Source organism: Prunus dulcis, chromosome 4, assembly GCF_902201215.1.
Source record: "Prunus dulcis chromosome 4, ALMONDv2, whole genome shotgun sequence".
Lineage (NCBI taxonomy): Eukaryota > Viridiplantae > Streptophyta > Magnoliopsida > Rosales > Rosaceae > Prunus > Prunus dulcis.
This window is the reverse complement of record NC_047653.1, coordinates 16,292,154-16,410,841: the sequence shown is the minus strand read 5'-3', so window position 1 is coordinate 16,410,841 and position 118,688 is coordinate 16,292,154. Positions and strand designations below refer to the sequence as shown.

At 36.4% G+C, this 118,688-nt stretch overlaps 13 protein-coding genes and 3 pseudogenes across 21 annotated transcripts in view; 7 read left to right on the top strand and 9 right to left on the bottom strand.

Moving 5' to 3' along the window:
* Nucleotides 1-12,368: 12,368 nt before the first annotated feature.
* On the top strand, nt 12,369-13,209 carry LOC117625508 (annotated as a pseudogene).
* A 2,652-nt stretch (nt 13,210-15,861) lies between these two features.
* Nucleotides 15,862-17,680, top strand: LOC117625507 (annotated as a pseudogene).
* A 3,352-nt stretch (nt 17,681-21,032) lies between these two features.
* On the top strand, nt 21,033-26,471 carry LOC117624694 (cleavage and polyadenylation specificity factor subunit CG7185). The gene is made up of 3 exons (XM_034356100.1): nt 21,033-21,224; nt 21,345-23,771; nt 25,901-26,471. Exon 2 carries the CDS (start codon nt 21,391-21,393, stop codon nt 23,545-23,547), a length of 2,157 nt encoding a protein of 718 aa, XP_034211991.1. The 5' UTR covers nt 21,033-21,224; nt 21,345-21,390; the 3' UTR covers nt 23,548-23,771; nt 25,901-26,471.
* An 8,170-nt stretch (nt 26,472-34,641) lies between these two features.
* LOC117626631 (nuclear transcription factor Y subunit B-3-like) lies at nt 34,642-35,944 on the bottom strand. The gene has a single exon (XM_034358409.1). The coding sequence runs from the start codon at nt 35,517-35,519 to the stop codon at nt 34,923-34,925; it is 597 nt and encodes a 198-aa protein (XP_034214300.1). The 5' UTR covers nt 35,520-35,944; the 3' UTR covers nt 34,642-34,922.
* Nucleotides 35,945-41,945: 6,001 nt separating this feature from the next.
* On the bottom strand, nt 41,946-49,266 carry LOC117624387 (zinc finger CCCH domain-containing protein 13). Of its 3 annotated transcripts, none has more exons than XM_034355590.1 (12): nt 49,132-49,265; nt 47,383-48,273; nt 47,253-47,286; nt 45,626-45,705; nt 45,435-45,494; nt 45,154-45,264; nt 44,608-44,685; nt 44,431-44,514; nt 43,359-43,821; nt 42,933-43,045; nt 42,672-42,702; nt 41,946-42,396 (listed from the first exon to the last, which is right to left on the bottom strand). In XM_034355590.1, the coding sequence occupies exons 2-12, from the start codon at nt 48,205-48,207 to the stop codon at nt 42,236-42,238; spliced, it is 2,040 nt and encodes a 679-aa protein (XP_034211481.1). In that variant the 5' UTR covers nt 48,208-48,273; nt 49,132-49,265; the 3' UTR covers nt 41,946-42,235. The 3 variants fall into 3 exon arrangements, with proteins under 3 accessions (XP_034211481.1, XP_034211482.1, XP_034211484.1); XM_034355591.1 differs by having other exon boundaries at nt 47,383-48,270; XM_034355593.1 differs by lacking the exon at nt 42,672-42,702 and having other exon boundaries at nt 42,232-42,396; nt 49,132-49,266.
* A 1,509-nt stretch (nt 49,267-50,775) lies between these two features.
* Nucleotides 50,776-52,411, bottom strand: LOC117624837. 2 transcript variants are annotated; one of them, XM_034356314.1, is made up of 2 exons: nt 52,073-52,405; nt 50,776-51,483 (listed from the first exon to the last, which is right to left on the bottom strand). In XM_034356314.1, exons 1-2 carry the CDS (start codon nt 52,118-52,120, stop codon nt 50,944-50,946), a joined length of 588 nt encoding a protein of 195 aa, XP_034212205.1. In that variant the 5' UTR covers nt 52,121-52,405; the 3' UTR covers nt 50,776-50,943. The 2 variants fall into 2 exon arrangements, 1 of the variants encoding a protein (XP_034212205.1); XR_004585378.1 differs by having other exon boundaries at nt 51,483-51,584; nt 52,073-52,411.
* Nucleotides 52,412-54,922: 2,511 nt separating this feature from the next.
* On the top strand, nt 54,923-56,950 carry LOC117624506. Its single transcript, XM_034355798.1, has 3 exons — nt 54,923-55,259; nt 56,254-56,354; nt 56,485-56,950. Exons 1-3 carry the CDS (start codon nt 55,205-55,207, stop codon nt 56,767-56,769), a joined length of 441 nt encoding a protein of 146 aa, XP_034211689.1. The 5' UTR covers nt 54,923-55,204; the 3' UTR covers nt 56,770-56,950.
* Nucleotides 56,951-57,396: 446 nt separating this feature from the next.
* Nucleotides 57,397-60,785, bottom strand: LOC117624504 (cysteine synthase 2). 2 transcript variants are annotated; one of them, XR_004585333.1, is made up of 7 exons: nt 60,447-60,785; nt 60,100-60,174; nt 59,384-59,527; nt 58,769-59,167; nt 58,446-58,681; nt 57,741-58,154; nt 57,397-57,556 (listed from the first exon to the last, which is right to left on the bottom strand). XR_004585333.1 is itself a non-coding variant. In XM_034355797.1 (6 exons), exons 1-6 carry the CDS (start codon nt 60,645-60,647, stop codon nt 57,932-57,934), a joined length of 1,278 nt encoding a protein of 425 aa, XP_034211688.1. In that variant the 5' UTR covers nt 60,648-60,785; the 3' UTR covers nt 57,703-57,931. The 2 variants fall into 2 exon arrangements, 1 of the variants encoding a protein (XP_034211688.1); XM_034355797.1 differs by lacking the exon at nt 57,397-57,556 and having other exon boundaries at nt 57,703-58,154.
* Nucleotides 60,786-66,688: 5,903 nt separating this feature from the next.
* Nucleotides 66,689-67,355, top strand: LOC117625802. The gene has a single exon (XM_034357365.1). The coding sequence runs from the start codon at nt 66,854-66,856 to the stop codon at nt 67,142-67,144; it is 291 nt and encodes a 96-aa protein (XP_034213256.1). The 5' UTR covers nt 66,689-66,853; the 3' UTR covers nt 67,145-67,355.
* Nucleotides 67,356-72,021: 4,666 nt separating this feature from the next.
* Nucleotides 72,022-93,048, bottom strand: LOC117624580 (two-pore potassium channel 1-like). Of its 2 annotated transcripts, none has more exons than XM_034355910.1 (3): nt 93,018-93,048; nt 72,575-73,462; nt 72,022-72,450 (listed from the first exon to the last, which is right to left on the bottom strand). In XM_034355910.1, exons 2-3 carry the CDS (start codon nt 73,420-73,422, stop codon nt 72,288-72,290), a joined length of 1,011 nt encoding a protein of 336 aa, XP_034211801.1. In that variant the 5' UTR covers nt 73,423-73,462; nt 93,018-93,048; the 3' UTR covers nt 72,022-72,287. The 2 variants fall into 2 exon arrangements, with proteins under 2 accessions (XP_034211801.1, XP_034211800.1); XM_034355909.1 differs by lacking the exon at nt 93,018-93,048 and adding an exon at nt 74,048-74,348.
* Nucleotides 91,617-92,816, bottom strand: LOC117624579 (annotated as a pseudogene).
* Nucleotides 93,049-94,044: 996 nt separating the features above from the next.
* LOC117624577 (meiotic recombination protein SPO11-1) lies at nt 94,045-99,433 on the top strand. Of its 2 annotated transcripts, XR_004585338.1 has the most exons (16): nt 94,045-94,113; nt 94,222-94,321; nt 94,533-94,606; nt 94,846-94,947; nt 95,281-95,354; nt 95,549-95,565; nt 95,866-95,935; nt 96,054-96,090; nt 96,269-96,316; nt 96,417-96,475; nt 96,578-96,609; nt 96,696-96,801; nt 96,997-97,117; nt 97,200-97,263; nt 99,108-99,183; nt 99,322-99,433. XR_004585338.1 is itself a non-coding variant. In XM_034355907.1 (15 exons), the coding sequence occupies exons 1-15, from the start codon at nt 94,047-94,049 to the stop codon at nt 97,465-97,467; spliced, it is 1,098 nt and encodes a 365-aa protein (XP_034211798.1). In that variant the 5' UTR covers nt 94,045-94,046; the 3' UTR covers nt 97,468-97,675. The 2 variants fall into 2 exon arrangements, 1 of the variants encoding a protein (XP_034211798.1); XM_034355907.1 differs by lacking the exons at nt 99,108-99,183; nt 99,322-99,433 and adding an exon at nt 97,341-97,675.
* Nucleotides 99,434-102,163: 2,730 nt separating this feature from the next.
* On the bottom strand, nt 102,164-103,164 carry LOC117625950 (cilia- and flagella-associated protein 251). The gene has a single exon (XM_034357551.1). The coding sequence runs from the start codon at nt 103,029-103,031 to the stop codon at nt 102,312-102,314; it is 720 nt and encodes a 239-aa protein (XP_034213442.1). The 5' UTR covers nt 103,032-103,164; the 3' UTR covers nt 102,164-102,311.
* A 2,420-nt stretch (nt 103,165-105,584) lies between these two features.
* The window catches only part of LOC117626723 (mitochondrial import inner membrane translocase subunit TIM50), a 24,805-nt gene continuing 11,701 nt past the window's right edge, over nt 105,585-118,688 (top strand). The window contains exons 1-10 of one of the 2 annotated variants that reach the window (XM_034358539.1): nt 105,585-105,961; nt 106,355-106,446; nt 107,421-107,457; nt 108,075-108,136; nt 108,274-108,387; nt 108,668-108,772; nt 108,856-108,954; nt 109,335-109,491; nt 109,624-109,726; nt 110,114-110,477. In XM_034358539.1, coding sequence (XP_034214430.1) covers nt 105,685-105,961; nt 106,355-106,446; nt 107,421-107,457; nt 108,075-108,136; nt 108,274-108,387; nt 108,668-108,772; nt 108,856-108,954; nt 109,335-109,491; nt 109,624-109,726; nt 110,114-110,159 — 1,092 coding nt within the window. In that variant the 5' untranslated portion in view covers nt 105,585-105,684 and the 3' untranslated portion in view covers nt 110,160-110,477. Of the gene's footprint in view, nt 105,962-106,354; nt 106,447-107,420; nt 107,458-108,074; nt 108,137-108,273; nt 108,388-108,667; nt 108,773-108,855; nt 108,955-109,334; nt 109,492-109,623; nt 109,727-110,113; nt 110,478-118,688 lie in introns of those variants that run through there. The other variant, XM_034358540.1, reaches the window with a different exon arrangement.
* Nucleotides 110,883-114,703, bottom strand: LOC117626722 (alpha-1,3/1,6-mannosyltransferase ALG2-like). 2 transcript variants are annotated; one of them, XM_034358537.1, is made up of 9 exons: nt 114,442-114,703; nt 113,679-113,812; nt 113,481-113,597; nt 112,720-112,913; nt 112,531-112,636; nt 112,260-112,410; nt 111,969-112,108; nt 111,450-111,616; nt 110,883-111,371 (listed from the first exon to the last, which is right to left on the bottom strand). In XM_034358537.1, the coding sequence occupies exons 2-9, from the start codon at nt 113,737-113,739 to the stop codon at nt 111,078-111,080; spliced, it is 1,230 nt and encodes a 409-aa protein (XP_034214428.1). In that variant the 5' UTR covers nt 113,740-113,812; nt 114,442-114,703; the 3' UTR covers nt 110,883-111,077. The 2 variants fall into 2 exon arrangements, with proteins under 2 accessions (XP_034214428.1, XP_034214429.1); XM_034358538.1 differs by having other exon boundaries at nt 114,529-114,703.
* On the bottom strand, nt 115,175-118,007 carry LOC117626724 (ribosome biogenesis protein NSA2 homolog). The gene is made up of 10 exons (XM_034358541.1): nt 117,878-118,007; nt 117,701-117,767; nt 117,484-117,603; nt 117,316-117,383; nt 116,654-116,762; nt 116,507-116,575; nt 116,317-116,374; nt 115,828-116,063; nt 115,685-115,736; nt 115,175-115,573 (listed from the first exon to the last, which is right to left on the bottom strand). The coding sequence occupies exons 2-10, from the start codon at nt 117,701-117,703 to the stop codon at nt 115,506-115,508; spliced, it is 783 nt and encodes a 260-aa protein (XP_034214432.1). The 5' UTR covers nt 117,704-117,767; nt 117,878-118,007; the 3' UTR covers nt 115,175-115,505.

Here is a 118,688-nt window from a genome sequence, read left to right as displayed (position 1 = left end):
GACAGTACTTATAATAAGTTGTTTAGGATCAAAAAGCACATCTTCATCCCCTTGAAAAAAATTGGTGATTTCTCCATTTTCACAAACACCAACAAGTAAAGATAAACACCAAACTCCAAGGAATATTACTACACCAAACTACCTGAGAGAGAAGATTAGTCTGAAACCATGGCAGAAACTCCATTTGAAACAAATGGCCCTAATGGTTAGGCATTAAAATAGAATTCCATATACCCCTAGCCTTATAGCAATCACGAAGAATATGTAATGTAGTTTCAATAGGCCACTCACAAACACCACAAGAAGCATCAAATGTCAACTATCTTCTAACTCTTTGCTTATTGGATAGAATTTTACCTTGAGCAATAAGCCAAGCAAAAATCTGCAATTTAGGAGGTATCTTTAGTTTCCACAACGATCTGAAACTATAATCAGGCCACGAGGGACCATTAAAGAACAAATTGTAAGCGGTTTTTACAGAATAAACTCCATTGGCAGTTCCTTTCCAAATCTGGCAGTCCTGCAAATTACTATCTAAACCCACAGGATATTTAACAATATGTTGAACAAGATCTTCAGTTAAAGCTCTTCGTAATTTATCCAGATCCCACCACTCATCTTTAAAAAAAATTGGATACAAAGCAATCTATATCCTCAATATGCAAGACCCCATCATGCTGCGACAAAGGCTCATCAATAAGCCAATTGTCTTTCCAAAATTTAGTAGTATTCTCCTTACCAACCCTCCAATCCATTCCCTGCTTTAACAACTCCACTCCATACATAACACCCTTCCAAGTGGTAGAATAATCTTGTCTGATCATCAAAGAAGAATCTAAGACAGACTTCCCTTTAAGATATTTAGTCTCATAAATCTTAGCCTATAAGCCCTTGTCGTTTTTATGTAATCTCCACCTCATTGTTTCCTGCCCTTCTCCTCCTCATTTCAACTTGTGTGAGCTTCAGTTAAAAAGAAAAATTAGAATTTAATTCATCCAAATTAAATGCATATATACTAAAATTAATTTTTAATTAAAACATAGAAAAGTAGGGAGTTTAATATCTAGCATTTCGCTATGACATTTTGCATACTTTTAACTTGGCCTGATCAATGGGCCGGCCGAGCCAGGCTTTAAAGAGAAGAGAAAAAAAAAAAAAAAATAGGGACCGGATTGGGCCTGACTTTTTTAGAAAATTCGAAGCTCAAGCCTGGCTCATGGGCTAGGCTTGAGAAAGCCTATCGAGCTTGGCCAGGTTAAGCCCAACGGGATGGGCCGAAATGGGCCCCTTTTTTTTTTTGTCTTTTTTTTTTGTCAATTCTTTATTTTTTTCTATGTTTTTCCATGTTTCTATGTTTGTCTTCTTTTTTTTTCATAGTTCTATATTTACATTTGTCTATATGTTTATGTCTCCATTTTTTTCTTTGTTTATAACTTCATAGTTCATTTTTTTTTTTCCATAAATATGAAAATATAGTTATACAATCGCCATATTAATAAAGTCATATTTTATCCCCTACTTCATATTTTTTAGTTCTTACAATGATAATAGATAATGATTTTCTCTGTCTTTCATTTAACTTGGTTATATATATATATGTGTGTGTGTGTGTGTGTGAGCCCGCAGACCAGGGCTTTATGGCGGGCCGAGTCGGGCTTTCTTGGCCTCAAACGGGCCTGGCCGAGCTTTAGACACTCAAGTCCAAGCCTGGCCCACTCAATAACGGGCCGAGTTGGCTTGGCCTATGGCCCATAACGGACCGGAATGGGCTTTTTCTCAATGGGCTGAGCGGGCCCTCATCAGCCCATGGGCTCGCGGGCCTAATAATGACCCTTACTTTTAACGTCCCAACACATAATATATGGAGAAAGCATAAACTTAAGGAGATTATGGGACATGTGTACAGAAAACTTTGTTGATTATTAATCGTACAGAAAATTTGAATAGCATATGTTAATACCATAACTAGTCAACACCAGCTGGCCTCACATGCCCAAACAAGTAGACCACTCATGTTGATCCCCCATAGGCCACAAGTATAAAGAGGGCAAGTGCATGCCTTCTCCTAGCTAGTTGCACATGCTCCCCCCTTCAAAATGGTTCCCCATGCCTAGCATGGAGGCAAGGCAACTTGCCTCACCTTTCACTACAAAGGGAAGAGACCATCTCCAAGGTAGGCCTTGTCAATGGGCCAGGCGGTGCTATCCCTGCCCAAGTTTATTAGGCTTGGACCTGGTTAAGTAGGGCTTTTTTAGAAAATTCAAAGCCAAAGCTTGGGCTGAAATAGGTCTACTTTATTTTGTCTTTTTTTTTTAAATATGGATTTTTTGTCAATTCTTTATTATTATTTTTCTATATTTTACTGTGTTTCTATGTTTCCCTTTCTTTCACAATTCTCTATTTACATTTGTGTATATGTTTATGTCTCCATTTTTTCTTTGTTCATAGCTACATATAGTTCTCTTTTATTTTTCTTTCCATAAATATGAAGGTATAGTTATACAATCGCCATATTAATAAAATCATATTTTATCCCACACTTCATTTTTTTGTAGTTCTTACAATGATAATAGATAATGCTTTTCTCCATCTTTCATTTATCTTGGGTATATATATATATATATATATATATATATATATATTTATTTATTTATTTATTTATTTATATGCATGTGAGCCTGTGGCCCGGGCTTTTATGGTTTAGAGTTTATTTATATGTATGTGAGCTCGTGGGCCAGGCTTCAATCGCAAACTTCGAATCATCGAAAACATTATCATACCTTTCTCTTGTGTCTCTTCCTACCCTTCTCATCAAGGAAGCATGAGAAGAAAAGACCCTAGAAGGGCTACGTGGACTTATTGTAGAGAGTGATTAATGTGGAAGGAAGATAGCGAACTAATTGCAATGCGACTAGGTTTAAACCAAAGAGATTCTAACTTGTAATCCCTTTTATATTGATTTGAAAGGTTAAAAAAAAACCAAAGAGTTAGGCTTTGGTTTGCAGCAGGTATTGTCTCTCTAACAACGAAACAAAAACAGAGAGGTATTGGGCTTGAGTTTGCAATAGTAGTCATATATGTGGGCCTGCGGGCCAGGCTTTTTTGGTCTAGCAGGCCCTTTATGGGCTCAAACTGGCTAGGCTTTAAAAATCCAAGCCTAAGTCTAAGCCCAACCAATTGAACAATGGTCCGGGCCGACCCATAGCCCACAACAAACAAGGTCAAGCTTTTTATCGATGGGCCAGACAGGCCCCTATCATCCCATAAACTCACAGGCCAAATGATGACCTCTACATGAAGGCCTCATTTTAGATTGATCATGAGCTGCTTTATTAGCTTGCCTAGGGACCCATTTCCATTGGATGGATGAAGGGTTAGCTCCAATTCCATAATCTTTCCTGCATGCAAATTCAATTGGAAATATTAAGTTAATAATATTTATGGATATTATTATTTAAACTTACTATTTAATGATTGAGTAGATTGTTTGGATGATAGTCAACATCAAAATGATAATGAATGTTATCATCTCCTTTTTTGCCCAAGGCGAATTAAAAAAATGTGTCTTCAAAGTGGATTTCCATTTGTTCCATGGGCTTTTCAAATAGCGGTCCAACTCCTCACAAACACTTCCAAAATAAAAGTATGAGATGACAACCCCTTTGTCAAGGTCGTTAATTAGAGTAGACACCTCATTGTGGTCTCTTAGCGTATTTATAAAAATTCCTTTCTTAACAAGCAACTCCACATCCATCGATATATTCACAAAATCATCCAAGATGGAAAGATAACTGTTTACGTAAAAAAAGCAGCCATGACATTGCTCAAAGGCAACAATATTTCTAAACAAAAGCTCACTACCGTTGTGAATCAGTAATCTTGGAATTTCTATAATTTTGTCCACGAGTCGTATGGCAGATAAGCTTGTGCTTGATCCCCGCACAATTTTCACTCTATCCATCTGTAGTTCGATGATGCTCGGTGCACTTACAGCTTTGACTTCCCCTCCTATATTAATAATATGTGAGTCCTTGGGGAGATAATATGTGTTTCAAACTTGAAGAACCTAGCATCCCCACATTCTGTATGATGCTCGTCGAACCAAATGTCATATTAATGAACTCAAAGGAGAGGTCCATCATCGAAGGAATGACATAAGTACTGTTACTATTGGCAGCGGCTACAGTTCTATATAGTTCAAGAAGATTCTCAAGGATGCAAAATGGTACTTGATTTTCCAACTTGAGCACGTCTGGCATAATAAAATTTATTATTTAGGACTTACTGGAGATGCTATCGTGGTCTTCCACTCCAAATATTTTGAAACGGTGGCCACATAACTTCAACAAAATCTCTATCACAAAGGCGACATCAACCATCATGATTTGTACGAAGTCATCGCTACTAAACTCAATGTGATCAACATAGAAAGCGCGCAGCTTTTCTTCTTGATCTTTTATCTTCTTCATGTAGACCTCCAAGTGTACGTCGACCTTATGCAGGAACGTTTTTAGGTAGCTTCTTTTGAGTTCTTCCATCGATTTTAAGTCTCCGTTGCCATGATGGAGTGGGCCTATAGATATTACTAAAGGCGTGTAGACAAGAATAGATGCAATGTCCTTCTCTTGAGACAAATGTATCCAACATCTATCTAATGGAAGAGACCACCTCCCAGCTAGGCCTTGTTAATGGGCCATGCCAGGCTAGCCCCACCCAAATTTAATGGACTTGGGCCGAGCCTGGCCGAGCTTTTTTAGAAAATTCAAAGCCCAAGCTAGGCCTATGGGCTGGGCTTGAAAAAGCCCATTGGGTCAGGCGGGGTTGAAATTGGTCTACTTTATTTTGTCTTTTTTATATTGATTTTTTTTGTCAATTCTTTATTTTATTTTTTTCTCTATGTTTTGGTGTGTTTTTATGTTTCCCTTTCTTTCATAGTTCTTTATTTACATTTGTGTATATGTTTATGTCTCCTTTTTTTTTTTTTTTTAAAAAAAAAAAAATTCATAACTTCATAATTCTCTGTTTTTTTTAAATCCATAAATATGAAGATAGAGTTATACAACCGCCATATTAATAAAATCATATTTTATCACATACTTCATTTTTTTTTAGTTCTTACAATGATAATAGATAATGATTTTCTAAATCTTTCATTTAACTTGGGTTTATATATATATATATATATATTTATTTATTTATTTATTTATTTATATGTATGTGAGCCCGTGGGTCGGGCTTTTATTAGCGGGCATGGTTCGTGCTTTCTTGAACTCAAACGAACCGGGTCTATGGGCTGGGCCGGGCTTTAGATACCTAAGCCCAAGCCCGGCCCAATCAACAAGGGATTGTGCTGACCCATGGCCCGTAACTAGCCGGCTGGGCTTTTTCTAGATGGTCAGGGCTAGCCCTCATCGGCCCATGGGCTCGTAGACCTAATGATGACCCCTACTCCCAGCAAAGGAAGACATACCCATTTCTCATCTCCATAGGCATATCAGGAGAGCTCCAATAGGCTCTCCTCTCTCCTAGATTCAGGTTCTCAAGCCTCTCTAGTCTCTACATATATTGTAATACTCATTCCATAATAAAATACCAAGTTCTATAGCGGATGTAGCCTTATTTATGGGTGAACCACGCCAAATCTGTGTAACATGTGATTGTCCATATACCCTATAAGGGTCGTGCTAAATCACATGTTAACAACATATGTATCGTATACTGCATATAAACTTTGAGAAACATATACAATAAGGAAAAAAAGCATGTAAATACAATAGCGAAAAAAAGCATGTAAATACAGTAGGGAAAAAAGTATCCTTAACAAATATTCAAACTTTGGAAATTTTTAAACACTGAAGCCACTACACTAATAACAATGAGGAGTACTGGAGAATCATGCTTAACAAATTTATGTGACTAATGTTTTGTATTTCTTCCTCAATGCATCAGATTTGAACTACTCTCAATGCATCTCAACATTCAATATATACAAGGTGGCAGGTCTGAAAACAAAAACATTTATAGAACTATTAACAAACAATTGATATAACTAAATGTTATGAACTAAAACTTTCCTTTATTTCTAAAGGGAGAATTAAAAAGCCAATTTTTCAATTTGAAAGATGCCTTCAACAGATTTGATGAATTTGAGAGGGCAACATCAAACCATATATTGTCAAGTCGATGTTACAAGGCCTTCAAGCTTTGAAGGTGAGAAATGGGATGAAAATATCCAACATTCCATTTAGAGAAGCTAAAGATATTGTCTTTTTTAAGTTCCTTTATCATAATCCAACCTTAGAACTTTTGCCATGTCATGCTATTTCTAGAAGTCAGAATAAGTTAGACCTTAGTGGAGATTATCATCATATGTGTCATCTTCATCCAATGTGAAACAAAAATATTTTTGAATTGTGAAAAGTAACACAAAGATACTCAACGCTCTCAAGATCATCATATTATCATAGCATCATCACATGTACGCCTATAATAAAAGACCCCTTTAACAAAAACATATAACTATTGTAATAAATATCAAACTAGAAATACTAGTTACACATAGAAAATATATTTTTTTATTATTATTATTATTTAAATACAAGATTTCACACCACTTCAATGCTTCTTGTTTGGGCAATGGTTTTGGTGAAAGAGCATAAGTTGCAAAACTTTGAAATTCTATTTTAAAATTGAATGTCAAATTATATCCTCGTTTCTCTCTCCACTATATACAACCTTCCCACAATTCAAGTCTCTTACTCATTCTTCAACTTCAAAATAATAAGGAAGATATTAAGAAATATTATTCTTGTAATTTATTGTAATATATTTACTTTCCTAAGTTAGTGTAGATCAAATTCCACCAAAGGTGGATCACGGCTTCTAAGCATTAGACATAGAGTTTGATTGATTGTAGGACATGTATATATGCCTTGTACTATTGACGATTGCAATTATTGAAATTCATCCAGCACCAATCAACTATTGTCTACTTTTATGATGGTATCATAGCGCTGTCTTGGTGCCTGATTCCCCAACCTTTTCAAAACCCTACAACAAACCTGCAACCACCATGTCAGACGAAGAACAAACACTATCAGAAAACAAGAAATCCAATTCCAAACATTCGAGCAATAGCAACAACAATTCTGGTATGGATACATCAAATCCATACTATGTTCATTCTTTAGACCACCCAGGTCATATGCTCGTTCCAACAAAATTGAACGGCACCAAATATCCATCTTAGAGTAAATCCATGATTCATGCCCTCACAGCCAAGAACAAAATTGGCCTTGTAAATGGATTCATCAAGCCGCCCTCAGAAACAGAAAACCTGACAAAATATGCTTCTGGAATCAATGCAACAGTATGATATTATCATGGCTTGCTCACTTCATGGAACCCAATCTAGCCAAAGAGGTTGTCCTCGCCAAAAACCGCTCATCAAGTATGGGAAAATTTCAAGGACCGATTCTCACAAAAGAATGCACCAACAATCTATCAGATTAATAAGTCGATCGCCTCTCTCTCACAAGGAACCATCACAGTCTCGGCCTATTTCACAAAACTCAAAGGCCTTTGGGATGAATTAGAGACACATCGAACGCTTCGGACTTGCAACCAGATAACAACACACAATAAACAAACAGAAGAAGATCGTATGATGCAATTTCTCATGGGTCTTAACGACACCTACAATGGTGTTCGTAGCAACATTGTCATGATGACATCGTTGCCTAATGTCCATCAAGCTTACTCACTCGTCATTCAAGATGAAACACAATGACAAATGACGTCGGAATCAACTGAGAACTTCTCCATTGCTGTTGCAATACATAGTCGACCAAATTTTTTTTCAAATGATTCATCTAATAAGCACTGTGAACACTACGACAGAGGACGACATACAATTGAAAATTGTTAGACCTTAAATTTCCATTGCACATATTGTAAGAGGAACGGTCATACTAAGGAAAGATTCAAATTTAAGAATGGGACATGGGTTCTCAACACAGGAACCCAAGGCAGTCAACAAAGTCAGAAACCACAGCGGCACCGTGGGTCTCAAGAAGGAAATCAGCGTTCTTCATTCCCTGCTGCCAATGCGCGTGCTTTTTTTTTCTTCTGCTAATGCAGCAGAATCATCTACAGCCAGCCACCAAGCTTCAATGTCACAGCCCAGCATTCCAATTCTCATAATTTGAACCAACAAACAGCCCAATATCCAACCCAAAACCAGTTCTCTAATTTCCCAGCCACTCAACAAAATGCACTATATGGGTTTCCCACTTTCTGCTAGCAAAGTCACTGACTCCCTAAATTGTTGTGCCATTTTGTTTCTCACTTTCTGTGTCTGCCAGGACTTGGCTACGAGGAAGATGATTGGTATGGGTAAACAGTGTGGTGGTCTCTATTACATGTCTCCATTGCAAAAGACGTTTGTCTCCTATCAAGTTTCTCATCCCTCAAATTTATGGCATATGCGACTTGGTCATCCGTCACTTTCTCATCTTAAACTAGTTTCTCAAACAAACAAGACTTGAAAGTAAGGGGTAAATGGGATTGGAAACATAATGCATGTGCTACAGTGAGAATATGGTGATGTTTGCGTTCAACAACCCCATTTTGTTGTGGAGTGTAGACACAAGTGCGTTGATACTCAATGCCATTAGTTTGAAAAAAAATCCCTCATAGATAGAAATTCAGATCTATTGTCTACCCGGATGGCTTTAATGTTCGCATGAAATTGAGTATGAACAAAAGCAACAAAAGATTTTAAATGGTGCTGAGTTTCAAATTTATGTTGCATCAAAAAAATATCAGAAAAATTCATGTGCATATAGTAAAATCATCCACAATAGTGAGAAAGAAACACACCCCTGTATGTGTGGGAACTTTGTGAGGACCCCAAATATCGCAATGTATCAAATCAAATGCAGCATTAATTGACTCCTACCACCACTGTTATCCACTAAATCACCCTTCGAATTGTTGTATGGAAACTCAAATTTTTTGTCAGTCGTGATGTAAAATTTTGCGAAACTACCTTTTCTTTTTCTCATATTTCTACCTCATCCGATCCAACTTTTGTTTTGCCCCCATTTATTCCTGACTTAGCTGACAGCAGACCCCAATCAGACCCTTTTTCCATCGACACCCCATCCTTCTAGCCCCAGCACGCCCAGCTTTCACCTCCGAATGCCCCAATAGCTGACATATTCAAGCTCGCTTCTCCTATGCACTCACTAATAACTCCAGATAGCCCCACCAACCCTACCAGACCCCTGTCCACTCAACCCACTTCTTCTGCACCCTCTGACTCGCCTTCACTTCCTTTTTCAACTGACCTCACACCTCCAGATTCTCCTTTATTAACCCCCGAGTCAAATCCTCCCACATAACTCAGCATTCCTTCACGATAGTCTCTTCGTCATAAGTAACCTCCGACTTGGCATCAATGCTACCACATGTCTAACCAAATCAATCACTTTGCCTCGGCGTATCGTTTTGCATCAGGTATTCGATTTCCTCTCTCAAATTTTTTTTCTTACTCCCGATTATCTTTTATCCCTTGTGTTTTTCTAGCTAACATTACAGGTCACACAACACCTCGTCATATACTTAGGCTATCATTGATCCAAATTGGCAACAAGCCATGAATGCATAATTAAAGGCCTTGAAGCACAATAATACATGGAGTATGGTTCCACTCACTGCTAGTCATAAATTGATCAAATGCAAATGGGTTTACAAAATCAAATACAAGTCTGATGGCACCATTGAGCTTTACAAAGCTCGTCTTGTTGCTAAGGGATACACTCAGGTTGAAGGTGTTGATTATCTTGAGACCTTCTCCCATATTGCCAAACTCACTACTCTCCTTTGTATGTTTACTGTGGCCGCTGCCCGCAATTCGTTCATTCACCAATTAGACGTCCTAAACACCTTCCTTCACGGTGATTTGCATGAAGAGGTGTACATGAAGCCTCCACCTAGTCTTCGCCGACAGGGGGAGAACATTGTATGTCGGCTCAACAAATCTCTTTATGGACTCAAACAGGCATCCATAAACTGGTTCTCCACTTTTTTAGATACTATTTAAAAAGTTTGTTATCATCAATCAAAAGCTGATTATTCCCTTTTCACCAAGGCTCAAAGTACTTCATTTACGACAGTCCTTATCTATGTTAATGACATACTCCTCACAGGAAATAATCTTCAAGAAATGGAACGTCTCACAACATTCCTCCTCAACCACTTCCGTATCAAAGATCTCGAAGATTTAAAATATTTTTTTGGGCCTCTTCCCCTATCTTTTTCTCCTCCCCCAAACAACCATTTTTCTCTCTCTAGATAATATTAACTATCTTTGCCTCTTGTCCACTCTATATACCACCTCTCACCACATCACTTATTATACTTTCCCTCATGCAAAAGAATAAGTCTTGCAAATCTTTGTCCAAAAAAAAAAAAAAAAAAACCTTTGATGCCTTAAGTGTTTGTGCAAAAATCCTCGCTGCAAAATATTCACTTAGGGATCCTTCAACCTTTGATCTTCCTTCACTCTCTTCCTCAGTTCCTCTATAAAGGACCGGAGTAAATAAACCACACCCAGGGGGTGTTGGCCAAAGACCCTTCGATGCCAAAGTTATTTCGATTGAATCTAGGAGAAACAATAGCTAAAAAATGGTACGGAGATGTATATATAGTGTGAACTGAGCGACCGGAGTATTGTGTGGGGTGGCAGGAGCTGTGTATATAAAATATGGAGCGAGGATAGTGGTGTGGCCGGTGGCGGCGTTGGCGTCGCCGACAATTAGGAAGAGAGAGAGATAGAGAGGTTTGAGTATTTTCTCGGGTTTTAGAATTACGTTTAGAAATATCTTGAATGATGAACGAAACCATGTATTTTATAGGAGCCTCGGAGGCTAGGGTTTTGCAAAGAAGTACCTTGATACCTTGAGTTCATTAGGGATTTGATTGGGATCAAATCTCCTAATTTGATGATGATAATATCTCCTTATTAGGATAATATCTAAATTGGTGGTATGATCTTATTCAATAATGATAATATCCCATAATTAAGATATTATCCCAATTTTTACTATTAATTAATTGACCAAATAAATGGGCTCAATTAATTAACCTAGGGAATATTCATCTTATCCACGTGGCGTCTTGTAATTGGAAACGAAAATATTTGCTCCACACTAGGCCTCACCTAAAGTTGTAATTAAACTATAACCATAAGGGAGGCAATGTCTCCCACACACAGGAACTAGAAAGTCTAGAGGCAAACACCACAATCGCATGAGCTATTTTATTACACCTTCTAGGCACATAAGAAAATACCATATAGTCTAGTTGTTGCCTTTACACCCAGATGTCGTGCACTATGCCATCTAAGATCACATTAATACTAGCATGGCTTTGCAACGCATCCACGAACAACTTAAAATCTAATTCAATTACTATCTGTTGCACACTGTAATCAATTTCGTCTTCCAAGCTCGCTCTAACTGCCTCAGCTTCAGCTCCAAGAGCATTCAGACACCGCTACCCACCAACCCTGCCAGCTAGATGAAAGCACCCAGAGTCATCCTTCAACACCCAACCCCCTGCTCCAACCATACGATTGGCACTCCAAGCACCATCACAAATGAGTTTACGAAATCCCAATGTAGGTTTTGTCCAGCCATCACCAATCACCAGCAGCTTTTCCCTCCCATCATAGCAAGAGAGACTACAAGAAGAGGCTGAGAGAGTTAGAATAGAAGTTGAGAGCTCAAATAATTTTCATATAGCCATGTTCCCATTCTTTTTAATGGGACACGTGATTCCTTTCCTCCATCTCTCTAATGAGTTGGCTGTTAAAGGCCATAGAATCTCTTTCTTGACGCCCAAAAAAGCTCAAATTCAGCTACAACATCTCAATTTCCACCCAAACCTAATCACATTGTCTCATCATTGTCCTTCATGTTGAAGGCCTCCATGAGGGAGTTGAGTTTGCCCTTGAGGTCCCAACAGCTTTGAACCATTTGTTCTATGTTGCCGTGGATCAAAACCGTGGCCAAATCCAAGCAATTCTAAAAGCCAGCATCCTCGACCATAAGATTACATGATTTTCTACTACTTTGTTCATTGGGTACCAGAATTCACAAGGAAACTTGGGGTTGGGATCAAATCTATTTACTACATCACTATGGCTGCAGCTGTGCATGCGTTCTCTGTTGTGCTAGCGAAAATTACAGCCCTAGCCTTACTGGTATTATTATCGAGGAACAACTACGCGACCTACCTCATGGATACCAATCACAAAATGTGGTGCTGCTTCCTGGTTGTGAAATTCGCTCCATGTTAGTGTTATGGAAGCCATTTGGATTAGGTGGGCTTACACTTTACCAAAGGTTCACAAATGCATCACAGAAAGTGACGTGTTTTACATAAGAACATGCAGAGAAATCAAAGGTCATTTCTACGATTACCTGAGCGCACATCACAAAAGGCCTATGCTTTTAACTGGACCAGTTTATGGGTTGGAAGACTCTAACAAGAATAGCCCACCTTTAGAAGACATGTGGGCTAAGTGGCTTGGTGGGTTTGAGGAAGCAGGGACGGTGGTGTTTTATGCATTAGGGAGTCAATTGATCCTTGAGAATGACCAATTCCAAGAGCTTGTGCTGGGGTTTAAGCTAACTGGGTTGACCTTTTTTTGTAGTTTTCAAACCACCTATGGCTTGTGCTACAATTGAAGAGGCATTTCCAGGTGGGTTTGAAGAGAGGGTGAAAGGGAGAGAGGTGGTGTTTTGGGGTTGGGTGCAACAAACAGCCATTTTGAGCTACCCATTAGTTGGGTGCTTTGTGAGCCATTGTGGGTTTGGATCCATGTAGGAGTCTTTGTTGAGTGACAAGTAGATTGTGTTGGTTCCAAACTTGTGTGACCAAATCATGAACACCATGATACTGGTGAAAGAGCTCAAGGTTGCTATAGAGGTAGAGAGAGAAGAAAATGGATGGTTTTCAAAGGAGAGCTTGAGCAAAACCATTACAACTATGATGGATAAGGAAAATGAGTTGGGTGTTTCTTTGAAGAAGAACCTTGAGAAATGGAGAAGGAAACTATCAGAGCCAGGGTTTATGAGCGGTTATATTGATAGGTTTATCCAGAATCTAAAAGAGTTTTGTAAGGTTGTAAATGAGCTTTAGCCTCTTAACCAAGAAATCTCATGGTTTTGGTCTTTTCAATCTCATATTGTTGATGTGTGTTGTAATATAAGTAAATAGGGTGAATTTCAATTATGTATTACTAGTATATTGATGTTAGTTTAGTACTCATATTATTAGTTGGGTAAACTGCAGAATGACCCCTTGAAATTGTACATAACTATCAATTTACCCTATGACGTTTTTTTAGTGAATTAAGGGCTCGAATCAAATTTTATTGTCAATGTTCCCCCCACCGTCAAAAGTCCCACATTTCATCCATTAATCTATCCATTTGACTCACATTGACTCTCTTTTGAGGTTTATTTTTGTCATTCCTCGTGGATTGAATTACCCAGGAACCTCACTTCTCATTTTGCCCACCAAGGTTGGTCCTCCATTTGTTTCTAGCGATTTCCATCCATCTGGAGAGAGAGAGAGAGAGAGAGAGAGAGAGAGAGAGAGAGAGAGAGAGAGAGAGATGAGGATGAACTTACCTAGCATCGTTGACGGGTCACACAGAGGGAGTTCGGAGTTCAAATACGGCAATTCATGGATGTTGCCATCACGAGTCTGCTACTATGTAAAGGTTGCAAAAATTCAGACTTCTTGGACTTCTTCACATCCGGGACGAAGATTTTATGTTTGTGCGCGAGTGAGTTGAATTTTGAACTTTGGGTTTCAAATTTGCAGTATTGCGTTTCTAAGTTTTAAAACACTGTCTTTGCAGAATCGTTGTCAAATGTTAAAGTGGGGTGACCCTATTATGTGCAATAGATCTAAGCAAATAATTCCAGGATTGCTAAGGAGAATTAACAAGTTGGAAGCATGGAAAAAAGAAAAAAAAAAAGAAAAAGGGAATTCAAAGCTGAAAAACCCATGGTTTTAGGTGTCGTTGTGCATGTTTGGGGTTATTATGTTGTTGATTTTGAATGAAGATAAATGCATCAATGGGCAGCTGTAGAAAGGGATGGGTAGTTGGCTTTTTGTAAGGGTTATAAAGGGATGGGTGCTTGCCATTTTATAAGGGTTAGAAAGGGATAGGTAATTGGCATTTTGTAATGGTTAGAAAGGGATGGGTGTTTGGGTTTTGTAATGGTTAGAAAAGGATGGGTGATTGGCAATTTGTAATGGTTAGAAAGGGATGGGTGATTGACCATTTATAATGGTTAATAAAAGGGATGGGTGATTGGCTTTTTGGAAGGGTAAGAAAGGGTGTATAATTGGCTTCATTTTGAGTGTTGTGACCAATGTAATCAATGTATAAGTTGTTTTGGTGAATGAAAATGCAAGCTCTCATTTTTACAATTGAAATAGTAACTGTCACACCAAATATATGAACTGCACTTCAAAGTATTTCAAAATACAACAGTTGAATTCACAATACATTACATTAATAGCACTTCAAAATACACAGACACATCCCTTAAACAATCTTGTCCAAAATCCCTTAAACATACACATCCACAACATATAGCTTTGCCATCAAAGCTTGTCCAAATTCAATTCAAAAATACGTCTTCATCACTAAAGCTTTGCATATTAGCTTGTACAAAATCAGTTTAAAATGTACCCCTTAAAGAGTTGCAAATCAAAATGATCCACAAAACCCAAATAAACATCACAACTCTTCAACCATTCACTTCAAATCTCTGACTAAATTCTCCATGGCCTTATTCGTTTTGATGGAGATTTGAACCTAGGCCATTTTGGAGAAGTTACCATTGTTTGAAGTTGTGAACTTGAACCTTGAGGAGCTTGTGAACTTTGGCGAGTTGTGAAAGAGCTTGTGAACTTGAACCTTTCACATGTTGGGAACTTGAACCTTGAGCAGGTTGTGAACCAGCAAATAGATTGGTCTTCCTATGACTTGGGAGACATGGGCTCCTCTTCTCACCTATTGCAAGCATAGCTCCCTTAAGTCTTTAAAAGATACCACAATAATGCAATTATTGATCCAAAACATCAAGGTTTAATCCAAGTACTTACATTAAACTTTGGTGTGGCCTGAGTTTGTTGTTGTTCACTCACAACACATTTGCCTCTCACAACACCTCTGTCCCTAACACCAATCGTTCCACTTGCATTGGCACTAGCAGTATCAACACCTCCATTAACAGTTATAGCTCCTCTTTCCCTCACAGCTCATTTTCCCATCATGCCGCCTCTTGCTCTAGCACCTCTAGGTTGCCCTTTCATTGTCAATAACAACAAATCACATGTTAACATAGCAAAAACAACAAATCATATGTTAACATAGAAATATCATCGAGCATGGTTTGCACCAATACAAATTGAGGCAATAAAGTTTAGAAAAATAGCCAGGAGGAGACAGAGGCTTTATTTAAAATACACCTGTAGCTTCTTTTTTTGTTTAATATTTAACAGATTTATAATAGCACCAAAAACAAAAGTTAAAAACAAGAAAAAAAGAAGCAGATAAATAGTAAACTAAAAGAAGCATGGATTGAAACCAATGCTTGGTGGTTCAAGTGGTAAGGAGCTTGTTCTTCTTAAGTAAGGTCTCGAGTTTGAGCCTTGTGAACGAAGTAGCCATCGTTGGGAGAGCTTGCCCCCCAAATAGGGTCCGACCCGACTCGAGGGATTAGTCCTCGCCTACGTGTTGGGGATACCCTGGATTCATCCAAAAGAAGCATGGATTATCTTACTGCCATTGTTTCTGGGATTGCTGGGAATATTGTTGAGTACACAATTGAACCAGTTGGTGGCCAAATGGGTTATCTAGTTCACCACAAAAGCAACCTTCAAAATCTAGAGAGTCAGGTGGACAACTTAGGTGTTGCCAAAGCAAGAATTCGACATACAATTAATGAAGTTAAAATAAAAGGTAAAACTGTGGATATTGATGTTGAGAAATAGTTGACAAGAGTATATCAGATTACTGGAGAGGCAAACAAATTCTTGAAAGATGAAAGCCAAGCAAAGACACTGTCTCCATGGGTTGTGTCCTAATCTGATTCGCGTTATCAGCTAAGCAAGAAATAGAGAAAATTGGTGCATGTTGTTCTTCAACTCCATGCAAATATAGTATTCCCCATATTTTCATACAATGCACCCTTACAAGAGATATGGAGCATACCCACCAAAGGGTATCAAGCCTTTGAATCAAGGACTTCAACTGTGTGGAGGAACTAAGAAATCCTAATACCAACATGATTGGGGTGTATGGGATTGGGGGTGTGGGGAAGACGACACTCGTCAAATAAGTTTTTAGGCAAGCCACAAAAGAGGAGTTATTTGATGATGTGGTTATAGTACTAGATGTGAAACATAATTCAGACCTAGAAAGAATTCAAAAAGAAATTGCTGAGAAGTTAGCCATTGATGTTCTTGAAAATCATACTGTAGCAGGAAGAGCGTAGATTCTATGTGATAGGTTAAAAGATACAGAGATTCTTGTAATCTTAGATGATGTTTGGGACATAATTGATTTGCAGGCTTTGAGACTTCTCCTTGTTGTATGCAAAACATTGTTGACATCTAGAAGTCGAGAGATATTATCCTCTGAGATGCGTATGCAAAAAGAGTTTGGGCTTCATGTTTTAGATGAAGAAGAAACTTGGAGTTTATTTGAGAAGATGGAAGGTATTGTTGTTAAAGATCCCATTATAAGTGCAGTAGCGACCCAAATAGCCCAAAAATGTGGAGGTTTACTAGTTTTCATTGTCATAGATGCAAGCACTTTGAGAAACAAAAGTACTTTACATGCATGGAAAGATGCTTTGAGATGCCTAAAAAGGTTTGACAAAGAAAGATTGACAGGGAAAGTACACTCAACTCTAGAGTGGAGTTACTATCAATTGCATGATGAGGAGCTTAAACCACTCTTCTTGTTTTGTGGAATTACCAGGATAAACTATATTTTTCTTGAAACTTGTTGAAATATACCATGGGTTTGGGTTTGTTTTAAAACGTCAATACATTGGACGAAGCACGAAATGCATTGCATTCACTCGTTGAAAAACTTAAAGATTCTTGTATGTTGCTAGATGATTATGACAATACGTGTGTTAGAATGCATGACCTTGTATGTGATGTTTCGATCTCAATTGCATTTAGAGATCAACGCATCTTATCAATAGATATGGAGATGAGTTGAAAGAATGGCCAAATAACGATTTCATTAAAAATTGCTCTTTGATCTCTTTCCCTTCTTATTGCAATATCCCTATGCTTCCTAAAGCTCTTGAATGCGGTAAAAGTGTTCTTCTTGTGGAGTATGATGACTCACTGAGATCCCCTGCAAATTCTTTGAACATATGAAAAATCTTAAAGTGTTGGATTTAAACAATTTCAGGTTAAACAGCTGCCTGAAGAAATAGGGCAGTTGAGTCTTTTGCGATTGCTAGATTTAAGGGATCTTACACTGAAGAAGTTGAAAACATCACTTTGTGCTATTGGGATGTGTGATGACTATCTCTATAATGATGAATATGTCTTTGATATGTATTAATTTTTTTACACATGTAATTTTGATCTGGATTAATTTTTTTACATAGTCTAGATTTTTTGTTAATAACAATTGAATTGATACATATGTTTGCGCTTATAGTGTCTTTTTCTCGTTCAAAAAAGTAATTTTTTTTTTTTTGGTTTTTCATTAGTAATGGGGCTGGTAAGGGGACCCGTTCCTTAATGAAGGCGAGAATGGGGAATTGCCGGTTAGAATATTGCGGCTATGAATGCGGGGATGGGGGAAAAATCCTTAATGGGGATGGGGATGGGAATGGCATACCCACCCCCGATTTGACCTGTTGCCATCCCTATGTCAAAATGTCATTGTAACTTCTAACATCTTGAGCCAAACTCCTGGTTCTATATATATCCCTCTTATGAGAAGTTCTATGCAAAGCTTGATAAGGGCTAAGCTATCTTCCTCTTCTTCTTCTTCTTCCTCCACCAACACTTATGAGTTACAATTTTATCTTAATTTACCAACAATAGAGGTTGTTGATGATAATCAATTTAATCTTCTAGGTTAGTGGAAAAGCTATCAATCACTATATCCTATTGTTTCCCTTATGGCTCGTGATTTGCTAACTATTCTAGTTTCTACTATAGCATTGGAATCATGTTTTAGTGCAAGTAGTAGAGTTGTATCCGAGAAGAGGGCCAGTTTGAGTCCAAATAAAATTGGGCCTTGGCAGATTCAAGAAAGAAAGATGCTGCAGAAGATGAGCAACTCAGCTGAAGAATTAATGAACATTAAGGCATCAAGACCAAATTGGATGGCAGACAATGAAGTTAACATTAGTAGTGAATCATAAAATGAGACCATTGAATTTGAATGTAGAAATGTTATGTAATAGGACTACCTTTTATTTTGCAAGGCTCATATTTTTATTGTAGTATCGGTATCAAACTTGGGACTTTTATTATCATGCTTTGATGGTTTGGTAGCCATTTAATTGAAGTTATCCTTTTGATGAGATTATGAGTGAATTGACAAAGTTATCATTTTGGCAACCACTGTAAATCTAATTTGATTTTGCACAGCTTGGGAGTTGAAAAGAAGATTTGTGGTTTGTTGTAACCTTTCAGACTTTAACAAGAATGGAATGAATTTGAATTTTCATCTATGTTCCTTTTTTTTTTTTTTTTTTTAATTAAGCCTATTTGGCCTGCCCCCAATTGGGCTTTTTAGGCCCGGGCTCGTCAAAGCCCATTTAGGCCGGCCCATGGACCGGGCTCGAGTTCTAAAATATTGAATAAAGTCCAGCCCAACTCAACCCGCTAATTCTCTTTTATTATTTTAAGCCCGACTCAACTCAACCCAAACCCATTAAATTTGGGCCAGGCTTGCCCCTCCCGGCCTATTGACGAAGCCTACTCTCTATGTTCATATTAGTAGGCACCTTAACTCTCAACTCACAATTTTCTCGTTTATGCCCGTATCTTCCATAATGGTAGCAAATATCAGGCAAACCTTCATACTCAATGTTGTACCAATTTTGATTGATTTGTACAAAAGCCTCCAGAGGTCTAACTCAACACACAACCTAGCAAACTTACCACGATTATATGCAGTGGTCAGCGAATAATTTTTAACAATTTGCCCAGCAAGCTACCAATTCGCTTCAAAGATCAAACATCAAAGCACTCATGTTGAATAGCCGAGACCCTGAGCCACGCTGCCACACGAGTAATATGAGCAGTGGTTGAGCAAAAACCAAGTCGTTATTTCTGTATTGCCAAATATTGTCCTGCGATAATCCAAGGACCACCAGTCAGTATACAGCTTAGATCCTCTTCAAGATCAAATTTCACTACTTAGTAGTCATTAACTAGATCTACCAACTTCCACACCCCTTTCAAATTCCATTTATGTTGTAATCTAGCATGGAGATAATTATAGGTATGAGATTTACCTAACAATTTAACAGTCAGAGCATTCTCCAAGGCTTACATAAACGATCCATAGCCCGATCAGAGAATTGAATACTTGGCCCACATTCTCCATGAGAAATTTGAACATCTTCAGCATCATTTAAATCATCGTAATTAGCATCAAGAGAACATATATCAATTCCCACGTTTTTCCCAAATTGACCTTGTTCATCAATTTGTCATGAAAACTTTCAACTCCAAAAGTTGAATTCGGCGCAAGACCTTGTTCAGATTCAGACATTGAATGCTCCATCAGAAAGGGATTGGGTTGATCATCCATGTTGCACTCAGGGGCACAATAATCTCCAACTCGAACTTGTTTCGTTAAACAGTGATTTTTAAAGAAAACCCTTGACGATCCTTCCTCCATAATCAAAGAAGGTGCACCCAAAGTAGAAATAGCAACAATTGATTAAAAACAAGAACTAGAAACCACAGTGGAAGGTAGCCTCTAATACGACGGAAACGAAAATGGAATCGCAGATCTGAAAACACACAAAATTTAACCGCACTAGAGCGGGTACCAAAACTCATATATTATATAATTGTAACCTACCACTGCAATATTATTAGGTTTTCATTAAGCTAGATTTAAGTTAAAATAGAAATATAAAAAAAAACTGTAGTGAAGATTAGGGGTGGGCACGGTTCGGTTTGGACCGGTTTTTGCCTCAAATTAGAACCGATCCGATACTATTCATGCGGTTTGGTTCGGTTCGGTTTTAATTAAAAAAATTCAAAAACCGTCCGGTTCGGTTTGAACCGGTTTCGGTCCGGTTCCGGTTCCGGTTCGGTTTTGAACCGGATTATAAAAATTATTTTTTAAATTGTTTTGTAATACAATTCTCAACTGAAATATTATTTTTTTACTTGAAAATTAACAAATTATTCAATTTCATATAATTAATAAATATTAAAGTGAGAAAAGATAGATATTTTGACATTGAACTTGGATAAATATTAGGTTTTTTTTAGTGAAATTAAAAATATAGCATTAAATATAAATATATATTGAAATTATATATTTTTTTAGTTTCACCGGTTCGGTTCGGCCCGGTTCGGTTTTTGAAGACATGGAACCGGATCCGAATCCGGTCCAAACCGGTCCGGTTCGATTTTTGACCGGTTTTTGACTTTTTGGTCAACTCGGTTTTTTTCCGGTTTGGTTCGGTGTGGTTCGGCTCGGATTTCCGGTTTGCCGGTTTGAGTGCCCACCCCTAGTGGAGATTAGTGTTTCAACCCACTAATTTGGGATTTGGAAAGAATAAAAAGAACTAGAAATTTGGCATGGAAATAATAATCAAAGCTAACTAACTCAAATGGAAATTTGGTTAAGTCATGAGTATCGAAACCGAGACCGTAACCAAGCCTTACAAAGCCACAGTAAGCATTACGCAAGTTATTTCTTTTCTTTTTTAATTTATTTTTTTAAAGATCCTTGAGCATTACGCGCAACGGCGCAAGTTAGCGAGATATGGAATGCACTTTGGAATTAAGATAGATTCACCAGAAAATTCACCTGTCCGGTCTCTCTCTCATAAGTTTCCAGAAATCCCAGATTAGGGTTTTCTTTCTCGAACTTTCAACAACACACTGGACTCTTTTGCCTGGTAAGATCTCCAACCCCAATCTTTTATTTCATTTTCTTTTCAGTCTTTCCTTTCATTGGCATCATAAAAATGCTTCCTTTCGATTTCTGAACACACTTTCACTGCTCACTCGAACGATAGATAGAAAACCCTAGGCCTTCAAAGACCGAGAAGAAAACGGAGAAGAATGGATGAAGGTGACGGAGCCGATCAGTTCCACCGTAACGAGGCGATCTCGGCAGTGGCCGACGACGGTTTTTTGGCCGAAGAGGACGATGATTATGAGGACCTTTACAACGATGTCAATGTCGGCGAGGGGTTTTATCAGTCTATGAGAAAGAACGAGGAATTAGGGTTTAGAAATGAAGTGGTGGAGGAGAAAAAGATTGAGTCGCCGGATGTTGTGGCTCCGGAACCTCGCGGTGTTCCCATACCGGGTGTTGGGGGCGGTAGCGGTGAGGGTACTGGAGGGGGTGACGGAGGGGTTAGCGGTTCTGGGTATAATAACAATAATAATAACCAGAATCTAGGGTTTAGAGGGAACGAGGTGGGTGTGAAAGGGAGTGTTGGTTTGGGGCCCATTGGGGGAGGAGGTGGGATTAGGGTTGAATTAGGGCAAGCATCAGGCAAATTGAAAGAGTTTGAGCAGCAAAGTGGGAATAATAGTGGTGCTGGGGTTCAAGGGATTGTTGCTCAGCAGCCGCCGCCACAATTGCAACAACAACATCAACATCAACCACAGCCTCAACAGCAACAGCAACAATTACATGCTGCTGCTGCTGCTGCTGTTGTTGGGAATGTGGGAAATGAGGGCATGTTGAGGCAAGCTGGTGGTGTTGGAGGTGGGAATGTTAATGGGATTGGTGGGAATAGTGGTCCGGGAGGAGGATTTGGTGGTGGTGGGGGTGGTGGAGGTGGGACGATATTATTTGTGGGTGATTTGCATTGGTGGACTACAGATGCAGAGCTGGAGGCAGAGTTATGTAAGTATGGACCAGTGAAGGAAGTGAAGTTTTTTGATGAGAAAGCAAGTGGGAAGTCAAAAGGATACTGCCAGGTTGAGTTTTTTGATCCTGTTGCTGCTACAGCCTGCAAGGATGGGATGCATGGGCATGTGTTTAATGGGCGGCCATGTGTTGTTGCTTTCGCATCACCATATAGTGTTAAGAGAATGGGGGAGGCACAAGTAAATAGGAACCAGCAGGTAGCCCAAACTGCAGTACCTCAAACTGGTGGGAGGAGGGGCCCTAATGATGCTGGGAATAAAACTGGTGGGAGTAACATTGCGACTGGGGGAAATTATCAAGGTGGAGATAACAATAGAGGTTACGGGAGAGGTAATTGGGGGAGGGGTAATGCTCAGGGTATGGGAAATAGAGGACCGGTTGGTCAAATGAGGAATAGAGGTGGTGGGATGGGTGGCAGAGGTATAATGGGGAATGGTGGAAATGGGTTTGGGCAAGGTATTGGTGCAACCCCTCCTTTGTTGCACCCTCAGCAAATGATGGGTCAGGGTTTTGATCCAGCTTTTGGTGCACCAATGGGGAGAATGGGGAGTTATGGAGGCTTTCCTGGTGCTCCCACGCCTCCTTTCTCTGGAATTTTGTCTTCATTCCCACCTGTGGGGGGTGTTGGGCTGCCTGGAGTAGCCCCTCATGTGAATCCTGCATTTTTCAGCAGAGGGATGCCCATGAATGGAATGGGAATGATGCCAACATCAGGTGTTGATGGGCCTAATATGGGAATGTGGTCTGATCCTAATATGGGTGGATGGGCTGGTGAAGAGCATGGTGGTGGGAGAGCTGGGGAGTCTAGTTATGGTGAAGAAGCTGCTTCTGACCATCAATATGGTGAGGTTAGTCATGATAGAGGAGGTGGGTGGCCAAATGCCACAAAGGAGAAAGATAGAGGTTCGGAGAGGGACTGGTCTGGATCTTCTGATAGAAGGTATCGGGATGATAGGGATCAGGGATATGACAGAGATGTGCCTAGAGAGAAAGATGTGGCTCATGACCATGACTGGTCAGAAAGAAGGTATCGTGATGATGGTGATGCTAGTCGAGAACGGGACAGAGAGCGTGATAGGGGCCGAGAACGTTCTCGAGATCGTGATCGTGATAGAGATCGGGAACGAGAACGGGACCGTGATAGGTACAGGGAAGACCGAGACAAATATACTGATCATCATAAGTACAGAGACCGTGAACCGGAACATGAGGATGAATGGGAACGGGGAAGGTCATCGAGGACTCACAGTAAGGCACGTGTATCTCAAGAGGATAACCGTCGGTCAAGATCAAGGGATGCTGATTATGGGAAGAGACGGCGGCTTACTTCCGAGTAACTGCTCTGCAGCTTCTTGCTTTTGATGACTTTCCATTGAGAAAGAAATGGAATAGAGTAAAAGAAACTTTTGGTGGCTTTTGGTTCGCCATGCTTATGTGGACTCTCTTTCAAGTGTTGTTTTTGGGTCCTTGATTCATCCAATGGCTGCTCTCATGTCATTGCCTAGATTTTTTGTTTGCTTCTGTCTTGCAGGAGCAGAGTTCAATTCTCATGTGGAAAAAGGTAAGCCTATTAAAATTCAGTTTAATTTTCATCTGTGCTTTTAAGTTTGATAAATGTTCGTTTGTCTGTCTGGGATATGCCATACTTGTTTTATGCTTTTATCATACATCACCACTTTTGTATACCGGTTATGTTCTTGTGCATTGTTTGTACAGTCATTGGTTCTAAGTTTATTTGTTTTGGGAGGTTTTCATGCCCTTGTCCTGACCTCTCCATACCTCTTACTGTTGTTGATCAGTTTTTTAACTTTGCCTTTTTTGTAGATCTGTGGTATGATAGTTTTGGTTACCAGGGATTTTAAGTGTTGATTTCAATTTTTATGCTATGTTTGTCATTTGGGCTGAACTTGATGTATTACAATTCGTGTATGATTAGAGTCTAAATGATACAGCTCTACACCAAGTTTTCAAGCATTCATGACATATTGTAACATGAATTTTTGTGCTTTTTCGAATCCTTTTCCTCTTTACACCTACTACCCTTACCACTAGTGTGTACATATACACAGTACATTTGTTTGTATGGAACAGATGCTTGACGACCCCTCAATTCCTTATTGTGTTGACCTCACTGTGAAGTCAATGTGATAAGTGATGTGCAGTTTTCCACGATGTCATCCACACACTGTGAAGTCAATGTGATAAGTGACGATGACCACAATTGAAATGTGTGAATTTGTATATGTATACAATTTGGTACCGCCTGTGTTAAGACTATCACTCAGGACTATGCATTTAAACGTGGTTCCACTTTATTAAAGGCTTTGTCTTGCTAGAGAACAGTACCTTAAATATATAGGTGTCCATGGTTTATATCTAATCTAGTTTTTATAAAAAAATATAAAAAATAAACTTTATAACTTTAACATTATAAAAGTTATGATTTTGAATTGCAATTTTCCGTTATTTTTCAGTATATCTAGTTTTCATGTTAATGATCCTGCCGTATTCAAAATATATTATAGTATCTGATTTTTTGGATTATTCTCCTACCGTTATTTTGTTGGATTTGGTGGCAGCGGTGAAATGAGAATTTGGTCCTCCTTTTTTATTGTTTCTTTTTTCTTTTTCTCTCTTGTGTTCCTTGGTGTTTTCTTTTTTGTTCTTCGTTGTTCTGTTGGGCTCTGGATGCCTTATCCACCTTTTTAATATATAGTTTCTCTTAATATATATATATATATATATTATAGTATGAGTTGAAGAGATGGGTAATCACTGATGACTTTGACTCATAAAAAGAAAGAATAAAAATTGAAAGAAAGTCTTGGTTTGGTAAATTGTTGTTTCAACTTTGAGCACTGAAGTATGGTACATATGTGTCTTAGAATCAGGGATGGCTATGTGCTTCATTGATTAACTGCCCTCCTCCCCTCGATGACTTTCCAAAATTGAAGGCTGCTAAACTTATTTGGATATGTCAGTGATCTAAATTGAAAATAAAACAATGACCTTTAAACTTACGTGGACAGTGTTCTATTGCTTTAAAATAGTTTTTAGTAACAAGAGAAAACTTGGTTGGCCTTGCCTAGGATTGCTGTGCTATTCTATATTGCTTTTCCTTCAGCAAGTGCAATGTTCCCTTAAGGTATTCTAGACGGCTCCAGCAGTCATCTTACCCAGTCTTGGAGATTTGGAAACCTGCCATTTATATTGTCAGTGCAATTTGTTGCTGTGAAATGGTTGACCGGTTCAAATGTCTTCTCAGGAGGACAAATAGAGTAGAAGCAACTTGATTTGGATTAACAGACTAGTCTTTGCAAAGCTGAAACCCTAATTACCTTCTATCGATTTCCCTACTTGTAAATTATGGTGAAAACCTGTCGTTCATATCTATGGTCGACCAATACATAGAATAGAACCTAGTAGTTCTTCTTGCTACTATGATCCAACTGTGTGGGATCCATCCTTGGATTTTGAGGACGTGGTTGCTTTTTACTGACTTTCGTGTCTGTGTCTGTGTCTGTGTCTGTGTCTGTGTCTGTGTCTGTTACCCTGTACTGCATTCTTCTTTTTATCATTTAACCCTTTATAACTTAAATATACTGCTGTGTCGTGATGTCGTAGAGTATTTTATTGTTTCCTGATGCTTATGCTTATTCTAGATCTGTCACCTGTTTCACTGTCTAATAGATTGAAGGACACTCTATCGTGAGAATTGAAGCTGTGAAGTACAACCCAGAGTTGCTTTGGAGATGAAGAGGACCTCCAACTTCTACATTGAAGAGACAATGCATGGCGTTTCCCTTTATCTAGCTGGATTTAGAAGCCGAACTCTTGCTTTTGGTTTTAGCTTTCTTTTGCCTTTATGTTTGAGTTAATTATAGCACTAGATCAAAATAGATTTGTGGATCATGTTATGGCTTGAAATTGCTGAAGTCTGGAATGTGGTAGATTGTTCTGGAACCTGATATTTGACTGTTGTAATAGGATTTAGCAGAGGATGTTGTTAATGTGCCTTGTTCTGATTGGCTAGTTGTATCATCTTTCCCCCATTTCTTCTTTTGTTTTGTTTTGGGTAGTTGTATCATCTTTCCCTCCATGCTGATTGTGCCAAATTTTTGTGAGGATGTAGAAAATTAACCATTCTTTTAAAGCAATTATTTAGACCCAGAAATTGTATAGTAGCTTATCATGTACATAGGGAAGAGCTGGTGTATGATATCTTGTACATAGTGAATTCTTTGTTGAATGGATTCATTTTCATAATGGCCTCTCCCTTATCTTCAAAGTTCATCTTATTTCTCTCTTTCACAAGTCCCAAGAGCTTAGTTGTTGGCTCTGCTAAATGATTATTCTGAATGCTCTTCTTCTGCTTATGGTGGGATTTTCTTGCAAATATCATTTCGCATGCTTACAGACATGGTAATTGTAATATCTGGGAATTCTACCACCTTCACTTGTAAGTTGTAAGTTGTAACATAACCGTATGATCATCATTCTTACTTAAACCGGTAGGCTATGGGTGGGGTTTCATAGTTACACTAACAATCTTCTTTCGTGTCTCCAGCAATAGTTCGACTCTTCCCTTTCTCCTCCCTTGAAATGGAAAAATAAAAATATTGTTGTCCTATTTTTTTTGGTCAGAATAAAAAAAGTAAATTATTCAAATGGTCTTTAAATTTATACATGATTTACATTTTAGTTCATCAACTAAATTATTCATTCAAATGGTCCATCAACTCTATATTATTCGCTCCAATGGTCCTACTGTCTAATTTTCTGTTAGATTTAACCTAATTTTAGGGTAAATAATGACAAATTTGCCCTCATATTTAACGGAAATATTGACAAAATGAAACGATATGACCAATGGAGCGAATAATATAGAGTTCATGGACCATTTGAACGAATAATTAAATTGAGGGATCAAAATATAAATCGAGTATAAACTTGAAGACCATTTGAGTAATTTACCCAAATAAAAATATGGTTGTCACTATAACTTCTGCAATAGTACGATTTTTGCTTAGTTAGTAGAAATATAACTCCCACATTCGAATTTTACCCCTACGCACGAAATATCAATCTCACTCAAAAGTAACGAGTAGGACTTTTACCCCTACTCAAAAGTAACGAGTAGGACTTAGTCAAAGATATGCACCGGTGCATTGCACATTTTAGTCATTGAATAAAAATTTTAAATTTAAAAAAAAAAAAAAAAATCGAAGTCATTGGATTAAAAAAAGTCGAAGAATAAAATAACAAAGGTCCAGCAGATAGTAACAGACAAAATGCAAACGGAGGAGATGAACGCTTGATGTGCGCTTGTTTCAATCCCCGTCATGTATGTAACAAAGCAAAGGTTATGAACTCACCTCTTTGTTATTGCTCACTCACTCACATTTATAATACACGGTTTAAATTCAAAGTCAAACAATAATTTCTTTTTTGTTGTAAATAATGTGGAGCCCACAAGTAAGCAATGAAAAGAAAAAAGTAAATGAATGTGAAGACTTTGTGTATATCCTACGGAATCGGTGCAGCAAATGTGGTTGTAATATCTCCGCTTATAAAAGGAGGTCTCCGTAAGAAAGGAAAACATACCAATCAGAAGAGAGAAGTGAGAGGGAAATCAAAAAGTTAGAAACTTTTAGAAAGATTTGAGAGAGAAAGTTCTATCAACGTAATACTATAAAAGAGAAATACAATCTCACTCAAATATTTGGAAGTACTCTCATATTTTGTCTATTTTATAACACCTTATCGAGTTTTTATCAAAAATAGCTAAAATTTACCCCCCACTTTCAAAAATGTCAGTTTTTATAAAATCTTTCAAATATAGCCAAAACTCACCTGAATAAACACAAATGCCCTTAAAAATTAAAATCTACATAAATTTAAAAAGTTTCATCCTCTCTCATTGAGTCCAGTCCCACGTTGGCCAATTGGCTGTTTTTGCATTGGTTTCATCTCAATTACTAAATTCCTGACCAAAGTTGTTGGTTTTCATCCAGTTAGTGCCCATAGAATGTGAAACTGTCATGGATATAATTTTTTTTTTTTTAATTCCTTAATGAATTCATCTCATGTGTTTAACAGGTGAAGAATCCCTCAGTTCGTATTGAACATGAAGCCAGTACCTCCAAAATTGGTGAAGACCAGCTATTTTACTTTCAGCAAAGGGCAATCGACTATGAGAAAGCCATGGCCGCTATTTTACTTTCCCATCTCCAAAAGTTTACATCAGAAAATTTAAGAAAATTATAAAATTAAATATTCATCCATTGTTCATTTTAATTCATAAATTTAAATAGTAAAATATTACACGTTATCTATGAGGTAGGATGAAGTGCAATAGGATTCTTGCAAGTTTGTCGATAATGGCCAATTGAACCACATCTTGAACACTTACGAGGTGATAGTTCTTCTCTGAGTGATGGGATTCTCTTTTCCTTGCGCCTGCCATACCTTTTTGGTGTAATTGGTGGTAGAACAATTCTATCTCGTACGTCATTAGGTACCACCCAATCTGTCTAATCCCTAACTGACCAAATAGGTTTTGCATACGCAATGACCAATAAGTTTGTAGTATAATATTGTGAACACATTGGGTAACACGAAATTTGTCGATGCCTACATGCAGCACAAGCATATGCACATGGTAGTTGATCAAGATCAAAACAATGTTCAGACCCTATATATATATATTCAGAATAGCAAATGTATATATGATTTGTATTTTTTTGTTTGTTAGAATACCAAATATAAACACAATTTGGCCATAGAGTAGAAAGTAGAAAGTAGTTGGACAATATAACATGTTTGATAAAAATATATTTCCTTAATTTCTATGCATGAAATGAAATTGCTTAATAATATATTTTCTATAAATTCTCTTTGAAAATGGTTGCCAAGAAGCAAAATGTTCAAATATATAACAAAAGCCTTTAAAAAGATTAATGAGGCCAGAACAAGGGTGAAGGGCAACTGGCGTGATATTTGACACATGGAGAGAGATGAGATGAGATCGTGAGATGTCGAATGTTGAAGTTAAGTGGCGATGTTGCAAAGAGCGGGCAAATACCACAATTTGTCAGAATACCAAATATAAACACAATTTGGCCAACAGAAATCCCTAGAATTAAAACAAGGTTAGAAGGAGAGAGAGAAAGAAAAGCGAACCTAGGATTACGGATCGGTAAGTTAAATTAGGGAATGTTAGAATTGCTTCAAATTCCCATAAAAGAAACCAAGATATTCCTCCCACACCCTCTGCAAGAAACCCAGAACTCATGCTATACCATCAAAATACACCTAAACTTATGAATATTTCAATTTCTTGTTCCTACCAAGCCAAAGAAACAAAGAAACCATTAAAAGAAAGAAGCAACCGCATGAATAAGCACAAAATATACAGAAAGAAAAAGAAGAACATCACTCACCAGTAGTTCAACCAAGGTTACAAACGTGTGTGCGATTCCAAACTTTGTGTAGTAGGTTTTTCTTTTTAAGTTTATGTGGTTTTAATTTTTAAGGGCATTTGTGTCTATTTAGGTGAGTTTTTGGCTATGTTTGAAAGATTTTATAAAAACTGACATTTTTTAAAATGGGGGGTAAATTTTGGCTATTTTTGATTAAAAAAACTCCATGTTATCCGCACGATAGTCTCCCTTATGTAAGGACTTTTTTCTTCCGGCAGCTACAAATAGGCTGGACTGCCGTAAGGAGCGAACTGATGAAATTATCCCCTGTGCCTGAGTTCAAATATCAACCCCATGAATGCTTCAAAAGGACAGTAGGGCCTTAGGAAACACCTTCGTTACCTTCACCAACAAAAATAACAACAGCTTACAGATAAATTCTTGGCTTGGCATGAGAGCTGAGCATTCATGAGTTTAGCATGAGAGAGAGAAATGGCTGCAATTTCCTATGAGAAACAGAGTTTTTAAGGCATAGGGGAAGGGATTCTAAAAGGATTCGTTGAGGAGAGAGAGGGGGGGAGAAAAATGAGGGCAATGGGTGTTTTTCCGGCAACTTGACAGAGGCCAAAAGGGAAAACTAAGGAAGAGGAAGATGAACTGAGCACGAAATTGCTGGGTTTTGGAAGTAAGAGAGGAAGCTTGCTCTTTGGTTGTGATTGCGGCTAGTGGTGAAGTATTGGGTGTTTTAGGTAATTTCCCAATAGCCTGACAAAAGCTATGTCAAACTCTGGAATGGCTTGCCATAAGAGAAAATGGGAGAAGATGGATGAATAGAGCACGAAATTGCAGAGTTTCAGAGATGAGAGATAAAACTTGCTCTCTAGATGTGGGTTGAGATGATGGGTAGGAAATGCATCTTTTTATAGGCGCTGGAAGCTACTCTTTTCTAAGAAATCCTAATGGTCTCTATCCAATTTGGCCAAGTCTTTCCCTCCCTTTCTACCATCATTCCTTCAATCATCCTATTTTGGTGAAATCCACTTTGCCCATTTGCACAAAATCAGGGATTTTTGGGAGCTCAATGCTGTTCCCGCGGCCACTTTAGTGGAAAACTCCTATTTTTAGCCATCTTTCTTCCTTCTTTTCTCCCCTCTTCTATGGCTAGATCTGATGGGTGGAAAGAAATTGGTATGTACACTGGTTTAAAGGGTGTTTTGCTCAAGTATTCTTTGGTTTTTTTGGATGGCTTGTGTTGGGATTTATCTTTGGCCATGTGCTGGAGATTCCCAGCAGCCTGCAGATGTGAGTGGACTTTAGCTTTGGTTGTGGTCTTATCTCTAGTTAAGTGTTGGAAGCTGCAGATATTTTCCTTGGTTGCTTGGACCTTTGTAAGGTGATGGGCTAGTTCACTAAAGGGATGGGCCAACTTCCCAAAGTGATGGGCTATCTTTTCTAAGGTAATGGGTTATTTTCTCTCTGCTTACCCACATATTTGGGCTCAAGAAATGGGCTTGAGTTTCGAGGCTCCCAAGCAGCCCAAAACTTCCATTTCTAGGCTCATCAATGAGCCTCATGAAAACTTGTAACCATCCATACCACAACCCACTCAGCAAGCCTCAGGCATTTGCGTGGCTTGGGCCCACTTAAGCTTGTAGCATGAAGTGTTACTTATTTGCTTGGCGTGGCATGTGTTTTGGTTGCCCAAATCGAGTTTCTTCTCGATAAGGTATCGCATTGGGCCGGGAATATATTTGGGCTGAACCGTGAATTTTTTGGGCCTCTTTGTAGTTAAAACTAGGGAGACTTTGGAAAAACCCAAAGGAGAGAGAAATTTTTTAAAAGAAGCTAAAATGGACAAAATTGCCCTTATTTATTTTTGGATTTCCTAAGAGATCCTTTACATTTGCATGTCTTTACTTTGAAAGTTGAGAGGTTTTTATGTCTTTTTTGAAAAAGCTTTGGTTTTTTCCAAAAGTGAAAGTTTTTTTTGTGACTAAAACCTAAATTTACTTTAAAAGTATATGGTTATTTCTCTATCTCCTTTCCGTCATATGTCTGCTCTCACTTTACTATTATGACGACATACATACGTTCTTTTTTGTATCCTCATAATTTTTATGTTGTTTCATTCATGTTTGTTTAATTTATTTTTTTATATTATAATTTAGAATGGCTCGGTATATCCATCATCCTACTATTTTATGGTGGTGTAGTTCCATTGTCCATCACACTGTAACATATATTATTGTAATAAAAATAATGGTGTGACTTTAAAGCCAATCTTGTTACTAGCGCAGTTACATTGCTCATAATATAATAACTTATATACTGGGAAAGTGCTAATTATACCGCCCTCCTAATAGTAATATATATTTATTCGTCAATAATTCTTACTAGTGGGATTCCTTTAGTAATAACCATTATTAAAGGTTGACCCTTAGTAATAATTATTACTAACCACTGACCCTTACTAAAACATATGATTTCTTTTATGCTACTAACCTTTCTGTTTATTTATTTTAATAGTTTATTATATACTTGATATATAAAAGTCACAATTACACAACTTGGATGATGCAATTAAGCATATGTAAATACCAATGTGTGATGTGGTAAATTCGATATATAATATTTTATTCATATGTCATTTAATTTTGTTACTTTCCTTTACTTTATTATTGTGAAAGAAATCATCTGTTAACATACATGTACAATGGGGGCCTAAAGTTCCTCAAACAATTAAAGGACCCAAAGTTCCTATTAAGAAATGGCTTAATATACCAGATCTCGAATCTGCAAACATATTATTGCAAATCATGATACATCTTATTTTCTTTTGAAGATGGCTAACTTAGCAAAGCTGAAATTTGTTACTTTGGACATATATGGGAACAACTATCTATCATGGGTCCTTATGCGAAAGGTACAATCACCAAAAGACAATGATCCTCTAAGAGCCAAATATGAATGGATTGTTGGAATTTTAAAAAGGTTTTAAAATTTTAACCATTTTGATTTATTTAATTATTTTGGCTGTTTTATTTTATTTATTGTGGAGGTTATAAATATTTAATTTTCAGGTTTTATTTATATTGAATGCCTTAATTTTCTAGTTTAACGTGGTGAAGGTTACATATTATTATATGCCTATAAAAGGTCACTCGTCCTTCACATTTGAAAAAAAACCATAATACACCATCAGAATGTCACATACCACATTCACCACCATAATCTGATTCTCTCCTCTTCTACTTTTTATACTTTCTCTACTTATATTATTATTTTGGGCAATAGTTCTATGACTTGGATACCTATATCCATCTATGAACGTGCTCATAGCGGATCTTGAGTTTGTGTACAAGGAGTCATATCTTGGAGTCTTGTAGACCGTCAGTACATGCACGTAAGGAGGCTACAAAGGCTTTAGAACAGTGTATTTGATGTGTTTCACTGTACCAAGCTCACCTTCTTACTTATAATTTATTTTGCTTTTACTTGCCAATAAATTTATTTTTCTTTAGTTTCATTTACCTTAAAAGCTTTCTAATTTGTTTATATGTTATTTATAATACAAAGTTTTTGTATTTGGCTTTACGGAAAAAGAAAACTATAATTTTTATAACAATCTAAAGCCTTTGTATGTTAAAGTTGTTTTCTTCCCGTATTGCTATCTTTAATACCTTTTAATTCTTTGACCGAAGCTTTTGCATTTGTATTGGATTTTCAAAATGAAAATTACGATTTGTTTTGGATAGATGCAGTTTAAAGCTTTCATGTTGCCTATACAATATCAATTGCTTTAAATATTGTTGGTACATTTATATTTTTATAATTTGTTGCTAACATTTGGGCAATTACTGCTAATGTTTGAAAATAAAAAACATACAGACTAATTTATATTTATATTATAGCTGAACGTTACTACTACTACCTGATATAAATATCCTATCAGTTATGGAATCAAAAATTGATTTATTTTGCTTTTGGTTTCTTTTAGCCGTTAGCCTTACGACATCATGTTATATCTACAACTTTAATATATTAATATTTTAATTACTATCCAAATTACTTCAATGTCATAGGAACATTTTATTTTTACTCATTGGGTTATTTTCAAATATTTACTATGGATTCAGTTTTGGTTTCGGTTTAACAAACTTTATCTTTATTGGGTGTATTGGTTTTTGTCAATTAATAACATTTTGATAATATTATAGATATTATGTTGCAAAAAGGGGCGGAAAAGTTTATGAGATTTTATTATTATTGTAATGTTTTAAATTTAATTTTGAAGCAGCCAACAATAAAAAAAGCCTTAGCTAGTTGAGTGATAGATATAGCAGTTTTTATAACATGGACCCGCCTTAGATTCCGAGATTTCAAGTCAGTGTGAGTATAATTCGGCGATGCACATAAGTACCTTCTTGATGAAGTTATGTGGGGAGAATATTTTATAACCTTTTTTTTAAAAAAAAAAATACCAAAGTTAGGAAAGAAGAGGGGGAATTCTCACACTCACTGCCAAAGTGCCATAAAAATCTGAATTTGAAACCAATAATATGCAAATTAAGGTATTTTTTCACTATTGGCAATCTAGATTCATTCGTTTGGTTGGCTAGTTCTACAAGCTCATAGTGGTTTGTTTATTTGTTTGTTTATTTATTTGTTTGTGTCTAAAACAGGCCTCCTACTTTAGTCGAAGTTGAAATGATAGTTGACCGTTTAGCCATCCAATTCCACCCTCTCACCCTTATCCAAAGAAAGAGGGCAGAATAAGCTTGAACCTAGTGTCAAATCCAATACAATTAGTGGGGCTATGATGGCTTGCTAGACTTCTCATTGATTTTATGGTCAACAAAATCATCATTTTTGCCAATAAGATCCCAAAATGCCATACTCACGAGCTCTAGTGGTATTTCTTTTTTCAGTGCCGGAGGATATCTCGGTTTGAATTCATCTCTCCAGATTGATTAAAAATAAAAATAAAAAGGTAACAAGGAAAAGTGAGTATAACCAAAGAGAATTCCTCTACTGATATGATTGACTCAAATCACAATATTTATACCACAATCTACTCAAATTCTATTCTCTCTATATAATCCCAAATTACAAACTATTTTAGTAATAAATAAAAATAAAGCACTTCTGCAAAAGCACTAATAAGTAAAACAACTAGGAGTTCTACACAGACACTGTCCTCAATTAAGAAAGACTTTAATTAGAAATCAAATTATAATTTATAAAAGGGCACCCAAAGCAAATAGCCACAGAGAGCAGAGAGTCCACTATAATTATCTGGGTCTACCCATGTTAGATCCGGGCCCACCCTTCCCCAACCCAACTCCACTCACACCCATCTGATGAAACCCGCTCGCGCCGTACACGTGTCCCTGATGCTGATGCTGCTGCTGCTGCTGCTGCTGCTGTTGCTGCTGCCAATATACCCCAGCTCCTCCACTCCCACCACCACTCTCGTACCCAACCCCACCATTCCCGCCACCTCCACTCGCGTCCTTGTCACGCGCCGCCACGCTGCTCTTCTCCCCCTCCATCTCCCTGAACCTCTGCAGATAAACCTTGAGAGGCTCCACGTACTCCTCGAACCCTAACGTCGTCATCGCCCAGAGCAAATCATCGCCGTTGATCGTCTTCCGCTTCTCCCTCTGGCACTTGTCCGAGGCCTCGCCGGTGATGAAGCTTATGAACTCCGACACGCACTCCTGCACCGTCTCCTTCGCGTCCTTGGAGATCTTCGCGTTCGCCGGCAGTGCCTTCTTCATGATCCGGCTCACGTTCGCTATCGGCAGCAGCCGGTCCTGTTCCCGAGGCGAGAGCTCGCTGTTTGATTTCGTGTGCGCTCCGCCCGAGTCGTTGTCCGAGTCCGCCATTGAAGAAGCTCTTCTTTTCTTCTCTTTTTTATTCAAATTTTAAAATTAAAAGAAAAAAAAACTTCCTTTACTAATTATGGTAGAAAAATTCAGAAATTGACTTCACATGCTGAAGCCGTCGATCAAAGAATCCAGAATTTGAAGTTGCAAATCGAGCTGAAATTTCCAGGAATTGCAAAATGAAGCTTCCAAGTTTGCAAGAAATGAGTGAGTATTTGGATTTTGGACTTTTTTGGTTTTGTTGAGAATTTGAATTCCTGGAAATTAAGGGAAAAAATGGAAATTGAAATTCAGTGAGAAGAGAGACAGAGGAAGAAGAAGAGTATGAGATTCCGAAAATTATGAAAATTTAAAATGGAAGGGTTTGAATTTTGGCTGAATTATGAGGAATTAGGATGAGAGAGAGGGAGGGAGGGAGGGAGAGAGAGAGGTTGGTTTGGGAGCGAATGAGTTGGGTCCGTTGGATCATGGCGTTAATAACGCCTATCTTATGGTCACGTGGATGAATGTGGACCGTTATTTGCCGATAAGAGTTGAGTTTGCACCGACGGAATTACAGCCGTTGGATTGGTTGAGGTGGATGATCTGGACCGCGGGTTTGGTATCCGGCACGTGGTTGGTCTGACCTGGATTTCCTTTTTCAAAAGATATTCAACTTTTTGTGGGCGCAAGCAAACTTACCTCTATTCTATTATATTTCATTTTCTCACCGATAATTATGTTATTTTCCCTACAACGCTTTAGTTCAGTATCTTATATTATATACATATTTGTTCATATTTTATGAGGTTTGTTAAATTGTGCAGCCATACAGGATTGTAAATCATGCCATATACCACCCCGATCACTATCTTGCCCGTCGATATCTCTATCACCATGATAGTCACCACCTCCACCACTCCTACCATCCATGCCGTCATGACTGCCCACCCCGACCCTCAAGAGCCATAAATTTTTCAAAGAACGGGCAATATTTAAAAAGCTAAAAGTTCAAACTAAATCACCGAAACACTCCAACGCATTCAACTTATGTGCATATGTAGTATTTCGTATGTTCATTTTTGTTATTACGTTTTTCACTTTAGAAATGAAGTACATAAAGTGGACGAGAACACATAGACAGATTCATTGCACATCTTTTGAAGCAAAAACTAGGCAGCAAACACATAGTGGGTACTAGCATAAGGACAGATTTCGACATCTCTAAAGGATTTTCCTACAAGGGACCTCCTTGCACCTCTGTGGCTTCGCCACTACCCATCCTCAACACCATTCCACCACCATCGCTGACACTGCCATCATCACCGCCCCCACCACCACTCAACCGTCGTCACTGATACAACCAAACAAATATAAATGTTAAATTCTTTGTTTAAATCTATTATATTTTTAGAGTAGCTAAATAAGAAACTATACGCATTTTTTAACATTAATTTCCATCAATTTAAACTTCTAAGAACATCTCTAAGCGAGATGTAAAATCCAATGTGATATTTTTAGCATGTAGGAAAAAAAAAATAGCATAGACTAACTCAAACCAAAAGGTTAAATCACGCGTAGAATAACATTTCTCCATTATGCTGTTTTTTTTTTTGGCTTGTTTAATAAACAAATAAACACTAATGTAATAAAATAATATTTTAATTTGACATGTGTGGTGGAATGTAAAACTCTATTATATGTCAAATTGTCACATAAAACTTCAAATTCAAATTTAATGTTTAGTATTTGACATCTCCTTTGGAGATGCTCGTAAAACTTTTAAATTTCCTCATACAAATGCATGATGACACTTGCAATTTAGATAAAAATTAGAATTTCTAATTGACATACACCAATTCCCTTGTCTAAATTCATAAACAAACAAAAAAACTTTGAAATTTCATCGAGAAAATATGGGAATTGGAGTCATAAAAGTCCAATGTTAAATTTAACAAACTAGGTATCTTTTTAAATTTCAAGCTAGTGTGAGTTTTAAGAAAAGAAAACTACCATGTATGCCGCCATCAACGCAACTTCTACTACCAACATATTGCCATGGATGTCACTGCCATCAACGTGCACTATCATTGTCACCAACATTTGCCATGGCCATCACCATCAGTACAATCCCCACCACCTCTGCTACCATAACCTTTTCGCACTGTCATTAACACCACCTTCACCACCATTTGCACCGCAACCACCACCCATATCACCTTCGTCGCTACCACCACCCTATACCACCATCGCCACTGCAGCCACGGGCTCTTCAGCCTTTGTCACCATCACCACCCCCACCCCACCCCAACCTTGTCGCCCTACCACTAGCAGCCCACCCATCAACATCACAAATGATGGCACTGTTACCACCACCGCCGCTATTAACGCATTTACCGACCACCACTTCTTATTTTATGGATTTGAGGTCTCCAAAAAGATAAATGTTAAATTCTGTGTTTAATACTTTTAGGTTAGTTAAACAAGAAACTTTACAATAATTAAGTTACAAAAAATGAAGTTACGTTTGGGCAACACCTTGCTTTTTGGCCCAAGCTGTTTACCCTCAATGTGAGTAAGGTGTTGCCCAATATGAATCGCCGATGTTTGACAAAAATGTAGCAATAGTCCTTTAAGTAAGATTTTACTTTACTTTTAGTCGCTTATCTCCAAAAATTGTTATAATGGTGCTTCAATTATGCCTCGACTTTCAAAACTCGTGCTTTCCATCAGCTCCATTAACTTTTCCATGAAAAATAGGGCTATATTTGTCTTTTCATATGATGGGTTCTTAATAAGCATAGCCCAGCCCCCAACAACCACCTCTCTTTCGGGTTTGGGTAGAATAAGGTGGTGACTTGATAAGTCTTATTTGCCCTTAAATTTTGACAGAAAATTTAACGAAATTGACGGATGACTATAACAATTTTATGGGTTGAAAGACAAAAAGTAAAGTTGGGTCTTATTTGAGAGACCATTGTTACAATTTTATCTTGACGTTTTAATGTATTTCTCATTTCCCTTTTATTATTATCTTTTTTTTTTTTAAATAACAATTTTCTATAGAGGGGAGCAAACAATATCTATACACGTGTTATTTGCACTTTTCTAGCAGTGGCAAAGTAGGGGAGAGTGGAGTGAGGAGCCAATAGATTCACTTTGTTTGGAAAGTTTTTATTTCCATAAAAAGTCATGTCTGCGGCAATAGTTTGAATATGACAAAGAATACTAAAAAAATATGAGTGTTTGTTAGAGTGTGGATATGAGTCATATCACAGCGAAATTTGATGATATTTTGTAGAAAAGTTCATTTCCAAACACTATAAGCTTTTTTCTTTTAATAAAAATATATATATTAAACTCATTTGGTGTTTAAGATTGAACTGAATTGAATTTCGCTAGATTTAAGATAAAAGATGACTTACTCATAAAGAAAATTTTTCCTATCTAGATCTCACAAAATGATATAATAACACTTTATAACTTATCCCCTTTAATTTGAAAAATAAAAAATCATTCATATTACCTTCATTTCTTCCTTTAACATACGACACATTGAGTTTCTGCCGAACAAAAACATTATTTTTAAATTGTTAATATGTAACAAGAGATTATTTAATTTAACTAAAAGAATGTGATTAACAAACACTTATTTTTTTAAACATGACTTATTGCTTTTGTTTTTGTCATAAAGTTCATAACATGGTTTATTATTTTATCTTATTGCTTCAATGACTTCCAGCTTCACAGAGCATATCCCCATTTGACACCTCTAAGTCTAAGAAGCTCTACTTTATTATAATTTCTTCAGAAATTGTCTCTTTCAATCATGACACTGATGAAAATTTAGAATAAACATTCGTTTATGGTCCCAAAGTGTTTTTAGAGGGACAAAATAATCAAATGTTTTAAAGTTAAATACACTTTGTCAATAAAATATTGTTTGATTTGTGTTTTACTGGGCAAAGCATCAACCTCAGTTCTGGTGGGGTTGTTGGTCACCACAGTGACTTACTGTGGATGCAACTAAAGATGGTACCAAAACCTTCACATTAAAAATCTTCATTACAACCATCCACCCTTCATTATACAATATGCTTTGTGTTTGGGCTGCCATTGTTTTGATCTCAATATTTTTTGTCAAATTTTATTTTTACTTATTTGACACTGACCCTCTGTTTGGATAAAAAAAAATTGAAAATTACATAGAATTCTAAAATAACGCAATTTAAATTTCCATCATTTCAATTTCTGCCAATTACAAATTTCATTGTTTGGATTTATGTATGTCGAATTTTTTTAAACAATAGAATTTTGTAAATGAGACTATGTAAATTGTGAAATGATGCCTATTTTGGTGGGAATTAAACTTAGGAATTTGATGCCTCAATTCCCACAATTTTTTTGGCGTGTCATTTAATAAATTCCGTGCTTAAGTTGCCAAACAAAGAAATTGTTAATTTCTCCTCTTGAATTCCCGTCTTTTAGTTAAATTCCAGTTATTTTCCTTCATCCAAACGGATCACGAGAGTATTGTAGAGTTTCCATTTTGTTTGATACTAACAAAAACAAAACTAAATTGTAACAAGAAGCTCGGAAACCCCAAGCAGATCATCGGTGATCAAATGGTCACAACAAGAAAGAGGATTATCAAAGTAAAACATGTCAGTCCACTTGTAACTTGTTTACTTTGTGATACAATTGAAAGTCAACATGTCTTAAGTATGATGACCGGCAACACTAATTGGATTAACATATATGATTACCAAATACTAAAACTATCGATCATGTCTACATAAGTTTTAGATAAGGACCTGTTAACACATCTTTAGGTTGAAAATAATCTTAGTTAAACCTACTTAGTGAATAACTGAAACTTCCTTAGAAATTGAGGCATGCGCATGATAGATGACTCTTTTAAGTGACACATTGATCGGTAATCTATTTTTTATAATAAATTGATGTGTCTCATCTTGTGCTCGTTAGTCGACAAGTTAAATCCATATAGTAAGAGTCTTTTTATATTTTGCGATGCAAGTGATATTAGGGAAGATGATTTTCATACACATCGTCAATATATCATTAGGGTTCGAATCTGAGATCATTAATTTGCAAATTAAAATCTTTTTCACTTGGGGCTAGACCCTGCTGACTAACGGTTTTGTTTTTTCACATGAGACAGTGTAATTCAAAGTTTAGACAATTTTTTTTATACAAGCGATATTCTATTTTAATCTAATCTAAATTAAAAATATGAGGATTTGAATTCGGGTATAGAGTAGTGCAGGGTAAAGAGCACACCCACAAAATATAGATAATTATCCAAACAAATAGATACATGTCATTAACACAATAATTAATGTTGAAATTGCCTTTAAAATATTATTAGTCGGTGGTCTAAACCTGACTAGTAAGTAAATCATGTGCCATCCACTACTTATCTTGTATGCTTTGTTTATTTTCTGATGGGACGTTGAAGTGCTCCACTTCACAAGTGGAGCCATTTGTCTTCTGCAGGACGATATATCACTACTAAATTTACAATACATTTGTTCTTCTTTTCCTTTTTTTTTTCTTTTTTCTCAGCAACACATTTGCTCCTTAGCAACCAATAAAATCAGTCCCAAAATTTTCATCGTCAAAATAGAAGCCAAGTACAAAAAATTGGGGGAATATCCAACCTATATAGGATGGAATGGAAAGTCTGGGAAAATTGCAAAATAAAAAATACACTATTTGAACTTACGATTTGATAACGAAATCATTCTTGCAAAAAATTAGTCAACTCAAGAATCATTGAGACACTGATTGTGATTAAAAAGAATAGGCAAATAATGGGGTAAAGCAACGGTTCCCGATTTAGTTGCAGCCTTGGTTCTGAATTATTCACACGCATGTTCATATGGCCTCAAGATGCCCACCTAAAGTGGTGAAATAGAATAGAAGGCTCAGCTTTCTGTCCCTAATAGGGGAAAAAGGGAGCAGGAGAGGGGCCTCAGTTAGCCCAAGAAAGGAAAAAGAAATGCAAGAAAGAAAGAAAAAAAACAAACTTACTTTTGTGCCAAAGAACAAAAAGAATCCGTCAAATGTACGAGTGGATGCAAACCCAAAATCATAAGGCTTAAGATGCTTTCTTCTACTATATATTACATATTCTATACAACAACTAAATGCGAAATTTTTTGACATGTGAATTAGTAACGCCATGTGGCACTGATAAAACCACACCCAAAACTTTTTGCCATCAAACGTTATCGCCGAAGAATACCTGAGAAAACTTACCAATTGTGACAAGTTCTCATTCATTTCCTTATATATTTGTTTAGTTACTGCAAGGAAGCCTGGCATGGTGGTAAATAGAGTAAACAGATCACATATGATGCTCAGAATAAAAAATAAGAAAACCAGGATGTGAAAGAAAGCAGTGAATTAAAGGGCAACTCATGGTCATCCAGAAAAAGGCTGGTTATATTAGATAGTAAAATTGCTACAAATTATGTTAATGTGTACATAACAAACTGCCTTCCCGCATGGCAGCAGAACCTGAGGGTAATTCCACATCCACTGGTTTTAATTTACTAGTCTACTTTCCAGCAAACAGAGCACCAACAACAAATTACAGCCAGCTTACTGTGACAGACTAAATAGTACATGCAGGATTAAGATAAGTTATGAAAACAAAAGGCATAAACAAAGGGGCTATACTATGTCCATGCAGTCATAACCCTTATTATTGGTCAGGCTTCCACCTCTTGCCCGGCAGACTCGGTTTCATCTTTCTCTGGGCCCCCTTCTTCTTCTTCTTCATCTGCCTCATCAGCTAATTTCGTAAGCTCTTCCTGGATCATGAGCTTTATGGATGACTTTCTCGGGCTGAGATCTGTATCAAATTGCCGAGCTGAAAAAGGACAATATCAGGTAGTAAGGCACCCAATAAGAAAACCCGAAGATGAGTTTTGGTTTAATCAAACACTACTTTAATAAAAAAATATCATATCATTTCCACCTAGTTTCTAACCAAATTACTAGATCAATAAAGCATGGACAAATATTACAAAATTTCTTTGAAAAGAACCATTTAGAAGCCAAGGCCAAACTAGTAACGATTAGATATCAGAAAAGTACAAAAGAAAAAGTCTTAAATTTAAATAAAACAATAACGAAAATGCACACCAAGTTGCTTCAGAATGTCGGTGAAAGTAGCCTGCAAGAAAATACAACTCATCAGTGGGATGAGAAAAACCATTACTTACCACATGCCATGGTAAAATAAACATGAAATCTAATTGTTTCAGATACCTTCCATTTTAATTTCTGACATTTATAATGTTCTCAGTATTTACCATGTAAGCACGCCTTACAACCATGTTCACCAGCTTATTCAAGAATATGCGACTACAACTTTGGTAGACAATATTAACACTCTACGCTTACCGTATTAAAGTCAACCTCTTTGAGAATTTGACATATTGCATCTCTCAATTTGTCATCACTTGGCCTCAATTTTTCCTCCTTGGTCTTGTCCTTCCCTTTAGCAACCTTTTTCCCTTCAAATAACAAAAACACTTGGTAATGTTGACTAGAATGAAGCGGCAGAAGAAAGCTCTAATTCTTGCTCTATAATGAAACAATTCACAAGAGTCGATTGCTTATAAAAATCATACGTATTCAACAATAAAGTTATCAAATCTTTCAAAAAAAAAAATTTTGACCAGATAAACCATTTTCCGTTAATACGTAAATAGACGAAAACACAACAAAGGTATATAAGTATTTCAAAAGTTAATACCAAAAATATATAAGATGTTGATGATAACAACAATAATAACACTAAAGTGAAGGAGAGATTTTGATTTGTACCAGGCTTTTCCTTTGAGGCAGATTTTGTTGGAGTTGGAACTTTTGAGACTTTCTCATTTTTCTTCTTCCTTGAGGATGCCTTTGGACTCGTATCGCTGTCATCATCCACCGGAGTGCGTTTTGATGATGACTTCTTTGGTGATTTAGTAGGTGGTGGAGTAGATTTAGCAGAACCTGTGGCTTTTTTAGTTTGAGCTTTAGCAGAAGAACCCTTCTTTCTGGATGATGATTTTCGCCTTGGCTTTTGCTTTTCCACTTCTTCTTCACTATCATCTGAAGAATCAAGTTTCTCCTCACTTTCTGAATGCTCAGGCGTCTCATCCTCAGAGTTTTCGTGAACACCATTTTCGTTTTCCTCCTCAACATTTTCTTCATCTTCTTTCTCATCTTCCTCTGACTCATCTTCTGTATCTGCTGCACTCTTGTCGTCCAATTTTGAATCATCATCATTCTTTCTACGATTCTGGAAAATTACAAGCGAAATTAATTTTTTTACAAATAAATAAGAAAAACAGCAATCAAGGGTATGAAGCCCTCTAAACGGATTCAAGAGAGAAAATCTTATACAGGTACACATGCATGTTTCTTCTTTAGTTAAACTCCTCCTCTGAAGGTGAAATTACAGTAAAAATCACCATGACTACAAAAGCCTTCGGAAACAGTGCATATATGTCCTTATCTTACGATCCACCAATGCTAAACAAAGAAATGGCACATATATTGAAAGAATGATGCCACATTCTACCCACAGCTGAGGCCATGTAATAATGGACCCCTCAGACACTCTACCAAGTTTGGCAAAGGAACAGATAATGTTCACCAGAAGACACAAGATTCACCAAAATGGAAAGACAAAGTCTTGTCCAAATGCAAAAGATATATATGAACCGGAAGGAAAAAAAACAAAACAAAACAAAACAAAAAAAAAAAAAAAACCTACTTTTGCTGACTTTAGGTAGAATCTTTTATAGTTACAGTAAGACAGCACAAAAAATGAAGCACCAATTAGGTTACTATACTAATGCTCAAATCACAACTTTGCTTATGAGATTACGGGATGAGAAAATAATACCTTTGCTGAGCGCTTTGAATTTGTGCCCCCAGATGCTGATGAACTTCCTTTAGTTGCCCTCTTGCGCTTTTTGCCCTTACTTGACTGATATTTCAGTAGGAAATGAAAAATTGTGAACCTACTGTGCAAGAAAACAATTCTCTCAAAGGGGAAATATTTGCAGCTAAGTAAATAAACCTCTTTTTCTGCAAGGAGAGAAGTGGTTGTGGCATGAGGGGACACCAAAAAGTCTATCAGCTTTGCAACTATATCCTCCTGCATTTGTATTTTTAGCTCATTTAAGCAATTGCACTTCCAAGTTTGACAATACCAAAATTAGTTTTTAAAATTGAGCTAAAAATTCATTTCTGATATGCCGCCTCTGCTCTCAAATGAAAACCAAAACCAGTGTTTCAGATAATCCCAGGATGCATCACCTCTTTTTTAATTTTCTTTTTTTCTAGATAAAGCAAAACAGATCAACTGTTGCATTTGTAGGTCCACTCATGGTTAGATTATCACTTCTTGTGCAAATATAAGTAGAAACGCAGAGCAGGCAGTTATGTCTAAATCGAACAATGTGCGTAATGTCAATTAATTAACTATCGAGAAACATTCCAACCAGTGAGAAAGTCACTACTTCAGTCAGGTAGTGAATTTAGTAAAAGATTCACCATATTAAATGGAAAGGGACAAAATTCCAATGAAACAGGCAGCAGAAGCAGCAGCAGAATGTTAACAAACCTTCCTAGTAGTAGCTTTGGAAATTGGTAAGTTCAGCAGATCACAGAATTCCAACAACTTCTCTTTATTACACTTGTCAAATTTCTCTTTCACCTTAGTCTTTTGCTTGTCCTGCAACAATGACAACATTTGAACCTCACTAATACATCACGAGTTAAAGCACACTGTTCATATTTGAGTGATAACAAACTATTCCTAAAAGCACTAAAACATGCCATACAAAGATATTTTAAATGCAAGAAGAAAATCTAATTTTGTTTCTTCATTATGCATCCTTTTACCTCATTTCCACGCCAGACAAAACCAGAAAATCGGGATATATTACTCTTGACCTCAGCTGCCTGCAAAAATTAAATGAAAGTCACATATGAGGAAATACTAGCTTTAGAATCTTCCAAGAGCTTTTATATGTGTAGTTTAATTTTGTAGTATATCGAACAGAACAAATAAGAAGTTGACAGTAATGACTTACCTTCCCTCTCCTTCCAAAAAGAATTGTGTGAAGTAGTTTTAAGCTATCATCCAATTTCCTTCTTGACAACTTGAAAGCCACTGAACAATTTGAACAAGGCAAACATCATAAGTTTGCATTGCCATATATTTGAATGTAAAGAACCTTCAACAACTCTTAAATTGTAAGACTATGATCTTGTGAATCAAAGCAACAACAATTTAGTCTTACGCATTGGTGTAGAAAAACCAAAAGGCTAAGGAAGAGAAATTGTTCTATTAAATAATCATTTTCATGCTATACATCACTTGAAAGGGTTCTATATGGATTTCTTCCAAGCAAAACTGGATAAACAGGAAAAGGCACTTAGATATTAACATAGAAAACTGAATCTATAAGACAGAAAAGTATAATTGCCAATACCTGCACATGAAATTTCCATTATTATAAATGAAAGAATTAAACGCAGGTGTAGTAGTCACAATCTCCTTACTCCGGCCTCACTCTAACTTTTCATATTTTGACATGATTTGAACAACTTGATACAGCAAGAAAGAAAAAAAATGCGGAAATGCTCTTTTGGGCTTTTGGTTGGTGTAAATTGTTGGTAGATAAGGAAAAGCTGTAATTTTAAGAGAGAAAGGCAAGGATAGAAACTACTAGCATCACACCATAAATGCTATTTTAGGCTTTTGGTTGCTGTAAATTGTTGGTAGATAAGAAAATGATGGAACCTTAAGTAAGCAAAGCAAGGATAGAAACTACTAGCATCAGACCAGTAAGATTCTAGGAATCACTCTTAGAGGCCCAAGGCATCACATCTAGGGTTAGGTTGCATCAGACAATCCTAAAGAGAAACGTGTGCTTGCTGGAAAATCTCTAAATTCATTCATTTCTTTGAAAGAAAAAGGGTTCACAAGCCTTATATAGAGCTCTACTAGGCTGGCAACTAAAAGTGATTTGTGACTTCTACCTATACGTTGAGGCCATGGATGCATTGAACCAAAATTAATTATTAAAGGACCATGTATTTACCCGCTACATGAATTACCACACTTAGTAACATTAGTTATTATAGGACTATATATTTACCCAATAGACAAACTATATACATAAAGGAATCTTGGCTACTGCGGTAAAGACCATACAACAATACCCCATATTGACTGAACTCAATAAAAACCAATTACCCAAGATCCCATGTATGCCTAACATCATCATATTCCAAATTAGGGCTTGGGCCTTAGAGCCCTCTCTGTCACGCCTTCAAAAAAACTTTTAAAGCTTCTATGCTTGAACGGCATAATAAGGGGCACTAGTAATATTAAGAATATCATATAGTTCATATTCCAGCTTCATTAACGCCAGACCCCACACAGCATACAAAACAAGAAAATATATTCCTAACAGCTCCGACCCCTTCATAGTCCTATTGAATGACTTGATCAGTAAAAATGAACAGAAGGCTAACAGGTAACTACTGAGACAAATTTTTAAACGTGAAAAGAATATGCAAGTGGATTCTTGGATTTCATATCATGTCAAAACAAATTAGAACTTGTACAAGATTAATTTTGACAGAGAAAACCACAGTGAGGTTCATGGACAGTAGAGTAAAAATAACAGAACAAAAGGGCAGAAGCCATACCATTAGGTATGTCTTTCAATGGTGTACCGCGCCCCTACAATGTTAAAGGTAAGACTATAAACAAAATAATCCCCAGCAATAGATAACTGAAACTGATATCTTTAGACCACAAAACAAATAAAAAGAAGACCTTTTCTATTTGGAATTCCCTGACAGCATCTTTTTCAATAGATGCCACCAGCCTTTCAACTGATTTCCGCTCACGTACAGGTCGATCAGTAGTAGGAGTCCTTTGCTCTGGCTCCTTCTTTTCTGCCACTTCCTTTTTCTTCTCTTTAGTTTTCTCCACACTCTTTCCTTTTCCACGCTTCCTCGGCCCTTTCTCCACCTTAGCTTCTTTTGCCCTCGCTTCTTCCTTATATTCTTCCTTTTCTTCTTCCTTCTCTTCTTCCATCTCTTCTTCCTTCTCTTCTTCCTTTTCTTCTTCTTTCTCTTCTTTTTCTTCTTCCAACTCTTCTGCCTTCTCTTCTGCCTTCTTTACCTTGTCCTCCTCCACTTCAAATTCCCTCTTTTCTTCAGTCTTTTCTTCGGTCTCCTTTTTTTCATTCGGACCAGTTTCTTCTTCCATTTCCTCTACTTTAAGTTCCTCTTTTTCTTCTTTTAATTTTTCATCTCTGCTTCCATCAGCCTCTAGGTCTTCATCCATTTTTTCAACTTCAGCATTCTCATCACCTATCTTAATTTCATTTGGACCATTTTCTTCTTTCTTTTCCTCAACTTTGGATTCCTTTGTTTCTTCTTTCAATTTTTCATCTTTGCATCCATTGGCCTCTAGGTCTTCATCCATTTTCTCCACTTCAGCTTTCTCGTCACCTTTCTTATCTACATCCATTTCCTTTACCCCGACATTTTCCTTCCCTTTTTTATTAGTCACATCTTCACTGGTTTTCCCTGACTGGCTAGTCCCATTCACGACTGTTTCAGTGCCATTGGTCACCGTGTCTTCCTCACCCATGATCAAGCCAGTCTCAGTTAATCTAAAGCAGATTCTTTGTCCCAAAGTTTATCAGAAAACTATCTCCTGAAACAAATGTAGTATTTACTTAGCGCATGTATCACTGAGCATGAAATTACCATAAAAATAAAAAGACCTCTCATAGAAATTTAAGGGGCTACTACTATTCTTTCAAACAAAGAGAATGCAACCCGTTTGGAGAAGTATTCAAATAAAATGCATTACATTTGAAAATGCCGCAAATAAAGCTGACTTTTAGCTGACAAATAACATTCCAAAGGACTATAATCGAATTTCGGAGAAATAAGCATGGGGAGTATAACAATAACAGTCCCCACAACATTGAAAGCCCTTACTACATCTGAACAAAGTCCATAACTTTCACAGATCCCAAAAGGATAAAAATCAAATAAAATTTAAAATTTTGAAACTTAATACAAAAGCATTCCAAATGAGCACCAAAAATCTTTCCCTTCGTTTGCTTAGAAAGCTGAGATAAAAAGTAAGCGAAACAAATTTCAAATCTTTAGCTCCTATACTGCTTAAACTAAGCCTCAGCTTCACAAAGCCATGTTAAGGTTTTTTTTTTTTTTTTTCCTTAAGCAAAGGAATTATACTAAGATCAGTTTGGGTCAAAAATACGCGAAATTCAAAACTACAAATCACACTTCATTTTACAACTTTCTCGGCAACCAACCAGAGCCATGAAAAAGAGAAACAATTTTGCACAGTAATCAGTAGAAACCAACCAAGAATTCACAAAGTTTGAGAGCTGCAACAAACATTTGGAAACCCTAAGCTCTGCACCACAATTATGCCCAAATAAATCACCAAAAATATTTTTACAAAAATTCTACAACAGAAAAAAGAAGCAACAATTGACAATTGCAATTCAATAAAAATAGTTTAGGATACGAAACTTACAGAGATTTGAATTTTGTTGGTTGATTTGGAGCTCAGGAAAAAAAAAAGTCTTCGAGTCCCACTCTCAGTGCTTGGCTCCCTCTCTCTCTCTCTAATAAAACAATATGCTTCGTGTTCGTTTTTTATTTTTCAATTTTTTTTAATTTCATTATGCTTCGGATTTATATAGTCCGGATTCCAAATCCGGATTTAAAATGCAGTTAACTGCCTCGTCGGATTTGTGTGTCAGACGTGAGAGCGAAGTTCGATAGCGGGAGTCCATCCACGGCCCAGATCTGGTTTAAGATGGTACATAGCAAATCGACGGCTGCCGTTTGATATTCGTTCAGTTGGAGGTGTTACTCGTCGCGCCTGTGGGGCCCACTACCCTCGGCAGGAAATTTTGTAATGCAAACTGGAAAAATTTAGTGTTAAGAGTAAAATAACCAAATAAAATAAATAAAAGGAATAGTTACACATATTTAATGCAACAACTTAGATGCTTGGTTGATGATGAACAATCACATTAGCAAAGCTATGGAGATGCTCGCTCCCTTTGGAAGTTAACTTGTTTCACAAAGTGTGGATTTTTAAAAAATTTTTACGATACAATTATTAGAATCTCCGATCGATATGCTAAATTGTTCATGTATATATAAAATTAATTTGTTTTACAAAGTGTGGACTTTTAAAGATTTTCTACAATATAATTATTAGAATCTCCGGCCGATATATTAAATTGCTCATGCATATATAGAATGGTAAGAATTGAATGAGAAAAAAATTTCAACTAAATAATCAAATCTTACATAAATTTTAAACAACATCTCATATAACTTGATTCCAAATGTTGTTTTAATATTTTGTAACATTGAGCCCCACTATTATTTTAATGTTTTATTCTCATATATGTCCTGTTTACATTTAAAAGTATAATAAAATAATTTGCTATTTGATATTTCACTTGAACTTAAAAAATTTATAAAGTATCAAATTGTCATAGACCATCAAATCCAAATGTAGCATTTTATATTTGACATCTCCCTTTGAGACATCAAGATTACTTGAACTTTTTAAATCTTGACACATGTTTTTGCAAGACAATTGGAAAACCAAACTAGGTTTGTTCGAGTCGTATTAATATGCCTATCCTTTCAAGTGTCGACCTTCTTATGCATTTTAAACTTCTCATAAGCTAGTCATAAGAGCATTTATAATGAATTCTTTAAACTACGTCTTTAGATAAAATTTAAATAGAAATTACAAAAACACAACTCCAATCATAACTTTACTCAAAAATTGAATAAAAGTAATTAAAACATTCGTGAAATGTAGTTCGATGTGAAATTGCAAAAACATAGCTTCAACTCAGAGTGGTGGTGCTGCGTGAAGCATAGGCCCAAACTCAATTTACCACATGGCTTTGGATTCTACATGGAAAAGGCCTATGAAAGTTCATGTGGTGTGGTTTTGCAATTGAGATTATGTGTTCCATTTTTTCCTCCTCGAGTCGATATTGCTTGAATAAAAAAAAAATTCCATGACTCAGGTTCAAGCCAAAAATGAGGTATTATTTGTAGGGTTATCCTAAAGAAAAATGAGGAATGGGGCTACCAATTTGCCATGCCACTTTATGTATCATTTAAAGCACAGTGCTTATGAAACTGAAGACAAATAAATACCAAGATATATTTTCAATTAAAAAAAACATAAATTTGTTAAGGAAGATAATTCAGATGGTGAAACTTTAGCCTAAATCCTAACCCTAGTTTCTAACTGCAAACTGATAGATCAAAGTATCCAAAATTATTGACCTCTTGAGTTATTTGCAACTCATGCTTCAATCTCAAACCTTGGACACTTGATAGAGCCCATGGAAATATCAATCTCAATCAGGTTGTCTTCCTCATTCACCTCATTGATATCTGCTAAGTGCTCTCTTAGACCTTGTTGCCTAAAAATGGAGTCTGGCAAATTTGACTGCAGCTTTTCCTTTGGCTCACTTGCTGGAAGATTGATCTCAATGAGGCTATCATCATCATCATCAGAGACGGAACAACCATCAGATATCTCAACTTTTGGACCCAAATCGTTAGAACACATCCAATTGAGCTCAAAATTCTCACTTGGAACTGATTGTTCATCACTCTCTGATTGAACATCAGGATGTTCAACCTGGTCCTCATAATTTGTAACATTTTCATTTTGCTGGGCAGTTTGTGAGACAGTTTCCACAGTTGGAAGCAGTTCATGCCCTATCTCATTTTGATCTTCTACTTCTTGAACTAGTTGCTCTCTAACTCCCTCTCCATCATGCAGAAGGTTTTCTTGGCCACAGAGAGGATTCCCAACTGGTTTCTCATCCAAAATCACCTTTTTATTTGTGTTTGTGAGGACAAAAATGGTTGACAGGATCAAAATTGAAATTGTAAGAAGGAGAGGGAAGAACTCAAAGCTCAGAAAGCAAATGAAACCTGAAGAAGGAATTAGGACAGCAATACAAAGCAGTGAAGGAATAATTAGGACAGCAATACAAAGCAGTGAAGGTCTAGAAAAACACAATGAGGAATTGAGTACTTCACTCTTAGCCATTTCATCCATATCCATGAAATGGGAACAAAAAAGCACAAAAAATAAACTGAATGATTCTATATAACCCCACAGAAACTTAGAAAACCAAGATCTATGAACATAAGAACACAAACCAAACTAGCAAGAGAAAAAAAGATTGACACCAAAATGTTGCAAAAGAGGCTTTTAGAGGGAAAAAGGAAAAGAAAAACAAGTTGCAAACTTTCACTTGCTGCTGATTTTTATTTATTTTTTTTTGCTGAAAGATTGATCCCTTTCCTTGTACCTAAAATCTGAGCTTTTTCAGAGGGAAATGCAAAACCCTTTTGCACAGATGTACACAGAGTCTTCCTGAGTCTCTCTTACATCAAAGCAGTCAAGCTGTAATTACCTGAAGAAGTTGATTCTCTTGAGAAAAGCAAAGTCCTCTGTCTCCCATTTATATTGTCAAGTGCAATTCATCTCTGCTCACCACATGGCACCTCTGAGAATGAGACCCTCAGCAGGAAGACTGAACAAGGCATGTAACCAAATCTTATACATCAATATATCCCTAGGTCTGGCCAGGAGCATTACTTGACTTTTCTCCCCCTTTTCTACGCTACCAAACAAAACCCATCAATCAAATTGAGCATACTCTCAAAAGCGTGGGTTAAAGTACTCCTAGAAGACCACCATTTTTGGTAGTCAATTTTCACACTAAACAAACATCAAATAAGAGATTTTTTTTTTTTTTCCTCCCAAACAAACTAAGAAATTTTCATTTTTTTCTAATGTACGAGAACAATCTAGTTAAAAGAATGCATGACTTTAAAAAATATAAAAAATAATAATCAAATTGAGTACGTAACATATTTTTAATTGAACTATTCTATCACTCAACACGACCGACAGACATAATTTTTTATCCAGTATTCAAACTAAGATAAGTTTCTAACCTAACTTTCTCAATAGTGAAAAATAAATGCTGGTCATTATATAAATACATTAAATCTACAAATTTGTCAGGAGTCCAAAAATAAAGAAAATGTGCAGTAGTTGTAATTATGACCCATTTTCTGTTGTCTGCTATGAATCTCAAAGTTATGCATGTTGATGTTGTGATGGAAGCCCATTTCCTGGCGGGGACCATTTGGCTGCATTTTGTCAGGTATACATCACCTTCACGTTCTCGCAAGCAAACATATAGATAGATTCATCCATAATCTACCTGCTTCATGACCATTGGTTATAATTTTTTGTAACAAATACTTACATCTTGGTAATCATTTTAATAGCATCTATTTTTCCCCTTTGACACACACTTCTTTTTCTCCACCACCGTTTTTTTTACGGTTTCTTTATGTTTGGAATAAGTTCTAGAGACTTTTTAGGTTCTTTGTATAGTTTTCACTTATATTTTTATGAGAGTTTTCAACATCTCCTTTGTGAGAATTTCCCACCTCTCATTTGTGAGAGTTTTATTTGTATTGTTATGACTTGATTTTTTTTCTTCAAGTTTTATCTATTTTTTTTTATCATTCTGAGTTTACAATCTTAATTGGGATACTTATGCTAGAGTTTCTTCAATCCTGCATGATCGTTAGTGGAGGTAGATTGTCTTAATTTTGATGTTAAATTGCTCTGTTACTGTAATGGTCCTTTCTGACTAGCTATTATTGGCACTCTAAAAACATCATCCTACACTTCTTCATATTTTTTGTAAATATATAAAAAGGGAGAGAAATGGATGGAAACATTTTTTAATATTTCCAATTCCTTTAAAAATGATAAAAAAAAATATGTAGTAGGTTATGCAACAAGATAAGATGATCATATTTTATCTGTTAGGCTCGTGATTCCGAATCTCTAACGAATGGGGCAACAAAAAGTTACTACAATTACCGCATATGAAAGTTATTTAAATCATGAGAAAGACAGAGGAAACTTTCTTTTGAGATGTGTTTGATTTGAACTCTGAGGGTAACTAGGCCAATAAAGAAGTGCTTTTTATAAAAAGTTAATTGCAATTAGCAAGCCTCCCTACTATTTTGAAAATTTCCCCCTTTTGAGATCTCCAATAATGTCCTCGTGCACCCCTTGTAATCATGATCAAAATTTTCTTATATGATATTAGGTTAAAAGTCTTATGTCGTGTTCTTGTTACTTTTTTTGACCCAGCCAAGCCAACCATGTAAAAAACTAGTTCATCTTCATCATTTAACTGTTTAAAAGCTTTATTCATGTAATTTCTTTTCAATTAGCGCTATCTTATTGAAATAACTTAAGAAGGATATGAACATACCTGAGTCACATAACTCGTGAAAAAAAATTGAACCTAAAACCACGTGTGCTCAAATATGCTCAAATAGAGAGTATTGGACTAATCTAACGTTTTTATAAAAAAAATAAAAATAAGGGCCAAAATGTTAATATTAAATCAATCTAAACCCAAAAATCATTTGTAAAGTATATAAATAACCACCCATTTATTCATAATTTGTGTGTTTGTCATTTATATACATGAATGAAATTTTTGTGTTTAGGACTTTTGAATTTTATTAAGTTAAAATGTTCATAAAAATAAATTAAAAGTCTACAAACAAAAGTGAACTCAGCAAAAGTTTTTTTGACAAAACATAATTGCGGTTAAAACAATGTTCGATTTTTTTAATTTTTGTTTTTCAATTTGTTCGTTTTTGAATTTGCAGAGAGAGAGAGTGTGTGTGTGAGAGCGGAGAGGAGAGGGGAAAACAGAAGGGGGAAGGGGCCTATGGGGGAATGGGGGAGAAGAAATCTGAGGGAGGGGGCACTGGGTTTGGGTCTCATGATTTTTTTTCTATTTTTCTTCAATTTTTTCTAATTTATATTTATTTTAACTATATATTTTTTTGTTAATTATGAAAAGTCATATTTACTCTAAAATTTGGTTAAATTTAATAGAAAATTAGGCCGTAGGACTAATGGACTGAATAATATAGAGTTGATGAATCATTTGAACGAATAATTTAGTTTAGAAACCAAAATGTAAATTGGGTATAAAATTGAGGACCATTTGAGTGAATAACCCAAAATTTTATTACCACTTAATATCTGTGTTCCCGTCCCCGTGTCTTTACTGTAGGCCACGACAATTTTTTCACCAAATCTGGACCACCAACGAAGCATATTAACGAATAGAAAGTCAACAGCGAATCAAACAACCCCTGAAATGACGAAAAGATCCTCTAGGCCTACCTCAGCTAACCAAAGAGAACAACTTGAGAAAACGCAAAGTCTTTTTAGGGTTAGGGTTCTAAAACTTTAGTTAGCTCAGTTGTTTCCCCATCCACATAAATTGATATTTATGTTCCATATTGGGGCATTACATAGGTTTTCTCATAACTAAAAGCTCGGCTTTGTACACTCGCAAGCAACACACGGAGGTTTTCTCTTGGGTTTCTCGGGATTTGTGTCTGTGGTCATTGGATTTGAGCTGTTGGATTGATCTTGATCTGGGCTTTTGTGCCCTGTGGCTGGTCAAATCCATGATCATCAGCGTCCCATGGACCCCTCTCCAGTGCGAACCACTCAACATCTTGATGAAGAAGATGAGTGGGGTATGACTCTTTGGCATTTGTCTTTTTCGTTTTTCATCTAGTTCCCTTGTTTGGTTACTGAGAAAATTTTCTGAAAAGTGAAAAAGAACGAGAAAAGCTCGAATCTTTTTGCCTGATTTATGTGGGTTTTTGTAGTTTTGCTAAAATCAGCTTAGACTAATCCACTCATCGTGTTATGCACGTTTCTGGTGCATTCGGACATTGATTTCTGAATTCTTCTGTTGGGTCGTGCTTAGACATTTAAGGTGATTTGGTTATTTTTATTTTTGTTACGAAATGGAAACCAGAAGCAGCTTTGTTAGTATTAGATGTGGGTTTGGCTTTGCAATTTGAATTGGTTAGCTACATGTAACTTGGGGATTATTTTCTGTGTTGTGAGTATTGCTACCACAATTGGAATGATTTTCTTTCTAGTTTCTCTTCCTGTTGGTGTGAATGGTCTGATTGTGAATTTGCAACAATGTTATGAATGCGGGGTCGAAACTTGGCTCATTTACTTGATAGGATTTTCTAATTTTCATGTCATATCGATATCGTTAAGGAGTACCATTTTTACTCAGTTACTGGATTTCATATCAGTCTATGTATTAAAGATCTGGGAATGGGCTTGCAGTTGCATTATAAGCTGGGTGTTTTTTTATTTTGTGTCACTACTGGTTGGTGTAATTTGAGGGAAGTGTTTGATCCGAGATGCAGGTAAGTGTTGAGCTTAAAGTGATCATACTTCATAACTTGATCATAAGCATGCCCAAATTTTTTTTTATCAAAAACCCAAGTGTTTCATGGGAAAAATCACTTGGAAGTGCTTCTATAACCCAAAAATACTTGTAAATTATTTTGTCAAACGATATCAGAACTGCATATTGGGTTTGTGTGACAGATTACGGTTGATTGTAATGTATTTGTTAGTTTCAGCAATGCAACACACCTTCTGAATTCATTTGATGAGTATTTAATTGTTTTGGCATTAATGTATGACTGTTTCTTGCATTAGACACTGATGGATTTGTGATTCCGAGCTTGGTTATTGAAGACCAAGATAAAAGTAATCATGATGCTCCAACAATAGAAGCCTCAAAACCTCCATCTCCAAAGGTCAGTTGCAAGTGATCTAGCTAGTTCCTTGTATGTAGTAAAAGAAAAAAGAACACATTTGAACGCCTTCAGAAAGTCTTAATTCTGAGACCTTGCAACTTATTTATTGAAGTTGTCTTCTTTTCTGCAGGCCAAAGGAGAAGAGAAGATCTACTTAGGACCGCACGGGGCTCCCCCTTCGCAATCAAAGCAGCAGCAAGAGGTAAACCCTTCCAGCCGTAAGCAGAAGTTCAAGCAGAAACTGAAGGAAGCAGATAGGAGAAGTACTGGGACAGGTCGAGAGAACAAGGTGGAGAATCTGCGAGAGCTTGTGGGTGGTGGGAAAGGAAGTAGCAGCATGGCAAAGGATTCTAACAGGGATTGGCTAGACCCTCACTGTCATGAGTCGCAATTTGAGAAGTGGAACACCCAGTGATTGGAGTATCTGATATCTTACAATATTCAAGATATTTGACTTTGGCACCCATTTTTTGGTTTTGATCTATTTGGATCTCTGGAGATATTTGAGGCCATGTATCTTGACAATAAAATTTTAGTTGAAGCTTTCACGATTATTGCAGAAATTATCATAAAAGAATTTGGCTGTTTGAATTCAATTATTTGTTTGTCCATGGCATCTCAAGAATGTATGCATATATATTATGTACTAGGTTTTAATTCTGTAAACTCCTGGTTTTAGAACCCCGTGGCTCGAGTGAAGGCTCTAGGTCACTGGGTTTCTAGGCTGGCTGCACAGAGCAACGATTACCTCCCGCTCTTTGCAGTTGAAGGATTACGGGTCGGTGTCACTGGGTTGGGTTTTTTTTGGGGAGTCAGCGACATACAAGGTTAATCTGCAGAGCAGAGTGGCTCAGTGACATATTCGAAGCTAATAACTTTACTACATTGCGGCTCTATGGATTCAGCTAATAACTCAGTGACGTATTCCAATCGATGGATTTAGGATGTGTTTGGTTGATGGGAAAAGGGGCTTGAGAATGGGACTATCATAAATAGTGATTGTAGTCCCAAAACAGATGTTGTGAACCTTGTACAAACCCAATTAAAATTTAAGAATCCTCTATATACACAGTTCTATTTCCCAGCATAAAATTTAATGTCTATCAGAATGAGAATAAGACTAATTTCAAATGGTGAGAACGATTATTCTCCATAAAAGTGATTATGGCCTAGAGCCATAGATTTCGTAAAGAGCACAATGCCTGGGGTACTATTACCTTGATAGACTAGCATGTACAGGAAAAGGATGGAATTGTAGAGCCACAGAATTCGTTAAGAGCACAATGCCTCGAAATTGATAATGTACGATAAATAATCGTCTCTAATGAAATTATGCTTTTTGCCTGTAAAAAATAATGTAGTCTTAGGAAAATGTAATAAATAAACTGTAATAGAAATCTATTGAGGATACTTCTGCTGTAATGTTGCTGCTTCAGAAACTACTATCTTCAAAATTTCAGAACTTCAGATGGATAAAGGCTTGTATCTATGCAACCAACCCTAAAAATTAACTTAGCCACTGGTTCTATTTGGATGAATGTAGAGGAAAATGGAGAATCCCTTGGCGGGTACATATTTCATCCAACACCCAGGAACTCTAATCCGCTAGCCGAAGGTGTCAAACCATATTGAGATAGATAATCAGCACTGAAAAATTTGCTCAGATGTCTCATCCCACTATCGCACAAAATAGTCACAATTGTGTGACCAGGACCAATTGACTGTGCCGCTCGTACTGCTCCAACACAATTCATGGCTGAAGAACTCCCCAAAAACAGCCCGTCATTCTTCATAAGAAACCTGAGGTTTAAGCATAAAAATCTTATGAACTAAACATTCTTGCTTGAACATTACCGAACGAATGAAAGAAAGTGGGATTTTCCATCTTACATCAACTGGTATATGATTGAACATACTCAAAATACCTGTTTAACTAATTATTTGGAAAAGGAAAATATACTGGACACAAACCAGGAATCATAGAGGATATTGACAAAAAATCATTTCCAACTACTTCCATTTTCTGAACCTCTCAGCAATCAAGAAAGCACTATGAAAATGTGATTTCTGAGAACAAGAGTATGGACCAACCTGGACATTTCAACAGCTTCCTTATCTGTGCCTCGGAAAGCCCCATCAAGTTTTGCCATCATAAAATTCTTTGTTATTCTATTGATTCCAATTCCCTCAGTTATCGTGTCAAATGGATTCTTTAGCCTTTGTCCTTCAGCCTCCTCTCTGGTGTACATCACTCCCCTCGTAACTTTATTGAATAAACCAGAACCAGGAGGATCTATTAGGAAGCATTTAATGTTTGAATTCCTTTCCTGTTGAACACAAAACAACATTGATTAATACAACTATATTTTACCAGAAGATGAACAAAACAATTTAAGATGGGAAAAGTAGTGGACCTGGAGAAACTTAGAAACACCTGCCAGAGTACCACCTGTTCCTGCTCCCGCCACAAATGCATCTACATTTCCTCCAGTCTGTTCCCAAATCTCAGGCCCAGTAGCCTCATAGTGGGCCCGGAAGTTTGCCAGATTTTCAAACTGATCAGCAAAGTAACCACCTGTACAGTTCCTTGAAAACAAACTTTGTTTCTCTTCATCATATTGGAAACCATTAGTCTTCTCGGTGGTGCCATTGGCAACACCCCTCTGATTCGCATCATCTTTTCTATGCTTTAATGCAAACTCATTTGCTTCTGATGCCCGTCGTTTAGCAACATTGACGAAGTGGTCTCTGTGTGTGATTGACACTGGCCTTACCCTTTCTACAGTGGCTCCCAGGGCTTCAAGTATTTGAGACTGGAGAAAAGGATGGCACAACAGAAGCAAAATTTAGTACAGAGCAGAACATAATGTTTATTTTTTAAAGGAAAAAAAAGGGGCGGGAGGGAGGTCATGCTTTTTGGTACTGGGGGGTTTCTGGAGTTTGCTCATATCAGACACCCCAAAAGTACCTGTAGCTGATACATGGTCCATTACTCCATGTTGCTAATCCAAAATGCATTCTCTAAATACCTTCTCAATAGCAACGTCATCAGGTATAACCACGTGGCATTTGCAACCATAAGCTGGAGCAACAGTAGCAAGGCTAATAGCTGTGCTTCCAACACTCCCCTCAGTGACTACTCCACCTGGAGCAAGGTCTCCAGATTCCAAAGCCTGTATAGAACCAAAAACCAGAACACACGTGACTCAAAAGACCGACCAATTACGGTCAACAATGTATTGCAACTGATTATCTAAACTACTAAAAGGCAAGAACAATATAAAAAAAGATAAATTTACCTAGTTCATTGAAACGAAAGCAAATTCAGAAGCTACAATCTTATGTCAACTTAAATGCTACAAAATATGTATCACCTGCAGAGAAAATATGTACAATACCAAACTTATGGACCTTTGTATATTCTTAATATTTGGATAATTTGACAACAAAAGTAGCACGGTAAATCCAAAGTTCGTTTCTTCAACAAATGTACGACTGTTTGAAAAGCATTAACTAGATGCTCAGGAAGGAAGAAAAAAAGGAAAAGAAAAAGAAAACAGAGTTGAAATTATGTGAACTTATATACGTTCAACAAATTCTGCGTTTCAGAGAATATCTATTCTCTAAGCTATGTAGTGGTACCAATTACGCATATTCTAGGAATTAACTTCCAATACAGAACCCCCAGCCCACCCCCAAAACAAAGAAAACACTTGAGATCCTAGAAGAAACGAAAGAAGCTTACCTCTTCAATGATTTTCACAGCAACTCTGTCTTTCACACTCCCTCCGGGGTTCAAAAATTCGCACTTGCCAAGTATCTGAACAAAACAAAAACAAAATGAATAAACCATCCCAAAAAATAAGGAATTAAACCTTTTCCAATCACAGGGAGATGAAATTTACACTAAAATAGAAAAACCCATCATCATGGAATTGATAACCAACAAAAATAGTTCAAAAGCCAGAAGATAAATATAGGTGTTAAAGTTAGAGTTTGATAAAAGCAATGAGTGCTAGAGTAAAAATTAAAATGAAAGGAAAACCCAGGAAATTTTTTGTTGTTGAAGAAAGTCGAGAAAAGCTTACTTACTTCACAACCGGTCGCCTCGGAGAGGCTGTTGATGCGAATGAGAGGGGTGTTTCCAATGGCACCAAGGAGGCCATTTCTGGGATTTTTCTTTGAGGGTAGCATTTTAGAGGAGGGCTTGGACTTGTAGAGGAAGAGAGAGAGCAACGCTATGGTCACTGAGATTGCAGCGACAACAGCGCCTGTGGTTCTCACAGGCGCCATTGTGGCGGTTCGAACCTCGGCACAGGACCAAATCTTTATTAGTTTATTTATTTATTCACTGATCAAGCACCCGCCAGTTGACGAGAGCACAGGATTAGGAAGGAAGAGAGAGACGAAGTGTGGTATAATGTATATGAGCAGAGAGAAGCCAGTTAATTAGTTCATGTTCATCGATCCTCTTCTGGGTTGGGGATTTCTTTGGTTCTCCTCGGGCTTCTTCACTGGGCCTAAGGTTATCTCCAACCCAGCTGACCAAACCCAAAATATCAAAAAATTTAGCCCAATTTTTCTCCCAACTCAAGAAAAATAAGGGGCAAAATTTGAGAAAACTCAGTAAAAAAATATTCAACGACTGAAATTTAAATCCAACGGTCAAAATAATATTTCAAATGAATCTAAATCATATCCAATCCCAAACCTCACTCCAAACTCTATAAATATCCACCTATTTTTCAAATAAAATTATATTTGTGGAATTTCAATTTTTTTAGGTCAAATTGTTCAAAAAATTAAATTATGAAGTTATTTAAAAAGATTAAATGAAAAAAAGTTATCCATGAAAAAAAAAAAAAAAAAAAGGCTTGAACCATTCTTAAACAATTTAATTAAGTTGTGGACTTAAAATTTGAGTTTGAAGGGTTGGGGGGAAAACGGTTTGAGTATGAGCAAAATCCAAATAGTTACTTTTTGGAGGGGGAAAATTTGGGTTTATGACCAAATGGATTGGAGAAGGCTTAAAAGTGTCAAATTTCAAATGAATTTGGTCAAATTGTTTTCACATAACCTCTTCTTCTAATTTTCCGTCTAAAAATTGATGATGTCATAAAAAATATTAGAACATCAATGATTAGATATGTATGTGCAGTATTTGAAGTTAACTTTGTTATATGGAGAAAAAAAAAATTTATGACATCAGTAATTTTTAGATAGAAATCAATGGAAGGGGTTTTATAAAAACAATTTGAAACCTCGGAGAGAGTGTTAATGTAAATAACTAATACTTTTAAATCTATAAGGTTGTAGTGGAATAAGTTAAAATCTCAATTCTTATAAACTCCTTGAGAATGGTCCACTTTTTATTTCAAAGTTTCAAACTCAAAAAGAAAGAGAAGGAAAGAAGAGAAAATAAGCTTCTTCTTTTTTTATTTACAAAATTTTTTTTAACTAAAGAAAAGCAATAATTGTATTTATAAATTAGGTACAAAGACCATAAGTTATAAGGGCTATTAAAAATATCCATAAATGGTTAATACAAAGATGAAAGCATAGTAACAACGTAGGGTTAATCCAAATACATAAAAACACATCAACAACATTAAGAGCACAAGGTGTATCTCCACTAATAGCCACATAAGGCCAAAGAAATTTTTGCATAAAAACTGCAAGCATGAACAAGTCAGACATGAACTACAATGCCTAAAACTACCACTACAACTTTAAAACTCTCACAAGTAGAGATTAGACTACAAATAAACACCCAACTCACAAAGACTTGATGCAATTATTACAACTCAAGAAACCGTAAACACCCAACTCACCAAAGATTCCCAAGGGCAACAAAACTACAAGAGTCACCAACGAAATCACCAGCCCAGCCAAGCGAAAACTAACCAAAAAATAGGTAAACAATCTCAACAGAGGGGAGGAACGGAGAGGAAGGGAGAAGAGGCAAGAGAAAGGGAGGAGGGGTAGGGAAGGAGGCCACCACCCCTAAAGGAGGTAGGGGTGGTGGCGATTGGAGCTAAGTTAATGAGGGTTTTTTTTAAAGATGGTAAGCTAATAAGAAAATAATCATAATGCACTTTCCCAATATTTAATCCATGTTACTAGTTACTGGTTACTAGTTTGTTTGTTTGTTTGTTTTTTTTTTTTTAATGTTTGAAGTTACTGGTTACTAGTTACTGATGTACTACAACTGCCAAATAGAAAAAAGGGGAATGCTAGCAACCTTCTCTCCAACTTTCTCTTTTGAACCTTCTCCCTTTTCCTCATGACATATGTCACTTTCCTTACACTAAAAACAATGTAATTAATGCATCAAATAAGATAACATTTGTTTCCAAATTTGCCCTCATTTTTTGTATTGATTTTAATGTTTCATTAAATTTATTATCCAAATTTGTTACAACTTTCTTATCACTTTTTCAAAAAATTAAATAAGAAAAAACATTAGTTTTTCTTTTTCTTTTTTGAAAGACTCCAACAAATAAGACTTACCTAATTAATGGTTTAGAAAAAAAAAATTTCAATAATCAGACTTACCGAATTAATGGTTTGAAAATACAATCAATGAACTTCCTTTTAAAACAGACTTCCTTAGAAGGACGTCTTTTGTTTGTATAAAAAAAAGGATATATCTTTTGTGGATTTTTTTAAAGTCATTATTGTGTTTTTTTTAACCAAAAAAAAAAAAATCCTCTAAAAAATAGACATTGTCTTTTAAAAACAACATAATTTTTAAATTTTTTACATATGGTAAGAGAGTTGTAAAAAAAAATTGGATAAATTGAAGGACAGTATATTTAATAAGGGTAAACTTGGAAAACAAAAGGTGGTTTGTGTGATGTATTAATATCATTATTTTAAGTGTATGGGAAGTAACACATGTCATGAGGAAAAAGGAAAAGGTCCAAAAGAGAAGTTGGAGAGAAGGTTACTAGCATTCCATATCATTCAATGAAACAAATGCTAACCGTTAGTTTTTTCTCATGTGGAAATTTTTACATTTCTCACTTCTTCACATGCACACTGCCTTTCCTTAACTAGTCTGTCAATTTTCTATTATTCATGAACTTATTGATGTGTATGAGTTCCTATCGTGTATTAGGGGAACAAACAAAAAGGAAGACATATTAGTCAATGAAATAATGTATGGAATTTCCATTCTTTCTTTATGTAAATTTTATATTAAATGATGAAGAAAATTCTAAAGGAAGATAGATTAGTCAATGAAATAATGTATGGAACTTCCGTTCTTTCTTTATGTAATTTTCATATTAAACGACGAAGAAAATTCTAAAGGAAGAAAGATTAGTCAATGAAATAATGTATGGAATTTCCTCCCTTTCTTTATGTAATTTTCATATTAAATGACGAAGAAAATTCTAGAGGAAGACAGATTAGTCAATGAAATAATATATGGAATTTCCGCTCTTTCTTTTTGTAATTTTCATATTAAATGACTCAAATTTCTAGAGGAAGACAGTTTAGTCAACGAAATAATGTATGAAATTTCAGTTCTTTCTTGATGTAATTTTTATATTAAATGACGAAGAAAATTCTAAAGGTAGACTTATCAGAAAAGGATATACATGTGCTCATAAATGAAAAAGTAAAATACATGTCCTCCTCCTTTGTTTTGAGGAGTGGAACAAAAGTGGGTGTTTATAAGACTTGAGGAAGCCTTTTACTAATCAATCAATGAAGACTAGAGGAAGACTTTTACCAATCAATCAATGAAGACTAAAGGAAGACTTACCAATGAATGGCTCCTTTTTTGGTTGGGGGAACGTGTGTGTGGGTGCTAAAACTCATTGGAGAAAGACTAGAGGACTATGCCACATCATGCGGTAGATAATATGTCAATTTGCAAATAACTTTAGTAGCAAGTGGACTATACTAGCCACCTACAGCTTTAAGCCTAATCATTCAGATAATGCTTGCATCCTCTATTTTACCATGGCTATAGCACAAAGAAAGCCGATGCTTTCGTTGCCTCTTCTACCTCGATGCGGCATTGCTTTGTCAGGCTTTCTCCCATTGCGGAGAATTCCCTACTACTGCCTTCAGTAGGAGTATAGGTTGTGTCTCAGTTAGTGTGGTTGATCTTCCAAATTCCCTTAGTTAGCTTTGCCTTGTCAACTACCTAATCAGACACAAGGCCCCTCCTCGGAGAGAAAGTTACTAGCAAAACTATATAAGACTTTTAACAATTGTCACATATGATTGTGTCTTAAACCCCTTTCAACCTTAACCCTAGAATTACACAGAGGTAACAAGTATTATTTATTGAATTATCGAAACAGTACAATATTCTCAACAACTCATTCTTGATACAATAATTGCCTAATATAGCTCATTAACCAATTTGGTTAGAAACTAATTTTTTAACTAATAAATTAACAAACTAACTATGCCAGCTCATCACTAATCCAGCTCAGCAATGATGAAGGTTCCTAACAATGTGATCAGCCGATGTGACGTAGTGTTATTGATTAAAATATAGTCATCCCTACCACCTCATGTAAATCCCACAAGACTCATTCACAGAGGGAAAGAAAGTTGGGAGAATGCTAGCAACCTTCTCTCCAACCTTCTCCCTTTTTCTCATGACCTGTGTTACTTTCCTTACACTAAAAACAATGTAATTAATGCATCAAATAAGGTAACATTTGTTTCCAAATTTACCCTTAATTTTTGTATTGATTTTAATGTTTCCTTAAATTTATTGTCCAAATTTGTTACAACTTTCTTATCACCTTGTTAAAAAATTAAATAAGAAAAAACATTAGTTTGTTTTTTCTTTTCTTTTTTGAAAGACTCCAACAAATAAAACTTACCTAATTAATGGTTTGAAAATGCAATCAATGAAATTCCTTAGAAGGAAGTCTTTTGTCCTTATAAAAAATAAGGATATATCTTATGTGGATTTTTTGAAGGTCATTATTGTGTTTTTTTTATAACAAAAAAAAAAACCGTTTTTCCTCTTTAAAAAATAGACATTTTCTTTTTAAAAAATAGAATTTTTTAAAATTTTTTACATATGGTAAGAGAGTTGTAAGAAAAATTGGATAAATTGAAGGACAATGCATTTAATAAGGGTAAACTTGGAAAACAAAAGGTGGTTTGTTTGATGTATTATTTTCATTATTTTAAGTGTATGAGGAGTGTCATATGTTATAAGAAAAAGAAAGAAGGTCCAAAAGAGAAAGTTGAAAAGACGATTACTGGCATTCTCCAAGAAAAAAATTTACTTGTAATGGGGGGCATTATTATTTTGGTATTCCCGATCAGTAAACATAATGACACACAAAAAAATTATCTCATATATATTATTATGTTATTAACAAAAAATAACAAAAAATATTATTTCTGTTTTTCTCCCTTACCAAACCCATTTCAAAAGGTACTATTACTAGTTACTAGTTACTGCTGTGCTGATAATTATTCTCTTTTGGATGACTCTGCCTCGAATTACTGAGCCATGTGTTAGATCTTAGCTTTCCCAAAAACAAACAAAAACTTTGGTTAACTCTTCATTTGAAAAAGAAGCACGACAATTTGTCTTTCACTGAAAACCGACAGTGTATATGTGGATCCATTTAAGTTTTCCTAACAATGACTATAACACCCTTGTTTACTATGGAAAAAGAACAAAAATTCAAACATTCTCTAACCACCTTCATTATTGTTGTAAAACTTTTTTTTTTGGGATAAATTTCACTGTTGTTTTCATCAGGTGTTATACATGCGTCGGGAAGCTAACTGTGTTGCACATTATTTAACTAAGAGTGCGTTGTTTAGTATTGATGTTTTTAAGTGATTTGAAATTCACTTAATATCATTCAGAATGAGTATAATTGGAGTCGAATATTAAATTCTTCTTTCTCTTTGTCATGATTAATACAATTTTCTTTGTATTGTATATGTTTCCTTAACAAACAAAAGGGTTTGCAAATAACACTCAAAATTAGTCCTCAAAAGTTTAAGTAGGAAGTAAAGTTCAAATTGTACTGTGCTTATCTACATGTCAATTTGAAAAAGTAATTTTATTTTGCACTTCAACACACTCTTCAAACTTTATTATTAATTTATTATATTGTCTTTTGGTACCATTTGTTCCAAGGTGGCTCACCAAATTGCGCACCAAGTTGTTCATTATGAGCAGATAGAAGAATGTAACAAAAAAGTTTGAAATCTATCTTGGTTATTATTATTCAAGTAAGAAAACTTTGTTCTTCTTCATGATGGGCATTTTGGTAAACAAACTGCAAGCTAATTACCATAAAAGATGAAATTATGACCTGTGGGAAATTAAATAAATTTTCACTCCAAAACAAAAGTTTAGGAGACAGAGCATTTCTCCCCTCCAGAGAATCTCTGCACCGAGAGATAACCTCTCTCTCTCTCTCTCTCTCTCTCTCTCTCTGTCTCTCTGTGTCTACAAAAATCCAACCCAAACCTTCAATCTGCTCAAAACCCAACCCATGGAGATCCCAGAAAAGCTTCTCAAGTTCAAGTTCCACTTCCTCTTTGCACTCATTTTGTGCCTTACCCTTTACGCCATAACCCTCATAGCACCCAGATTTCTGACCATTTTGGCTTACTTTTGGCCTCTCTTCCTCTCCACCGCTCTCTTTCTCTTCGCTGTTGTTGTCTTCGGGAAGACCACGTTACCGGTTACCGAGGCTTCCGGTGAAGGCCTCCTGGATTATGTCGCCGGGCAACCGGAACACGTCGTAGAAAGTTACAAGTCCGCGGAGCAGAGCCAGAGTTGAGGAAAAAGATCAGAAATTTTATTTTTTCTCTCTGTAATTTCTAACTTTTTCCTTTTTGCTTGTTTTTTTTTTCTTTTCCTTTCGGGTTGTAGTTGACAAATATAGTTGACGGTAAATTCTGGGAAGAATAATGTCCTTAATTGACATATGGGTCCCTTTCATTTTGGCTTTCTTTTATTATTGTCACAATTATTACTTACATTGGTAGCTACATTTCTCTTTTTAGCACAGTTGATATCATGCGATTAATCTAATTTTTTATTAAGTAATTTTTTCGACGATTAACTAAACTAACCTATTAACTTTTTGTTAAGCACTCGCACTAGTGTTTTTCGACTCATTTTAAGGTATTAAAATATTATGTAGAACCCCAACTGGGTTTAGTCCAATGAAAAATGACATTGACTTGCAAATTAGTGTTTTTATGTTTGAACTCCTATAACACAGTGATAGTGTGTGTGTGAGAGAAGCATTTCTCTCCCTGTAGTTTAGACTATCGCAAGGGCAGATTCAATCCTTTTTCGGCTAAGCGGCCACCCGGCCGAGAATTTTCAAAAAAAATAAAATTTGATGCATATGTACTTAACATATATAAAAGAGAATTTGCTAATAATAACATTAATGCATAGATAAGTTAAGAATTTAAGACTTCTAAATTTTTCGTAGGATAAAATTTTATATTTAAATAGTGTTATTTTTTATTGCATTGTATTTTCTTGTAGTTTTTATTTTTGTTAAACTTTAATTTATGTATAGAGATGCATTAGTAAATAAGTTTGCCTAGCTCACTATCAAATCCTAAATCCGTCATTGATTTATACTTTAAAAAAAATAATGCAGAATGATTATTTGAGAAAAAGAAAGTTGCTTGGAATGGTTTTATTTGGTGGTATTTCAAAATATCACGTCCTGTCTCATGTGTTATAATCTTAACTTTGTATAATAGTGCATGATTGATGTGGAATATCGCTATACAATAATAAAAATGCGTGATTGATTTGAAATATCTCCGTGTGTAACATTCATGGCGTAAGTGAGGGGGATGTAATCTGTAAAGAGAATAAGATGCGGATTTTGCACACTGGGAACTTTTTGGGAGGCGAGTGGTCGTGACTGGACGCAATGTCGAAGTCTCCCACGATGTGATTAACGAGTAATGGATCTAGTGGGCTGATAATGCCCATTTCATTATCTTCTTTTTGTTGTAATTGTTTGTAATTTTGTGCTTAGGGTATTTAGTTTTTCAATTATTTTTCTGCTTTTTCTTATTTTTAAATTTTAAATTTTAATATTGCAGTTCCAGTCTTCCAGATAAGCCCTAAATTTGTGTACTGTGCACAGATTCCCTAATTTTTCCAAACCATTGACACCGACAATTTTTTTTTTGTTTTCTTGTATTAGTCTAATTGTACGATAAAGTCAAGTAGGGGAGGGGCCAATCTTTAGGTCCAAAAAGGTTTTGAAATTTCAAAATTGTACTCTCCTCTCTGTTTGTTATACAATTGCTACTATAGTATTAGTAAATTTGTTAGAATCGGTGATTTAAATGTGAGAGTTTTTTTTAATACAAAGCGATAATTTAAACTATCACAGTATTATAGAAGCAGAAGTGTTTTTTTTTTTTTTTTGGGTTGAGGACATTTCCTATTGAAAGGGGCGATAACAAATTAAACTCACACACACAACACAAATGCTAAGACTCGAACCCATGACCTTACCTGAAGAAGTAAATACTTCAAACTATTACACTAACATATTTAACTCATTAGAGGGGATTTAAAAGCTGTCGAAGTGTATTTAACTCCCACACCAATTCAATAGTTCTTTAGTATTCCAAATAAATCAAATGGCTTATTCAAGTTTCATACTAATCAATGACCTATAAATATCCACACAACTGTATTTATTAAATTAGTTAGCGATTTTTCGATTCATATTTTCGCTATATGCACTTCAAACTTAATATTTTACAATTTTCCCGCACTAACACACTCGTGTCGTGCTATATGACTCCAAAAAAAAAAAAAAAAAAAAAACAATCGTGCTATAGGAGGGCTAAAAGAGGGGTATTGAAATCCCTTGCCTATTAATTCTCAAATCAGAAAACACAAAAAATTGTTCACATAACTGCAATGGCACACCGTAATATTCTATCAAAGTATATTGTAGGACATGTAATAAGTGGGAATAGAGGCGTATGATGTGATGGTACCTAAAAGTGGATCCACTGGATTATGGCCCCTTCTAGCTGCTGCGAAAGAGTTCAAGAAATTGAATGATTATCCATAAGGTGTGTGGGGACCACATCATGTGTGCGCCCTACAATCATTTCAGTTTGACATCCGAGTGAGGCATTGCTTTGAGTTTGAGGTGATTGCCGGGCTCAGACCCACAAGATAATTACCATCAAAGTATGAATCAAGAATTCTGAGGGCTTTATATATTGTAATTAGGTGAGATCGTATTTTTTAATTGTTGAATCAAATTCATTAATTATTAGATTAAATTAATTAGTTTGATTTAACGGTTAAAAGATAAGACATCACCTATGGACTATTTATAAGACCTTCACTATAGAATGACTCAAGTATGAATTGTCTTATGGGCCATTGCATACACAAAGGTGTCTTACTCAAAGAAAACATATCCTTTCCTTTCAAGTAAAAACATGAATGTAAAAGTAGATAATATTGTATAAGAGCATCCACAATCATGCTTTCTATTTTTAGTTAAATTTTAGTTAAAAACATATACAAGTTAGGGTGCATTTTTGGTCAGCACCTTAACCCTAGGTGTACTCTCACCACCCATCTCAAAAGTTGACACATGTCCATACGTTTAACTATAGTTAATTATTTATTTATTTATTTATTTATTTGATAACATTATTATGAGAGAGAAACAATACTTCAATAAGATTTTTCCTGATTTACCCTTATTAACCTAGCAAACTTTCCACTTTTCTAAATTAATTAACAACTACCCAAATAAATAATTGGCAATTGGCTTTATGTCCCGTGCTTTCATATGAATATCAACTCACAGGCTTCAATACTTTGAAGAACACACCCAGATACTTTGAATCTCAATTGGCTTTAGTTAACTCCTTTTATACACACCCAAAAGTTACACTGCTCTTCAATTGCAAGCTTCCTCCATTTGTTCAGTGAAAGATAGGTAATAATCTATGCTGCTTTTTCTTCTTCTTTTTTTTTTAGTACTTTGTATTGCTTGATTATTTTTTATACTTTGGTGATTGCTCTGCATTATTTAATTATTTTAGTCCATGATGTTGGTATCATCTTTACTGGTGGATCACGACTAGCACAGAAATGAATGATAGAATGAACCATACTGCAGAGCAAAAGGAATGAGACAATAAAGGGTATTATTGCAGAGCTTGGTTCCTTCATCGTTTTTGGAATTTCCACAACTCCAATATATTTTGCTCCTATGGAGTAAGCTTTATTCAGAATAATAAAACTAGAATTAATTAGTCCAGAACTTGCAACGTTAAAATTATTTGGTTGGAAACTTGCAACATCATAATTAACTCATCGGTTGAAGAAAGAAAACAGGTTCAAGGATATTGAGAAATTGCAACGTAATAATATATTGAAGAGCAGTGTAACTTTTGGGCGTGTATAAAAGAGGTTAACTAAAGCCAATTGAGATTCAAAGTATCTGGGTGTGTTCTTCAAAGTATTGAAGCCTGTGAATTGATATTCATATTAAAGCATGGGACATAAAGCCAATTGCCAATTATTTATTTGGGTAGTTGTTAATTAATTTAGAAAAGTGGAAAGTTTGCTAGGTTAATAAGGGTAAATCAGGAAAAATCTTATTGAAGTATTGTTTCTCTCTCATAATAATGTTATCAAATAAATAAATAAATAAAGAATTAACTATAGTTAAATCCATGGACATGTGTCAACTTTTGAAAGGGGTGGTGAAGGTACACCTAGAGTTAAGGTGGTGAGCAAAAATGCACCCTAAAAGTTATTTTAGGAGCTTTTTATAAAATTTAAACTCCAATCATGCTCTCTAGTTTAGGGAGTCATAAATACTATAACTCTTTTTTAATTGGTCAATCTCTATTAAAAAATAATATAAAAATAATAAATATTAATTAAAGATTTGAAATACTCCAGCATTAAATTATAAGGAGCCACTAGGAGTCCTTTCTCTCTCCTCAGATTTAGGAGCTCCTAGAGGTCTCCCTATTTTAAGAGGTGGATAAGGAGGAGCATGGTTGAAGTTGTATTTTTCCAAATCCTCTCTAAAATTTATCTAAGGATGTAGTTAGGAAGCCCATTGTGGATGCTCTATTTTTTAGTTAAATTTTAGCTAAAAACATATAAAAGTTATTTTAGGAGCTCTCTATAAAATTTAAACTTCAATCATGCTCTCTAATTTAGGAAGTCGTAAATGCTATAACTGTTTTTTGATTGGTCCATCTTTATTAAAAAATAAAATAAAAAATAGTTAGCATTAAATAAAGGTTTGAAATACTCATTAAATAAAGCAGCATTAAATTATAGGGAGCTACAGGAAGTTCTCTCTCTCCTCAGATTTAGGAGCTCCTAGAGGATTTCCTATTTTAGGAGGTGAATAGGGAGCATGGTTGGAGTTGTATTTTTACAATTCCTTCCTAAAATTTGTCTAAGGAGGTGGTTTAGGGAGCCCACTGTAGATGCTCTAAGTAACCCAAAGTTTAACCACCTAATCTCTCATTAAAATACAAAAAGGCTGATTCCCATTTTGATCAATCTCTTTCTATTGTTGGCTAGAAGCAGTCCTATTTTGCATGTGATGGAGAAAAAAAATTTGTGTCCGCTAGATGCCGCTGACAAGTAAAGACTTTCGCGGTCATGAAATGCGAAATTTCAATGTCACAATTGTCATTATGCAAGTTGGTTTCACACATTGTATGAATCCAGTAAACCAAAATGAACAATGATCACTAAAATGCTTAGAGGCAGTCTAACCATTTTTAACCAAAGTGTTTATAAGGAAGAGATATATTGGAATGTTTCTGATATGGCCTCATGTATAAAATTTATATCAGAGAAAGGGTAAGCAATCATACATATTACAATCTTACGAGACACTTCTCAGAATGAAAACCAGCATGATGCCAGAGTTACTTTTCTGTCGAAGGTGGTTGAGCAAGCATTATATCTGATAACGACAAGGTTCCTGACTGATCAACGTCAAGATCTTCGAATTCCTCCATCACAAGTCTAATATCTTCTTGGCTAATCTTCCCCATCTCTTTGAGCTTATATATGATAAATTCAGCAGCCCTATGGAAAAGAAAGGACGAGAAAGAGAATGGAAAGTTTGTTATGAACTATCAGCAAATTTGAATTAAGAAATAAGCCCATAATATGGAAATAATTTTGGGAAAAAAAAACACAATCCACATACCCAACTACCCCATCACCATCAAGATCAGCTGCCTCCAAATCTACATTTGTCGTCCTACGAGAAAGAACCCACTTGACCAATGCCCTTTGCCTGCTCTGGGAGTTTAGCTCAGCAATGTAGAGGAAAAACTGAGCTAAACAAATGGTACTTGTCAATATCCAGAATATTGCAAAAACACGCCCTGCTTGAGTTGAAAAGCTCTTATCTCCATACCCCAGGGTTGTGATGGTAGAACAAACGCAATAAAATGCATCCACAAGGTCCAATTTCTCAACAGTAGCTAGGAAGATTGTGCCAGCACTTATGAGTACCAAAAGAAGGATAAAGGCCACAATGCATTTGTACTTCAAACTGTTAGTCTCAACATCTTTAAGAACTTGAATATGACCAACTTTTTGATGCATATGTAAGGCTTTAGCAAGCAATATTTCCTGCTTCTCGACCAAGTAGTCAGCTGCTTTGCTCAAGATCAACCCAACAAGAGCCATTCCTGTGAAGACAAAAGCACAGGCCAGTAGTTTCGAAAGAATGCTGTTTGGCACTAGGTCTCCATATCCAACAGTGGTCATTGTCACAATACAGAAATAAACAGCATCAAGAACTCCATTTGTCTTCTCTCCCTTGATCTGGTTCCTGACGAGGTAGAAGCAGATAGTTCCTATGCCTAAGTAGAAAGCCAAGAATATACATACTTTACGAAAACTCGGGTGTAAATTTCGAAAAATGGATTCAGTAACTGGAACTGAGCCATTGGTTGTCTCTAAGGGTACATGCTCTGCAAGAGGAGCACTTCTACAACGGCGAAATTTTCTACCCTTCAGAGGTTCTCTCACATCATCCATAGCCATTAGGACGATTCACGATTCAGATTTCAGCAAATTACATGACCTGCAAAGCTAGAAGCTTAGGCAGGTTGCGAAATATAGCACGCCAGCTAGAAGCTAGAATCTTTTAATGAACCGACTGATTTAACAATTAGTTACCAGCAAGTATGTTATTTAGTTGATCTACCATCTTTGAAGCGTTGTTTGAAAACAACTTTCTACAGGCACAACACAATACTAAGATTGCATTAATCAATTACCCCTAAAACTAAACCTCAATTTTCATCTTCAATCAAAATAGTGAATTCTCATTCCCAGATTTCATTACAAAATCCAGTTAAAAAAAGTTTGACAGCGTATAGAAACTAGATTTATCTCAAAACAACATAAATATTTAAGCAACTATAAGCCCATAAACCAAAAAAAACAAAAACAAAAACCCATAAACCAATATTCAGTGATTCACCATAATTCTGCATAATCATAATTGGTAAATGCACAATCAGTGATCAATCTCATAGTGAATTTTTTAGTGCAGTGATGAAATGAAAACCTTAAGCTGAGTAGTGAGGGTTGTTGCTGCTCTCAGACCAACTGAAATAACTAACTCTGTTTCAAGTATCAAAGTCGGTTAAGAGAGAGAACTCACCAGCGACCAGACCAGAATAAGCTGCATGTTCGGATTCTGCTTCTCAATTCTTCACAGGTCTGGAAGATCTCAGTCGCCGGACTTTCATCATTCCGCCTCGTACTTCTTTCTTTTTCTTTAAACCAAAAAAATAGGATGGAATTTGTGTTTTTGTTTATTTGGGAAAGATTAAGACAGACATGTTTTGCGGCTGGCCGGATCGTTGTAAATTATTCTGTAAATTTTTTATTATTAAATGCAGTGGATGGATCGTTGGATCGAACCTCCAAAAGTCCAAGGCTCAACTGCGTTTGATCCGTGTGCGACGTGTAGGACGATGGGCCGCAACATGAGGAGGCAGCGACATTAATACACAACACTTTTTCTTAAGAATTTGTTTATCATAAATCGTCCTTGAAATTTTTTAAACATTCTCATTATAGTCCTTCAATTTTCAAATTCATCAATATGATCCTTCATTTTTTTTCTTTCTCTAAAGCTGAATTTGATTTCTGTCATTGCATTTCATCAAGAGTCTCATTAAAACTGGTCGTGTGTTAAGCTTTAAAAATATATTTTCATCGAAATATAGCTCATTTGCTCAAGAGGCAAAATAAAACTCTCGCTCTTTGCTTAAATCAATTAGCTATAAATCAGGGATGATGTCTAACACTCCCTCGCAAATCCGACGATGTGAAAGAGACGAGATTTGAACGAAGGAGCTAGAAACGATGCGTATAAAGGCCTTTGGTGAGGATGTCAGCGAGCTGATCAGAAGAGGAAACAAATTGAACTTGGTGAGAGCCAGAGATAATGTGCTCCTAAATGAAGTGGTAATCGAGTTCAATATGTTTAGTGCGAGCATGAAACATCGAATTGGAAGCCATATATGGAAGCCATATAGGTAGTGCTGAGATTGTCACACAACAATAAGGTTGGTCCAGAAGGAGGAAGTGCCAACTTATGAAGGAGATGAGAGATCCATATAGTGTATGCACAAACATGAGCCAGAGAGCGATATTCAGCTTCAGCAGAGGAGCGAGAAACTGTTGATTGTTTCTTAGCACACCAAGAAATAAGGTTGGAACCAAGAAACACACAAAAACTAGTGGTCGAATGACATGTATCAGGACAACCAGACCAATCAGAATCAGAGAAACCCCGAAGAGCAAGGGGGCTCGAAGACTGATGAAAGGAAAGACCAAAACCAAGAGTGCTCTTCAAATAACGAAGAATACGCTTAGTAGCAACCAAGTGAGGAGAACGAGGAGCGCTCATAAATTGAGCAATATGATGAATGGCAAATGAGATGTCGGGTACAGTGAAAGTGAGATATTGAAAGGAGCCCACAAGCTGCCTCTACTCAGTTGCATCAGAAAGTAACTCACCATCAAGAGAGGATAGCTGACGAGATGCACAAACTGGAGTACTTGGTTTGTGAGAGAAGGAGGCCAGAGGTGGTAGAGGTGGCTTCAATCCCCAAGAAATAAGAGAGCGGACCCATATTAGTAAGTTTAAACTCTTGACCAAGTGAAAGAACAAATGAGGAGATGAGATAGGGCTGATTCCTTGTCATAACAATATCATCAACATACAATAAGAGAACCATAATGTTAGAAGAGCAGTGAAAGATAAATAAAGAGGGATTAGCTCGACTCTAGACAAACCCAAATTGGAGTTAAAAATCACTAAGTTACTAAAACCAAGCACAAGGAGCATGCTTAAGACCATAAATGGCTTAATGAAGCCGGCATAAATGAGTAGGGCATGCTGGATCAACAAACCTCATAGGCTGAGACATAAAAACAGTAATGTCCAAATAACCATGAAGAAATGCATTCTTCACATCCAGTTGACGAAGAGGCCAACCAAAGGAAACTGCTAGAGCAAGAACGGTCTGAACTGTTGTGGGCTTCACCAGAGGACTAAAGGTCTCATCAAAATCAAAACGAGGTTGTTGATGGAACCCCTTAGCAACAAGGCGAGCCTTGTACCTCTCTATAGACCCATCTGATTTCCCTTTAAGCTTAAAAACCCACTTACATCCAACCACATGTTGCTGAGAATGAGAAACAAGAACCTATGTCTGATTTTTAAGAAGAGCATTAAATTCAGTAACCATGGCCTCACGTCATTCAGGAAAACGAATAGCCTGCGAGAAACAAGTGGGTTCTTCGAGAGTAAGAGAAGCATGAGCCAACAAAGCACAGAGAATAGGATACCGAATGGGGCCGTCAGTGCGAACTTAAGGGTGAAGAGTACCAGCTTGGTGGCAAGTAAGCATAGGATGGCGCACAAAAACAGGTGAACCAGAATCAGATTGCGAATTAGGAGGTGGACGTGGGCGGCGCTGGTATGTCCGAATAAGGGCCACATGTGGTGAAGATGATGCTTGTGTAGCTGGTGGCAAGGTGGGATGTGGCAAAGTAGCAGGAAGGGACACAACAGGTGAAACGGGGACTGCAACCCATTAACTAGGATGAGGCAGACATTTATTTGCAACAAAGGGAAATGAATGCTCATCAAAGCGAACATGGCGAGATATGTAGAGACGACCTAAATGAGGATTTACCCAAGGCACAACCTTTACAAAAGGATTTTTGGAATTTAAATTGGGAACTTAACAAGTGATTTTTGCCCAAAAATGACATTATTTTACTAGAAGGATGACCTAAGCGATTGTGCCATATAGATGATGACTAAAGAGAAGCAGATAAACACGTAATACGAGATGGAAGAGATGGAAGCTTGTAAAGACCGTTCTTACATAGGCCCTGAAAGAGGAGAGAACCATTAGAGCGATCAAAAATATAAAAGTGTTGAGAATTAAAGGCACACGAAACATTATTATCACGACAGAGTTGTGCAATAGACAGAAGATTTTTACGCATGGAAGGAATCGTATAAAAATTGTTTAATTGGAAATAGTTGGAGCCAATGAAGAGTGACATGTTACCCGTATAGGAAATAGGCATATATATGATCTCCATTGCCAAGGTGAACTGTATCATGACCATTGTACAAGAGGCGTTGCTGCAGAGGGCTTGGATTCCCAATCATGTGAGTGCTGGCACCTGTGTCAGGATCCCAAGAAGGGTCATGCAGAGAAGGAGTGGTATAAATGGGACTAGGTGAAGGAGTGGTCTGCGGCTGTCCTGCAATCAGTAATCCAGTAAATGTAGTGTGCAAGGAGTTGGCCACATGTGGATGGGAAAATTGAGAGAGGATAGTGCTAAAATATGAAAACTATGAGAGAATATTTGTTTGTGGGAATTTTCTATGTATTCTTCTCCTTGTAGGAGGTCATGTTAATAATACAACGAAACCTGAATGGGCAAGTAAATAATAAATTCCTAAATCTATTTGCAGTAGGAAATCAGGAATTAAAGTAAATCAATTACAATTATAATAGGAATTCTTGGTGTGTAAGGAAAGTAAGTCAATATCCACAAGTCACGCCAACACTCCCCCTCACGTTGGTGCATAGATGTCGCCAATGCCCAACTGATCTAGTGAATTGTGGAATGCTTTACTGGAAATCGCCTTTGTCAAAATATCCGCCAATTGATCCTCGGATTTCACAAAAGGAAACTGAAACACTTTAACCTCAAGCTTTTGTTTGATGAAGTGTCGATCCACCTCAACATGTTTAGTACGATCATGCTGAACCGGATTCTGTGCAATGGCTATAGCAGCCTTGTTGTCACAAAAGAGATTCATTGTGGATGTAGGTTTATACCCAAGTTCAGTAAGCAACTTTCTTAACCAAAGAAGTTCACAAATCCCTTTAGTCATGCCTCTGAACTCGGCTTCTGCACTGGATAAAGCTACTACATTCTGTTTCTTGCTTGTCCATGTCACCAAATTACCTCCCAAGAATGTGAAGTAACCCGATGTGGATTTTCTATCTGTTACATTACCTGCCCAATCTGCATCTGAATAACCATCAATATTTAGATGACCATGCTTTGAGAACATAAGTCCTTTTTCCAGGTGCAGACTTCAAATATCTAAGTATCCGAAGAACTGCATTCATATGGTCTTCACTTGGAGAGTGCATAAATTGATTGACAACGCTCACCGCATAAGCAATGTCTGGTCGAGTATGTGACAAATAGATCAATCTTCCCACTAACCTTTGGTATCTTTCTTTGTTAGTTGGAACTTGATCCGGATATTCTCCAAGATGATGATTCTGAACAATAGGAGGGTCCGCAGGTTTACAATCTAGCATTCCTGTGTCTGTCAACAAGTCTAAGACATATTTCCTTTGAGAGAGAAATATGCCTTGCTGCGATCGAGCCACCTCAATTCCCAAGAAATACTTGAGTCCACCTAGATCCTTCATCTCAAACTCCGTAGCCAGATAGTCTTGTAGCTGTGATATTTCCTGTTTATCATTCCCAGTAATAATCATATCATCAACATAGATTATTAATGCTGTTACCTTCCCTTTTCGATGTTTCAAGAACAGAGTATGATCTGAGTTGCACTGTTTGAAACCATTGTTCTTCATTGCCATGGTGAACCGTCCAAACCATGCACGTGGTGATTGTTTCAATCCATACAATGCTTTTCGTAACCTGCAAACTGTTCCAGTCTGAGTAGTATTATATCCAGGAGGAATGTCCATGTACACCTCCTCCGTGAGTTCGCCATGTAGAAAAGCATTCTTTACATCAAACTGGTGTAGTGGCCAATCCAAATTAGCTGCAAGGGACAATAAGACTCTGACGGTGTTTAACTTTGCAACTGGAGCAAAGGTTTCTTCATAGTCTATACCATAGGTCTGTGTGTATCCTTTTGCCACAAGTCTTGCCTTGTATCGCTCGATAGATCCATCTGCATTGTGTTTTATAGTAAACACCCATCTACATCCGATAGTCTTTTTTTCTCGGGGTATAGTCTCCAATGTCCAAGTCTGATTTTTCTCAAGGGCTTTCATCTCCTCTTTTATAGCTTGGACCCACTTAGGATCTTTCAATGCTTCAGAGACCTTGGTTGGAATATGGATAGCAGACAACTGATGCACAAAAGCCTTGAGTGGTTCAGACAGCTTCTCAGTGGATACATGATTTGCAATTGGATACTTGGATGTCTTGCCAATATCAGGTGAATAACGGTTTGGTGGCTTCCCACGATTTTGCCTGAAAGGTAATTGATATCCAATAGTTTTATCATCTAAATGCACAAGTCTAGTAGGAGTAGTTACCTCAAGGATATTCTCAGGAGATTGGTCTGTTGGTACTGTTGAGTTAGAGGGGGGGTCTTCATCTTGTTGTTCTATATTGTCTGTAGGTGTGAGACTCGGATCAGAAATATCTTCGCATGGATCAGGTGGGTCAGGCAATTGATCGCTATGAATGGGCGATTGGTCGCTTTTCGACAGAGAGTAATCTCGTGCTCCAGACTCGGAATGATCAATCATTTCTGTACAAAGGAGAATTTCTTTATTTTCCAAGTTGCTCCAATTCTGCTCTTCACTTCGTATCTCCCCCTGAAGTGTAGAATTGGATGATGGGTCATGGAAGAACAGCTCAGATTCCAGAAAGGTCACATCCAAAGTGACATAGGTTCGTTGGGTAGGAGGGTGATAACAGCGGTAGCCTTTCTGATGAGTGGCATAACCCACAAAAACACAACAAAGCGCACATGGATCAAGTTTGCTACGTTGATTTTTGTGGAGATGAACAAAAGCCACACATCCAAAGATTCGGGGTGTGAGTACCAAAACAGAAGGCAGAGGTCTGTGTTGTGCAAGCACCTGTAAGGGAGTTTTAAAGGTCAGTACACCAGAAGGCATGCGGTTGATCAGATGAACTGCGGTGACAATAGCATCATCCCAGTGATGGCGAGGAACATGAGCGCCAATCAGAAGTGCTCGGGCGGTTTCAAGAAGATGTCGATTCTTTCGTTCAGCAACACCATTTTGTTGTGGTGTCTGAGGACAAGTCGTCTCATGGATAATTCCATGTTGTTGGAAGTAAGTCTGAAAGTCATGATTGACAAATTCTCCACCATTGTCCGAGCGAAGAATCTGGATTTGAGCATTAAACTGAGTTTTCATCTGTTTGTGGAAGGACTGAAAAGGAAAACACTTCGTTTTTATTCTTCAGCAAATAAAGCCATGTCATCCGTGTACAATCATCGATGAATGTGACAAACCATCGAACACCAGAAGGAGCAGTGATAGGAGAAGGTCCCCGGACATCAGAATGAATTAACGTAAATGGAGTAGTACACTTGTTCGTACTCAACGGGTAGGGCACACGGTGACTCTTGGCCAAAATACAAGTATCACATGTGAAGTCAGAGTCCTTGAAACCTGAGAATAAATCTGGTATAAGATGCTTCATATAACTAAAAGACGGATGTCCCAATCGATGGTGCCACAACCAGATTTGCTTTTGTTTGCTATCAAAGGGATGTGTCACGCTGTTAGCCATGCCGGGACTGAAGTCATCGACATAATATAGCCCCCCTCTCTTAGTACCACGACCAAGAATCTCCTTAGTGTGAATATCCTGAAGCAAACAAAAACTCGGGTAAATGAGTACACAACAATTCAATTGTTCAGTAAGCTGACTAACTGACAACAATTTAGTGGATAAAGATGGAACAAGTAAAGTATTAGGACCAAAAATCTCCTTAGTGTGAATATCCTGAAGCAAACAAAAACTCGGGTAAATGAGTACACAACAATTCAATTGTTCAGTAAGCTGACTAACTGACAACAATTTAGTGGATAAAGATGGAACAAGTAAAGTATTAGACAGGGTGAGAGAGGATGAGAGTGCAACAGTGCCAGCCCCTGTCACAGGATAAGTAACACCATTGGCATTTGCAATACAGGTTCGTCGAGGTTGTGTAGTATTCAGAAAATCATCAGGATCAAACGTCATATGATCAGTTGCACCGGAATCAATTATCCAGCTCTTGGAATCAATCTTATCGAAGTATGGAATCCATAACCAGTACCATTACTGGTCATATTGCATTGTCCTCGATCTGTAAGAGTAGCCCACCAATTGGGGTAGCCATGCGATTTAAAACAAGTCTCACAAGTGTGTCTCGGATCACCACAATATGCGCAATCTGGTCCATGTGTCGGGGTCGTTAGTCTAGAAGTCATAATCTGTGCAGCGGAAGATGCATAGGATACAGGTTGAGTAGGAAATTGAGATCGGAATCTGAGCCTGAGTCGGGGTCGGGGTCGTCAAAAAAGGATCCTGATTCTGGATCGGGTTCGGGGTCAAAGTCTGCATCTGTAGGAGCGGAGCCATCTGGGCACTCAACTCAACGATGGTTGGTGGAGAATGAGAGAAGGAGTCGGTGGTGCTACCTCCATGAGGGTTGAAAAAATCATCAACCCCCATAGCAGCGGCGGGGGTTTGAAACTAGAGTCAGCAATTCCAAGATCGCCGCTCTGATACCATGCTAAAATATGAAAACTATGAGAGAATATTTGTTTGTGGGAATTTTCTGTGTATTCTTCTCCTTGTAGGAGGTCATATTTATAATACAACGAAACCTGAATGGGCAAGTAAATAATAAATTCCTAAATCTATTTGCAGTAGGAAATCAGGAATTAAAGTAAATCAATTACAATTATAATAGGAATTCTTGGTGTGTAAGGAAAGTAAGTCAATATCCACAAGTTACGCCAACAGATAGGACATGTTGGAGCAAAATGACTTGAGCCATGGTAGAGTTGACAAGAGGCAGTAGGTGCTATACCCAAGACACCAGAAGCTGAGGAACGAGAACCAGAGTTGTTTAGACGACCATTATTCTTGTGGTTCCAATTATTGTGCCTGTTATTGTTTTGTGAGCCAAAATTTGAGAAGGAAGGCTGGGAGGCAAGCAAGGCAACTGGCTAAGAGGAAATGGTAGGTCGACGACGGGACTCTTGAGTCAAAAGACGAGATCGTAGAGCACTGAAATCAGGAAGAATATCTAGGCTCTCAAGAGCTGTCACCAACATCTCTTACTCATCACCAAGACCAAGACAAATCTAGTCCCACGAGAAATCTTATTAAGACGACGCCGAAGATGAGAGGAGTTGGCAGTTGACTTATGAGTGAAGTATTTGGAGATAAAAGACCACATGGAGGCAGAGGTTTTGCAGCCAACTACAGAATTAAGAATGGGTTCTGACAAAGTAGCAGATAGTGTACTGACAAGAGTCTTGTCTGTGTTGTCAGTGCGAACCCAATTATTATAATCAGGAGAAGAGGTGGCTAGACATAGATGAGTGCCATCAATATATTTGAATAAATCTTGTCTAACAAGGAAAACTTCAACCTAACGATACCACAAAAGATAGTTATCATCATTAAGCTTCACCATCACAAGGTGGGTGATGTTAAGGATAGAATACGTGGCCATGGCAGAAACGGTTGAGGAGGCAACAGCTGAAGAACTCATCTTAGAGATAGAGGAAGGGGGGTGCTGTGATTGTGGTGGTTGGAATCTGATGCAACAAATTTGGAATTGTTGGGCAGCGACGTAGCGATGCCGTTTAGGTGTTGTGCGACAGGCTTGAGAAGAAGAAAGAAGAATGGCGCTGTACCCAAAGAAGAGAAGAGAGAAAATAGCAACGTAAAACCCTAGGAAAGAATTTGCGCTGATACCATATAAGTTTGTGAATTTAGAATTATTATTCTTCTCACTGTTGGAGGAAAATATATATATATATATACACACATATACACACACATACACACACATACAACCAAGCTAACATTACAATAGGAAATATATATAAAGGAATTCCTAATCTATAGGGATTGACAATTAATGTAGTTGATTGGAGAGATATAAATGATATATACATCAATTAACAATAAGTCAGTGATGCTGTCTAACACAATTTTTATTTTTATTTTCCCATTGTTACTTCTATCACATTAGTTAGTTTTTGGTCTAGTATCACTCAGTCTTCAATTTTATTTGAAAGCTCATGGACATCGATTGTTGAATTAAAAAGAAAACTTCTATGATATTGCACATATATTTTGTGTAATGCTTCCAGTTTTAATAATTGGAAAACTATTTGTTTAGAAAAAAAAAATCATGTTTCTTATTTGTTAGCATTTTAAAATTCAACGGTAAAGAAGAAAGAAGTGAAAGAAATTTTATTTTATTTATACAAACGGTAATTCACTTTAATTTTTGTAAGAACATGTTTTTTATTTATAAAAAAAAAAATTATTATTTTAAAGAAATATTCATATTACATATTAATTATTTATTAATATGACTTTTCCTTATTTAATATTTATTGTAAAGACTAGTACTTCATATGTCTGGGAGCCTCTCACAAAATATAAATAATAAAAACTTTGAAACTTACAAGACATCAAAACATCAAAAATCATATTGTTTATTCATTACAATCATAATTGTCCTCGTTGTGTTTTCATATTTTGAAATCGTTGCATAACAACCTTGTCATCTATATATTAAAAATGTCTTCTGAATATATGCAACCAAGCAATCATCCATCCTCAAATCCCCCATTCGATTGCGTAACCGATTCTTCACAATATTCATAGCAAAAAATACTCGCTCTACACTTGCGGTCCATACAGGTAGGATTACTGTTAGTGTCAGAAGCAAGTACACTAAAGGATAGATCTAATCTTTTTTTTTTGTCAACCATCTTTTGAGCAAGATCAGTAATCCTGTTCAATTATGTGAATTCATTGTTAGAGCTCACGTCCCAAATGTAATTCTCAAGTTGTTCTTCAAGTAACTTAAGGTCATGTTCAGAAAAATCACTTGGATAAAATTGGGCAAGCCGCATCAACTTTGCTTTATCAAAAGTAGAGAATAAATTACTTGGACTCAAGCATGCCATACAAAGAAGTAATTCAGTATTCTTCTCATTGAACCTATCATTTAACTCTTGGAGCTGAATATCAATGACATTAATGAATAAATCAACACGATAAGGATGTAAGTTTGTGATGGGCTGAGCTTTACATTTTGGTCTCCCTCCACTGTAAAAAAATATTATCCATTTTAGGAATTTCAATACAAGACTTGTCCCAAAAGAAAGAAACTTGATCAAGTAAAGAATCCCAACCATTATCTCTCGTACTTTGCAATCTTCCTTTACATATTTTGACCAAGTCTATGACATTCACAATATCTTGATCTTTCTTTTGTAATGCCTGAGACAAGTCGTTTGTGATTCCCAAATTTTTTTTTAAAATCAAGTGTAGACAAGAAATGAAGCTAAATGATTGCATAAAATTCAATAGAACCTTTGCTTCAAATTTTTGTTTATAACCTGATCCATCTGTTCTTGCAATCTTAAGCACATCTATCATAGACGAGAACATGTTTTCCAAACTGATTAAACAATTATAATGAGAATTCCATTGAGTATCACTAGACTGCTTGAGATTAGTTCTTGATTCAGGTCTTGCCCACTTAAGAGCTTATTATTATTGAGTGCTTCAAAAACTACATCAATATGCTTCTCTCTCAGCATATCATGACGATTAGCAGATGCACCCATAACATTCACCACATTAGAAACCATAGTAAATAAATATGCAATTTTTGAATGTTTCTTTGCCACAGCTACCAAAGCTACTTGAAGTTGATGAGCAAAACAATGAACATAAAAATTAGAGTCATTCTCATTTAAAATGAGTGTTTTAAGACCACCTCTCATATTACTTGCCTCATCATAAGCTTGCCCTCACAATCTAGAGATGCTTAATTCATGTCTCGAAAAGAAATCATTAACGACTAACTTGAGTGAGGAAGATTTAGTATTTGTAACATGCACAATACCTACAAAGCTCTTAATTACATGACCTTTATCCACATAACGTAGTACAATTGTCATTCGCTCATTTGAAGACATGTCACATGATTCATCAATAAGAATGGCAAATAATGAATCACCAATATCCTTGATAATTGCATTGATGATTTCAGTTGAAATAGCACTTGAAATGTCCTAATGGATATCAGGTGATGTCAACTTCATATTTTTAGGAGCATTTTTTAGCATGACAGCTTTATATCATCATTGAAATGACATAGCTATCGTAAAAATACAAGAAAATTCCCTTGATTGGTTGAATTTTCAGATTCATTATGCACACGAAATGGCAGCCCTTGTTGTAAAAGTATCCTACTAACACCAACTGATGCACCTAAATGAGTTTGATAATCCATTCGATCTCGGTTTAAGTGTTTTGAGAGAATTGTTTCAATATGTTGCTTTTGGTTTAATAAGACCTCACAACTTCTTCAAGCTTTATTATGGACACTATTCGGTCCTCCAACATGAGTTTGTAGTCTATCTTTTTTCTTCCAATTTGGAATTTCAACACCAACAATAGATTCACCCCGAGATTGCTCTCCAATATCAGGTTTAAAGAGATAACAACATAATCAAAACGCATCATCTTTTTCTATGATGTACTTTGATCAAGTTTGAAACTCACTAAACCAAGCAAAATTAAACCGTCTAGTTTTTCTCCAAAGTTTTTGTAAGGAAAATTATGCCCTCGAGGTTGACAAGGACCTTTTTGGAGATAAGCTCTTCAAACTTGGTCTTGAACATTTGGATTGTAACTCAATATTTGATTACGTAATTCGGGATCAGCTGACAGATTTTTCAAGTTAATTTTCGTAGTTTGGTTTGAAGTACTTTCATTTTTGTTTTGAATTCCCTCCTTCCTTGCTTCAATCATTCATTACAATTCTTTAGAATGGAATTCTACCATGTAGGAGTTTGGTTTGAACTACTTTCATTTTTCTTTTGACTCTTTGCAGGTGAAGACTCTACTAACTCAGACTTTGATTTTCTTTTGAAAAATCTTTCCATAATTGAAGCATGAATATGGACTAAATTTAAATTGAAACAAGTATGAACATCTTCTCACACTTATAAACCAAAACAAAATGAGCATTCAATTAAAAGCAATATATTAATCAAACCAATAGAAAATCTTGATGAATTATTTTTGCATATGTGTCAAATTGTAATTTGCAGGAAGTAAGAATGCCTCCTTCTAGGGAAGAATGCATATCCTTATTGATTTATGCAAGAATGAAATATATAATTATGATAATAATTCTAATCCCTTTGGGAATGGGTAGCGTATGGTTGTAAGAAATTTGGCTTGTAAGTAGGGCTTATGTGGTAAGGTAATTTTGGTAGCATAGTACTTTTGGCTGTTGGGTATGGCCCATGTGTTAAAGTACTTTTAGCTTAGAAGAAATTGGGCTGCATACTAGTACTTTTTTTCTTTCAATAAAATTTCAGTGGGGCCTAGTGACTGCACTAGTCCCCACGTGATTCTACCCCTACTTATGATATCATTGGTGGAAAGGAATGAGTCATTTATTCCCTTAATATTCTAATATGCTTGTTACTTTTGTAGCCTCCTATAAATGCCCTCCTTCCTTGCTTCAATCATTCATTCCAATTCTTTAGAATAGATTTCTAGCATGTGGTAGTGTTTTGAGAGAGAGAGAGAGAGAGAGAGAGAGAGAGAGAGAGAGAGAGAGAGAGAGAGAGAACATGTGGGATTGTCTTGCAAGATTTTATAATTATCATTATATGGTGAATGGGTTATTTAATGTGTTATAAAAGTTCTCATTTTGTGATAAATGTGAAAATCATGGATTATCATGGATTTATTCTATTTACAAATCTCTCTCTATTTTTAAGTCAAACATGTCTAATTTGTGCAATATTTCACACAATGTATATTATTTAGAGTTTTTGTGAAATACGTACTATTCATGGAACATGAGATCTTCAATGACGGGGTATCTGAAGAATAAATGTACTAGATGAAGACATAGGGGAGTGAGGCCGAAATGGGTCACGTGCTAGGTACAATTTGTGAATGATGACCAAGATATGAAGTAATGATGTGAAATGATTTGGATTGTGTATCTTTTTAGGGTTAATTACTCAAATGGTCCTCAAACTTATACCCGATTAACATTTTGGTCCCTCAATTAAATTATTCGTTCAAGTGGTCCATCGACTCTATATTATTCGGTCAATTGGTCCTACCGTTACATTCTGTCAATGTTGCCATTAAATGTAAGGGTAAAACCATCCATAGCCGTCTTAGGTTCCCCAAATAGGTGATAAGGTGGTGATACATAGATGATACAGGGGTAATAGAAATTGTTTTTTGTGTTTACCTTTGGTTTCTTGTTTTGTTTCATTTCTTCTATTTTTCTTTACTCATTTCTAGTATCCTAAGTGTATTTTACCTTTGTATTGTGTTAAATAAGTGTAAATCAAGTATAAGTTTGAGGACCCTAAACCCTAAACTGAAAAAAGCTCTCTCTCTCTCTCTCTCTCTCTCTCTCTCTCTCTCTCCATTCCCCCATGATCACCACTCTCAAACTCCAACCCCAAACCCATCCCACAACCACCATCCACCCTAGGCCCCATGAACCCAGAACCCTAGCTTATCCTCACCCTTCACCCAATCTAGCAAATACAGAAAAAGGGAGAAAAAAAAACTTCCACAAACCCCTCCTCCTAATGAACCCAGAACCCCAACTCAACAACCACCCATACCATCTCCCTTTCCCCCCGATTTCCCTTCGTTGTTGAGAGAAAACCACCCACCACCCTTCTCCCTACCCAGCAACCACCGCTCATCCACCGAAAAATATTCTCAAGACACCCAGAAATAAAGCCACACCCAACCCACCCGCCCTCCCAAATTCCACCATAACAGAATCCCCACCCCACAAACCCTTCTCCCCTCTTGCCCCATTCTATTTTTACCCACAAACTCTAAACTCATCATTGCAACCAACCTACAGATGCAAACAATGTTAGAATTTTTTATTTTTTGTTTTCCAATTTGTTGGTTTTTGAATTTGGAGAGAGAGAGAGAGAGAGAGAGACAGAGGGGCAGAGAGAGGATAGGAGAGGAGAGAGGGAAAACAGAATGGGGGAGGGGTTTGTGGGGGAGTGGGGGAGAAGAAATCGGAGGGAGAAGGGGACTGGGTTTGGGTCTCCTGATTTTTTTTTCTCTTTTTCTTCAATTTTTTCTAATTTTATATGTATTTTAACCCTATTTTTATTTGTTAATTATGAAAAGTCATATTTACCCTAAAATTTGGTTAAATCTAATAGAAAATTATATGGTGGGACCAATGGACTGAATAATATAGAGTTGATAGACCACTTGAATGAATAATTTAGTTTAGGGACCAAAATATAAATCGAGTACAAATTTGAGGACCATTTGAGTAATTAACCCATCTTTTTATTATATTTTCTAGAGTGTGTAAAATGACATTTCTTGACTAGCATAGTACATAATTTATGCACTGAGTGATGGTTTGCTCATCCCTCACCTATTTTGTTTTTCAGATCAATTAGTGGGCAATACAATAACTAAATCAGAGAAGTTGGATTAGTTGAGAGTGATAAAGTACACTTTTAAGATTATTATTATTTATAAGGGAAATGTATTTTAACCAAATTTTCACTCTAGCCAACTTGGTTAAGCCCAAAATTATATAAGTGAGAGAGAGAGAGAGAGGAGAAAAAATTTGTCCCTTGTTCATTAGGGGAGGACTAGACTAGATTGGACTATACTAGCAAAATGCCTACATTTCATTTGCAATTAAGGCATAATATGGATATTGTTGTCTAACTTGGAAGATGAATGAGGACTATTCCTAAGAGGTTGATGACTAAAACTTACCCCTTATAATCCCACCATTTTCAAGAGGATTAGATGGGAATGAGGATTAGTCATCAACCTCTTATAGATAGTCCCACAATAATTTTCGTTTGACTTACGAGCATAGTCTAAAATATCGATATAATCAACGAAATATTGAGGATATTATTATTTTTTTTGAATCAATGATATTTTGGAACGTATTCATACACATATCAATAATATCGAAAAATATCGATGTCGATAATTTCTCTCACTTCAGCAATATTTGGCCAAAATATCGCTACAATATCGACAATATTAATAATATAGAGATAATAAAAATAATAAAAAATTTGAAGAGATATTTACAGTAACACCCCATGAGGTTTCTTGTGTTTTCACAAAACCCCATCAGGTCTCAAAAATTACACGAACATCCCTTGAGGTTTCAGTTTGTTTTCACAAACCCCTTTTTATTGATTGTTTGTCCAAAAATTGTTGATTTAATTGGAAACAAACTTATGCAAATGACAAAATTAACCTCAATGAAGTATATGCAATCTAACCTCAAAGGCCAATTTGTCATTTGGAGATTTTTTTTTTTTTTTTTGGTGTATAAAATCATCAATCTTTGGATGAAAAATCAAAGAAAAGGAGTTTTGTGAAAACAATTTAAAACATCAGGGGGTGTTCTTATAATTTCTAAAACCTTAAGGAATTTTGTGAAAAAGCTGAAAACTTCAGTAGGAGTTAGTGTAAATAACTCAAATTTGAGCCTTATAGGAACTCTATGTGGTACCAAATAACTCATGTATCTTATTATGCAAGGTATTAAGTGTAAAATATTGTAGTAAATCATTATAAATAATTGATTATGGTGTGTTTAATCTTTTTTATTTAATTACTATATAGGGTAAAATGTTGATTTGTCCTCTGAATTTGTACATAACTTTTGATTTATCCCTTATCCTTTTATTTTTTTAGAAAATTAAGGACCTCAATTATTATTTTTAGCAAATTTTCCCCATGTCATTAATTTTCCTCACATTCCATCCAATTTGTCGTTAAAAAATATAATGTGCCAAGCATGTGAGGCTATATAAGGGCAATTCGGTCATTTTTCCCACTACTGTTACCCCCACTTCTCAGCCATCTCCATCCCTTTAAGCCCTTGCCCTTCCCCTCATCTCCCCTTTCCTGCACCCACCCTCCTCGTTGCTCCCTCCCTCCCAGAACTTCTCAACACCCCAACCTGAGACCAACTAACCAGCCACGTCTTCCTCATTGTTACCTCCACCACCAAAATCTAACCCCAACTTGTAATTAAACTCAATACAAAGCATATCCAACCATAAATCACAACAAAGATTCAGAAAAATACAAGCATTCCACAACCCACAAGCACAACATCTCTGTTTATAGGGGTGTGTGTGTGTGTCTCTCTCTCTCTCTCTCTCTCTCTCTCTCTCTCTCTCTTTCTCTCTCTCTTTGCATGGGAAGATCGAGTGGGGGTTGCTGGTGGAGTAGTATGACGCAGATATTACACGGCTTGGGTGTTGGGTGGAATAAGGAATTCAAGAGGTTAAGGTGGTTTTTTGGGCAAAGAAGGGTGCTGGAGTTGGTGGGGTGGATAGGGGATGATGGTGGGGGAAGCTAGGGATTGGCGGGAGCAAGATGGGGCTGGGAAATGTTTTTGTTTTGTTATATTTTTCTATATTGTTTTATAACTTTTTTATTTTTATTTTTATAATTATTTAAGTGTTACATGCCTTGTGACCATTCTTAACATTAATTGAATGAAATGTAAGTGAATCTAATGGTAGGGGGGAAATTGACTATAAAAAAAATAAGGGGGGCTAACAATATTTTACCACCTCAAGGTTTGGGGTCATTCTTGAAATGGGCCACGGGGTTTTAATTTTGTGAATTTACGCCCTAACGTTTTAAAATTCGACCAATTTACATGTTCTGTCAGTTTGACCGTTTGGTCTTCTGTTAAGTGATGACGTGGCGAACATAGGGTCCACTATTTTAGCTTAGGTGTAATTAAATATTAAGAAATATAAAAAAATTAAATTTTTTATACAGATATTTAAAAAAAAAACCTAGATCTCCTTTCTCTCTCTCCTGCCTCATTTTGTCAGAATTTGGCAACCTTTCCTCCTCCCCCATCAGTTCGTCCTCTCTCTCTCTCTCTCTCTCTCTCTCTCTCTCTCTCTCTCTCTTTCTTTTGGCAGCCTCATCCTTCGTATCCACCCTCACACCATTTGCCCAACACAACACATAAAACCCAGCCTCATCCTTCCAAAGTTTCAAGAAATTTTTTCAAGTTTTTCTTATAATTTTCGTGGTTTTTATTCAATTTTTATCAATATTAATAATATCCCAAAGTACAGAAATTTCGATGGAAATATCGGGATATTATTGATATCGATAAAAATTGAATAAAAACCACGGAAATTATAAGAAAAACTTAAAAAAATTTATTGAAACTTTGGAGGATGAATCACTTTCTTTAGGTGGCTAGAAGTAGTCCTATTTTGCGATCTGATGAAGGAACAAAAATTTGTGTGTCGACTAGATGTCGCCGACAAGTAAAGCCTTTCGTGGTCATGGAAATGCAAAATTTCAATGCTAGCAATTGTCACTGTGCAAGTTGATTTCACACATGGTATCAATCCCGTACCAAAATGAACAATGATCACTAAAATGCTTTGAGGCAGTCTAACCATTTTAACCAAAGTGTTTATAGGAAAGAGATATATTGGGAGTGTTTCTGATATGGCCTTATGTATAAAGATTTATATCACAGAAAGGGTAAGCAAACATACATAACACAAACTAACAGGAAACTTTTGAGAATACTCAGCATTTCCAGGTAAACGTGAAACCACAGCATAATCCCAGAGTCACTTTTCTGTTTGAGGTGGTTGAGCAAGCATTATATCTGACGTCGACAAGGTCCCTGACTTATCAACGTCGAGATCATCGAATTCCTCCATCACAAGTCTAATATCTTCTTGGCTAATCTTCCCCATCTCTTTGAGCATATATATGATAAATTCAGCAGCCCTATGAAAAAGAAAGGACAAGAAAGAGAATGGAAAGTTTGTTATGAAACCATCAGCAAATTAGAATTCAGAAATAAGCCCATGATATGGAAATAATTTTGAAACAGAAGAAAAAAACACAATCCACATACCCAACAACAACCCCATCACCATCAAGATCAGCTGCCTCCAAATCTACATTTGTCATCCTACGAGAAAGAACCCACTTGACCAATGCCCTTTGCCTGTTCTGGGCGTTTAGCTCAGCAACGTAGAGGAGAAACTGAGCTAAACAAATGGTGCTTGTCAATATCCAGAATATTGCAAAAACACGCCCTGCTTGAGTTGAAAAGCTCTTATCTCCATACCCCAGGGTTGTGATGGTAGAACAAACGCAATAAAATGCATCCACAAGGTCCAATTTCTCAACAGTAGCTAGGAAGATTGTGCCAGCAATTATGATTACCAAAAGAAGGATAAAGGCCACAATGCATTTGTACCTCAAACTGTTAGTCTCAACATCTTTAAGAACTTCAATACAACAAACTCTTTGATGCATATGTAAGGCTTTATCAAGAAATATTTCCTGCTTTGCTACCAAGTAGTCGACTGCTTTGCTCAAGATCAACACAACAAGAGCCATTCCTGTGAAGACAAAAGCACAAGCCAGTAGTTTCGAAAGAATGCTGTTTGGCACTAGGTCTCCATAACCAACAGTGGTTATTGTCACAACACAGAAATAAACAGCATCAAGAACTCCATTTGTCTTCTCTCCCTTGATCTGGTTCCTGACGAGGTAGAAGCAGATAGTTCCTATGCCTAAGTAGACAGCCAAGAATAGAGCTACTTTCTGAAAATTCGGGCGTAAATTTTGACGAATGGATTCAGTAACTGGAACTGAGCCAGTGTCCGTTGTCTTTAAGGGTACATATTCTGCAAGAGGAGCACTTTTGCAACGGCGATATGTTCTCTACTCTTCATAGGTTTCTTTTGATTTGTTTGAGGTGAAGGATCTCCTAGTGCTGAAATCAAAGGTTCCCTTACATCATCCACAGCCATTAATTAGGACGATTCACGATTCAGATTTCAGCAAATTAGAAGACTTGCAAAGCTAGACAGTTTAGGCGGGTTGCGAAAGATGGCACACCAGTTCGAAATGAAAACCTTAAGCTGAGTGAGGGTGGTTGTTGCTGCTCTCAGACCAACTGAAATAACTAACCCTGTTTCAAGTATCAAAGTTAGTTAAGAGAGAAAACTCACCAGCCACCAGACCAGAATAAGCTGCATGTTCAAATTCTGCTTTTCAATTCTTCACACGTCTGGAAGATCTCAGTCTGGAAGTCCAAGCCTCTCAACTGTGTTTGATCCGTGTGCGACGTGTAGGACAATGGGCCACAACATGTGGACGAGGCACCGGCATTAATACACCAACGCACGCTTTTTGTTAAGAATTTTTTTTATATCAGAAATGCTCCTTGAATTTAAATCCATCAATATGATGGTTAATTTTTTGACTCCACATATCAATTTCGTCTCGGTGATTGCATTTCATCAAAATATTCGTTAAAGTTTGTCGTTGGTCATTATGTAACAAGCTTTTCATTTTTTTTTAAAAAAAAAAAAAAAAGGACTTTTCATCAAAATATATCTCATTTACTTTAGACACAAAATAAAACTCTCATAATTTGCTCAACAAAGTCATCTATTCTCTATTTAGAATTTCACAATGGACTTCCATCAAGAAGAGTAAATGACTCTGTTGAATAAAAGACGTGAGCTTTAATCTTATGGGTCGATAAAGGTTGGTCGGTCACATTTTCTTTATTGAATCCAATTGCTACCTTTAGCATTTGTTCAATTAGCTCATATTTTCCCTGTTTACAATTGCTACTGATTTAAGGCATGTTTACTTTGGGAAGTCATGAATCGGGCAATTGAAGAACTTGAGAATAAGGAATTGGAATTGGATCAACTACTCTCTCTAGTTGATATGATTTCTAGTTTGGAAAGTATTTGATTATGAAATTTACCATAGAATAAGTAATTGGAATGATTCGGATATCCATTACAAATTCATTATTCCCTCATTCTTAAAATCCCCGATTACTTGAAAGTAAACATATCATTAGTTTTTACACCAGAACCAAGTTTAAAAGGCCCAAATTTGACAAACACTTGAGTTCTATTAGTTCTATTCCTTACCAAGCGGATCTAAACTGACCCGGCCCACAAGCAAGCTTATAAATACCCAGAAATCATTTTAAAAGAATCTCCATTAACGCAAGAATTATGGAGGGAAAGCACTCAAGATGGAGCTCACAGCCTCGGCCTTGCGATTTGCTAAGAAAAATCAGAGGTCCTCGTCAATTTATATATTGTAAACCAATTCGAAATCAATTTCTTCAAGTAGACGCTAATTTATAGTTTCTCATTTCTTTTTTTGTTAAATTTTTTTGGAGCGCAGAATTAACTCGAGCTATAGTTGAAGATCTCAGCAATGGACGGTCTCCGGAGATTCTCATCGATCGCTTCAGAAATTACTGCACGAAGCCCGATTCGAATTGGTTAAATGCTAAGCTTACTTTCTCGATTTTAGTTGATCCTTCAGATTTTCGTTGGTTTTTCTCAGCAACCAAACAAGCACCGCAGAGTTCTTAATATGTTCAGTATTCTATTTTTCTTTGGGTGCGATATTCCGGGAAAATTATTAATAATTTCGTAGATTGGGTAGTAATTACTAATTAGTTATCCAAACTGGTACATTGTTATGGGCAGCTATTGTAGCTCTGATTTGCCAATTTTGAAGGAGACTCTCACACTTCGGAGGGAAAGCCATTTGCGTAGATTGGGTAGGTTATGTTGCGCTTGGTATGGTATTTAACGTTTCATGTAGTGCAGCTTAGATTTTGTTTTTTGTTTTTAACAATACACAGACTACTTTTTCAGAATGAGCTTAAATAAGTGTTCATCTTCCATTTTTGATTGGCAGCCTAAGGACATAACAGATAATTGAACTCTATCATAAATGTACAAGAGATTTATGTAATGTACGAATTACTGATTACCCGGTTCCCCGAATCTGTTTCAGATGTTTTGCTTAGGGTTCTAGTAATTGTTCAGCAACTTCTGCAAGAAAACAGACATGGGTCTAAGAGAGATATCTATTACATGCACCCTTCTGTATTTTCAGGTGAATCTGCGTTATTTTTCATTTCCAATGTCAAAGAATAAATCCTTAGTATATGGGCTGTAAGATATAGTTTGTTATAAGACCTTGAACTTGGATTATGATAAATGTTATTCTTCTTTGTATATTAATTAACCCTTGGTAAAAATGCATTGTATCTTTCAAATTATCATGGGCATAGAAATTGAGGCCTACTGATTTGTGGTAAGATAATATGAGAACATGGTATATTTGTTTAGATGTGATATTTTCTAATTGGAAATTCTTGATGCATTATGTCCATGGTCTCTTCTCTCCAAGTCATTAGTAATATTCTCTGCTTAATTTACAATGCAGATCAGTCAATTGTAGACCGTGCAATCAATGACATATGCATCCTTATGCAGTGTAGTCGCCACAATCTGAACGTGGTGGGTACTCTTATATCGGCCTTATCAAATTTATAGCTATTTATATATAGTAATGCGCTCCAACGTGTTATGTATGATTAGTAATAGTAGTAGTATTTTTTAGACTCTTGAAATTGCCACATGAGCTTCTAATAATTTTATAAGGCAGCATACAGCATTTGGGGTATTTACTTCATGTTGCCTCCTTTTGGCAGGTGTCTGTAGGAAAAGGGTACGCATGAAAAAATTTCGCTTGATTTTCGAAGACAAGGCGTACATTGCTGCTTGATTTTTCATAAAAATGACTTATGCCAATCATTATTTACATTTACATTTGTGTATTCTTGGTCTGTTGAATACATTGTTAATCTTGGGGGTTGCACCTGTTAGTTCAGTATGGTTCAACTTTCCTTAGAATGTTGGTAAAATTGTTCAAAGGTTGTGGTACTTGTTCGTTGAGTTGATATCACTATGATCATGGTTTAAGTATTGTCAACTCATACTGATAATTAATGTTTTTATCTCGTTATAGGTTGGTAATGGGCTGGTTAAGGTTCTCAGAAGCTGGAAACATGTTTGATTGCATAAATAGGCCAAACACTGTAAGAATGCAACATGTTTTTTTTTAAAATTTTAAAAACAATGATTTGATGACATCTTCTGCATAATCGTATTTTTATTGTGTCTGAACTTAAACATCTGCATCTGGTTCACATACAGGCCTTTCCTGTTCCCATTCATGTTGAAGAGGTCAAAGGTATTCAGATGATTAACTAAGAGAGAATAATTAAAATATTAAAATTTCCATGTTTAAAATCAATGGATATTCAAATTCGATAATGTAAACTTTACAAGTTCATTCGTAATTACATAATCAACCCTAAGTGTCATTTGAAGTTGAAAAACATGCTCAAATAATTAATTCTAACCTGCAGATATTGTTAGTGTAGCGAAATACATACTTGTTGTGGAGAAAGAATCAGGTAATTACTCTTTTTGTTAGCAACCCTGGTGCTTTAGCTGGATATCATTTGATTTTGATGTGTGTTTTTATGAACAAACCATTATTCATATTCTGTATAGTTTTTCAACGATTGGCAAATGACCAGTTTTGCAACACAAACCACTGCATCGTTATCACTGTAAGCATACACCCTTGTTTTGGGCCAAATAACTCTCATTGATCCTTGAAACAGCTTTTATTAAACTTTTTTGTTGGTGTGCTATTTTTGTTTTGTTCACAGGGACGTGGATATCCTGATATTTCCACAAGAAGGTTACAGAGTGCCTTGCCTTATCTGTTTGCACTTTCTTTTCCCTTTTGTCTATATAATTTACATACTTTTCATTTATGTCTGCCAGGTTTTTGGGGCTTCTTGTTGATACTTTGCATCTCCCTACCTATTGCTTGGTAGACTGTGATCCGTATGGTTTTGACATCCTGTCCACATATCGGTTTGGTTCTATGGTTAGGCTTCCAGATCACTCTATGAACTTGTTATCTGTAGTTTACAAACTTAAATAACATGTGAACTACCTAGGAAGATTGCAAATATTGAGGATTGAGAACTGCTGAATAAGTCAATTCTTTTGTAGACTGCTCATATAGTGGAATGTAAATAAAGTTACAATCCAATTTTAACCCACTCTTTTGTGATGTAAGCAACTGGCCTATGATGCTAAATTTCTACGGGTCCCTGAGATACTCTGGCTTGGAGGCTTCCTTTTGGACTCGGAGAAGTACCAACTTCCACAACAGTGTCTCCTTCCCTTGACAGCACAAGGTGAGAGATATGGTGCTTTATTTACATTGGCATTACTATTTCTTTTAGTAACATTAAATAAGGTTCCTTGTAACCATGCCAGACAAGAGGAAAACGGAAGCCATGTTACGTAGATGCTACTTACAAAGAGAAGTGCCAGAGTGGAGGTAAGACTCTGTTAGCTTTCTTATTTCATCCATCATATGACTGGATTAAGTAACATGAAGTAGTTTTATTCTTTTAGATTGGAACTACAATTGATGCTGGAAAGAGGAGTGAAATTTGAGTTAGAAGCGTTGTCTGTGCATGAACTTAACTTTTTGTCGGCGGTGTACATACCGTCTAAAATTCAAGGTGGAGTCTACATCTAACATCTTCTACATCTGTACTTGTTACCCTATAGGAGAAACAAAAATTATAGGATTTCTGCAAAGCATAATCCACATTTTCATTGCAAAACCATTGTATAGGGGAGAGAATTTGATTAAATGTCAGTTAATCGCACCCGAATCTCTGTTTTTCCTTATTTTCCCCCCTTCTTTCTCTTACTCGGTGTGGCGCAAAAATGGGGGACATCCAGATACTAAATTGTCATGTTGAATGTTGATCCTCCAGAATTGTGACGCCTTGTCTTTAATGTGATGAAATCTGAGGGCCGTGAGTCTTATTAGATATTACTTATTAAACTTGAGTTAACTTTTAAAAAAAAATTCAAGGGCCCAAATTTAAATTCAACGGTCAAAGTGATAATTAATTCACGAAAATTTTATTCCAAAAAAATTGAAGAAGGCTAAATCGCTTCTGCCCAAACAATCAAATTTTCCTTTACAGAGGTGGGTTGTACCGTGCACTTGGGCCCACCATTCCTAACTCATATATTAAGAAAAGGTTCAATTTAGTCCTTGATTTTTGTTTTGGAGTCAATTTGGTCATCAAACTCTCTCAGTTGTGACATTTGAGTTTTTCCATCACATTCTCTATTTGAGAGTTAAAACCATCAGTTTGAAAACTCATCTCCTCCTCTCCCCTCTCCTAACCCTCCAATCAACCATGGCCATACTCTGCAACTCACTTTGAGACCAAATTGAAATTCGGGTATAAGTTCATGCAACATTGCGATATATAAAAAATTAAAAATTAAAAATTAAGAACCCATCAAGAAATTACAATACCTTTTTCCAGGAAAAAAACAGAAGTGAAATTACTTTTTTTGGTATTTCCTCGATATTTATCTTCTTTTTAATTAATTTGACTTTTGTCTTGCTTTCATAAATGCCTAGATAAAGAGAGATTCTCTTATAAGCATGATGAAAGTGAGCATAGCTGGAATTTGTGACGAATTTACAAAGACAACTGTCCTATATATTCACACTTATATTTCTGAATCAAAAGTTGAAATGTAAAATTAATGTAACTTATATTTGGGAATTCGTCCACCATTACGTGCCCTTTTCCTCTTCTGCAAGGTTTATGGAAACAGTAATTTCACAACTGGACATAATATTTCGTCCCAATCAAAATTACAAGGAATATCGAGAAGAGAGATTTTAGGAATTAATTGCGAATGTGACAGCCAAAATACAACTACAAAATATACAAATACTAGTAATTATCTCAACGAAAATTAATTTATAAATGATGACCAGAAAAAAGTCAAGGGTCTATATGAACCTTTCAAGCAAAGCTGCGAGAACCCATTGCAGAAATTTTATCAGAATTTGCTCTCATGGATTCTTCCATTGCACAAATGGTTAGACTAGAATCCTTACAATACTTTGATTTTATTTATTTGATACGGTGAGTACAAGTGATGGGGTTGAGGGTTTACACAAATATTCATTAGGTATCTGATTTCAAACCTCTACCCACATGAATGGATTGGCAGAACTCAATCAATTTAGCTATACCCACTGGCTGTTTTTATTTATTTTTAATTATAGTGGTGGTTATAAATTTTATTCTTGGTATATCTCTTGGTATTTGATATATATTTTATTTCATTCTTTTGCAGACTTGTGTTCTGAAAGTGAACATCAAATGTAAAGCATGCAAGACAAAGATCTATGATGTCTTGCAGAACATCTATGGTATTTTCCCTTTTTCGTCTCTCTCTCTCTCTCTCTCTCTCTCTTTTTCTTTTTCTAGAAAACAAATGGTTTTGCTACTGCATATTTTTATTTTTATTATGGATTTGTTACTTATTTATTTATTTATTTGAAATTTAGGTGTCTATAAAATTGACATAGATGCAGAGCAAGGAACAGTGAAAGTTTCAGGGAAAGTAAATCCAAGTACACTTCTAATGGTGCTTGATGGGTCAGGGAAACATGCAGAGCTAAAAAGTCTTACGTTTGATGGTGAGGTCAAGGAAGGCTACGATTGTTTTGGACAAGATGGATATGGACATGAACATGGATATGGATATGGATATGGACATGAACATGGATATGGATATGGACATGGATATAACCCTTATGCGGTGCCACCTTATTATCCCTGTCCACCATTTGGAGGGTTTGATTATTATGATCCAAGTCGTCTCATAATGATGCCATTGTCGCCGCCGCTGCTGCCACCGCCGCCACCTTTGCAATTACCATCAACATCGTCGTCAGTTCCACAGCAATCTCAGCCACTACAATTACAATCACAAACGCAATCATTGCCACCACAACCACCAGCACTTCCGCAGGTCAGTAATGCTACAAAGAGGGTGGCCAAATCAGAGGCCAGCTCGGGTAAAAAGTCTATATGCGTTATCATGTAATTAGCAAAGTCTAGGTTGGTATAGGGCTGAATGTCTATTAATTAGCAAAGTGTTTTCTTGATGATGACATGCGCAGTATGTAAATACTCAATTTGAAGTTTGTGTTTATTTCCTTCAACTTTCATGTTAGAAGGATTTTTGTCTAAAGTTGTGAATTTTGTTCACCAAATTAATGTGACAGTGTTTCCTTCGAACTATAAGTACACTCTGAACTTTAACATGTGTACTGCTAATTAATTGATGAACAGATTTGATGACTCTATGTAACAAACGATGAGCATAAAAATAATCTTCACGTGGATCTCTACTCATGAATACTAGGTCATTTGGGCATCAATTAAGGGCCAAAAGGGGTCAATCAAATATAATTTTCTTTCATTAATGCTTTGGAGGCAATGTGTTCGATAAAATGCCTCAATACGAGACAAATTTTTCTACGGATAAATGATATTGACATCTAAATTTATCAATTTCTTAAAACTTTACATCATGGCAAGATGAAGAAGCTTTGTGTCCTCATGCATGCATATTCAGGGCAAAGAGGATCCAGGATTGATACACTGCTTATTCAGGGTAAAGAGGATCCAGTATTGATACTAATTAAACCACCAATGAAACTCTCTTAACAAAAAATGAGCTTTAAGTTGTGTGTATGTGAGAAATCCTCCTCCCATGTAGACTATCGCCTGTCCTGAAAAAAGAGAGCTTTTAAGCTTAGGTGCTACAAGTGCTAACATGTCTCTCTCACTTTCATTGATTGGTATATGGAATGTAAGAATCAAACAAATAAGTTTGGGATTTAACTTCACCTTGAAGGAAGGAAGGACCCATATATCATTTATGAAGAACTGTTTTGTTGATGTAATAAGGGGTGAAAATGAAGGCTCCTGAGTTCCCAACCACTTCAGTGTAAAGACTACAGGGATTCTTCCAGCCACCTGTACTTAAAACAACACTAGCAGAATACAAAATCAATCCCTTTCAGAAATGGAATCAAAATTCCGTGGCTTTTTTATGCACTAGTTTTACTTTCGAGCATTTAACTTTATCCAAACAACTGCCAAATGGTTTGGAATTTGAAATCCTACTGATCAGGAACTTGACATGTGTAAGTCTGCTTTTGTTCAGAACTTCAGAGAGGGCTACAAAATTATCCCACCTGAAATGAATTTGGATGTTCTGGGGAAGTGAATGTTGGATATCATGAAGTCATGTCACATCTAGTAATATTGGATAAAATGGGTAAGATCAATACTTGCAATATAGTTTCTTAAGGGCATGGGTTACCTATAGGCTAGAGATGCCAAAATTCTTATATGCTATTCCTTCTTTCTTTTGCTTTTTGGTCACTTGCTACTTTTACCTTTTTACTAATTTTCATTTGAGCAAATGAATTAGATTGGTCTTAAGTGGTAAAACCATCACCCCATATATATGTAGATAAACTAAATACCTCTCTATGTGAGGGTCACATGATACGTTTTTATAAATAAATAAAAATTGATCAAAACTTTACCTAGGTGACAAGTTGCATCAATTTACGGAGAATAGGTGATTAACACACACACACACACACATACAAACAAGATGTCATGGGATCTTTAGTTTGCAAATCAAGATCTTTTTCTGCTGGACTAAACCCAATTGACTATGCATATACTTAAAAGTTCATATCGTATTCCTACAAATTTCATAATAATGGAACCATGTCACATCTTAGAGTTTTGACTTTATTCTCCCTCTAGATACCTCTTCCATGTTGCTAGAATTGTAAGATCAATACTTGCAACATAATTTCTTAAGGGCACAGGTTACCTATAGGCTATAGATGCCTAAACTCATATATGCTGTTATTCCTTCTTCTTTATCTTTTTTGCCACTTTGCTACTACCTTTGTATGCTACTTTTACCTTTTCACTAATTTTCATCTTAGCAAATTAATCACAAGGATTTTAAGTGGTAAAGCCAGTGAGACAATTAGACAGATTGCTTTGTGATTAGGCATTGTTACATTTTATCCTGATAGCAACGATGAACAAAATTATTTGGATTAACATGATCATGACAGAGCTAGGGTTTCAGTGTTTCATCACCTCTGTCAATTCTCCAAGAACACAACAAATGTAAGTTTGTCAAATTCCCACCAATCAAAAAGATTGTAAGTCAATGGGGCCCAGCCAACCATAAACTCCAATGCAGCAGGACAAGTGTATATCAATTGTCATTATGAAATATTTGAAGCTTGCAGCAGTCGCTTTTATATTAATCTCTGCTTCAAAGCACCGTTTTCATATAGTTATTATGCACTCAAAAGAAGATAGAAAATAAAATCTTTTACTAATTAACATCTATAAATACATAATACACAACTAATTAACATAATGAAAATTAATTATGAATGAGTAAAGAAGGAAGTATTTATCACAAACATACTAATTAAAACACTAATTAAACCATGATTAGTTGTCTTTGTGCTTCAATCCTCAATTCTTCCTTCATTTTTCTAATGAAATCTTCAAATTTCTTGTTTAATTCTTCAGTGCCATTTCCATCTTCATCTTCTTCAGCAAGTGTTCCATTTTCTTCTTCTTCTTCTTCCGAGACTATAAACTCATTTTCTGGTTTTTGCTCCTTTTGATCTTTATATTCTTCAGCTGCTTTCTCTGCATCTGTTTCTACTTGGTTGATCAAGGACTCACTTTGTTGTCCTTTTTCTGCAGCAACATGTTCTGCTGACTCCATACTTTCCACTTTAACATCTTCCTTCTGCATAGCTGGTTCTTCAGTCTCTAACATTGGCGATTCGAACCCGGAACCACCTTCTCTATTCTTGAAGATGGTTTCATCATTAGTACGATGAGACTGGGACGGGGACCGGATTAAGCCAGAGCATTTTGCAAGGACAACCAAGAGCAAATTGCAGATGAGGAACATGCAGTTCTTGTCAATGGTGTGGGTGAAAAGCTGGTAAGGGAATGTGGAGAAGTAGAAGTTGAGGGAATGGAGGCATGAAAGCAAAGATGAGTTGGGAATGCAGAAAGTAACAACAGAAACTGAAAGCAAAAACTTGGTAGCTTTTTTCAGAAGCTGATTGTCTATGGAGTTGTACATGTAGTAACTATGAGTCAAGGTTTGTTGGTTTTGGCTATGGTACTCAGTTTGATTCATTTTCTCTCTCTATCTAGCTAGTTTTTAATTGCTAAAGAGGCAACTCTGGCAAATTGAGGAGGATATGGAAGGGAGAGGAGTTTGGAGGAGTCTTGGCAAGCTTGTATCTACATATCAAAGTCATGGATTGGATTGGAGGGTTATATAGGTCAGGCTTCAAAGTAATTTTGGATGTGTGGGTGGTTTTCCAAAAACACCCTTGGATTGAGGATCCTTAAATGGTGTTCCTATCAGGGTTTTTGTGGATCAGTATAAAATTGCCATTTGGAGACTTGAGACGAAGAGGATGTTGACATGTTATTTTCTAGACTATTTTGAACTTTCTAGCTGTCACCCCATTCAGGCATCAGGTAAGAGTAATCTTGATGTTCACCAATTTCAGATTTGACTTCTTTATGATAAAGGCAATCACTTGGGAGAGCTGGGACCAAAAAAGAGATCTGATCATTGATATTCAAGACTCTGTCTGTTCTACAACCAACCCTTGAAATATAGCATAATGTCATTGGCACAAGTAATGCTAGAGAATGGGACTAACTTATACAAATAGTTTACAACTAGTTTTTCTCTTTTCTAATCAACGGATCGAAGAAGATTCAAACTTAAAATCTCTTTCATCATTGACAAGAAAAATATCATTGAATTAAGAAGCAGGGACAGACCCTTATACTGACATTCCCAATCCACCCAAATCAACCCCCCTTTCATGCATAACCATGCACTGCATGTCGGCAAGCATAAATTCCAGTATTTCACACACTCTACATATAAGGTAAATTTAGCCCATCTTATTTTGAATTCTAAGTCCGTCTTTGCAAAGAAGCAAGTAATTAATTATTAGAAATATAGTTGGCAACATACAAATGTGTACAACTGCATGCTAATCTACATTTTCTTTCCTACCACCAGGGAAGCCAAAACCAAGAGGTTGTGACATATAGCGGGTGAAAATTCTACTTTGTATGGTTGTTGCTTGCAAAATCATAAGAAGAATAATAATGCTACATACACACACACACACTTGTGGTTGGTTTTGATTTGGGATGGTGTTCAATCCTTCATCTCTAAGCAAATATCATGCTCTTACTTCTCATAATAATGGAAGCTTTGATTTTAATGTAGGTTGTAACTTAAGAAAAGTGTAAGCAGTTTTCTCTCATAAATAATTAATTTACACGTAAACTTTTTATTATTTTTACATAATTATATTACTTCATGACATGACATGTCAAAGAGATATATATATTCATTAACTCTAATCATATATTAACCTTTATTAGTTAGGCAAAAGAAGAGAAAATCTGCAAATGCAGCGCACGGCTCCAAGTGATTTTGACTATCTTCATTATCTTCTTTACTTTTCTAAACCTTTTACTTTTAATGGGCACAACCCCAAACTTGTTTATCTTCCTAACAACAACCTTCTATATAGTTTTATGCTTTTCCCAAAAAGGAGAAAAAGAGAAAAAAGAGAAGATTCTTTCTCACATTTCAGCAAGATTAGAAAAATCAAAATGGTATTTCATGTCAGGTTGTTGTTGGTCTAGGCAGGAAGACAAGGCCATGATGTTGCTGGTTAATAAAGCCATCACAACTTTTAATTCAGGGTTGTATCACAAGTGGTTCATGAAATTTTTTTAAAGTTTTTATTTTAGTATTTATACTCACTAAATGTGATATTTTTTTTATTTTTTTTGGTTTACACATTAATTTGGTCAATATTGTCGTATAATTTTCGTTAAATTTGGTTATGTTACCAACTTTAAGTGGGAGCTTTTATCAAAATATAGCTTATTTTAGTCCTTCAACTCATGTTTTTGTTCAAAATGGTCATATTATTTTCGTTTAGGGTTTTACATTTGGGTTCCATCAAAGAGAGCATATAGTCTTACCGAGCAAAATACTTGAGATTTAGTTTTTTTATGGCTGAATATGTTGTATTTTAACGAAAATAATGCTTTAAGTTGGTCATGTGCCGTCACGTGATCGAATTAAAAGAATATTTTGATTGAATGTGATGAAAGGGACCAAACTGATGTGTGGACCAGAAGAAATTTGGACAAAATCAACGTTTAGAATAACATTGATATAGAGAACAAGAGAATAACGATGACATTATTCGAATTTTACGGATAAAGACTAAAATAATGCGTTTAAGTTTAACATAATTCCGGGACTAGTGGTGCAGTGACATATTGAGGGGTTTTGCACGGATGGTAAAAAAGACTTTAGAACAATAGTTCCATCTTTTTAGTCGGATGAGGAAGAATAGTTCAAAAGTTAAATGGAAAAAAATAGAAGTCCGGTTATCATTTCTTAAGAAAAAAATGGAAAATAAAAATTTGGAGAAAAGAAAATAATAATAATAAATTTGGACGATGATTTACTCTGCATCCTAGGTCCAAATTTCAATTTCCTCTAAATCGCTGATTTTCTCATATAAAAGAAAAAAGTCGGCTGCCAAACAGAGAGTTTCTCGACTAAACTAGAAACCAACCACTAACCGACATCCAAACACCCCTCCGTATTAACCCTCAAAAGTTAAAAACAATTCCAATACCCAAACACCCCCTCTGCGTCTCTCTCTCTCTGCGCAAAACCCTATTAACCCCAAACAGGCGATCACAAGCAAAACCTCTCTAAAACCCTAAAAATGTCTTCGATACTTCTTCGATGCCGTTTAGTCTCCCGGGTATTAAAGCGTAATCGACGCCTATTCAGCTCCGATGTGGCTTCAACCCCTCCCAAAGAGCCGCTCATCGGGGCTCAATCCCTAGTCTCCGATCTCACACCTCCACCTCCACCGCCGCCACCACCACCTAGCACTGAGGCTTCGAACGCGTCAAGTGGAAAAGCTTGGAACTTCCTCAAGTACTCGCTCATTGGCGCGATCACTGGAGCCACTGCCACTGTTGGTTATGCCTCCTATGGTATGAGCTGCGCTGATTTGGAAATGATGGTTCATTTTTTGTGTGTTTTTTTTTTTTTTTTGGGATTCGGAAGAGAACTTTGATGTGGGCTTTGGGTGAAAAGAACAAGAAAAGTTTGGTGTTGGGTGTTTTAGATTAGTTCATGATGAGGAATTTCCATTTATAGCTGATTTTATAAACCAATGCAGCATTGTAAGATTGGGGGTTTGATTTTGACTGTGAAATTTGGGTTTCTTCTTTTTTCTTGGCTTGTAGAAGCGAAATTTGATGTGGGTTTTGGCTAAACAGAAAAGCTTTGTGTTGGTAATATTGGCTTAATTGGTATTCTTGTGGGTCTTTATGTTTGTTGGTGAAAGAGGGAGAGTGAATTTTGGATTCGCATTTGTTTTGCAGCGTACTCTGTGGATGAAATCGAGGAAAAGACGAAGGCTCTCCGGGCAGCACCTTCAAATATCAAGGTGGCAGATGATGCACCTGCTCTTGAGGTAAGTATGACTTGGAACTTTTTTTTACGAATGCAGTTACTTGGCTCTGAGAATGACTTGATATTTTTCTACGTTTCTTTGGCATGAAATACTATTAGGTTAGCTTTGCATAGAAATGATATCCGAGTAACTTGACCTGAAAAAGAGAGGGGAAGAGAAAGAACAAAATCTAAGGCTTCTTTAATTTCTCAAACTTTTTTGAAAAACTAGCATTCAATCCAAAATTGAAGTTGTGTTTTAATATTTTTAATATTTCCAGAGAAGAGAGAAAATAGGATATGTATTTAGTTCACATTGTTTCAGAAACAATTTCCTGTCAACTGCTTAATATTAAAATTCTTGACATGTATAGAGGATGACAGTCAACTGCCCTTAGTGTTTGGTCGGCTGCCTTTGACCTGGTTAAGCTGGTTCAGTTGAAATTCAGGGGTATTTTGACCAAATACTTAAGCATGGCAGTGAGCTGGGGTTTTAGTCAAGGATTGCATATTTTCAGAGTTTTCGGATAGAAGGTCATTGAAAATGGCAAAATTGACATTATTATTTTCAGGTACTGTGTTGTTTTCAAGATTGTATCCGAAAATTCATTTAGGAAAACCAGATAACCACGCCTTTATTTAGGATTGTTTTGTGTCCCTTGATTTGAAGAACAATGAATTGTATCCGCATATCCAGTTTTGGTATAAACAAACATGGTATGCTGTAGTTTGCATGCATTGAGTCACTCATCACTAAATATTTTAGCAATTGTTAACCAGAGAAACTGTGTTTTAATCCATACAGAATATTCTGACCCCAAAAAAAAAAAAAAAAATTCACACAGAAAAAAGACAAGTGGTAGGTTGCATTAGTTACTGTCGTATGAAGTTGTGTGGCCTTTATCATTATGATGCGTTATGTTATCTTATTACCTGTGTACTTGGAAGGGATGCAATTTCAATAGATTAACATTTTGTTATTAATTTTTTCTGCAGAAATTGAAAAATCGGGTATACTCTTCTGCAATTACAGGTGGGTTCCTGAACTACACCTCTGTTGAGTAATAGCCATGCTTCACGTATTACATTTGTCTGCTACACAGTTTCAGCAGTTTTACCTGTCTTTTTGTGAATTTTGACTGCTATTAATTCACTTCATGTCGGAGCCGGTTACATAGAGGATGCATCGATTAACCACAATTATCTTTTATTTAACTGTATAGTTCATATATGTTAATTACTCAGCATATAGTAACTTTATCATGTTGGTGAACATCAGAAAATGACAAAAATACACATGTGAGCTTTTGATCCAACTCTTTATCACAGAGAAGTGTATTGTGTAGTGATGGTATATTGTAAAAAAAGTATACTGATGGTTAATAATTATTGTTTTGAAGTACATTGACTTTGCTCATTTGGTTGACACTGTCACCTGATGGGCTTGATGTTTTTTCTTTTTCTTATCAATGAATAGATCTCTTTACTTGTATGACTTAGATGTCTCGTATCTCGAAAAAGCGATTCGATTGCAGCACAAGACTTGATAATAGCAACTTTTTGCTTAGTACCACAAACAAGCCATCCTTTCTAATTATAGTTCTATTTGTTACCGACATTATGCTGATTCGTTTTTGTCTTATATTTCAGTGCCTGCTAAAGCTGCCGAAGTTTATATTGATGCAAGGAGGACGATTGAAGAACAAATTCGAGTGTGTACTTTTCTCTCTCTTTTTTATTTCTTTCTTTTTTCTCTTCTTTCAATTTTGGTTATCTGCTTTGGCAATCGGCACAGTGTAGCATCATCATTTTGATTTGTTTGACACAGTTTCTTGTTACTGTCATATAGGGTTATACTGAACCATACGCAGAGAAGCTTCTTCCAGATTTGCATCCCATGGAGCGACATGTTTTTACACTTGTTTTGGATCTCCAGGAGACATTACTTTACTCTTATTGGACGGTAAGGCTAGGACTGGAAAATGGTGGTTGTATCTCCAACTTGAAAAAATTCCTTCTTTCAGGATGGCAAGATTTGGCACGGTCTTAGAAGATGTAGTGGGTAGTCTTTTGTGTTTTTTTTTTTTTGGGTGATCTCATGACATCTAGGCAATGATCTTTTCCCACATTTTTCATGTCATGTAAAAATGTTCCGCATTACAGTCCTCATGCCATGAAAGTTCTTTTTGTTTCATTTTTTTGGGTGTGGTTACTTATATTATGTTTCTTTTTGGCATGTAAAGCGAGAAAAGGGTTGGCAGACTATCAAAAGACCTGGAGTTGATGCTTTCTTGGAACATCTTGCTCAGTTTTATGAAATCATCGTGTATTCAGACTATTCTAATATGGTATTTCAATATTTCACATCACCATTCTTTCTCTTGGAAATTAATTAGACTAACAGAATCTAACTGTTTCTTGGTATATGTAGTATGTAGATCCTGTAATGGAGAGACTGGACACAAAGCATTGTGTAAGATATAGGCTAGGAAAGGCTGCCACTAAGTATCAGAATGGAAAACATTATAGGGTAAGTTGGTTGGGTACTTGTTTCATTAAATGATGTTCAATTCCTTCTTTTCTGTACCTTCTTGATGTTTGACATCTTTGAATTGCTTCTTTTAGCATGGAATTATTTTATGTGATTGGTGAACCTAGCCTTTGCCAATCTTTTAGTATTTCTTTCAGCAAATTTCCGTACTAACTACAAGTTGCACAAACTGTCTGCTGCAACCAAAAAGCTTACTCTCGTCCCATGTCAAACCATGAAATAATTGATAAACTCCAATCTGTTTAATGATTCAAAAATTCTGTTCCCTCTTAATTTGGCTAATCCATCTGTTACAAGTCTGGATCTGGTTTTGACATGTGTGTTTAGTAAAGCATATGAGGTGTAGTTTCTCTTGGCAGGACCTTTCCAAACTTAATAGAGATCCAAATAAAATCATCTATCTGAGTGCCCATGCACGAGAAAATAGCCTTCAGCCTGAAAATGGTGCCATAATAAAGCCATACAAGTATGAGATGGATGACACAGCTCTTGTGGATTTCATACCATTTCTTGAATGTAAGTCTGCGATTTTCATTTGTTTTCTAGCACCAGTAGCTCTTGTATTGTTTCTATCATCATGTTTGTGTTAAATCCACTAAAGTTTCTGAGAAATGCATTACCACCTGCTTGTGCTTGGTTTATGTGCAGTTGTCGCCCGTAACCCTCCAGCAGATATTAGGCAAGTATTAGCATCATATGAAGGGTGTGATATCCCTGCAGAGTTCATTAGGCGTTCTAAAGAGCATCAGAGGTAAAGTATATTCTTAATTAATATGTGTGTGTGTTTAACCTTTCTTTGTAATTAACAAGGTCAACTGGGTTTTTGAGAGATGTTTTCACTTATTTCGAAATTTATAAGTCAGGCGACTGAGGAGCTGTTCTATTCTTGTTGATAAAAAAAAAAAAGCTTAGAAATCCCACCTTTCCCCTCGTTATAAAAAAATAAAAATAAAAAATAAATAAAAAATAAATTTTGTTATGCGATTCTGAGATTTGCTGCACGCACACATGCACAGGGGGCCTGGGTTTGTGATTCAGATTTTGTGCCGAACATGCTTGACCATCCATTTGTCTTATACTTTATAATGTTACAAGTTGTTACAAATTCTTACTTTACAAAATTTGAATGACATTGTAGGCGAATGCAAGAACAGAAGCAGCAAGGTCGATTGTGGAGACGTTGAGGTCAGGAAGGAGACCGAGTCAGAATATTGTAAAGACTAGGTGATGTTTTCAAGTATAACTTCCAAGCTGGTTTTCTAGTCAGTGTTAGCTATCAAGCTCAAGCCAATTCCGGAGAAATTTTGAATTGATTATATAATTCTTTTGCGTCATATTAAATCTGATTGATCAGTTCAGTCTTTGGGCTGTTGACATCGCATTTTTGGCATCAATTTAGCTGAAATTTTGCTCACAGAAATTTATATTTTGTAATACCCTGAGAATAAATGATTCTGTAACTTGTTCGTCAAAAACTTCTACCCAATTTTTTCGGTTCCCAACACCCTCATTTGTTGATTGGTATACACGTATTTGGGCAGAATAAGATCGGTTCACTTTTGGTTTGGTCACTAATATACCATCCATTCAGGTCTGTGCAAACAATATGCAGTCTCGAGTGACTAAAAATGTGTTCCAATTTCTGCCCTTGCACGGATCACCCTCCGTTTCTGGCAAAACAAATCTCACCTTCCTTTCGACCATTGTTTTTGGGACCATTTTTCTTTATACAAGTGATAGTCGAAAACTACTCAATAAAGAAGGGGAGTCGAATTTAGGTGCAAATGAGCGGGCAACCTACATCTGTGTCTTCCTTTTGACAAACCATTTGTCAACTAAATTAACAAATAGATGAATTTTTGGGTTGATCTTGGGACTAGCTAGTAACGTTTTAGGTATAACAAGGATATATCAAGCCACTTATGATTCATAGAATCTCCAATGTTCATAAATGCAGCAAATTGGTATGGTATTGTATGTCAACCAGTTATAGATGTATGGATGGTAAGTCGAAGAAATTAGAAAGGAAACACGCCAGTGAAGAGTGATGTATAAACAAGAGAAAACAAAACATCTGCGTATCCTGCTATGTTAATTCATTCTCAGTCTCTCTTTGACCGAGCAACATCAACAAGGCATTGATTCAAGTTCTGACCAAATATTTTTGTAGAGAACGACTCTGTGACATGCTTTCGAGCTTCCGTACCCATTCTCTGTGCCATCTGTGGGTCTTGAATGAGTTTAGCCATAGCCAAGGAGAATTCTCTTGAGTTACCTTCACAAAGAAATCCTGTTACACCATTCTTAACTGTCTCTACAGGTCCCCCACTATTGCATGCAATAACAGGTTTGTAAGCCGCCATCGCTTCCAGAGGAACAATGCCAAAGTGTTCATCCTGCATTATAGAATACTGCATGTCAAATTTATTTCTTCACTATATCCAATCAATGGAACACAATGAAGTAATTAGCACCTTTGGCGTATAAAGAACACATAGGCATTGGGAGAGAAGTGCATTTCTTTCAGCTGTTGAGCAAGATGTGATGAAGTTAACCTGACTAGACACTCCTTCACTTTCCGCTAAACTTCTGAGCTCCTCCAAGTACTCAACATTTTCCTTCAAGCGCTTATCAAAACCACCTAAAACAATAGACATGTATCAATTTTTTCATCTGTATGGAGAGAAACTCATGCACTTCTATCAAGCAAAGTATGAAATGATGTTGCATTAATGCATCAATGTCAACAGGTAGGCATTCGAGTAGGCATTGGATCCTTTGGTATATGGCCAAACAAATATCATTGAGAATTACCGAAAACAAGGACCAAGCACAACTAACCCGTAGCTCATATAGTAATTTAAAGTCCATTTTATTGTTTGCCTAGTTATATATATCCTATAAAATATATTTTTTTTAAAGAAGGATGTACTTATTAATTAGCATAAAACATACTTCAATATACCCAGACAGATAACTAAGTAGGAACTTGCCTGCAATTGTCAAGGAAGCTTCAGCCAGATTAAGGTCTTGAAGCACATCTCCTCCAAGGGTGCGAAGCATAGAAAAGGCTGAAATTGCCAAGTCTATATTCTTTTTCTTCTCAAAACGGTTGATGGACAGAAAATTCAACCTACAGCAAAGAAATAAACAAAGAAGAACCGAAACTGTAAATCACCAGATAAAATTCAAAGAAAAGTCATCAAATAAATGGTTAGATATGGAATCATAAAAGCATGTCTAAAACCGTAAGGAACCAATAGATAAACAAACATGTTCGTTACTTGTAAGAATTGGTGGGTTCATCAAACTGATTCACATTGACAGCTGGGTAAAGAACAGCTGGCCGAACTCCTCGTGCATCAAGACGCTTGAAGGTCTTTGCAAACATAGATTCTGTAAATTTGCTATTAACAAGAATCTTATCTGCAATTCCTGCAGCAGTATCATTTAAAAAATCAAAGTGGTAAGGAATATTTGTATACACATAGCAAACTAAAGAGATGCAGTAGACACATCACATAAAAACGATATAACCAAGAAATGGAATCAGACCAGTTGTCATTTCTTCTATGAAGTCTATTGGTTTTCTATATATCCTCCTTAGAATAGTTGTATGTTGAGCCAGCAATAAATCTGGAAAATGACAATAAAATAGAACCTGCACACAAAGATGTAACACATAAAACAACTATAATAGCAAACACTGCTAGATAACAATTCGTAGAAGATAGGTTCAAGCACCTTTGTTGACTTCTTCAGCTTCAGCAATGGGATGACAACAGAAACCTGATCTGCTAGTATCACATCAAATGATGGCCACATGACTAGCATACACAGAGCAACAAAAAGGCACCGTAGATATGCACACAAAGCATGAAGATGATTGAATATATGTCGGGGTAGGAAAGCACCATATACAGTCACAGGAAAGGTACCTGACAAACCGATAACATTAAAACATCAAACTATGCACTGCTTTTGAATGATAGCTAATCAACACCAAACTGAGAACAGGTTCCCCAAAAGGAAGCAGAAAGTATAAGTCACCTTCCAACTCTACGGCCTAACAACCATCCGACTATTTTGTAGTACCCATATGCCATGAATTTCTCAAGGCAGGTTGTATTTCTAACCATGCTACTCCTAGAATACACACACCAAGACTACTTGAACCTGAAATCTTTTCAGTATTTTACTGTGACTTATTTTCTTCCTCAAAAGGATGCGTACAAAATTTTATCTTCTTGTGTATGTAAACTAGGTCATCATGTACATCTCCGATTTCAACTTTCAAATGGCATTACAATGCCTCTTTTTGCAAATTTATGTCAAAGGAAAACAATAGTATTCAGAAAAGAATATGGGCATGAGTTTTAGTGATTGACGAACACACTCCTATTTGATTTGTTGTACCATAGACATTCCAGCACTAACTAAACCCCACCACATTTTCACAAATACCATGATTTCAAAGATAAATTTGAAGTACAAAAAAGGCACACCAGAAATAGTCTCCTCAAAACATCGATTTTTGTCATGGTGCGCTGTGAAAACATGAACGTTATGCCCATGGGATGCGAGTCCCACAGCCGCATCAACAATTAGTCTTTCAGCTCCACCTGCACATCACATTGCAACAACATAAGGCCAAAACAACTTCTTTACAATCTTCAATGATAACAAGAAGAAATAGAAATTACCTATACCCAGATCGGGATGAATAATAGCAATATTCAACTTTGAGCTTCCTTTCTTGGCCATTTTCCAACAAACGAAAGATTATCCAGTTCTTGGTAAATTCTCATTCAAGGAGAAGATTGGGTCAAAACTGGGTCCAGATGAGAGATAGGAAAATAGAAGTATAATCAGCATTACATGACATAAAGTAGTGTAAAATTCAAAAACAAGTGTCTCTATGAAATCAAATACAATATTGAAACAAGGTAGATTTAGCTTAAAAGAAAAATAACCTAATCTTAAAATAAACCATTGGTAGGCCTATCTACTAAGAAAACTGGACCCAAGTCTAGTGCCCGGGTCATTTGGTGAATTTCCACTCATGAAATCTCACCTCACCAATCTCTTCTGATAATTTTATTTATTTTCTGTTGAAGCTATCCTTATTATGTTAACAATGAATAATCCCTTACTCAATAATCTTTCATTTTTATCATAAAACCTCCCTCACTAGCCTAAAATTGCGGAATTTATCACACAAAAAACTAATCCAAAATAAGTTGGGATCACCCGAAGAAGATACATGCTGCACAAACTACTAGATTTAGCAGCAAAGAGACTGATTTACAAAGCAATTAGCTTTCTACACCCAAAGTAAATACAGAAATCACCAACTTACAAAGGTTTTATAAAAGAAAAACAAAGAATTAGTAAAATTTCCAACCGACGCATATCAATTATGATCATGAAAATCGCCTAAATAAAAAACTTAATGGATATATGCACCTATATTACGAATCATTTGGGTCACAATCCTGAACTGGGCAAAGAGGAAAAGATGCAGAGCGCAGAAAAAGCCAAGCCTTGACTTACCAACTCTACTCGGAGTGAGAGAGAGGAACATTTGCGGAGAGAGGAGACTGGGTTAGCCGTTATCTCGGTGACTTCAAACATTTTGTCGAGTTGAGCATAAATGGGGTTTTGGGTCGAGGTTTGGGTTGGGTACACTGAAAAACTCTTCCGCCCAAAGCCCGCCCAAAATACTTATGCGAAAGAGCTTGAGCTTTATTGAGTTTTGGCTTTCGGGAAATAATTTGATGGGAAATAATTTTTCATGATTTTTTCTTAAGGCATGTAAAACACAATTCCAATCTAAGATTACTGATATGCAAATAAGATATATTTTGTTTTCAACCAAACAATCCATGAAAAATAATGACGAGATGAGATGAACAAAATATTGGTTGAAAGAATATTAATAAAATAAAATATTGATGGTCATATTATTCTTTGACACACTCCAATATCTTGGAGTACCTATGCTAAATTTGGACATTTTGGTCATTACATTGTCACACCTCGTTGAATATAGCATGGAGAAGGATCTTTGGATTGGAGTGGGATATCATGCAGTGCTTGTTATTGTTAGAATTTGGTTTGTGTGCTAGCATTTACCAGGGTAAAACTAATGCTAGGTGACAAAGATCATACATCATTAATCAGCTTAAATCGTGTCATCAAAATGGCAAATGTTTGCAATCCCTACTTTTTTTAGTTCGTTGAACCACAATACAATTTTGACAAAACGTCACCAGGAAAATTTTCTTAATCGACACTGATTTGGTAATAAATTTGAACAAAGAGTTATTCTGAATTAGCCACAATCTGCACTCAACATTTAGGTTCTAGAGACAAAATTACGCGACATACAAACGTTCGATCTCTCAGTTTAAAACCATATTTGTGTCAAAAACTTTTGGGGCGAGGACATGTTGGCTGGCGGTGCATGATGAGACATGGATGGCCAGAAGTCCATTCCACAATTCAGTGATGCTGATTGAGCGGCCCTCTTAAACGAGCAGGACTGCATTTACACATCCGTCGTTCTCTGGATTATTCGTCACCTGAGCATATTTCCCTGCATCGACCACAAAGCAAAAGTTAAATTCTCCAACACACGTCAGAATCCAAAGAATCCACATTTAAAAGAATGCATGATAGCAAAAAGGTACATAAAGGTTGAACTCACCCCATACAACTTTCCCTGCAGGTGTGACTAGACCAAGTTCACTTACATTCACCTGATATCCACGAAATAGATGAGTAAATAACGAAATACACCGTGGATTGGCTTTATACATGCAATAAATCATCACATAACAAATGAGGTACCTCAATGATGGTTCCCTTGGTCAAAACACCAAGAGAGGTATACATTTGACCATTGGGATTCTTCTTCACACCAATGATCTCAAGGTTAAAAGTGCACTTAAGTTCAGGGTGTGTCACATGAGCTTTGGTGAATCGCAATCCACTGGGCCGGATAAACCTCTCGTACTTAGGAGGTTTCCTCGTGAAACCAGGTCCTACAAATGTGGCTTTTGTGACCATCCTCTTCCATTGCTTGGCTACAAAACAGAACCAAGTATATAAGCTGCCAGGAACTAAAACAATAAATTTAATGAAAACACTGGCATCAGTTTTCACATATCCTAAATATTATTTAGCAGGAAAAAATCAAGATAATGAATAACTTCATCTCGTTATGAGGGAAATCTAACTCCCATAAGCCTAATTAATAATCATAAATTTAGGGGGAAAAACAACCAAGACTCTGGTGGTTGGTATGGGAATAGTGAGGAAAAGTTGAAGAATACTTACTCTTGCGTTTTCCAGATCTAAGAATTTTGAACATCTCATCTTCAGCCACAGGCCTTACCTGGAGAAGATATAACTCAGTCAGAAAATTATATCAAGATTAACAAAAGAGAAATGCTATCGCACTGTACCGAAAATTCATTCACACAGGAAAGTAAAGAGGCTAAAGGAAGAATGTGGCAGATCTTCTTACCTTGGGTAGAGGGACTTCCCATTTCCCAGCTTTCTCCTTCCTTTTTTGCTTGATGGTGTTGTTGAGAATCTGTTTCCAGCATAACGTTAGATAAAAAACATGATGAAATATATTTTCATAAAATCAATAATAGCGGGCACACATTACTTTTGCACGTGTTGTGTTGTCACGATCCAGAAGATATGCTGGAACAGCTCCTTCATGAACATCATCATCCACCTTGCGCCTAGTTGATGACTCCTCATGCATAGCCAACCTGTCGACATTCACAAACAATATTTTTATTTTACATAAATATAATTCACCAGTTGCATGCACATAAATTTAATACACTGAGGTATTGACATACAGGCAAACTACCTATGATAGACATTTAGAAACAATAAAAAGATGCAGATAAACTCATGTAGAGTCATACAGTTGTAAATATGAACGTAGCTATGTCTAGGTGTATACGTAGAGTCATACAGCAGTAAATATGAACGTAGCTATGTCCAGGTGTATACGTAGAGTCATACAGTAGTAAATATGAACGTAGCTATGTCTAGGTGTATATGTTACATCAAATTAATAAACATGTCACCAGTGCAATATGAAAAATAAAAGTTAAAAGCATCAATTTAATGCAATTGTAAGTTCTTACAGATTCATCTTAACAATCTAAAGGGAATATGGTTGACTACATGAAAAGCTATTAAGTAAGAAGCTATCATTTCTAAGAAACTTAAAGAGTTAATGAGTAGTTTTTCAGAGAATAATCAACAGAACACAATGATAAACTGGATTAAAATATGCATAATAGAACTCACGTTTTCTTCATGAGAGCCTTTTCTGCATAGCGTTTCTTAGCAAACATCTTACCCTTGATACCCAGAGCCTGTTCCATGACAAACATTCGAAAGAAACAGAATAAGCATAAATTTCACTTTGATTTTTAACTTTCAAGGAAAATAGAAGAAAATGAGAGAATTGATGACCTTCTGGGCAGTCTCTGAACGCTTGTGGACCAAACGAGCCTCCTTCTTGCGCTTTCGCTCGAAGTGGTCTGGTCGGTATCCATACCGCTTCCTGTGAAGCTCTATGTAATCTCCCTGCGGCTGTATTTCACAAACAACAATAGATATGAAATCATGTCCTGAACAATATGAAAGTTAGAGAAAAATAAAAACAGACAGAGAGAGATGGAGAACGAACCATGGTTGCAGAGAGTTTGTCGCTCTCGGTTTGTTGTCAAAATTCACGGGGAAGCCTCGGCAAGAATCTATAAAACCATAATCACATAATACAAATTAAAATGCGTACCCAGTCGCGGTACGGTATCCATCTGGAACGAAACATTTAACGACTCAGTTCCAGAGGCGAGAACAGTACCTGATAGACGACCTCGCTGCTACAGAACAGTAGCTCACCGCCGACAACAGACGAGCAATCTAGGGCATATGAGAGAGAGTGCAAAGGGGAAGGGAAGATAAAGGGTTCGGAGAGGATTTTTTTGGACGAATGGATTGCAAGAGCCCAGCCCAGGCAAAAGGCCCCTGGTCCCCCAAATTCAGCTCCAGCGGTGACATCCAGCCTGGGCAACAGCTGGCAAGGCCCAAGGCAAGATAGCCCGAACTGTTGTCTAATGGTTGACGTCAGCAAAGAAAAAAAATTTTAAAAATTTTAAAAATTCTTCAAAATTACCAAAAAAATTCAGAATTTTTTTAAAATACATACCTAGCAAATTTTTATTTATTAATCTATACATATGTGAATAGTAATTGCTTTTGAGTTGCTATGGCAATGGATGGAAAAATACAAAAAAAATGTTAGGTCAGATACTATTCATACGAACAGTACCACCCTTACTTGCCCTTGCTTTTTACCATGACAAATGGGTGCAAGTGCTCTAAGAGCAAGTCCAGCAGCTAAGGCTGGACTCGGGGTGGGGGAGGGGGTTTGGGAGAAAAATGGGTTTCCAGTAACAAAAGGCAGCCCGAGCAAGAGGTGGGGGCCACAAGACTAGGCTGGCCTGAGGTGGAGTTGGCCCGAGCAAGAGCCCGAGGTTGGTGACGTCATGGCTGACGCATAGCTTTCAAATTTTTTTTACCGTTGGCGCGTGCATTGCACGGGCCAACATTAAATTTTTTTTGAAACAACGCGCTATAGTAGACGCCAATGGCTACCTTCCACATGTTGACCT

What these genes read in the sequence shown, in the direction of transcription:
- LOC117624694 (XM_034356100.1), top strand. Translation starts at nt 21,391, where the DNA reads ATGGATGAAGGTGACGGAGCCGATCAGTTCCACCGTAACGAGGCGATC.
- LOC117626631 (XM_034358409.1), bottom strand. Translation starts at nt 35,519, where the DNA reads ATGGCGGACTCGGACAACGACTCGGGCGGAGCGCACACGAAATCAAAC.
- LOC117624387 (XM_034355590.1), bottom strand. Translation starts at nt 48,207, where the DNA reads ATGGGTGAGGAAGACACGGTGACCAATGGCACTGAAACAGTCGTGAAT. An exon ending in ATTCAAAGCGCTCAGCAAAG is followed by an intron (nt 43,822 to 44,430) that starts GTATTATTTTCT and finishes GTAATTTTCCAG; the next exon opens with AATCGTAGAAAGAATGATGA. An exon ending in AAGAGGTTGACTTTAATACG is followed by an intron (nt 42,703 to 42,932) that starts GTAAGCGTAGAG and finishes ATTTTCTTGCAG; the next exon opens with GCTACTTTCACCGACATTCT.
- LOC117624837 (XM_034356314.1), bottom strand. Translation starts at nt 52,120, where the DNA reads ATGGGAGACAGAGGACTTTGCTTTTCTCAAGAGAATCAACTTCTTCAG. An exon ending in AAGAGAATCAACTTCTTCAG is followed by an intron (nt 51,484 to 52,072) that starts GTAATTACAGCT and finishes ACAAATAAAAAG; the next exon opens with GTGATTTTGGATGAGAAACC.
- LOC117624506 (XM_034355798.1), top strand. Translation starts at nt 55,205, where the DNA reads ATGGACCCCTCTCCAGTGCGAACCACTCAACATCTTGATGAAGAAGAT. An exon ending in TGATGAAGAAGATGAGTGGG is followed by an intron (nt 55,260 to 56,253) that starts GTATGACTCTTT and finishes TTCTTGCATTAG; the next exon opens with ACACTGATGGATTTGTGATT. An exon ending in CAAAACCTCCATCTCCAAAG is followed by an intron (nt 56,355 to 56,484) that starts GTCAGTTGCAAG and finishes TCTTTTCTGCAG; the next exon opens with GCCAAAGGAGAAGAGAAGAT.
- LOC117624504 (XM_034355797.1), bottom strand. Translation starts at nt 60,647, where the DNA reads ATGGCGCCTGTGAGAACCACAGGCGCTGTTGTCGCTGCAATCTCAGTG. An exon ending in CTGTGAAAATCATTGAAGAG is followed by an intron (nt 59,528 to 60,099) that starts GTAAGCTTCTTT and finishes GGTTCTATACAG; the next exon opens with GCTTTGGAATCTGGAGACCT. An exon ending in ATGACGTTGCTATTGAGAAG is followed by an intron (nt 59,168 to 59,383) that starts GTATTTAGAGAA and finishes CCTTTTCTCCAG; the next exon opens with TCTCAAATACTTGAAGCCCT.
- LOC117625802 (XM_034357365.1), top strand. Translation starts at nt 66,854, where the DNA reads ATGGAGATCCCAGAAAAGCTTCTCAAGTTCAAGTTCCACTTCCTCTTT.
- LOC117624580 (XM_034355910.1), bottom strand. Translation starts at nt 73,422, where the DNA reads ATGGCTATGGATGATGTGAGAGAACCTCTGAAGGGTAGAAAATTTCGC. An exon ending in GATGGTGATGGGGTAGTTGG is followed by an intron (nt 72,451 to 72,574) that starts GTATGTGGATTG and finishes TCTTTTCCATAG; the next exon opens with GGCTGCTGAATTTATCATAT.
- LOC117624577 (XM_034355907.1), top strand. Translation starts at nt 94,047, where the DNA reads ATGGAGGGAAAGCACTCAAGATGGAGCTCACAGCCTCGGCCTTGCGAT. An exon ending in AAGCCATTTGCGTAGATTGG is followed by an intron (nt 94,607 to 94,845) that starts GTAGGTTATGTT and finishes AATCTGTTTCAG; the next exon opens with ATGTTTTGCTTAGGGTTCTA. An exon ending in TCATGTTGAAGAGGTCAAAG is followed by an intron (nt 96,091 to 96,268) that starts GTATTCAGATGA and finishes TCTAACCTGCAG; the next exon opens with ATATTGTTAGTGTAGCGAAA.
- LOC117625950 (XM_034357551.1), bottom strand. Translation starts at nt 103,031, where the DNA reads ATGAATCAAACTGAGTACCATAGCCAAAACCAACAAACCTTGACTCAT.
- LOC117626722 (XM_034358537.1), bottom strand. Translation starts at nt 113,739, where the DNA reads ATGGCCAAGAAAGGAAGCTCAAAGTTGAATATTGCTATTATTCATCCC. An exon ending in TCATCCCGATCTGGGTATAG is followed by an intron (nt 113,598 to 113,678) that starts GTAATTTCTATT and finishes TGTGATGTGCAG; the next exon opens with GTGGAGCTGAAAGACTAATT. An exon ending in AGCTTCCTTGACAATTGCAG is followed by an intron (nt 111,617 to 111,968) that starts GCAAGTTCCTAC and finishes CTATTGTTTTAG; the next exon opens with GTGGTTTTGATAAGCGCTTG.
- LOC117626724 (XM_034358541.1), bottom strand. An exon ending in GGGAAGTCCCTCTACCCAAG is followed by an intron (nt 116,375 to 116,506) that starts GTAAGAAGATCT and finishes TATCTTCTCCAG; the next exon opens with GTAAGGCCTGTGGCTGAAGA. An exon ending in TAGATCTGGAAAACGCAAGA is followed by an intron (nt 116,064 to 116,316) that starts GTAAGTATTCTT and finishes TCTGTTTTGTAG; the next exon opens with CCAAGCAATGGAAGAGGATG.